This window comes from Lissotriton helveticus, chromosome 6, assembly GCF_964261635.1.
Source record: "Lissotriton helveticus chromosome 6, aLisHel1.1, whole genome shotgun sequence".
Classification (NCBI taxonomy): Eukaryota; Metazoa; Chordata; class Amphibia; order Caudata; family Salamandridae; genus Lissotriton; species Lissotriton helveticus.
Genome location: NC_136067.1, coordinates 1,558,837,765 through 1,558,981,943, shown reverse-complemented (window position 1 = coordinate 1,558,981,943; position 144,179 = coordinate 1,558,837,765). Strand labels below are relative to the sequence as shown.

The following is a 144,179-nucleotide window of genomic DNA, read 5'->3' as shown; positions in this document are numbered from 1 at the left end:
GAGACCCAAAAGAAGGTGAGTAATCAGGGGTTAAAAACAATGAAGTGGGCACAGGTATTTTTAAAAGGCAGGCAGGGATTCGAAAATGGCTGCGTTCCCGGAGAAGCCTCGGGAGAATCTGAGGAGGGACTGAGCTTGCAATTCAGCTCCTAAAGAAGGTAAAGTGGGCGTGGCCTCGGGCAGGTGGGCGTGGCCTGCGGGGAGGCTCGCTGATGGCGGCGAGTAGGGAGAGCCTGTCCCTGCAGCAGCGTTCACCTCGGCTGCGCGGGGAACATGGAGGCGAGCAGGAGACCCAAAAGAAGGTGAGTAATCAGGGGTTAAAAATAATGAAGTGGGCACAGGTATTTTTAAAAGGCAGGCAGGGATTCGAAAATGGCTGCGTTCCCGGAGAAGCCTCGGGAGAGTCTGAGGAGGGACTGAGCTTGCAATTCAGCTCCTAAAGAAGGTCAAGTGGGCGTGGCCTCGGGCAGGTGGGCGTGGCCTGCGGGGAGGCTCGCTGATGGCGGCGAGTAGGGAGAGCCTGTCCCTGCAGCAGCGTTCACCTCGGCTGCGCGGGGAACAGGGAGGCGAGCAGGAGACCCAAAAGAAGGTGAGTAATCAGGGGTTAAAAACAATGAAGTGGGCACAGGTATATTTAAAAGGCAGGCAGGGATTCGAAAATGGCTGCGTTCCCGGAGAAGCCTCGGGAGAGTCTGAGGAGAGACTGAGCTTGCAATTCAGCTCCTAAAGAAGGTAAAGTGGGCGTGGCCTCGGGCAGGTGGGCGTGGCCTGCGGGGAGGCTCGCTGATCGCGGCGAGTAGGGAGAGCCTGTCCCTGCAGCAGCGTTCACCTCGGCTGCGCGGGAAACAGGGAGGCGAGCAGGAGACCCAAAAGAAGGTGAGTAATCAGGGGTTAAAAACAATGAAGTGGGCACAGGTATTTTTAAAAGGCAGGCAGGGATTCGAAAATGGCTGCGTTCCCGGAGAAGCCTCGGGAGAATCTGAGGAGGGGGCTAAATAGGTCTCTCCATGCTTTATTAGATATATATTCCTATACCCTCTAGGTTGCATTGCTCTGTACTACTGGGGGAGGTCGTCTGCACCCATGCTGTCCCTTGTTGCCCTTCTCTAGAATTCTTCGCTCCTCCCACACTTCTTGCCCAGCACGGAGCAGGGCGTGGTGCCCAGTGTGTATATGCACCTGTGAGGATTCTGTCCTACAGGCTCCCAGTGTCCTCTTTCTTCACCGTGACAGGCCAGTAATTTCTGTTAAGATTCCCATCAAGGGGTTAGTGGGGCACTTTGAAAGAGAGTCAGGGTGTGCAGAAGAGTCACTTTAGCTTTTCATACCAGAGCGGCAGAAACATCGACAAGGTGTAGGGTTGAGGAACGAGGTTATTGGAGCCGTGTGCTTCACAACATTATTGACTCAGTTACAAGCCTGTGCTTCTGTGGAATGTATTGCTTCATTGTTTTATCCAAGTTTTCAATAGGATATGATGTAAGATCATTACATCATTTCCGAGAGGTGCTTGGGGCCATTATGGAGCAATCTACTTACAAAATTATCCAACTAATTAAAGAAGTTCCCAACAGCTTTACTATAAGCAGGCTGGAACTAAAATGGGAATGATAGGTGAGAAACTCTGTTATAATATGTTTTCTGGCAGCTCTCCATGCCTCTTTAAAATAATTATGTACTTAAGTATTTAAATGTATATGCCTTTTTACTTTTATGCATTAAGATGCCACGATGGATTTCCTGTGCTGTCTACAATTTGGAGATTAAATTAGGCAATCATTTGTTTTAGATACTTGCTCTCCTAGACAAAATATATTTGTTTTACAAGAAAGATGGCTCAATGTTAAACTGATATGTAAGAAAAACAATTAGGCGATGAAAATTAAGAACAGAGATATGAATAATGTGCTAAACAGATATATACAGGATTATAGTAGTAAAAAAAATGGTGACGATAATATTACACAAGTATTGCCATAATCTACACATTTGAATCTTGCATGTGTCGTGTCCGCGCTGCAGGCACCACGCAGTACAATCACACGCAGGACACAGGTGGGTGCAGTTACAGTTCTTTATTGTTATTCTCTATGCAGCTGGTTACACACGTCCGTCCCTGTGTTCGTCCTAGTCGAATCTGTCCTCTTCCTGTCCCCTGACCGGATGTGGTGTCCGGTGACCTGGTCACCTCCCTCATGACCCACAGGGTCCTAGTGTCCTCGGTCCCTACTTGTCAGGTCACTACATCTCCCCCTTTGTTGCAAACAAATGTTCATGATGCTATTCTCCTGATCATTGTCGTGGTGAGAAAGAAAAGAGATATGGAGAGAGAGAGAGAGAGAGAGAGAGAGAGAGAGAGAGAGAGAGAGAGAGAGAGAGAGAGAGAGAGTCTGTCAGTCTCGTCGACCCTTCTCCCCAGTCTCTGTCTCCTACGTTTTTCTACGTAGTCTCTTTGTCCCCTTGCATCCCCTCCTTGGTCGTCGTTTTCTGCCATCATCGTTGCTTCTGCCTTTCAGTTGTCCTCCGTCTGCTCTCCGTTTGCCAGCCTCTCTTCCTCTTTGTCGTTGCTCTTTCCTCTTAGCCTTGTTTCTGTTCTTCAGTTGTCCTCCGTCTGCTCCCCTTTTGTCAGCCTCTCTTCGTATTGATCGTTGTTCTCCGCCCTCCGTTTTGCTTCTTGCTCCTCTCTTTCTACGGCCGCCCTTTGTTGTGTTTGTTCCCTCAATCATTCTTTTTTGTTCTCTTCCTCTTTCTCTGGTCCCTACGTCTTCTCTTCGCTTGCTCTCAGCATGTCTTTTGTCTTTTTCATATGTCATCGTTATAAGGCCCATCGTTTGAGCGGTGTTGTTGCTCATTAGGCATGGTCCTGGGACATCGCCTTTTAGAACATGAATGTCCTCCTTGTTTATTTTGTCCTTGTATCTCAGTTCCTCTGTGAACTTTCCCCAGTTGGTTACCTGTTTCTTTGCCCTCCAGGTAAAAACCTTTACCTTGGACGCTCTCAGTGTCGGCTTTACTTCCATTCTCTCGTACTCTGATACACACATGACGTTGCATGTTGCACCACTGTCCAGTACGAAGTCTGCTTCATGCGCTCCTACTCTTATCTTTGCATAGTCCGTCTTTCCTCGGGTGCTTCTGTCTGCTGGCTGTATTGTTTCTCCTGCTTCGTCTTCCTTGCTCCGCTCTGTGTGCACCTCCGACATGTGGTATAGTCTTTCCACTTTCTCTTCTTCCTCTTCTTCGCCTGACCCTCGTGACAAACTTCTCCTTTCGTTGTCGACATACCTGACGTATCTTGTTGTCGACTCCTGTTGTCTTCCTGTTCTTTTCCTGTCGTCTCTGAATTGTGCACCTTGGCACATACTGGCGTAGTGATTTCTTCCACCACATCTTCTGCACGTCTGGCCAAACGCTGGGCATGTGCCTCTGTGAGGAAATCCCATTCCGCACTTGTAGCATGTTCCTTCAGGTTGTCTTCTTTCTTTTTGTTCCCTCCAGTCATTCTTCCATCGGCCTGTGTGATATCTGTTTGTCGTAAAGTGTGTGTTTTCGATTTCAACGCTCTTCCCTCTTTCCATTTCCTTGGCATGTTCCGTTGCTCTCGCCTCTGCTCTCGCTAGTGACAGGATGTTCTCCAATGAGGTTGGTTCCTTGAGTTTTCTCGCCCTGAATCCTGTATCGCGACAGCCTTCTATGATCCTTAGCCTTATTGCTTGCTCGTTATCGAATTTGTCGAACTCACAATGTGTCACCAATTTTCTCAGCCTTGTCGTGAAGTCATCTAGTGTTTCGCCGGCTCGTTGACACGCAACGGTAAATGTATATCGTTCGAAGTCAATGTTTCGTTGTGGGTCGAATTTGGCTGTTAGGCATTTCTTTAGTTGTTCATATGTTTTTGTTTCTTCGGTAGGCAGTGTCACCAGAAGTTCTTCAACGTCATCCCCTGCTAAGTTCAGCAGTAACCCTCGTTTCTTTCCTTCTGCTACATCTGTATCTTCTACATATCTTTCAAACCGTCTGATCCACTTCTCCCACCTTATTCCTGTTTGTGGCTCCGATAAGTTGAAAGGTAGTGGACTCCTATATTGTGCGCTGGGCTTTGGATCTGCCATTCTTGCCTTCTGCCCTTTATCTGCTCTTTCTTCTTTTGTTCACCTTTTTCTTTTTCTTCTTTTGTTCACCTTTTTCTTTTTCTTTTTCTTCTTTTGGTCACCTTTTTCTTTTTCTTCTTCTTTTGTTTTACTTTATTCTGACCTTTTCTACTTTCTTTTCTCTTGTGTCCCTTTTATTTCCTTTTTTCTTCTTCTTCCTCTATTATTCTGCTTTGTTTTAGCCTTTTCTAGGCTTTCCTTGTCCTTTTCTTGTGTTTTTCTGCTTCTTTCCTTCTTTGCCTGACTCTGAAATGGCCGCTCTGTTGATTCCTATGGCCCTTCTTTCTATTGTCCTTTTTTAAAAAATGGCCGCTCTCTTCTCGCGAGATTTCGCGATCGAAATCTCGCTCGCCTGACTCAGAAATGGCCGCTTCCCCGATCTCACCTCTTATTGGCCCAGCCACCTGATCCCAAAATGGCCGCCGAGACTCTCGCGAGAGCTCGTGCCTCAATTTCGAGATCGCGCCCGTTCCTTCGCGCTTACCGCAGTTTGCCGGTTATTCCTCAGAGGCGGTCGGGTGGGCTCCGATGTTGCTTCTTTTCTCTCTTCTTCCTGCACATCCAGGGTGGGCACCTGGTTCTTCCTGATAGCGTAGCCTTTTCTCGTCGAGATGCACGTCGGCTCGTCTCTCACCCTTCGTCGCCAGTTGTCATGTCCGCGCTGCAGGCACCACGCAGTACAATCACATGCAGGACACAGGTGGGTGCAGTTACAGTTCTTTATTGTTATTCTCTATGCAGCTGGTTACACACGTCCGTCCCTGTGTTCGTCCTAGTCGAATCTGTCCTCTTCCTGTCCCCTGACCGGATGTGGTGTCCGGTGACCTGGTCACCTCCCTCATGACCCACAGGGTCCTAGTGTCCTCGGTCCCTACTTGTCAGGTCACTACAGCATGGTGCATGTTTGCATGAGCATACAGCATCCATGCTCACATTGAATTACATTACACATACTTGGACATAAGTAGCCAGGAAAGCACATATATAGACCTTCCTGTACTGAGAAACACGCCACCAGACATCCATGCACTCATAAACCAGCACACTCACTGAAACCCAAGAAACCGAGGTCGTAAAACACACACAGTCTATGAGGCATGCAGGCATCCATTCACACCCAGTGGGATCTACTGGCAGTCGTGTACAGGGACCACCAAACGTAGTTACCCATGTCCACGGACGAAGGCTTCAATTATGGGTGCTTCCGTTTTTATCAATCCCCCCTCAAACTCCTATTTGCCCAGATATCTCAATAACAAGTTGTACACAGTTTACCACCCTCAGAACTTACTGAGCGTGATAAAGTGCACAAAAATGAATGAATGAGTCCTTGTGTAAAGTAACTGGTGCCCATGTAAAGCGCTCCAATACCTTCAGGACGAGTTTGCGCTATATAAAACTCCAAGAAAAACAAAAAACAATAAATTCAGAGAGGTCTAGAATAGCGAAAGGTAAGAAGTTGAAATAACCCAGTAAAGTAGTGGGACATGCAGATTTTCCTATGAAAAGCATCGAAAATCTCATCTTGTGCCCCATTTTGTAGCTAAAAACTTGTATTAGGTGCTATTTGTCGCACTCTTTTCAGAAGCACTCGTGATCACGGCCTAAGAAGCCATTGAGAGAGAGTCTCTCTCTCTCTCTCTCTCTCTCTCTCTAAAATATCACACACAACAGACAGGTAACAAACAAATAAGCTTACAGAAAGGAGGATAAAAAAATAACAAATTACAAAAGCAAGCCCTTTAACCCGTAATAAATGAAAAGGTGTGAGTAGAGCATAGCAAAAAAAAGACCCATTAGACTCCGAAAAGAAATATTGATATCTTTTTATTTGCTAAGCTTTGAGAGCTGGTTGGAGCGAAGCAGTTGCCCCATTTGTTTTAGATGGTAGACCAGATATTATAATGATGCTTGCCTTTACCTTGTTTAGTTTATCAGGGAAGGTGGGTAATATGGTAGTATGAGTTGTTGATTTTAGATCATCCTTTAATCTAGTAGGCTTTTACCATGGAATGTGATGGAGACAATGCATGTCTCTGGGCCTTTACTCCTGATAAACTTGTTGATGGTCACACAGGGGTTAGTGGCAGGACTGACATCAAGGTGCCATGAATATGCCACGCTACCTCGCATGCTTTTTTAATGCATGCAATTACAACACGGTCATTACAACGACCGCGTTGTAATATCGCATGCCATTACAACCCAAGTCGGAACAACGACTTGTTCTAGGGGGGCACTGGATGTTGGAATAGTATAATTTACTATTCCAACTCCAGACTGTGCAACAGTAGGGAAGGTGTTGGATTTTAAATTCAACACCATTTAACACTTAGAGCAAGTCGTTATTCCGACTTCCAGAGTAATGGCATGCGTTGTAACAAGGCAGTCGTTGTAGCAACCATAATGGCATGCGGTGTTCCATATTCGTGGTAAATTATGTTTACCAGGTGCCATAATTGTGGCATTTCTGTAGATAAAACATTAGCAACTTCACAGAATATATATATAACCTTATCATTAACTTGCATAACGAAATAGGCAACATACTGACCCTCTTCTATATCTTTACTTTCTTTAACATAATACTAACCCATACCCTGTTAGAGGGGTCAGTGTCTTTTCATACCTCAGAAATGCTCATGCTTCTTCCAGCCCAGCACACGTTGCAGGTAACTGCAGCATCAGCAATGGCCCATCCTCTTTGCCTCAGCATCATCTCTATCAAACTCCCCAGGGAAAGTATAGGTTGAATGTTGAGTATGCAAATGAGAAAGCTACCCTATCTTTTAACTTCCAGAATGGAGATCACATGCAAAGGCCCAACCACCTTCAAGCACTGATGTTCATCTACAAGGACGGAAAAAATGGTTAAAACATGAAGGTATGTCCTTTGGAAACTGCGACTCACACTTTGGTATGATCTGAACCAATATTTGAGGGTAGAACACAACCACCTCTGTTTCAGGGAACTCCTAAAAACCAAGCTGTTCAGACCAGCATTTGATTATAAAGCTGTCCCTTTTGGGGTTACATATGAAGAATACTATATAGGGTATCCATCCTCATATGTTTCTATTATGATTCTTCTACTGCAGTACCAGCACTCCTTAGTGGCTACAACGTTTCACTACAATGTTTTACAAAAATGCTTGATAAATAAGATCAATCATAATTTCTCCGTCTTCTTAATTCTCATGTATTTTAGGTTGATTTCCAACATCATTTGCATCTAACTATGACCTTGAGGAGTAACGTCTTTTGATGTGCCTGTGTTCTTGAGTTGTTTGAGTTCTCTCATTTCTGATGTACCCAACCTAGCCTTCATACCAGGCACCGCAAAATGAGAATCTTCAATTTTGCTAGCTCAGCATTTCACATCTCCACTGTTGTATCGTCACTCAAAGTCCATTTGAATTTTCCCCATAAGAAACCCAGACACTTGTACTACTGTTATCTAAAGTTTCAGTTTCCATCACAAGTGTGCTGCTCTACCTGTTTATGCAAAGAAAGTGTATAAAAGTTGGACACATTTGGGGAGGAGCTAGCATTAGATGCTTTATAGTTTGGAGAGGAAAGGCCCTGCCTCTCTAAGTATGATATCACCACCAGTGTTGCATCTTTTTGCATAATAAATATCTTTCAAACTTCAAGTGTGCTTGAAGCAATTTCATTTTCACACATTGCAATCCATCAATTTTTTTACCTAATCACTGCACCCATTTTTGCAACTCCCCATAGATTGTTCATCCATTTTTCAATGTGGGATCAACAGCCAAATTGCAAGATATGGTTATTGATTTGAACAGGGATGGGCCAATCAATTTAGTTAGTGTCTTCTCTCACCAGGATACAATCCCAGACATTGCTCCACGCTTAGAATCTTGTATCTCACTCCTACCTGCCTAAATCATTTGCTGTTGATGGAGTGGGCTTTTTATATCTTAATCTTCAGGTGTAATCATAAACAACCCATTGTTCGTATGGACCTTTGTTCATCAACAAGGAGAAGTTAAAAGGAGCAATCATCCACATCAAAACTATCCACTATACGGCAGCAGGGGGCTTTGTAGGTCAATGGACTTACAATTCCTCTTGATGAATGTGTGACTACATGTGAGGCTCCTCTCTATCCAGACCATGATATATTGAGCTCTTCCATATTGGGAAGCTAACATTGAACAAGAATAGACAGGTGTGAGAGCCTTATGCCTCACCTTCTTCTGCATGTGTCCTGCACATTAGTTAGGCAGGGAGTTTCATTGCCCTGAAGAAGACGGTAGGCCAGTTCCACCACATATTATCTTTTAATCATATCAAGGGTACCCATGAATAAAAGGCTGCTTTGGGGTGTACCCCTGGATATCTAGGAGTATACCCCTAGATATCTTTAAACCACACCGGGACCCCTGCATTTTCCTGTTTAAAATAATATCTATCCTTTATGGTTAAGTCCACTGAATTGGCACTGTCCTACTTTAGTGTGAGGTGACCCCTCAAATATCTTGTTTGATATAGGCCGCCCTCAGGTACTTTTATTGGAGCTTCAACAGTGATATGATGCAGGCCCAACATGTTGTGAAGTGTAGGTGTATATTGGAGGTTCTGCTTGGGGGATTTTTGCTTCTGTCTTTCCATTTGTGCTAAGAGCATTAAGGAGTGTTCCCATTCTAAATTAAATTCGTTTTGAATAGAATTAAGGTGTCGGTTCAGAAACCCAAAAAAAATTCTAACCTAGAAAAAATTATTAAGCATAAAGCCTTTGCAAATCAAAAAAAGAAAATATTAACCTTAAAATTATTGTCAGTCATAAATCAGTAGACATCTAATAAAACAGGGAATATACTTGAAAGCAATCTTCCATGAAGAGAGATATGGTTTCCAGAAACCTATAGATGGTTCCCCAGAAAATGTGAATGAGAGGAAACCCTCCCTACTCTAGGAACATGCACTATAATATTAACTGACAATATGGTAGATGGAAACATGTATCACTTTCTTCATTCACAAAATTCAATAGAATTTCAGTAAACCCTTGGGAATAGGTGAATTGCCCACTTTTTCACATCTTCACAATGGGCCAAAGACACAAGTCCTTGAAAAAATACTTTGTTTACATTTGTGGTTCAGACAGTTCTTCCCATGAATCAGCCTTCCTGTTGTCTCCTCTCCTCCCCATGAGAACCTCACTATCAGCTGTTTAATAGATAACAAATGCCTATTCACTAACTAACAGACAACTTCTGGAAAGTTACAGCATCTGCAATAAAAAGAAACAATCTCATGCAAAACAGCAGTTCAATGTGAAAAACAGGCCTTTCAATGCTAGTGTATTATTTGCAGTTTAACATGGCATTGCCAGTTAAGCTAACTTAAATCCGCACATTTTTATTTTTTAGGTATGCTTATATTCTCTAAGTATGCATACCTACTACGAATTGCATTCTAATATACGTGTTATTCTACATAGACTTTTGCACTTTCCAGTTAAATGTATTTTGTTTATAATATGCAGAAATGTGCTGTATCACTGCCAAAACCTCTATGTGACTACAAATTTCCACTCAAAGTGGCCCGCCACCTGAAAAAGAAGGCTCCATATTATGAAGTGCACCTGGGTCATATAATTCATGTGAAGAAAATTGTACTGAATGAATTTCAAACCAACATACTTGAGACCTTTTAAAAACTATTCAAACTCTATTCCACTGTAAGATTAATAACTCAATTTCCCAAGTTTTTCATCAGCTATCCCTCCACTTAGGCATATTATGTCTGCTGGCTATCATAGGTGCCTTCTTCTCTAGGTAAACAAATTGAATTTATATAAAACCTTTAAGTAAGCTTGCAAACAAAACTTAGTCTACTGTGCGAAAAATCAAATTACACTTTTGAAGAACAGAGTAAGTCAGAATTGCTGCCCACATAGATACAATGTTACACAATACAAATCTAAGCCTACATTACTAATATTTGCCTACTTGGAGGAAAAAGACTTGCATATCAATGGGTGCTGGGCAGTTGTGTGGTTGAGGTACTTGTAGCTCATTTTCTTTTAGCATTGCTCTCACCAATGATGTTGCCATGCAAATGTCACAAGGAGAGAATCTCATCTAGGAACAAAAAAGTTTAGAGAATTCAACAGCCTCTAGAGGCAAAATTCAAGACAGCCCTTAATTGAAATAAACGTCTATGACAGAAATGTGCTGCCGGTTGAGATGCCTATGGGAACAATGCTTTCTGTGGATATGCTGATTAACCACCTCTTGAGTTAATTAAATCTGTATTTCTTTGTAGTGGTTGGAATCTGGCCCCTGCTGTCGCCCCTGCATTGGGGACAGAAATGTTCTTTACATTGAGTAATCATAAAATATGGTAAGATCAGATATGAGTAGCAGGGCACATCACGTCTGCCTTTGACCACATCTATAGTAAAAAGCAGTTCCAAAGGTCTCTTTATGCTTGGTCATGCTTCTCATCTGAACCTGAATGTAAACATAATGATGATCAGTGCAACAGATCCATCACTAACCTAAACTTTACATAGGCAGTCATGTTCATGTGTGTGGGCACTTCTGATATTTATGTGAATTGCAAGTCAATTTTTCCAGTCCCTTTTGATGCATGTGTTTGTCTTGTTCTCGAAAATAATAAAGTTTCTTAAAAAGTTCTCCAGTCCCTGCCCGTGTTTTTGACTTCCCATTCTCATGGGCCCAAGGTGGCACAGAAAGTGGGTACATCACAGATTTAAACACATATCACATATTACAACTCAACCTCGAGATAATTATGATGTCACTTCTCACTTATTGCACAAAGAACAATTGTTTGCTTAGCCCGTCTCACTTATTGACAGATGTTGTGTTTCAGGGATTCTGCTCTTAGAACAGAACTATGCTTAGAAACATAGAACCTCATTATGTAGGGACTGAGTCACCATACCACTTCAGTACCTATGGGCCGAGTCTGACTAGCTATTGTGTCTCACTTGCCCTCCCTAACCTTACCAGAGAAACAAGTGAATTGGCACCACAGAACACAACACTCTTGACCCTCGCAGGGATCACGGTAACAGAACACACCCTTTTGCTTTCTTACTTGTACTCGTCCACAATAAGATTACCAGGAGACAAGAAGGAAGTTTAGAATATTTATTTAAACTATTGTGCTCTGAAATGCAGTATACGTGCCACAATTAGAAAACAAATACATACTAAAAATCCTGTTAGCATGATTATTAATCCATATATCATGAAAAGCCTTGTCATTTTGTAGAACAGAGCAACCTAAACCCCCCTCCCTTGCTAATAAAGCAAAACGATTTAATATCAAAGATCTGTGGGATTATTGGTGGACCCCGTACTTTAGCATATACAGATGAATGCTCTTCATTTCAGCCGACACTGTGCTCTTTACTCAGGACTCTCATTTCATGTGTCTGTTTTTTGCTCATGTGCTCATCTGAATGGTAGGACATGTACGCGCATAAACAACAGCTGCATTCTTGTGTTATGTCTCGGTGCTAGTACCTGGCCGGAAAGAATAACAAGGGACATTGTTGTTTGACCAGGTCTATGGTGTTAGGACTTAATCCCAAGAAAAGAACAGAAGGAGAAAAAGTATGCAAATTCTGTGTGAAACTACAATGTGGCACAAAAGCAGGATGCGTTTATGTAGTAACATGTGCAAAGGAAACTGAAGCCTACAATGTGTACAGTAAGGCCAACATAGGGAAAACTACAATTGGCCATGCAGGAAACACACAACACCATCCCTTTGGTCAGGATACTAGCACTTACAAAGATCCTGGATATGATGAATTGAATTTGAAGTTAAGCAAGCTCAAAGTTTTGTTTTAAAAATATGAATAGCTATAAACTAAAAAGAGAAAAAAATGTCAATTTGGAAAAAAATAATCAAATCAAGGTGATTTGAAGGAATCCATAATGTTACTCATCATTTCGTAGGCCAAAGACTCCATGAAGGAATCCGACTCTGCACATAACGATTGGCCCACAGCTCAAGAATAAACATTCTCTACAGTCTCAGCCAATGCTGAGACAGTTACAGGGCAACCTGCATCTGTGTTAATAGGACCTGCGTCTTGTGATCCTTGCTCCAACGCACACGGTTCCTCGTATGCCAAAGGCTCAAAACTCACATTGAGTAGAAGTTGCCTACCCACAGGACAGTCCTAAAAATGGGTCGCTAAGGGACTCATCAGATGGCCATAGTCCAAGGCAGTAGGTGTCTTCGAAGTCAGGCATATATCCAGTGCCCATTGGAATGGACACCAGATATAGTGGAACACGGGTTGCACGCAGGTAAACCAGGCAGGTCGAAATGTCATAGACCAGTCAAGAGCCAGTTTTTGTAGTAGAAACATTCCAAAGATTCGATTCATATGCTCACTGTATGGTTGTAGCGATGCCAGCTCCAGCACACCCGCAAGAGGAGCAATCATTGCAGAAAAGCAGGCACAGGATGAGAATGCCACAAAGGAGATATAACAGCAATGAGAATCCTACGAAATCACTAGAGAAAATGGAGTGGATAAAAGCCCTGATTACTCCAAAGATGGTCTGAAAAAAACTAATGAGGCTCGGGCCCACAACTTTATAAAAGTGTGCAAGGCCAGCCGCACTGAAAGCTTTAAAGATTTGATATACTAATTCTCCGAAATGCAGGGGAAGGTTAGTGTTTAACACTAGAAGTTCTAGCCACCTACAATTTGAATGTCTTGTGAGCCGAAGTAAGAGTTACTTCTTGTTGAAACAATAATGCTTGAGTCTTCTTAGTTTGTTGAAATCTGCCTTCAAAGCTGGAATGGAAGTCCATAGTGGGCTATCTACAATCCCATGCAGAGGGGGAAACAAGACATTGCTGCAACAAGTGACTAACTGGGAAACAGACAAAATATACATGTCTCCAGCCCGCATTCCACAACAGTCTTACTCACTAAGCATGAGATAACTACCATTAGAGAGTACCCTAATGAAAAGGGAGAATTGCGATAACCGGAATTCCTTTAAATAACAAGCTAAATTTGGTACTGAAATGTTGCATGCACCATGGATTTTTACGTGTTTACAAACAAGTGAATGTCCAACAGTGGATTCAAATTCTTCACCAGTGATAGAAATCTCTTTGTTACCACTTTCACAGTGATAAGTAAAGTGGAGTGACCATACTTGATGTATGGAGCTGCTACCTAGGGGTTTGTATCTACCTACAGGAAAATTATTCATGCAAGATGTGAATTGTAATGTTGAAATAAGCAGTGAAATAACTCTGTGTATTAACCACACCACAGAAGGTGTTTCAGCTATAGGGAATGGGAGTTGTTCTTATTTTTCTAAATGTCGCATTGTATATGTCATATCTTTCATGGCCATCAATTGTTGTTTACATGTTAAATTAAAAGGTGAAAACAAATCAGTACAATTCAAGTAATGCCATGGAACACTCCCATTTTTAAGTGTTTGAAGTGTTCAGCTAAACTGCACAACAGATCTAAGTTGACTTTGCCCATGATGCTGCATTGACATGTCACTTTGCACAATATGAATAACAGATGACAAAATATTGTTCAAGTTATAGATACGAGATGACAACGTATCAATACTGTTATCAACAACAGCAAGCATTTTATCCAAAATATCTTGGTCAATTTGTCTTAAGTGTGCAGCAGTTTCCATCTGGGATAATTTCCAAATTTCATTATAGGTGGAATATATAAATCTTTTAGAACAAGGGGATTTTGGACCTAGAAGAAAATCTGATAAATTCTTGTCGTCAGACAAGAGAGAAAGATGTTGTTGTACTGCAGACAGCATAGAATGTTCCGACCATTGTTGACATAACTTTCCCACCGAATAGGTGGCAACAGTACCAGAATGTGCTGACTGAGGGTATCAGGGATCAGGTCTACTTTATTTAAACCCAGATGTAGTATTGAGAAAACAAGCATGACAACCATTTACTACTGGCCACAATAACCACCCCGTCAGGACTTGAAAAAGAAGAATTGAATGTATTGTTCTGCACCATGTTATTTGATTGTTCTTCTGTGTAAATTGTAAGATTCTGCCAATTGTCAAAATGGGCAAAAGGGGAAATAGTCTAGGCATTAATTTCTTTAATCTTAGCCAAACTCAGACAAATAATTTGCTGGATGATTTCATTCAGGAAAATCATTTGTGTGGGAATCAAACAGGCTTGAAATAAGGCTTCTGTGCCTTGAACCTACCAGGACTTTGTACCCCAAATCGATTTTAAATCAATGGTGTCCTTCCGATAATCATTATCTTTAAGGGCCAATTGATTAACAAACAAATTAGTATATGTGAGCTTAGCTTGAGTAAGCAGATATTTCTTTGTTGGTGTTGGAGTTAATTCAAAATAATATGACGTGGAGTCTGAAGCATCATACCCCATGAAATAGGTATATTTATCTTTTTGTTCTTTGGAACTTTCTGGAGTGGGAGTTGGACAATGTTCCCATTGAGTATAGTTAAAATGGGGATGCTGTTGACTAATTCTATGTAAGAAATGGTGTCCATAATGATAATAGCAGAATGTATCAGCTAGTTAGCGGAATTAAGGTATACATTTTCTGTTTCAAAAACAGTCTAATATTCTAATTCAGAAGCATAGAATTTAGAGTCAACATCCCAACCATCTGAATATAACCCAGGTACTATAACATCACCCATAAGCCTTTGAACACATATGGTATCGGTAGGATCTCTGTTGGACCGAATGTGTTGAAACGAACTTAATCCCAAATAATTCCATCAGTCAAAGGGACTGTTAAAATGTTAACAAGGGACAAGTCTCTTTTCATTTCATGCGATGAAGAATGGGGGCAAATGGGGGCGAACAACATATCGACCAGTTTTGTAGCAGAATGTTCCAGGAGGTAATGGTCATTGATCAGTAGAAAAAAGTAGTCACAAATCCAATCCAGAAGAACAAAAAAAACAAGGAAAGTATGATCCAGAAATATATATCCAAAGAGGGACTAGACAAGAATATTTTAACCATGAAAAAAACACAAATCCATGCTGAAGGCATGTACAAAATGGAAGAGCTGTCAGAAGAAAAATGATCTTGATCCATAGAGTACCCGGAGGTACTTAGCTGAAAAACAGGAGGTTGTGAATCAGCACCAGGACTTTAAAATGCCAACTCGGATGGACTGGCCAATGATGGATCACTGTAAATTACATCTATTGTAGAAGACATGATATTACAAGCAGGTATCGTGTCAGGAATATTATCAGCGGAGGATCCAGCCTCCCCCACCCTCAGCCGGGAAGTATCAGCACTGGAGGTGCTCACAGGCTGCAAAGTAAAGTCTTGCGGGAAAGAACTGCTATTCCGTTGCATACTATGAAATATCCGCCACATGGTGTAGATTGACATGTTCAATGGAGACAAAACAATTGTCTTTTGTACCCAGGGAGACGAGGCAAAATCACAATTCTGGTACCTTGAAGACCAAGGACTGGAACAGGAGCATGGTAGAATGGGCTAAATTTCTTTTTGATGGCCTCTTTTTCTTAAAACAGAACTCCAATCTATGGAAGCCAGCTGACAACTTTAAGAGCAACTGAAGATGCAGAAGGATGAGATGCAGGCAAATGTTTGTGTGAGTTAGCGTTCTGTAAGGCAGCACAAAGGGTATCTATGTCGAAGGTTGTGGCAGCTGCCACGACATCTGGACCATCAAGGTCCGGAACATAAATCTTGATGCCAAAAAGTACTTTGTACAGGGTCCGCCCACCCAGAGATCTTTTAGGGAGAATATTTAATGTCCGTTGGACCCCATCTAGATGGTTCAACCAATCACGCCCTGTACCCAGGATTTCTTTAAGTCTAGGTCCATTCTCTCCAGGTACTATACAGAGAAGAATAATGCACTTGCACACTCATGGACTTCATCGAATCATGATACTCTTTAGAAGCTAAAGACGGACCTTGGTCCGTGTGGCATGTGCAACAGGCATATGTCCAGATAAAAACTTGCAAGTCTATAATAACAGTTTGAGCGTCAGCCGAGCACTGAGGCCAAACCAGAGGAATCTAGAGCAAATATCAACTGCAACCAAAATACATCAGAAATCAAAGGACAGCAGTGATTTAAGTAAAAGCAGCCAAAAGGCAGAGTGGAAATAAACAAATGTGTCTGTGATGGATGAGACACAGTGAAACTTTTGATAAGCTGACAAATGTCACATGTTACATGTTAAAACACATGAAACTTGTAACCAAGTTCAGCAAATTGCAAAAAATTTGGTCTACTCACAGCAAATGGGGGTTCAATTCATCATCAGTCAAGTATATGTCATAAACATAGGACAAAGCATCAGGGTCTATGTCATGAAACATTGACATAATGCAAGCTGCAAAGAATCCCGGACTGTTCTTGTATCCCATAGGGAGTCGGGAGTACCCCCTCTGAAAAACAAGGGTGCTAAATGTCCACTAGTCACGGCTCTCAGAGCCAAATAGTGACAGAAAGAAACATTAGAAATATCCAAGGTAGTTTTCTATTGTTAATGAACATTATTATTAATAGGCGCCGGACCATGTATATTTTGTACTGCAAAAGGGCATTTATCACTATTTAAATGTCTGTAATCTAAGACAATATAATAGGACTGATTAGGTTTCAAAACCAGAAAAAGTGCATTATTCATTTGAGAGACAGAGGGTTCAATTACTCCCTGGTACTCCAGTTGGGAAATAATTTCTTTAACGGGTGCTTTTGCATCTCATTTGATAAGATACTGTGGCTGTATCTGCGACATAGACCGTATAGTAATAACATGGTAAGGAGAATACTTCTCACAACTTGTATGGTTCACAATAAGGCGAGGGGCCAAAGCAATGGCCCATTTGGAAGCATAAGCTTGTTTGACTCCGTCAGGGACAAGGCTTGAAAAAGAGGGGAGAATGACATCCTATCCCTGGGGGCATGACAAACAACAGGTGGGGGCCAGTCGACCTCCGCAAAGAGAATACCATATTATGTAGTTAAGTTGCCCCAGAAGATTGCTTTAATGGTGCATTTAACATCACCTTCAATTTGAATATCTAAAAGATATATTCTGTCCGGGGGAGGGGTTATATGGGTATCTAGGATTTCATCCGTAATAAATGTTTCAGTTGCTTTTGCTACCAGAAATTGGTGGAGATTCTGGCGTACTATGGTGACTTCTGCCACGCTGTCGAGGAGAGTCACCGCCGAACTCCTGCTCAAGAGTAGGGTTCTCACCGTCTGTGGCTTATTTAGCTGTCAATGCTGCAACTTTCTTTTTCTGAAAGGGGTTTATATGGAGGAGGTCTATCCTCCTTTTTTATTTTCAAGTCAGACAAGCGTTATGTTTCCCTCTTCGGTTGCATGTACTCTTCTTATCTGTGATCAGAACACCCTCCTCTGTCGTAGTGTTGGTAAGACGAATCCTGAAAGGAACTTGGAGAACAGGGATCAGGAATCTGATACCTGTCAGTAGTTTAAATATTTCTATGATCCTGAAAATTGTATTGCTTCTCAGAAGAGTCTTGAGGCCGAGTGCCTCCGTGTTGTTTAAGTTTTGGTTGATGCTGTTTTGATTTGTTCCATGGATTCTTAGGAACCTTGCGGGCTGGACTGGCATCATTGTCAGAGTTGGGATTGGCAAGTGGTGGTACAGAAGGTAAGTGGGAGTAACGCACTAATAGGAAGAGTGAAGCAATACTGAGTAATGAAAAGAATCAAATGGTTTAGAACATTACAGAGGGCATAAGATGTTACATTTAGCGGAGTGTAACTTGTACCATAAGCACAGTGACATGAGATAGATTGTACATATATTGGAGATTTTTTAATGTACGTTTTATTGTCTTTTTCAGTTACCCCCTGACGAAGGGCCCTCAGAGGCCCGAAATGCATTGGTGTTAATAAACTGCTTTTGATGAATTTCGCCTTTGTACGTGTTTTTTGGAGAAGAGGTTCGGATGACCCAACTTAAACACGAGAAACTCAGAAAATTGCATTCCCTTGCATGCGGATTAGAAAGGTTTACAGCGAAAATGAAAAAGAAGAGGAAACATGGAATTTAAAGAAGTATAAACGTTGAAGAATTGAGAATACTTGCAAATGCAACATTGGCTGTGCCACTGGTTTTGGGGTTAAAAGATAGCCCCATGTTGATGATGTTTAGTTTACAAGTTGGTTTGGGCTAGGCACATCACCAGTGTTAAAGCACGCAGAAGATGGATTTGGACATTTAAGATATGAGGAATATTGGCTTAAAAAGGTGTGCATCCCATCTATATATGATGTTACAGAAGGTGTGGTTCCCAAACTATTACCTACCAAAGATTTATAGATATTAGCAATTATAACTCACAACTCGCGTTCGCGGTTCACCACTGCAGCAAGTTGCTGGTGCATGGCTAAAGACACTGATTCACCTTTAACATTAGAAAGAATTATTTCAGAGATGACAAGGAAATTTCCCATGAGTTTCATCCCCAAATCAAGGACAGGACCTGCCCCATGCTCATTCTGTTTCAGTTTCAGGACGTCCAGTAGAATAGCCATTGAGGGAGTGCCAGGACAAAGAGTATATACTGCAGGGAAAATAGTGTCCCAGGTGTTGCAGTCGGGCAGAGGAGGAACCAGGCCATTGGGTAAGCATATAGTTAGAATTCTGTGCTTGTCTTGTGGTCTCGTATGGGGAAACACAACTTCCAGTTGATCTTTTTTTGGGTATTTCTGCATGATTCGTGGATCATTTGCCAACTACTGGATTAACAATTACTGGACTAAAAATATGACCGGCATGCACCGGCAGTTGTTCCTGCAGGGCAACCCTAGCTGATTCAGCCAGCAGAGCTTGTGCCATGAATTAGTTCATGCATCGATATAAGACACCAAGACAGCCTCAACAGCCAGGAAAGTGAACCAAGAATAAAATACTTCAAAGTGGAATGCAGCATCCACTTCAATGACAAAAGCAAAAAGGACAGATGATGGACAGCCCATGAAAGACCTGGCTTGGCAGTTCGGGTTAGACTGTTCCCATGAGGAACAGGGTCAAGACTTATTTGCATATGGTTGGGTCTGACCTGGGGTGGCGAAGTGAGCTAAAGAACGATGATGGATTCAACTCAGATCTGTGACTAGGGGTGAGTGTCTGAAAAGTTTCAGCGCTCCGTCCATCTTCTCCTTGTGTTTGTTTTCTTCACCCAAAGTTGCTAGGGTATGTCCAGATGTGGGTCCCTTGCACACTTTAATACTGGATTCAAGCTAGCCTGGCTGACAAGGGGTGTTACCCGAAAACCGGACCTAGGATGCCTGTTTCCGGTCCAGGTAAGAGCTGGCTTGGCAGATGGGGCTGGACTGTTCCCATGAGGAAAAGGTTCAAAACTGATTTGCATATTGCTTGGTCTGAACTGGGGTGGCGAAGTGAGCCAAAGAACAATGATGGATTCAACCCAGATCTGTGACTGGGAGTGAGTGTCTGAAATGTTTCATCATCTCCTTGTGCTTGCTATGACAAAAATCACAACAGCCCCTGCATTAGGAACTCCGTGTTGCATTAAATGTTGAGTTATTGCTGGGTGGCAATTAACAGGAATAGCTACAGGATGAACCATAGCTAACCGAAAAGGATTCAAAGCGTAGCACAAACAGGGACTATAAACCTCTTAATACTTAAGCTTGAAAACCCAACAAAACTAGGTGCAGCCTAATAACTGTGGAGGAGAAATCCCCAGCAACACAGACATCTCCAGGAAAAGGTGCTAGGGTATTGTGGACAAGCACAAGCGCTACTCAGGGTTCTCGCAAGTAAGTACAAGACAAATCGTTGGTGGTGCCATGTTGCAGGGATTCTGCTCTTAGAACAGAACTATGCTTAGCATTAAGCATGTATTGAGTTTTAACGGGGTGCACCCTAAAACTCATGGACCTGGGTTAGTAAGTAAGTACAAGGAAAGTGGTCCGAGTTAGCGCAATTATTAAACAAATATTCTGTATTACTCCATACAGACGTTCACCACATACATGTATCATTATTCATTGATAAACAAAGTGAACAATAAAGCTTGTAGTATTCAAAGTCTAATTGCATTTATTTCTGCAATCGTGTAAGTTGTAATTACTACATCACTGAAATAGCTTTTGGTCTTCAAGGTTTATGAACGTAATTTTCAAATCATTACATTAATGGTGCTCTCAGTGAGGAAAGGAGGGGATGTGATTGGGTTTGTGAGGGACTGGGTAAAGGTGGTGTGGCATTGATAGCATCACATTAAAATCAGTAGGCCTTTGCATTCAAGCTAGTACACATGTTCCCTAGTCACATCACACATAGGCTAGACAAATCCATTTCGTTGGGTCCTATGGTGTGCTAGGTTGGTGTAGTCTACGTTTCGACCCCCGTATGTGTTTAAGGGTTATTCTTGCCTCATGTTGGGGTCTTTGTCAGGACAGAAAAGAGCACCTAAAATATAAAGTCTGGCATTAGATGCTTGTGGTGGACTGTATTCATTGTATGGGCTCTAAGTAGGGTATACCTACATTAATGCAACGGTCGGCGTCTGAACCGTCACTGCGTGGGCCAACGTGGGCTCCTCAAAGTTCTAAAGAAAAAATGAAGGAAAAGTCTCAATGGAAGGCAATGGCACAGGGGCCATGTATCAGTAAATGTAGGAAGAACCGGGAGACTTACTTGGGCAATGCTCCTGTGGTAGAGCATACAATTCCCTCATGTCACGATTTATGGAACCAGTGGGTAACAATTTCTGTATTCAGTGCGCACCTGGCACCATTCTAAAGAGTCAAAAATAAGCATAATGAGGGCTGGTGTGATACCAAACGGTCCGATATGTTGAAAACGGACTGTTTCTGTTGTTAGGGCTCATAGCACTATGGGGGCTGGATGGAGATACAATCATAACAGGTAAAACTCAGTTTCTATTCTTAATGCCCACATAGCTCCAGTGAGGGTGAGCATCCGCTATGTTAAAACGAACTGTTAAGGTCTTGTGACGTTACAAAACGGCTTAATATAAATGCAGCCATGTCCGCTATGTTAAGGCTGACTGTTAGAGTCTTGTAGCATTACAAGCGGTTAGATCCGCATGCATCCATGTCAGGCGAAGATTTAATCTCTCGTGACATGTCAAAAAAGGGAACTCTGTGCGGCAGTGAGGCTCGTAAACAATTATGCCGGTTGGGGGAAAATGGGTGGAGAAGCTCCCGAACAATCTCCTACCTGATTGTTGTCGGCGTTTACTCTGCCATCAGGGCGAGGCACTCCTGGGATGTGTCTTTAGTAACTCGCGGTGCCGCCGCTGAATGCTTGTTTGGGAGGCTCGGCACGTCGGGACCAATCACCTGCATAGCTCACAACAAGCCGAGTCAGGGGCTGACACACGGTCTAGGGGGCGTCTGAAAAGAGGCCTGTTAAGAGTAAGGGATGTCTTAGCTAGTATCCTGACCTATTTGGGTATTGTGTAGGAATCTTCCACCAATGTACTCCATCATTGTTAATACAATGTAATCCATCAATATTGCTACGCGGTTGTTATATATAATACATCAAACTGATACATTCTTTCGATGTTTCCATATCACCATTAGTTCCAAAGTTTTAACAGTACCATAGGCCAATGTATCGTGGCTCAATATGGGCAGAAGGCCCTTGCATGATTATTTTCATAACAGTACACACTCCAAGGATTACAACAATACAATCACATGTTATGGGTGCCCGGCCTTAGTGTTGGCAGATGGTCCTTGCGTAGTCTAGGTAATGCCGTGTATTAGGTTGTACACATGTACTTTCACAGTGATACCACGTTTAGGTGAAATGCGACATTAACGGTTAATTTCATGGAAGTGCAATCGGGCCAATACGATATCATACTTTGGATAGTCCCTTTCGGAATGCTAATAAGATTACTGTACATGTGATAAACAAACAGTTGGTTTAAATCATTACGCATTATGAGCACATAGGTTGGCATTAACAGGGTTTTGCTGATTTCTACGTGTCCCTATGGTGCTAGAGCATCTGTGAGGTGCGTCAAGTATGGTTTTACTGCGGTATGCTTATTCGGGATCTAGTCCTGCCATTTGTGCGAAGTTGGCATCAAGTTCATTCAGTCCTTTTGTTATGGTATTGAACGTATGCATCCATTTGCACTCCCTAGTATTTAGGATGGAATTTAGGTTACCTCCTCTGGGGCCCAATGTAATCTTTCCAAGTATCACCCATCTCATAGATTCTGGGGTGTGTTTCTTGTCCATGTAGTGTTCTACTAGTGGTGCCCCTGCCGTTTGACAACGGATCCTGCTGCAGTGTTGGAAAATCCGGTTCTTTATTTTTTGTCTGGTTTGTCCGATATACGTGAGCTCGCATGGACAGAGAATTGAGTAAATAACTCCACTGGTGTTAGATTTTGTGAAGGACCTGAGGTCGACGGCGAGGTTATTATGAGTCACTTTCTTTGTTTCCCAGCATGTGGGGCATGCTCTGTAGTGGTACATCTAAAGTGTCCTACCACACAAAAATATATTCCAAGATATGGGCTAAAAGGTTGGGCAGGGTCATTGGCGGTCTTGTATCCCCGTGGCAGCATGGGTTTGTCCCAGGTCGGGGTACAACAGACCATATATGCAGAGCAATAACACTGTTTGATGCGCAGGCTGCCACGGGGGGGGGAGATGGCCATGATCCTGCTCGACGCAGAGAAAGCATTCGACCGCGTTGCTTGGAGCTTTCTCTGGGGTATTCTGGCGGGGAGAGGTTTTGGTGAAAAGATTATCAGAGCTCTTAAAGCTATGTACTAAGATCCGGTAGCTAGAGTGACGGTAATGTGCGAGAAATCAGATAAAATCAACATTAAGAGAGGGACTCGTCAGGGCTGTCCTTGTTCCCCCATCCTCTTTTCCCTGTTTATTGACCCTTTTATCCAGGAAATTTTAGATTGCCCTGGGATAACACCTGTGATATTTAATGGCCATTCGAATAAAATCTTGGCGTATGCCGATGACTTGGCCGTGATTACTACTAACCCAGAGCAGGCGCTTCCTATCCTGGCAAAGGTCTTTGGCTCTGGTTCAGGGTATTTACTTAATGAATCTAAAACCCAGATAATATGCTCAAAAAGTATTGTCAAATCTGATCCCAGATTCGTTGATTCTGCCATTTATCTAGGGGTGAAAATTAATGCGTCAGTGGATAGGATTGTGGAGGAAAATTACCCCCCCTTATCAAATCAATAGAAGCTGAATTAAAAAGAATAGATGTGCTGCATCTCTCATTGGTAGGGAGAGTTAATGCATTAAAAATGGTAATGTTTCCTAGAATATTGTACCTATTTCGGCCCATTCCCCTATTCATTGATGAAAAAGTAATGACAAATTTGGAGTCCTCATTTATAACATTCATTTGGCAATATGGTAAGGTTAGGCGCTCCACCAATCTTATGTCGCTACCCAGGGAAAGGGGTGGGATGGCACTCCCGAATTTAAGATTGTATCACTGGTCTTGCCTTCTGATCCAAATGTCTATTTTCTGCCAAAAAGATCTGGGCACCGGGGTGGAAAGTCCATTTGCACAGTCCCCCCCCCCCCCGATTTTTAATTTGCTGTTGGGGGGAAAGGCAACCGGTTTATTACTATGTGAAGTGGAACGGAGGTTTTAAAAAAAGGCACGACTCAAGACCTTATCCGGGGCGTGGCTTCTCTGGAAATCTATTCTGAAATTTTTTAACGCCATCAAACTGAATTCTTATCTACATTTGAGCAACTCTAGTCTCTTTCCCCAGTTGAGAGCCAATAGGAATCTTTATATCTGGAAGGGATTGGGGGTTAAGACCCTTGGGGATAATATGGAGGGGGATAGGATACTTGGGTTTGATGTTCTGCAGGCCAGATTTGGTATTCCAGCCAATAATTGGCTACTCTATAGCCAAATTGCTCGAACCCTTAAGGTCTTAAGACCAAAGCTGTCCCCCACGGTGGATCTTCCTTTGGTCGAGGTACTAGCTAGAGGCTGCAAGAAGATTAAAGTAGTGTTTAATCTGCTGGTAGAGGGGATCGAGGACGACATCGAGAAGACGGAGTGTAAGTGGGCAGCCAAACTGGGGAATCCCGATGTCGACCTGGATCTCGCTCTCTGCATGAATAAAAAGATATTTCGGGCTTCTAACCTCCGGGCTCAGCACTACAAAACAATCTTTAATCTTTATCATACGCCGACCAAGCTATTTGCCTGGGGTCAAAGGGAAGATGACTGCTGCCCTAGATGTAACCTTGGGCAAGCTGATATATTACATATGTTTTTCTACTGTAATCAGCCGGCCCCAATAAAGGACGAGATAATGAAATTCTGGGAGGGGCTGCTAGGTCATAAGATCGACCTATCCCCTACCCTGATGCTATTGGGCACGGACTCTAAGCTGAATTTTGGGAAGGACGAGGAGGCCCTAGTTTTTATGTCAGTTGCAGTGCTTCGGATCTTAATTTCTGCGGGCTGGAAAGATGTTACCACTCCCTCCGTCCAGATGTGGCTCTCTAGATTATTGGGCATACACAATATTGAATCCAGCTTATATGAATTGAAGGGGGCAAAAAAACAGGAGATGGGAAGACGTATTTGGGCCCCGATAACAGAATGGAGAGAAGCAAGAATGTGATGTATATAGGAGGTAGTGTGATAATGTTATAGCTAACAAGTTTAACTGGGCTGGCCCATGGGAATTGGTTTTTTATCATTGTGCTTTTATTATTAACCCGTATTTATCTTGTTGATTATCAAGGCTGATTCTGTGTATTTTGATATCAATTTTATGCTGAACGTGAATCCTGGATTTGTTTGCTTGTTTGGGTGATGTCCCGGCTTGACTATGCCAGCTCTCTCCTGGTGGGGGCCAACCAGGCAGAAATCACCCGCCTGCAGCGCGTTCAAAATGCTGCAGCCAGAGCGATAGTTGGCCTGCCCAGGTTTTGTCCCGTCTCTAACACCTTACGATCCTTGCACTGGCTGCCGGTCAAGATGAGAATCCATTTCAAGGTCTTGTGTCTGGCCTTCAAAATCCTGAAAGGTTCTGCTCCCCAGATCCTCACCAACCTCCTATCTTTTTATGTTCCGACACGCTCTCTCAGATCCTTGGGCCAGGCTCTCGCTGTGGTCCCCCGGTTCAAGCTTTGCCGAGCTGGGGGCCGATCTTTTCGAGTGAGAGCTGCGACCATCTGGAACTCCCTTCCGGTGGAGATCCGTTTGTTGGAGGACCTCCTGTTGTTTCGTAAGGCCATTAAAACTTTTCTATTTTAATTTTTGCCCCGCAGCTGTTCCTCTTTTCCGTCTTTGCTCTTAGCGGTGTTGTGTTCTACCTTGTCTTGCGCCAGGACGCTCCTTTGCTGGAGCAGCTGCACGCATTATAAGTGCCCATAGCATAGCATTGTATCAAATTTATTACAATGTCCTTTTAATGCAGTTTTTATCCTAATAAAAATATTTAAATAAAAAAAAAAAGAAAAGGCAAAAAGTGGGAGGACCTAAGGATTGGCCGACCAGCCCTGGCACCGAACCACACTCGTTTTCAGGCAGATGTCAACATGTGATCAGGCTACATGCTGACACTTACTGAAAAGAAGAGCCAATGACTCCAATGGACTAATCCATTTCCCCATGCTGTAAAGTATTAAGGATAGAGGCAGAGTATGAATTACACTTGAATAGAGCAATGCCAGAAAACAACAGACCTAAAGTACTGCCATGTATGTTTATGTATATATGCAAGTATGCATTTTTATTCATTTTTCTAATTTCTTGAGCCTGGAACAACTACATTTGCCAAGACGTTCTAAAAGAGCCTGGCAAGGATTATCACAGGGCAGACCTTCACTCCTCAGAGTTTGTCAATGGGGATGATCAACACCAACCCAGTGCCTTCTAACTTAATCTGTGAGATTGATTCCGTGAAATGAAACTCCTGTCACTAGTTTTTAAAATAGTGAAATAACAATTCACCATTAAGCGCCTATTGGCCGTAGCATATGCATTTTCTCACAATAGACTGATCAGAACAGTGGCATCTGGCATAACTTTTCTCAATGCTCCAATCAGTCCTACAGCTTTTATCACTGGCTTCTCACCTTAACTAATCCAAGGCTAGTGTATTACACATAAGCTTTTACACAAAAGAACTGGCAGGAATACCGTCATAAAACTGTGAGTAAGTACACAATCACAATTGGCAAAGCAGTCCTCTAAAGAAGGCCAAACAAGGATTCTCAAAGTGTAAATGTGCTACCCCATTGGTTGCTACAGTAATAACCACTGCAATACGGTATGGCCTCTGACACTTTTCCCCATTGAACCTCTCAGGCATATAGCCTATACCATTTGGTTGTCCCCATAATTAACTTATTCCTTCTGTATTGACCACATGCTGTCCCACAAGGTATTTTTCAGGAATACAATCATAAAATAAAAACAATAGAAAAAACTCAATTTGCCAAACAATGTGCAACTCTGTCTAAGATGGCCAGACAAGGGTGCTTACAGTTTATAGCCTTTTTTATTGGCTTGCCACCAAGGCCAAGTGTATTGCACAAACACTTTCCCACAATGGAACGAACAAGCATAAAGTCAGAAAATCTCAAAAACATACAAACTTACAATTGGCAAAAGGATATATACCCTCTTAAAACAGCCTAATAAGCCTTCTCATAGTGCAAATCTTCTACCCCATCAGTTTGTCAGAAGGGGTAAGGGGCTCCTAAATCTTTGCCCTCTACTGTAACAAAAAAAAAAATGAAGTGTCCTACCACTTCCAGTAGGTTCCAGAGTCCTTGGATGGTCGATGCCTGTGGCGTGTCCAACAGTGAACGAACCACTTGATCCCTTATGTTTTTCGCTTTTTTGAAAGCATGCATCGATGGTTCAGGGGTGTCTATAACATCAACGACCAAGCCCCAATGTTTGTTAACAATTTTTTTGATTTCATTGCTTTTGGTGCAATGTGTCGTCACGCATATCATCCGTTCCTGAGTTGACGTGCGTTCTTTTGGCATCAGTAGGGTCGATCTGTCCTGGTACCAAGCTCTTTTTCTAGATCTTGTCACAAGTCTCTTGGGATACCCCCTATCCATCAGGCGAGAAATTAGATCTTCAGATTCTTTGAAAAAGTCCTCCTTCAAGGAGCAATTTCTCAGAATTCGGATAAATTGTCAGAAGGGCAGGTTGTCCCGGAGTCCTCTGGTGTGATGGCTCGTGTATCTCAAAAGGGTGTTCCTTTCGGCTGGTTTCCTGTATAGTGTAGTGTATAGTTTTCCATCCCTTTCCCTCATGCTAATATCCAAGAAGTCAATAGATTCCTTATCCATATGCATTGTAAACTTGATATCTTCAGACTGTGTGTTCAGCCACTCTGTGAAGGCACTCAGGTCAAGTTCCTCACCTGTCCATATCGTGAAAACGTCATCTATGTACCTATGCCATCTAGAGATCTGGTTATGGTATGGGTTGTGTCTTGATAAGATGCACTGCTGTTCAGACATGTATAAAATCGCCAAATCCGGGGCGAAGGCAGCGCCCATTGCCACTCCTTTACTTTGAATATAGAACTTGTTCTGAAATACAAAGAAATTCTTTGTCATGGCAATTTCCAAAAGATCAATGATGAATTCTGTGGGGACCCCTGCCGGTTGTTCCCTCCTTTGTAGTGCTCTTCTCATACATTCCAGAGCCGGTCTCTGCAGAATACTGGTGTATAAAGAGACGATATCCATCGTCACCAGGAGTTGACTGTTTTTGTTAAAGGGCATCTGGTCCACCAGATTGAACACTTGTATCGTGTCCTTGAGATACGTGGGTGTTGCTTCAGCGAGTGTTTTAAGGAATACATCCACATACTTGCATAATGGCTCTAGAAGAGATCCGCATCCTGATATGATAGGACGTCCAGGTGGTTTCAATGGATTTTTGTGTACCTTGGGTAGTACATAAATCATTGGTACCCTGGGTTGGTCTACGTTAAGATAGTCGAATTCCTTCTTTGTGAGGAAGCCCATTTCTCTTGCTTTCTTGGTAATGGCTAAGATCTCCAATCTGATCTCCTTCGTGGGGTCCGTTGCTACGGGTCTGTAGCTCACACCATCCCTCAGTTGGGAATAGATTTCGGCCTTGTAGTCTTCGACATTCAGCATCACTATGGCTCCGCCCTTGTCGGCTGGTTTAATCACCACTGATTTATTGATCTTTAGTAGGTTCAGTGCTGTTCGCTCTCCTACAGTGATGTTGTGTTTCACATAGGGTCTGGCTTCACAAGTTTTTAAAACGTCCCTGAGTACCACACTCTCATATGTCAAAATTCTATGAGAGACTGATGCCATACTAGGCATAAACATTGATGGAGGTCGTAGGTTTGTGAAAGCCGCCATAGCTGTCGAGGGTCGGTTTTGAAAGAAACTCTTCAGTCGTATCTTTCTGAAGAATCTAGTGAGTTCAGCTTTGATATTAAATCTGTTGGCATGGGATGTGGGTACAAATGATAGCCCTTTACTGAGTACACTTGTTTCTTCAGCAGTTAGTATGTGGCTTGATAGATTGATTATTGGGCTGGCTCTGATTGCCATTTGCATGGGCCAAAAATCCGTTCCGCTCGTGAAATTTTCGGATTTTCGGAAATTTCGCGATCTGCGAATCTCGTGAAATTGCCGAAAAATGCGCAAATTCGCTCAAGGGCGGATTTATTTTTTTGATGGCCAGCTCACTCAAGGGACCAAAGTTACAGGCACACACGGTCACTGGAGGCAAATCTTCTGGCCCTTTAATCAGCTGCAGTGTAGGAAAAGCCCTATACATTTACCCAACGAGGTAGCACTTACTGATTAGCCAGTAGAAAGTACTCCAGTTGAGTAGAGGTATTGCACAAAACGGTGGCATCTTCATGGATAACTATGCAGGGCAGGATTCATTCTGGCACGAGACTCCTGTCACAAAAATTAAACCTCAACAGGAAGCACTTACAGATATAGCAGGTGCCCGAGTTGAAGCTCAAATTCAGTAACGTTTTAATCAGCCCAAAACATTAGTGAGCACGGTCGAGGCTGGGCAAGTGTGCTTTAACCCCATATCTGCAGCCGAAAATTAGCTGTAATACTTGAGGGAGGTCTTTGAATCCATGAGTTTCTCGAGCGCAATCCCTGTGTAGTTCCTGTGACCAGGACGCTGCTTTCTCCTCACCTGCTGCCCTGCTCGCTCTCTGACCCTTTATACTCAAGAGGCATGTTGACACGAATAGAAGCCCTGCCCGTTTGGCCCCGCACCACACACTAACGGTATCAAACATCTTCCCGTCCTTTCCCAACTATGATGGACAGCTCGCTCAAGGGACCTCGGCGCCTTTTGGCGCTGTGGCTAAGTTACAGGCACACATGGTCAGTGGAGACAAATCATCTGGCCCTTTACGCAGCTGCAGTGTAGGAAAAGCACTATACATTTACCCAACGAGGTAGCAATTACTGGATTAGCCAGTAGAAAGTACTCCATTGCAAATCGCAAAAGAATCTGCGAGTTCGCGGGAAAATCCGCGAATATGCAGATTTTTTTGCGAATTCGCAGACCGCAGATCCGCAAAATTTGCCCATACTTACTTAGCATAGAACATCAGTATGTGGGGGTTGAGTCACCATACCACCTCAGTACCTATGGGACAGAGTCCAACTAGCTATAGTGCCTCACTTGCCCTCCTAGCCTCACTTGCCCTCCTAACCTTACCAGAGAAACAACTGAATTGGCACCCCAGAACACAACACTCTCGACCCTCTCAGGGATCGAGGTACGCACCCTTTCGCTCTGTCACACGTACTCATCCACAATGACATAACCAGCAGTAGCGGTCGGCAGTAGGTGTTTCTGTAGGGCGGTGATGTGGGCAGGGGGAGGGGCAGGGTGGGGGCTAGTAATGTATGGATTAAAGAGTTTTACAGGTAAGTAAACATTTAAATAAATAAAACATATTTCGTTGCGCGCACTGCATCACATTTTGTGATGCAGTGAGCGCAACAACATTTGTTTTATTTATTTAAATGTTTACTTACCTGTAAAACTCCGTAATCGATACATTACTACCCCCCACCCTGCCGCTCCCCCTGTCCACGTCACCGCCCTACAGAAACACCTACTGCCGACCGCTACTAATAACCAGGAGACACGAAGGAAGTTTAGAATATTTATTTAAACAATCATGCTCTGAAATGCAGTATACGTGCCACAATTAGAAAACAAATGCATACTAAAAATACTGTTAGCATGGTTAATAATCCATAGTTCATGAAAATCCCTGTCATTTTATAGGACAGAGTGACCTAACCCCCCTCCTTTGCTAATAAAGTTAAATGCTTATATATCAAAGATCTCTGGGATTACTGGTGGACCCTGTACCTTAGCATACTCAGATGAACACTCTACATTCTGCAGATGCAGTGTTCTTCTCTCCGGACTCTCATTCCATGTGTCTGTTTTTTTCTCATCTATATGATAGGACATGTATGTTCATAAGCAGCAGCTGCATTCTTGTGTTATGTCTAGGTGCTAGTGCCTGGCCGGAAAGAATAACAAGGGGCATGTTTGTTTAACATTGTCTATGGCAGTGATACTCAAAGTACGGCCTGGAGGCCGCTTGTGACCCTCTTGAATTTTACATGTGCCCCTCTGGTAGACAGCAGCACTGAACAATAATATACAGAAGAAAATGTTAAATAAACGGGCAAGCATTTATTAAGCAGCAAATAAATGCTTGCCCGTTTATTTAACATTTGTTTAAACCACCTTACACAATCCCTGACCCACACAGACCTCCTACTGCCACCCTACTGGCATTAGTGCAGCCCTCGGTCACACCACAGACCGTACTTTGGAGCCCCTGGGCAAATGTTTGCGAGTACCCATGGTCTATGGTGTTCAGACTTTATCCCAGGAAAAGAATAGAATGTGAAAACATATGCAGGCTCTGTGTGAAAATACAATGTGGCTCAAAAGCTGAAAGTGTTTATGTAGTTACGCGTGCAAAAGAAAATAAGGCCTACAACGTGTACAGTTAGGCCAACTTAGAGAAAACTACAATGGGCCATGCAGGAAATACACAACAGTTGAAGTTTGCATTTGGTCTGCAGTAGAGCAAAGATAATGGAAGCAGCTGGCCAAAATTTCACTGTAGGTCTTTAGGTGTAGACAAACACATGCTTCATGTAAAGGGGGAATCTCAGACCTCTGTATTCTGCAGATACATATATATTAATGTAGCACAGGATATATATGATAGCCACTCTTAGCATTCCTCCAAACCCCATTTTATTCCATCTTGGATAGTAACCATAACATCTATTCCTTTGTAGACCTTTCTGTTCCAAAAATATGTATCACAAGAATACTCCGCCCTTCTTTGTAGTCACTGGTTTTTCATGGCACTTTCAATGTACAAAGAAGCTGGACAACTCTCCTACAGTGGTACCTAGAGGGACCATGTAATAGTGTTGAATCCTAATTTTGAAAAAAGGGGACCCCTACTACTAATGCATTCACTACTTGTAGGGAATAATATGAACACTATTTTGTAAAACAACCAGTAGTGAACTAAGTTAATAAGCCAAAAAACCCAAGGACACCATACATTTACTTAATAAAATATTGTGACATGAAAAAAACTTCGCATATTATTTATGAAATTTATTTTTTGAATTTTGTTTCAGATATTTTCTTATTTTTTGATAGACATTTCTTATGCATAAATACAATTATTACATTAAAAATCAATCACATACCTATTATATTTCATAACCTATATGAAAACATACTACACCACAAAAAAGAAAACAAAGGGGGTTAAACAGCACAATTGACAATGGTCTTGAGTAGGGCTAGTGGAGTAAGCAAAGCGGTGGAAGGAGACTCTACGCGCGTTTCGGCATTTGCCTTCTTCAGGAGTCCGTCAATTGCAAAAGGACATTACATTCAACAATCAAGATGTGGTATTACTCAATTTTCATTCTTGGATACAGGGTGAGTTATTCACCTAGAATGTAGCGCTCCCATACCTTATATTCCATACTATTGTTGCACTTCTTGGAAGACTAGCCGGCGAATTGAGATAAATAGGTGAAAAAACGTATTTTTTATTTTTTAGTGGCCACAACTTAATTTAATACCATCTTCGTGGCCAATCGGAATGGGAGTTTATTAAAACAGGCGACAGCTGATGTACTGGATAGAGAACGTTCTTGACCACTGTTTTAATTGTGGATAGTTCTTATTGGGTAGACAAAGTACACATGGCGCTGACAAACCTTCAAGGATAAAATCACTATTCTGCATAGACGCCGTGATGTAAATAAGATGTTCGATATCGTTAGATCAAGGGCCGAGAGCGCTAACACTCCTCGTTATGAACTAACGCCATGATGTAAATGGGTTTGTCAGCGCCATGTGTACTTTGTCTACCCAATAAGAACTGTTTTAATAAACTCCCATTCCGATTGGCCACGAAGATGGTATTAAATTAAGTTGTGGCCACTAAAAAATAAAAAATAAGTTTTTTTCACCTATTTATCTCAATTCGCCGGCTAGTCTTCCAAGAAGTGCAACAATAGTATGGAATATAAGGTATGGGAGCGCTACATTCTAGGTGAATAACTCACCCTGTATCCAAGAATGAAAATTGAGTAATACCACATTTTGATTGTTGAATGTAATGTCCTTTTACAATTGACGGACTCCTGAAGAAGGCAAATGCCGAAACGCGCGTAGAGTCTCCATCCACCGCTTTGCTTACTCCACTAGCCCTACTCAAGACCATTGTCAATTGTGCTGTTTAACCCCCTTTGTTTTCTTTTTTGTGGTGTAGTATGTTTTCATATAGGTTATGAAATATAATATGTATGTGATTAATTTTTAATGTAATAATTGTATTTATACATAAGAAATGTCTATCAAAAAATAAGAAAATATCTGAAACAAAATTCAAAAAATAAATTTCATAAATAATATGCGAAGTTTTTTTCATGTCACAATATTTTATTAAGTAAATGTATGGTGTCCTTGGGTTTTTTGGCTTATTAACTTAGTTCACTACTGGTTGTTTTACAAAATAGTGTTGAATCCTGCCAGGCGTCCATAAAACCTTACTAACTTTGAAGAGCTAGAGAGACATGATCATAGTGGCAGCATGTAGCCTTAAAAATGCAACCAAGCCAGCCTGCTTTTAGATGACATGTTGAGTTTATACTTACACGCCCATTTCAGGGAACAAGGTAAAGAGTAGAGCATGTATCTGTGGCTGCATAACCTTTCTTTCCTTCCTTTTCAGCATTCATCAATACAGGCAGAGGCAAAAGAAAAACCTATTAGCACAGAAATCACCACAGACGGCAGCTTGCAATTCATATTCCTGGAATGGCTACAGCTATAGTGACAATATGTGGGACCCCAGAAGTAAATGGTAGTGCATCCACTTATTAACAGTCATCTGTTCTCTGAAAGACTTAACAGTCAGGAAGTAATGACTTTTGACATAAAGACATAAGGTCTGTGCCCTGGATGAACACTTTGGTTTGCTTCTAAGATAACCCTAGCTGTGGGTTTATTCCTTTCAAATATATCAGTCTCATTTTACAATTTGAATTGAGAAAGTTTAAATGCAGCTTATCAACCATTTGAATCCACCCTTTCATGTAGTCTATTTTACTACATTGGCCTACACAAAATAGAAAACACCTAGAACTTCTGGCCAAGCATTATTATTCCATAGGCTCTGCCATATCAGTGCACCTATGTTGCATATAGACTTTCTGTCTTAGGTTAGTCCTCAGAGCAACAGGCTGTCATGGCCTCTCCTCTGACTTACTTGGAGCAATTTCTCTGTTTCCTAATTGGCCAAACTGCCTACTAAACTATTCTACGGCAAATACCTTGCAGAATCCTATTATAGCATCCATTACGCCTTGTACTAGTTACATCGATGTCTCTTGAATGGGCCAAAACACTGGGTTTGTTTTTCATGTCAGAGCTCAGGAAAGTGCAGCCCATGGCTCTGTGGATCCATCTTGATAACTTCCCACATTATGATACACTGTGTCAGAGCATTCCATTGTAATTGGTGCTCACACCAGCTGTCTTAGAATTAGATACAGAAAGGTCATCACCACATGTGCAGGGAACATCTTAAGAAAGGGACAATAAAGGTGGATGGAAACAGGAAAGCAGTGTTTATCAACTGCCCTCACTTGGGATGCTTGTGTACTGCAACCAGGTTTTACTACAAAAGTTACCTTTATTTCCTTTAGTATACGTCTTAACATTCTGTTCCAGCCTGACATCATCTGGTTGATCTGTTCTACTTTACGAAAAAAGTGTTCTGTCCTCCTGGTTTCTCCTGAATCTCCTTCAAAATGGCTTCTTGTACTCTTTTAGGATTTCCTATGGATTTTCTGACGACTTCATGTTTGATGTTTATTAGATCCTGTTCCTTTTCAAGCTTGTGCGTCTACGCCTGATCAGAAGACAGCTGCTAATTTGAGATGACCACACTTATCAGCTTCCTGGTACCTCCAATTGCTAGTGGCAATTGTTTTATCCTGTTCCGGTGCCAGACTCTGCTATCTACTCTATCCCTGTGTTAGAATCTGTGCTGTCCATTCTAATCCTTTTGCAAGACTTCTTGTCTCAGTCCTCTAAATAGCTATGCCTCTCCTTAGAGTTTCTGGGTTCTCTACAACTTGTATCTTCAGCAACCCGTGGATAAAAAAGGTGGGTGTGACAAAAGGGTTATTGACCGCATCAAAGGGCCTTTTCTTTACTTTGAGACATGTTGCACAGTAGCCTGGGTTGCTGAACAACATGTCTAAAAAAAATTGACAAGGCCACCTAGCTCTCACGGAGGTGAGAGCTATTTGGTTTGGTAATTTTTTTGTGGTAGACAGGAGGGTTGGCAAGGGCAAAGGGACCGGGGGCAGCCACATGGAGGACAGAAGGGGCCAGCAACATGAGGTAGAGGCAGGGCAAAGGTTGAGGCAAGAACACAGATGTTGGGAGGAGGGAGGAAGCAGGAACACAGCAGGCAGTAGGAGGAGGGCACGGGGGTAAGCAATACGAGGGAGTAGTGGCGGAGGGAGGTTGGGGCATTAACATGGAATGTGAGAGGAGGGAGGGAGCAGCAACACAACAGACAGTGGCATGATGGTGGGGGGCAAGGCCAAGAGGGAATTGGTAGGAAAGAGAGGCTGGTGCAAGAGCACCAATGGTGGGAGGAGGGAAGGAGACAGGAAGGAGCTAGCAAAATCAAGGGTGGAGGGAAGGCAGGATGGACTGCACAGAGTGCATGAAGTAAAGTTTTAAAAAAGTACTTTCAGAAGTGTGTGGACAGTGGAAGGGCAGTGGCCACGGACAGAAAGCCGTACTTGGTCTATGCTCCATGTCCCATGGCAGAGACAAACACTTAAGGCCCCAGAAGGAAGTAGTAAGTCAGCAGCAGGCACTGACCGAAAAGAAGCAAGGAAATGAGAGTGACCGCCAAGCTAACTGATGGTAAGTAATGGGTCCGTTTTAAGCTTTTTTGAGTTTACAAAATATTTTACAGACTGTCTCAGATGAAACCTAAAAACATTGACAAATTCAATGGATCACACAAAGGCAAAAAAAAAGATTGGCTTTGCTAATGCTTGCTAAGGTGGGCAAATGGTAATACAAAGAGCAGACACAACCAGATCTGACTGCTTTATAAAAGGAAAAACAAACACATATTCTATAGTACCAATTATAAAAGGAAAAACAAACACATATTCTATAGTACCAACAAACACTCAAAGCTATTCTCTAGAGTCTCTAATATCGCAGGACGGATGCAAAAAGTGCACCAGTGTTTTATTATGTAGCACCAAATATCTCCGGTTAAACAAACGTGCCTCTGTGCCGGTTTATGGCACCTATATCTCACATAAGCCAACTCACATAAGCAACGTAACCAAGAGCCAGATAGATATCATCATTCCTCACCTTCGGAAGACTGAACGATGGGGTTCACACAGCAGGAACACATACCTGTAATTTGCAGTTTAAACAGAGAGCTTTGCAGTGGCTTCATCAACTCACTGAGCTGGCTGGTCAATTGCCTATCCTTAAAATACTTAAATGATACCATTCCCTTGTACAAGACAAAAAGGTTAGAAATTAAAATTACCTTGTGTATGCACACAACAGGAGTGCAACACTTCATTCAAAAAAGACAATAATTTTGGGGAAAAAAAGCACAGAACTGAACATTGTCTGGCAGAAATCGTTTTTCCAACTGCTTTGATATTGAATCGTTGGCCCTCTGAAGGATGAGCATATGAAGTCTTAATTGAATTGTGGTGCACATTGAGGACAAGGGAATGCTGTCATTGATAATCTGTAAATAGGTTCCTTTCATTACAACACTGCACTGTCTCTAAGAATCCAGCAGTTTGCAAAACGATCTTACTCGGAATGAGAATAGGCAGCTTTGTGTATTATAAACACAGATGCACTTTGCCCAACTACCACTGAAGTCTGGGAGGAGGGAATGGAAGGTGAGTGCATGGAAAGAAAGCAACGGCCCACGTGACCTTGTTTCTATAGAAACCACATTCCACTGGCACTGTTTTGAACACGGTTTAGTCTTTTGAGACAGTGTTTTCTTAAAGCCTCGTTTGCAGAACAAAAAACAATGTAAATTAAGTTCCAGATCTGTTTTCTTTGATAATCTGAATTTAAAAGAAAATGATATGTTACAGTTTATTTTATCAGACAAGCCTTATTTATTAGAGCAAAACTACTGAAAACAATTATCAGTGAATGGCTTCCAATTTACTTAAACATTTGAGTATGTTTTATTCTATATTTAATTTTGAAAATGCTAAATTACTGACAATCTCTCAAAAAAATAATCCTACTTTAACCAGAATTGCTTTGGTCAAAATGGGAGCTACACTGTTTTTCTGTATGCCTTTGTATAATTGTTAACAATAATACGGTTTGTTGACACCACAATATTAATGGAGGGACATGTTGGATAGGCAACTTTTTGGTAGCTGGTATTGTCATGGTAATATTTTGCCGCTGGGGAAGGTGATTCCTTTGACTGTTATATTTATTTTTTCCATGAAACTACAGTACAGAGTCCTTATACTATGTGTGCAGTACGCCCTACCACCGTGTAGCGCGGGCTGAAATCTCATTGCGCATTTCTTCAGATTTGCTTCCCTTTGTAGCGCTGAACTATCATCCTCAAAATGGAACATAAATGGCACCCCACTCACATGACTGTAACATTCACTCAAATAATGGTAACACCTAGTCAAGAATGTTTGCAATTCAAAATATTTGCATACAGTATACTTGTGAGCCCTGTGAAACTCCTGTGCAAATTTGTGTGGTGGACGAAATGGTGATACGATACACTTATAGTTTGCCCTGCAGTGGAGTTATTTGGCATCACAATGCAAGCTCTTTCCTTTCCTAAAGCAGCTGTCCAGACACCATTGGGGCTGACCACAAAGGTAACTCACACGTGTGAGTAATTTGCACATGTATTTAACTCTAACACTTTTGAGTAACTTTACTACTTTTGATTATTCACAAAATCTGAGTCTAAAGTTACTCAAAAGTGTAGACTTTCATGTCTCCACCCTCGGAAAACGGGAGTGGAACCAACATTATGAGTGCAAGATATTACTGCCAAAAAAGAAGCAGTGGTAAGTCCAGCATCACACGTGGCCAACCACTTGTACTGCAAAATTCCCCCACAGAAAATAATGGAGAATGAAGGTAGTGACTTAAAATAAAACCCAATATGAAATTAAGTTGAAATTAATTAAATTACTTAATGTATTATTTAAAATAGTTAAAAAGAGAAAATATATGATTTAATGCTACCAAATATTTACAAATAAGCTCGTTTTTTATTATAAATTATTTTTACATTTTTTTAATTTATAGATTAATTTAAAATTATATTTTATTAACATATAATTACATTACTTTTAATTAATTCTACACATACGTTTTAATAATCATTCATACTGAACAGATTTTTTACTATAGGTGGGAAATTATTATTTTTATTTTAACTTCAGGAAACTCATTTTTATTTAATTAATTTATTAAAAATATTTAATTCAGAATTAAGTTCATAGTTTTTCAGCATTTGTTTTTTTCATTTAAAATAAACAAAATTATTTCACATCAATATTTAATATAAAAGTATTTTCATTGAAAACACTGAAGGAAGAAAGTTTTGAGGAAAGAAAGAGAGCAAGTACATAGAGAAGAAATCAAATAAAACAAATAGGAAAGGAAGGCATTCTTTTCATTTGCTATTCCATCCATTACCTTTCTTTTCACGTTACCTTACTTGGGGTTTTGCGATACTAGCCTTCGTAAAAGAAAGAAAATATAATTATAAATAGATATTTTTATCAAAAACATATCTGTACCATTAGCCATTATTTCACACCCATGAAAGAAAACCTTCACACTCTCTGTTTGATTCAGGTCAATTTTTGGGTTAGTAAGTGTTGGTGCTGTGATGGCCTTTAGATATATGGATGGTGTTGTTTTCTGTCCATGATGAATTTGAAATACAACTCTGTAGTCGAGGTTGCTCTTGTGCATGATTATGTAATTGTACTCCTCCAAACGAAATCCTAATTTTTCAATTCAAAGTCGCATCTACCCTTCAGGATTTCCAAATATTTTAATAATATTTGCTGATCAATTACTATGCTAAATTATTTGCCCACAACAATTCCAGGCTTTAATTTAATAACTGTGAATATGGATGTTCAACATTTGTGATCCTTCTGCTGGATTATAATATGATATGGTGCTGGTCACCTCTCTTTTAGTGCTGGGCCATATTTTAAGTGCTGTCTTTCTTCTTCTTCTTCATTGAAATATTGGTTTACTTCCCGGTATTTAGTGGAACACTTGCTAATGTTTTGTTAGTTCACTTATTGGATTGCTAAGTGTGTCACCTTCTCTTATGTATCATGAGCAGTAAGTAGTTGGACATTCCCAGGAATGGAGGGATGTCACTTACATCAATGGGTGCCAGACTATCATATAGTGTGTTTATCTTTTCTAATCCCATATCTAATCCCTTCTCCAAGGATGAGTATGATACCTTCTGGGCAAGGATCATAGTCGTACAGGATTATTGTTTGTTAGAGTGCTCTGAAACTCCTTTCCCAATGGATGGGCACACTCAAGAAATGCACACTGTACTTTTTAACAAATGAATTGAAATAATTGTCCTAATCTACTGCAGATAGTGTGTAAACGAATAACTATGAAAGCAAACACAATAGTGGCAATGAACGCAGTTAAAAGCAATTATAAAAATAATTGCAACATTCGGTAGGGATGTTTGCAACTCTGCTTGCATGAAGCAATCTTTAGGAAGCAATGATGACAATAGTTTTCGCTGTCTAATACGTTTATATCAGGCTAAAATACACTTTCATATTATTTTGAAAAGGGCAGGCCTTGTGATCAGTGACGTAAAATTCAAGAATTAGCATAGTAATCTTGTTGCATCTTCACTAAGTTCTATCAATCATTTTAAAATCACATATGTGAATGATTAATGCACTATCAAACTATAATAAAGGAAATGTTATATGTTGGAAATGTGCAGTTAATACTAAAAACAGTATTCATGTATAAATTAAAAATGTCCACTGAAATACATGAATATACAGATATAGGAAATACAGTGGGGGTACATAAGCAGAAAACACAGGAATTACACCTCTATGGTGGCCCCAACCACCATGATGGTCAACCTATTCCTTAGGGGTCATTTTCATGGCTTCTTGGAGAATTTCTCATTATGATGATAGTGACAACCCAAAACGTAGGCTCTTGTAGTAGTCTAGATGTGTGGTAAATATTGTGATGTATTTCATACTGATTCTCTTTCCCACAATTTTAGCATTTCTGTCTAATTGCCGGGCTGGTTCCCTCATGTAGGTACATCTGCCCACACCAGTAACTTTCTCTTCTGTGACATTGGTGAATGTTTTTGTCTTTTCTGCTTTGTAAAGTTCTCCTGATCTTGACCTTCTGTTAGGTTGTTTCCTCTTCATTTGGTCTTGTAACCACAATGCATGTTCTTGCTTTTCCACCCTGCCTTACTCAGATATTTTTTATTTGATATCTGCTTGCTTGATCACCAGTGTGCAACAATTCCTCTATTTCCTCAAATGTACAGCCTTTCCAGAGTAACAGGTGGCTTAGGCATTCAGAATAGCTGAGAAATAAAAGGAGGACCCCACACAAGTTAATTGGGGACTGGGGGGATAGTAACTCTAAAAAAGACTTAGGTGTCCCCTCAAGAAAGAAACCACACAGGTTGAGTATTTTACCCACGAACTAGCATGCCGTTATTTCGGCGGGAAAGGTAAAGTTACAAGGTTCAAGATAATAATCTCTAAAAGCAACATACAACTGGGGAGGCAGAGTCTATGAGTCAACAATATAATATTTCGGCAGTGACCAAGTTTTCAGTGAATAGCGTATATGGGATAGTATTTCTTAAAAACATTTTTAAACATTTTTAGGCATTCAGAATAGCTCCCTTCCATGATTCTGAGAGAGATTTGTTCCTACTAAGAGAATTTTGTTATCCCATTCTGAGATAAGCAATAAACACTTCAATGCCTTCTCCTCTCTCCTGCACAGCCAAGTGGCATGTCTATTATTTATAAGTCATGCTCTATTTGGGTAGGAACTCGAAACTCATTGCTTCTTGCACTGGATTGATTGTAAATTTCTGAGAGGATACTTTCTCGATTATTCTAAGAGCGTTTGTGCTTGCCAAGATTTGTGTGGTCGATGCCATTTGGGTTTCATCTTTCTTCACTAATACTTTTATGAAATAGTCAAATCCTTCTAGCCAATCTCTGCACTTTGGGCCTAGACCATCCCTTCAGGTGATCAGAAATTGTTTTGAAGCTTACAAGTATGATGCAAAGCCATTTTCTCCACTTGCGATCTCTTAATATGTTGCCTTGAATTTGTCCAAGTTGTTCTGTTCCTCTTCTTTGAACAATTACGTTTCATATTTTAAGTGGTGTTGCTTGGCTTCTGTACTTAGCATTGTTTATTTGGTACTCATTGCTTCCTAGTGTTCATAAAGTGTACAGTATTTACATTTGCCTGAGCTCGAAAGATTCAACCCATTGCTTTTCTATGGGCCTTCCTGACCCTGGAATGTTCACCCTAAATCTACTTGTGAGGGTGCCTGGCTCTAAAATGGTCTTTTGGTTTCTTATGGAGCATGATATATTTGCAAATTAGCAATCTCCTCTCATGAGGACTTGTGTTCACAAGAACTCATGCTGATCTCTTCTACTGTTTCCTATGGCTTGATATGGCCACAGTAGGCAGGGAAAAGATGGGGGTGATGGGGGGGGGGGGGGGGGCTTTCCTAAGTTTCTTTTTCATCCACACCTGCATTCTGGATGACCAGGCTGATCCAGGACCGATGTGGAGCTTTTTCATCTATTTCTGTCTCTGCCTCATTGACAATGCAGCTGTCATCGAGTGCTTAATCTAGTACACTTCTTCTTCCCCCACAAACCATTCCTGGTGCTCTAGTGCGCTGGCACGCCTTTGTTCTTCCCTCACCTCTTCCTTCCATTAGAGTGTTGCATTCTCTTTGATCTCTTGATCCTTTGGGCTAGGTATGTATGGACTCTGCTCGTTTCTGTTAGCATTATCTGCCGAGGAAACAGCTGGGGTAATGTGTTGTACGTTTGCATTAATGAACGAGAAGTCACTATAATGTATGTTGACTAAGCTAGAGGCTAGTTTCTTGAGTACTCATAAATCAGCAGCAGCAAGATCAACAGAGGGGAAGTTTGACCTGTCTGCTGCACTACAAAACTCCCCATGCATACCTGTTTTATGAGCCTTCATTTCCTGCTGTTTTGTCTGGATCGCAAATGTTGAAGGGCCACACCACCATAAATACGCTGCTAGTCACTTTATTTCATTATTAAACTCCTTTCTGGTAAATTACAGCTGAAGTTTCCTTCTGTTGAAGGGGGTGGGGGGCTCCCAGATCAGCTTTCTACCCTCCGGGATGAAGCTGGCAGCCCTCTCTCCTCTCTTATCAGCCACGGATGATCGATCAGCAACAGGATACACAGAAAGATTCCTATTTTCTCGTTGGCTAATAATATAAACTGAGATTTTTGCACTTCCATTAACTAACCTTCTCTACTGCACTATCAGCAGAGAACTCTGCCCTTGATACGCAAATATGTACAACGTAGGCATGAAAACTTAGGAAAAGAAACCGGGACAACATGCCTGGAGTCATGAATGACACCCCAGTGGAGCCATGCATTACTTAGAGGTCTCACTTGTTGGAAGCGTCGTTCGAAGGAATTCAGGCGAATATGTATGGCCACACAACACATTTCTCCTAACACAACTAATGGAAGCGATGTTGCTTATGTAGATTGAAAATGTTTGGTATGTGATTTTTTTTGGGGGGGGGGTTCATGTTATTGAACGGTGGGGCAGGTACATATCATTTTCATGTTTGTTTGTTCATTGTGCTTGTGTGTGTGTATCTTTGTTTGGGATATTTACTATAATATTTTTTTCAGTGTATGTAAAGTTTTTATTGATATTGGATGACTCATCTGTAATTTTACAATTCATTGAAAATATGCATATGTAAATTTCCAAGTCCGCATGTTGTGGTGGGTATGTGCCCTGCATGGTGAACGGCTGAGTATCCTTGCCCTGAGTGCCCGACTACATGCAAAAAAGCAGCCTGTCTTTCTTTGGCCCTAACGTCATGCTGATCTAGCACATGAGCAGATCCCTAAGCCTCTCCCTTGGTAGGGCGAGGTCCTGAACCTCTTCTGTGACCTGGAGGAGTATACACAAAGCATGCCTTCAGGGTGGGTATAGGACCAGTGCTCCCTCTAACAGGTTTCTCTGTGTGCGGCAACTGAATTTATGTGTGAACACAATCCTAGGTTGTGTGCAGAATCAACACAAGTGGTAAACCACCACGTGAGAGCACTAAGCAAACCGCCACTTTATGTGGTTTACGCGAGAGAGCGGTTTAATTCCATGATTGTTTTAAAAAACTGTGACCAACTGGGAATATGTCTGTCCTCTGCAACTTCTAGCTCTAAAAGCAATCCAGTAGTACAATTTAGAACCTTAATTGAAGAGTAATGAATGACCACGAAATATTTATTATTTTATTTATTTATCATTTTATATAGCACAGGTTAGAGCCAGGAGGGTGGCAGAGCTCGTTATATTTTAATAGTTGCAATACATATGCACTATTCGTTCTTTTCTTTTCTTTTGTGTACAAACAAGCAAAAAAGGCAAATGAGGGCATTCAGACACAGAGCTTGTATTCATATGTTTCAGACTAGTAAGAAAACTCCATTTTGGTTACCGGCAGAGATTTTGTGAACCAGTTTTATATATAGCCTTAACCCAGTCAGACAAACGGAAGTCAGCTAGCTGCGACGACACAGGTGATAAGTCCTATTAGAGAGGATTGTGGCATGGGTTTGTGCAGACATATTGTGGAGTGGTCTGTAAATGAAGCCTGACAAATAATCCCAAGTGACTAATTTCGATTGCCTCCTTGTATTTGCACACCATACTGCGGCTTGCATCACTGAACTAAGGAGTGTATGTTTTTCAATATGACACATGAATAGGCAAGTCTGCGACCACTTTGTGTCTGGATGAATTTTCCTCTTACAGAATCACCTACACCACAGCTTTCCAAACTTTTCATGTTGGTGACACACTTCTGCATCATTTTGGGACAGAGTAAGGCAGTGTAGCAAGGGTTCGTAGCGAGCGAGCCTGAACCACCTAAGGGGATTCGGGGGGTTCTCACTCACTCTGTCTCCCTCTCTCCCTCTGTCTCCCTCTGTCTGTCTCTGTCTGTCTCCCTCTGTCTGTCTACCTCCCTCTGTCTCTCTCTGTCTGTCTACCTCCCTCTATCTCGCCCCCTGTCGCCCTCCTCCCTCTGTCTGTCTCCCTCTGTCTCCCGCTCTCTGTCTCCCTCTCTGTCTCCCTCTGTTTCCATCCCTCTGTCTCCCTCTCTCTGTCTCCGTTCCTCTGTCTCCTTCCCTCTCCCTCTCTCTCTCCCTCTCCCTTTCTCTCTCCCTCTCCCTCTGTCTCCCTCTCCCTCTATCTCCCTGTCTCCCTGCCCCTCTGTCTTCCTCTCCCTCTGTCTCCCTCTGTCTGTCTCCCTCTCTCTGCTTCTCTCTGTTTCCCTCTGTTTCCCTCCCTCTGTCTCCCTTTCTCTCTTTCCCTCTGTCTCCCCCTGACTGTCTCCCACTAACTCCCTTCTTCTGTCTTCCTCGTGTCTCCCTCCCTCTATCTCCCTCTGTCTGTCTACCTCTCTGTCTCTCTCTGTCTGTCTCGCTACCTCTGTCTCCCTCCCTCTGTCGCCCTCCTCCCTTTGTTGTCCTCCTCTCTATGTCTCCCTCCCTCTGTCTCCCTCCATCTATCTGTCGCCCTCTGTCTCCCGCTCTCTGTCTCCCTCTGTTTCAGTCCCTCTGTCTTCCTCCCTCTGTCTCCTTTCCTCTGTCTCCGTTCCTCTGTCTCCCTCCCTCTGTCTCCCATCCTCTCCCTCTCTCTCTCCCTCTCTCTCCCTCTGTCTCCCTCTCCTTCTGTCTCCCTCTCCCTCTGTCATCCTCTCCCTCATTCTCCCTCTCCCTCTGTCTGTCTCCCTCTGTCTGTCTCCCTCTGTCTCCGTCTCTCTATCTCCCTCTCTCTGTCTCCCACTCCCTCTGTCTCTCTCTCTCTCTCTCTCTCTCTCTCTCTCTCTCTCTCTCTGTCTCCGACTGTCTGTCTCCCTCTCCCTCCCTCTGTCTCCTCCTGACTGTCTCCCTCTCTCTCTGTCTACCTCTCTCTCTCTCCCTCTGTCTCCCTCTCCGTCTCCCTCGCTGTCTCAGTCTCTGCCTGTCCCTATCACTGCCTCTATCTGTCTGTCTGTCCCTGTCTCTGTCTGTCCCGGTCTCCCTCTCTGTCGGTTTGTCTCTGCCTCTATCTGCCTGTTCCTGTCTCTGTCTGTCCCTGTCTCTGTCTCTATCTCTGTCTTCCTCTCTCTCCCTCCCTCTCTCTATCTCTCTCTCTCACTCTCTCTCTCTCTCTCTCCATCTGCCTTCCTCTGTCTCACTCACTCTGTCTGTCTCCCTTTCTCTCTCTCGGTCTCCCTCTCTCTCCCTCCCCCTCTCTCTCTCTGTCTCCCTCTGTCTCCCTCCCTCTGTCTCCCTCCCTCTCTCTCCCTCCCTCTCTCTCCCTCCCTCTGTCTCCCTCTTGTCTGTCTCCGTCTGTCTCCCTCTTGTCTGTCTCCCTCCCTCTGTCTCCCTCCATCTGTCTCCCTCCATCTGTCTCTCTCTATCTGTCTCCATCCCTATGTTGCCCTTCTCCCTCTGTCACCCTTCTCCCTCTGTCTGTCTCCGTCCCTCTGTCTCCCTCTCACTCTCCCTCGCTCTCCCTCTGTCTGTCTCCATCTCTCTCTCTGTCCCTCTGTCTCCGTCTGCCTGTCTCCCTCTCTCTCTCTCCCTCCCTCCGTCTGTCTCCCTCCCTCTTTATCTCTCCCTCTACCTGTCTCCCTCTGTCTCCCTCTCTCTCTCTCTCTCTCTCTCTCTCTCTCTCCCTCTCTCTCTGTCTTCCTCCCTCGGTCTCCCTCTCTCTCTTTCTCCCTCTCTCTTTGTCTCCCTCTCCCTGTCTTCCTCCCTTTGTCTTCCTCTCTCTCTTTCTCTCTCTCTCTCCCTCTCTTTCTGTCGCCCTCTGTCTCCCTCTCTCTCTGTCTCCCTCTGCCTATCGCCCTCTGTCTCTCTCTGTCTCCCTCTGTCTCCCTTCCTCTGTCTCCCTCCCTCTCTCTCCCCTCTCTCTCTCTCTCCCTCTCTGTCTCCCTCTCTCTGTCTCCCTCCCTCTGTCTTCCTCCCTCTATCCCCCTCTGTCTGTCTCTGTCACCCTCTGTCCCCTCACCCCGCATGTGTTTCAGCCTGGGCAGAGACAGCTTCCTGGACACACACATAGCCGCACCCCAGTTCTTCCCAGGTCTTTAAAAGACAATTTACTGCTTTGTTGTGAATCTCCCGTCCCCCTTAGAGCAGAATGTCAGGGAGTCTGCGCTGATGTGGCGGTTTTTGCTGTCACTCTTTGAAAGGAATGCCTCTTAATTAGCAGCAGTGATGTGCTAAGTGCCCATCAATACCGGTGCAATTCCGCGACACACCCACCCTCTGCAGGCGACACAGTACTGTGTCGGGACACCCAGTTTGGAAAGCTCTGACCTACACCAAGAGCATAACTGGTTAGGGCCCATGAGGACTATACAGATGATCCTGGTAATTTATAAAAAAAAACAAATTAGCAGAGTTCATATATTCTATAGTTGTAAAGTTATGTTTATGGCAGATTTTCGTAAGTCTTCTCGTGACAATTTTGGCACATCTTTATAATTTACAACTTATTTTGAAATTCACAAAACAGTGTTACTTTCAAATAATTCCCAAAAAGTAAGTGCATAGGGGTGACAAGTATGTATCCATTTACCCTTGTCCTCTTGAAGCCAAGCACAAATGTATATACCCTAATTGCCTGTTTCACAATGATACTCAAAAATGCTGTAGGGTTCTGGATTCAACATTTTCCTAGCGAAGAAAACATCAACATCCCCAAGGAGTGCTTTTTGAATTTGGGCGAGAGGGCACTGTTTGTACAACCCTTAGGTCTGATGTGATTCATTAGTTTCGAGTGATAAAGAAGGGTTGTGTCCCTGGTTTATTCTCTTCATAGCTTCCTTATATACATTTAAGACAGTAACTCAAAGACACAAATAAAAAACAAATGTGCCCCAGACATCATGAACTTGTCTAAAGGTGCAATATTTAATAAAAATGCCAAGCCAAGAAAGCTGGTGGTTTGCCCCATGATACAGTTACCGAGAAAGTGTAATGGCAAATTTTCTGAACACCCTATAAACTTATAAAGGAAAACACCCAAGGAAGTTATGTGACAATAGTTATTTCTGGGTTTTGGGTCTAAACAACTGATGGTTTCATTTTAATTGCTCTCATACTTTTCCGCCTACTACCTACAGCAGGGAGTGCTCCTTAGTCTCCAATCAACTACACTCTCAAAGATTAGTGTTTTAGTCCTCTAGTTCTGATTTCTTCCCTCAGATTCCTCCCACCATCACCAAAACTACTTTTATACGATGGTGAACATATGTTCTCTGCCCAGACACAATATATTCAAAACATGTTATTTTAAATGAAACATGCATTCATTATACTGTCTGACCTGATGTAGGTTTCACAGCTCCAAAGAATTTCAATAATTTCACTGACAGGGTGTCTGTACAGTATTGTACAAGACTCCTTTTCAAAGACTTAGGGGCATATTTACGAGCCCCTTTGTGCCGCTCTTCCACCCCACAACGTGGTGCAAGAGCGACGCAAAATAAAAACTAGATTTATAAAGCCACGCAAGGCCACCTTGAGTGGCCCCAAGTGGCTTCATAAAACTCAAGTAAAGCAATGCCTCACAAATCGCTGCGTCGCATTACTCTGCACTAGAGAGGCATTTCCATGGCATTGTGCGGGTGTTTCCACACAACATCCATGCATTTTGATGCATTCCCAGATTGATCTGAAGTGGAAGACCTGAGAATGCGCAAAAAACCTATGCATCCACAAGTGAGGTGTAACGAGGAAAATATGTTTCTTTCTCCTTGATTTTTTCTCTTTTTATGTGTTTGGCATTTTGCAGCACACATATAGAAAGAGAAAAAAGCCTCAGGGGATTGTGTTTATGCCCCTCCTGCAAAAAAACAATCTTTCCTATGCAGATACTCTTGGACCATGGTGTAAGGGTGCCTGCGTTGGCGCTGGGCAGCTAAAAAGGCGCCAGCACAGGGGGAAATGCATGAATGTGCTGTATTGACTTAAATACAGCGCATTCCTGCCCTTACCCTGTCACACAGCGCAACAAGGAGACTTGCTGTGCAGCGCTGCACTGCGTGTTTTGGCCATAAATATGGCCCTTAGTAACTAAAAAGGAGACAGGAGGACGAATTGTCCAGTGTGTTACCTCTATACCAAATCATGCATAGACCTTGTACCAGAAACCTTTTCAAACACTTAGGGCCTCATTTATATGTTGGTGATATGTCGTAACAGTGACGGAGTCTACATACCACCAACGGGAAGATCTGCCCACCCGATTAAAATGCAGGCGTACCATTGGTTTCACTATAGCAGTGACTACTCCATCACCGTCATAGCCAAACATTTCTCCGTGAGATAAATGGCTACATGTCTGTCCACCCAATCAGGATGGGTGGACATGTAACCATTTGTTTTACTGTCCGTCACCGCCAGGCAAACCCTGGGGGTGAGGGACAGGAAAAAACAAATGATGCTACCTCTGCCATGGGAGATGACTCCCATGGTGAGGGGAAGCATTACTTTTTTAATTTTCAACAAGAAAATATGGTTTGGGGATTTTGAAAGTAAAAAATTAATACTGTTTGGTGCAGGTTTGCATCATGCTGACGCAGCCCTGCACCAAACACCGGATGGCATTTACAGGAACTGCAGTGAAGGTGGTTCCTGCCAATGCTTTATAAATGAGCACCTTCTTGGCGGTCATTTATAAATTTGGCGAGCAGTCTCTCTGTCATAGGGACAGAGGTATATACTCCATCGCTGTGGTGGAAAAATAGGCTGTACCCCAAGATATTAAATGAGGCCCTTAGTAACTAAAAAGGAGACAGGAGGAAAGAATGCCTGGTGTACTACCTCCCTAAGAACAAAAGAAGCAAAGGGTTCCTCAAGGCTATGAACTGATATTGGAGCGGGGCAGGGAAAACAACACGAAAAAGAGCAAAACAACTTACCTTTAAACAAATGCTCTATATGAAGTGTCAAACACAAATATTAATAGCGACACAACTTTTTATATGGAATAAATCAAATTCCTATATATTCCATAAATTCATAATCAATATTTTAGAACATAATAACTAAAGCATGATCATTTATTAAAAGAGAACGTTCTCAACCGCATAAACTAAAACTCACCACACTCACAAACTTGCAGCATACCACTCATACCTTACACATCATCCTACAACTCATTAAAACGGTCTTCTGGGATATCCCCCTCTAAGAAATGTTTCTTTCAGGGTAAACGCACTTCTGTCATATTCTTGTAAAGTGCTGCCATTCCTTTAAAACCGAAGGAATTGGCCAAAAGGAATGCCCTGACGTTGCCAATGGGGATGAAAACTTTCAATGCGCAACGTGCAATGTGCAATGTGCAATGTGCAACACGGTGTTATGTACAGTTAGCTTAGTATACAGGGGTACAAAAGGGGGTGGTGATGGATGGAGCATCTGAACCAATCAAACACTCACACCCTGTCAACAGATTTGGGTTTAATCCATCACCGTTCTTTAGCCCACTCTGCCACCCCAGTTCAGACATGACCATATGCAAATGAGTCTGACCCTGTGCCTCATGGGAACAGTCCAGCCCGAACTGCCAAGCCATGCCTTCCCTGGACCGGAAAAAAGCTTCCGAGGACCGTTTTCTGGCATTTCAGCTGTCTTCAGCCCGGCTTGGCAGTTCGGGCTGGACTGTTCCCATGAGGCACAGGGTCAGACTGATTTGCATATAGCCATGTCTGAACTGGGGTGGCTGAGTGAACTAAAGAATGGTGATGGATTAAACCCAGATCAGTTGACTGGGGTGAGTGTTTGATTTGTTCAAACGCTCCGTCCATCATCCCCTTTTGTATCGCTTTGTTCGCCCTAAGTGTGGCAGGGTATGCTCAGACGTGAGTCCCTTGTTCACTTGGCCACTGGATTCAAGATAGCCTGGCTGATGAGGATTATGAATCCGAAACTGGTCCCAGGATGCTTGTTTCCGGTCCAGGGAAGACATGGCTTGGCAGTTCGGGCTGGACTGTTCCCATGAGGCACAGGGTCAGACTGATTTGCATATAGCCATGTCTGAACTGGGGTGGCTGAGTGATCTAAAGAATGGTGATGGATTAAACCCAGATCAGTTGACTGGGGGTGAGTGTTTGATTTGTTCAAACGCTCCGTCCATTATCCCCTTTTGTATCGCTTTGTTCGCTCTAAGTGTGGCAGGGTATGCTCAGACGTGAGTCCCTTGTTCACTTGGCCACTGGATTCAAGATAGCCTGGCTGATGAGGATTATGAATCAGAAACCGGTCCCAGGATGCTTGTTTCCGGTCCAGGGAAGACATGGCTTGGCAGTTCGGGCTGGACTGTTCCCATGAGGCACAGGGTCAGACTGATTTGCATATAGCCATGTCTGAACTGGGGTGGCTGAGTGAACTAAAGAATGGTGATGTATTAAACCCAGATCAGTTGACTGGGGGTGGGTGTTTGATTTGTTCAAACGCTCCGTCCATCATCCCCTTTTGTATCGCTTTGTTCTCCCTAAGTGTGGCAGGGTATGCTCAGACGTGAGTCCCTTGTTCACTTGGCCACTGGATTCAAGATAGCCTGGCTGATGAGGATTATGAATCCGAAACCGGTCCCAGGATGCTTGTTTCCGGTCCAGGGAAGACATGGCTTGGCAGTTCGGGCTGGACTGTTCCCATGAGGCACAGGGTCAGACTGATTTGCATATAGCCATGTCTGAACTGGGGTGACTGAGTGAACTAAAGAATGGTGATGGATTAAACCCAGATCAGTTGTCCATCATCCCCTTTTGTATGGCTTAGTATACAGGGACATTTGGAGTTGTTCATTATCATCATAAATCCAAATATCCAAAAACTGAACTTGGGTTCTACTGATATTTGGGGTAAATCTGAGATTGTCATTGCACAGATTGATTCAACTAGTGAATTCCTTGAGGGTTTCAACATCGCCTTCCCAGAGCAAAAGGATATCATCAATGTATCTAGCCCAACACTTAATATTCTCAAAGAATGGGGCAATTTCATTGTAGATACATCTAAGTTCAAATAAGCCCATGTATATATTTGCCACACTGGGGGGGCACAAACGGCCCCCATGCTGACATCTTTGATCTGTTTATAGATATTACAGTTAAATTCAAAGTAATTCTCACGAAGGACAATGTCCAGGCATTGAAGAATTCATTTGTTTGGTCCCTCCGGAAAGTTGTTGTGTTATTAATATTTTTGTTTGACTCTTCAAATAGAGTATTTGTTTGGAGGTGGCTTGTTTTGCTCTTTTTTGTATTATCTCTGTAAGAATACCCCAGGACAAAAATTAAGAAATCCTAAAGAAGTGAATTTCTCAAACCATATTGCTGAATATGACTTTTGTCAATGTCTCTTTAAATTAGATCTCTTACTGGTGAAAAGGATACTTCTTGTAAGGACTCTGGCTCATCACCCAGCATTAGGTGCTTGCTTCATCATGGGACCTACTTCTCACTCTATCTGTAATTCAAGTACTTAGCCCAGGAGTAATCTCATCCGGTTTTCAAAGGTCGATTGGCCTGCAGGGACTCTTTAGCCCATTTTAAAGCCACATGGTAGCAGAAGAGGCCGTACAATAAAGAAGGTATAAAGAATACATCTGCACTTGTCAAAGATTGGAGCTAAAAATAGAGGAGAAAAAAGTATTTCTTTACCTTCATACCCGCCTCCCTGTGTAGGTTAACCTATGCATAGTCTTGACAGACTCCGTACCGGAGTGGCGTCGGGAGCCATTTAAAGGGAGAGTCAACCAATATGTGGCCTCCAGGTAATACAATCAGACGTCACCTGATGTGTTTTGTCACAAAGTCAGCATTTTCTATATTGTGTGCATTTGGGATAAGTTGCAGTGTGTCAACTTGGAAGTGCATACATGTGAGTCAACATCATTACTACATGATTTTTTACATTGCAGTTTTTACCACAACCGCCTTTACATCACAATTAGAGTGCTGCTATGTACATTGCATATACCTTTTTTTTAATTTACAAAAACCTTTATTGAGAACAAAAAAGGCATAGATCACAGCAATCTGCCTACATCCACAAACTGGCCGGCATTGTGATGACATGTGCGTATCGATGATATCTCGTCAGGGTGGGGGAGTACACAGCAAGCCTCCTACAACCCTTCCGGGCCGACCGCGTTGGAAGGAGTATGAGGTTGCAAAGACAGCAATTGTATTATGATCAAACTGTGTAGAATGCTAACAATTAAAAGAGAAGTGAGAAAGAAAAGAAAAAAGAAAACAATGGAGAGGAGTGCATGCACTAATATACAATGATCATGCGGTGCATAACAAAGGTTATGGTGTTGTTCAGGCAGTAAGAATGCGCAGAGTAGCGTCACATGGTGTCCCATTGTAGCCAATGTGGGAAAGTGTGCGGGCGAGGGCTATAGGGGCGTACATTGCATATACCTTGCATGTCTGTCTTTAAAGCAAACAATTGTTTCAATTTTCCTGTTTTCAAAAGTTTGATTTTGATGCACAGATGTAAACTTTCATAACCAAGATAGTAGTTATATCCCAAGGGTCTACTGCAATAAAATTTCAAAAACATCAGTGGTGTAAATTAAACAAATGGTCCAGGCATTTAAAAAAAAACTTCAAATATTAAATATTGTCAGTTAAACTACATTAACACATAAAAATCCTATAAAAAGCATTGTCCACCCTTTTATGGACTCAGCTGAGGGGATCTCTAACAAGACCAAAGGTGTCTTATCTAATTGAGGTAGACAACATAACCATCATACCTATATTTTTTTAAAGAGATAACCTCTCTACAAATTATCAATCAGCTTCCTCGTGATTCTTCTGGCAAGTAAGTAGGCAGTCAGTTTTTTATGTGTTTCTTTTCTCTTTTAAGGTAGTGCAGGATAATCTGGGTTCGTTGAATTTTTCTCTGCAATGAACAGCACCCATGTGGCTAAGCAGCATATTTCATTCTTTGACAAAACGTGTTCAGTAGGAGGAATGTTCTCCATTATTTACTGTTCTGTTGATAGAAAAAAAAATACGATGTAAAACTTAAACATGTTCACATTTGCATTTTTCAGTATTTTTACATTTACATTGGATTGTCTCTTGAGTACTCATTCCTTTTTCTCCTTTTTCACTTTTCTTCAACTGGAATTTTGTGTATGATTTCTATATTTTTCATATCATTGCTCTTGTTAGATGGTTCTTCTGGTAGAATAATTACATCAATCACTTAGGTTACTCCTTGCACATTCTTTTAGGAAGGATTTCGCTCATTTGCTCTCTGAAGAAAAAAAGATTGTTGTTGTTTAAAATACTTATTATCAAAACATGGACTATTATGTTGTGGATATATGTCAGTAGTTAGATTCTTGGTATTTAGATAGTTTTTATGAGACAGAAATTATGTCAGAAATTATGTCCTCACCTTCCCCACTTAATAGTACAGAATTACAATTAATATAGGAATCGAAGAAATGTATTACAAGCTTACATTTTCAAGTATTTATTCTTCAAAAAAGAGAGGAAGTTAATTTGACTAAATCGGTGGCACTTAGCCTGTCCTTGCTGCCAGCAGCTTTGGAAGATCTACAAGCCCGTTATTCGCTTCATTGGTCTGTCGAGTCGGTCCCCTACCTGGGCGTACAGTTTTCCTCTATCCTACAAAACATGCGACACATCAATTATTCTCTCCTGCAAACACACATCCGGGCTGCTCTCTCACAATAGAAACGATATCCGCTATAATGGCTAGGGTGTATAGCAGCAGTAAAAATGACCATCCTGCCCAAGATCCTATACCTTTTTCAGACCCTCCCTCTCTCTCCCCCAGTCGGATGGCTACAGATCCAGTCAGAACTGTCTGCCTTCATCTGGCAGGGACACAAGCCGAGACTGAAGCAACAGGTAAGTTTCCTCTCACCCCAAGGGGGTCCCGAACCTGACACTCTACTATGCCAAGTTAAGATGAGTACTAAACTCATCCAGTTGCGCACTGTGCACTTGGTGTTAATCCTACACCTTTGGTATTTGAATTTTTACACAATTTCAAACTTTGTTTAACAGTTATTTATTTTCATAATCTGTTGCTTTGATTAGTTCAACACAAATTTCATCTTACATTCAATCTACTTAGTCCAAAAAATCCTATAATCACAATACTTCATACAATAACATTTCATCAATGTTTTAACAAATCGTCATAAATGAACAATTTTCACTCCTGGCCCAATGCATTTCGGTACCCTTTTGGTACCTTCATCAGGGGCTGATCTAGAAAGTAAAAAGAATATAGTGTGAGCGTTCTATTGTTTTCAAGGATGTTTGGGGGGTGGTGTTGTAAATAATGATAACTCGTACCTGCTTGATGTATATATAGTGTCAGCTGCAAAGTAATCACGGTACAGCGTTGTAATGATGTTGATGCAAAGTGCCCAGTGACCCAACTGGTCAGGCACTAGGACCGGCCCGAGTGAGGGACGAGGGCAGGCGGAAAGGGAGGAGCTGGGGACCAAGTGGGCAGGACAGGGCAGTATGCTGCTGGGACATGAAGAAGGAGGATGACTAATAAAGAAGGTCCATGACCCTACCCCACTGTGTCCGCCTGAGTTATTGGGGCTGGACACGACAACTGGCGACGAGGGTGGGATGAAACCCCAAGCGTGTGGGCAGCCACAGCAGCAACCGGCGACCGACTGGCCCGGAGCTCGCCCCACGTCTGGAGGCTCGAGCACGCTGCGAAAAACGCCCACCGAGTGCCCACCTCGGCGGCGGAATAGCGGTCATTAAAGCGCCTACCGAGTGCCCACCTCGGCGGCGGAATAGCGTTAAATAAAGCGCCTACCGAGTGCCCACCTCGGCGGCGGAATAGCGTTAAATAAAGCGCCTACCGAGTGCCCACCTCGGCGGCGGAAGCGCGCTGACAAAAGCGCCCACCGAGTGCCCACCTCGGCGGCGGACGCGTGTGGCCAAAGAAAACGCCTACCGAGTGCCCACCTCGGCGGCAGAAGTGAAGGAAATAGAAGCGTGTGGTCAAAGGAAACGCCTACCGAGTGCCCACCTCGGCAGCAGAAGTGAAGGAAATTGCCCTACCTTGATTGGTGACTCAAGCTGTGGACCACGGCTCCGGTGAGTGAAATCGCCGCCTAACTGGCCCCCCCCGCCAAAGAAACGAGCAGAAACGACCGAAATCTCGCTGAAAACGAGATTCCCGGCGGCCATCTTGAAGTCAGGCAATATTGACCAATCCCCTGCGAGGGATCATCGGCGGCCATTTTGAAGTCAGGCAAAGTGCCTGAAACAGCAAATAAGCACTGACAAGCAACAAACAAGCATTGCAAGTAGCAAGCAAGCATTGGCAAATACAACAGCTGTAACAAACAAGCATTGGTAAATGCAACAGAAGAAACAAAACAAGCATTGGCAAATGCAACAGAAATAACAAACAAACCTTGGCAAATGCAACAGAAGTAACAAATAAGGACTGACAAGCAACAAACAAGCATTGGCAAGTAACAAATAAGCATTGGCAAATACAACAGCTGTAACAAACAAGCATTAGTAAATGCAACAGGAGTAACAAACAAGCACTGGTAAATGCAACAGAAGAAACAAACAAGCATTGGCAAATGCAACAGAAATAACAAACAAACCTTGGCAAATGCAACAGAAGTAACAAACAAGCACTGGCAAGTGCAAAACAAATGGTGTAAACAAACATAACAAGCACCAGATAGTGCAAATCTCGAATGCGACAAACACAAGCAAATGTAACGCTACGCAAAGAGAAGAATTAAAATAAAGGAGGTGAGAAACTAAATGGTCCAGAATCATACCGAGATAGCTGCAGATCTTACCAACCTAAAAGGAAACAGTCCTGTGACCGTAGCAGATCAAGATCTTCCTCCATCATGGCGGTGGGGAAAGCAACCCAACGATCCAATCCCTACATTGAAGTGCCACCCCCAGTGACACAGACTGACATTCAGAGTTTGGGCCCCAAATGGAACCGGTGGCTGGAATCACTGGACGACTTTCTTGACGCCACGGTGAGCGAAGAGATGGAAAATGTCTGACGTTACTGCTCCAGTTGGTGGGCCATGAGGGCCGACGTTTAATTAGAACATTTTCTGAAAAGGACACAGAGACTTATGAAAGATTACAAGAGACATTACGTGCCCATTTCGACGCAAAGGATGACGTGGATCATGAACGCATCGTTTTCAACACAGCACGGCAGGAACCAGGAGAATCATTGCCAAACTTCATCACCCATTTGCAGAGTCTGGTACAACGCTGCCACTTCAACACATTTACAAATGAGGACGCAGTTCGACTTCGGGTAATCGAAGGCTGTTCAAGGTCTAGTACAAAGCACAAGATTCTTCGAGGGCATTTATCGCTAAAGGAAATAATCAAGAAGGCCGAAGTTGGAGAGCGAGTAAAAGCAAGAGAACTATCAAAAGAACCGCACCTATGTGCAAGACACCAAGATACCAGAAAAGAGACATCTCTAAGGTCGGTGAATAAAGCACAAGAAATAAACAAAACCAGAAACGGGGAGGATGAAGACGAATCAGAGACAAGACAACGAGAGAAACAAAGTAACATGAAGTACTCTGAGTCAATAACACAAAAGACCGAGATGATCCAGGAGTACGACAGCGTCACTTATTCAACCTCAAACTCAACATGTAGTGCAAGTGATTATGAAGCAGATGAAACTTCAAGTGAGACAGATCGCACCAATGGACCAGATGACAGCCTGCCCAACAAATGTGCAAGAAAGGCAAATTATAGAAGTCTGGACCAGTTACGCCAGCACTGGAATTCGGTACATGATCACACCCGGGAAGAGGAAGACAAACACATCCACGACATCCGAGACAATGAAGAAACAGAGAGGAGGCCATCATCATCACACGAGAGAGGTAGAAATGAAATGCCAAGAGATCAACCACAAGAGATAGATATACCAAGAGATCAACCACAAGAGATAGATATGTGGTCATCAAACAACCCATCCAGTAAGACGACATCGAAGTCATTTCGAGAAAGGTACCCGGAAAAATATGCCAAAGAGAACTCCGACTCTAGGAGCAGCTCGTCACGGCCTACCTATTTAAAAAATCATCTATTCAAGACACACTCAAGAGAACGGTATCAAAGGACATCGTCAGAAGACTCCTCTGATTCAGAAAGCACGTCTGGTCGATCCCTCGAGTCGACCGAGTCATGGTCCCAACGACGGCCATGGCGTCAACCACCTGAACACACCTCAGAACCAAAGGACATCAGTCACGTCAAGAGTAAAGTATCTCACATCAATGTCCCTGAGTACTCAGTCACTTCACAAGACAACCTGTCATGTCAACCGCATATACATCAAGATACAAACCATATACCTTCACCACGGATAGGGTCAGCGAGGCTGACCCACAGGGCCTACGGAAAGAAAATAAAGATAGTGGACACTACCAACCGGATAAGAAAGGAATATCCAGTCACCCCGCAAGGAAGACAAGACGTGTTAACAGAGACAGACCATCATCCGATGAGAGAGAAACATGCACAGGCCCAGACGGTCAAAGAGCTCACCAGTCATAAACATGAGTGGGAGTGGTTGAGGCAAACAGAGGCAGCGAATGAGTCCCCGAACCAAACCAAGATGGTCTTTTCAGATAGCGCCTCACCGTCTGGTATACATGACTCTGAACAGGAAGGCAGTGTTGTCCAGGACCAGACAAGACAAAAGGAAGTACAGCTGATTGGAAACCACCACGAACCTGAGCACAAGAAGACCACGCGAGAGAAGCTGATTGGAAACCACCACGAACTTGAGCACAAGAAGACCACACGAGACGTCTCGCAATTACAAAGATACACTACTGTAACAAAAGATGTTCTCGTCAAAGCAACAGAAAGCCATACAAAAGAAATGGAGATGCATCTTCGTAGCCCAAATAGGCGGCCTGCAGACCCGTGTGGCTGACTGAGGAACCATTAAACATGTTAGACGCTAAACTTATTTTGTCAACAAGGGGGAGATGCAATTGTGTGATGCAGTCCAGCGTTTCAACAAAACGGAACTATAAGAACTACAGAGGCTGACGGAAGACGACTCACCCGCATCGTGAAACCGTAACGAAACTGGAACAGAGAGATCCTGAGACACTGCCAACTGACAGTCAGGCACTGATGGAGACTGCCGCTGAGAATGAGCCCGACAGGCCATACCGTATCACTTCATCGAAGAATTCAAAAGAAAGACAATTTCCTGTTTGCCGTGGTGTATATTATTTTGTTTTCTTTATTCACAGAGGGGGGAGATGTAATGATGTTGATGCAAAGTGCCCAGTGACCCAACTGGTCAGGCACTAGGACCGGCCCGAGTGAGGGACGAGGGCAGGCGGAAAGGGAGGAGCTGGGGACCAAGTGGGCAGGAAAGGGCAGTATGCTGCTGGGACATGAAGAAGGAGGATGACTAATAAAGAAGGTCCATGACCCTACCCCACTGTGTCCGCCTGAGTTATTGGGGCTGGACACGACAAGCGTGTTAAAAAAAAATTTATTATGCAAAACGAACGGTCTTAATACTGTAAAATGCTAATATCTTACCTATTGTTAAGTATTGCCTGAATCTCATAAGGCTGTTGAAAAAATAAAAAAATGCCTTAAATGAAACCAACTTTCAATTTAATTTGAGCTTGAAAGCGATAACACTCTGTACGAGTATTCAGAATTCCTACCTGATCTTCTCTGTGTAGACCTGTAGAAGCATAAGGAACGCTTAGAATGGTTGGATCACATTTTACACGTGTCCATAGCGTAGTGTTTTAAAAAAACGGGCATACCTGTTGTATTTCGATCTGTCAACCTAAAAAAAGACGCAAGCCGAGACTGAAGCAACAGGTAAGTTTCCTCTCACCCCAAGGGGGTCCCGAACCTGACACTCTACTATGCCGCCACACAACTTTGGTACTTAGTTGAGTGGAGCAGGGCGAAATCAGAGAAACACTGGCTCTTCCAAGACCAGGCTGTCACCGGTACGTCCCTCATGAAGATTCTCTTCCTCCAGAAACGCTATCGCCCACCCAACCTGTACGCCTCTTGTTGGATTTGGGGGTCTCTAGTTGGCACAGGTAGGTACTTGTGACAAATAGGGACCCTTGCCTCTAGTCAGGGTAAGGGGGTACACTCCTAAAATAACCCCTGCTCACCACTTTGGTAGCTTGGCACGAGCAGACAGGCTTATCTCAGAGGCAGTGTGTAAACCATTTGTGACCACATACTGTAACCCAGTGACAACACTACATATGGACACCACACAGTTGTATATTAAAAAGAAGTATTCTTTACATAGAGTTAAGACCATAAACGACAATAATACTCAATACTATACTAAAGATGGTAATTTTAGCTTAGTTCAGTTCAGTTCTTAAGATGCAACACTTTGCGTCAATGTACCTTACGATGCGTTGCACTTCCACAACAAGTAATGTTGCAGTGATGAAAATGCGGCAAAGTTTCGGTGCAAAGAAATAAAGATGTGAAGATCTTCCAGATGCGGCACACTTCTACGATGATGCGAGAAGTCTCGATTCGATGCGTTAGCTGCAGCTGCGACACCCTTGTTCAGCGATGCGACGGCAAAAGCTTCTGCTGCGACACTCTTCTCCGACGTTTGCGAGAAACCTCCGCACGATGCGACAACTTCAGCGGCGACATCCTTTTTCAGAAATGCGACGGCAGCAGCTCCGACGGTGGTGCGCTTCTCCGGGGATGCGAGGCGCTTTCCTCGATGCGGTACAATACGACAGCTACAGCGGCGACACCCTTGTTCAGAAGTGCGATGGCAGCGGCAGCAGCAGCGACGTGCTTCTTCCTCGTTGCGAGACACTTCTCTTGATGCAGTGCAATACGACAGCACCAGCGGCGACACCCTTGTGCAGAAGTGCGATGGCAGAAAGGAACAACACTAAAGTCCTTATTAAGATGTCGGACCGACCAACCTCCGGTTGGCGGTCCCGACCGCAGCATTACAATGCGACCACACATGGTGCGGTCACATACTCCCATTTCTTTATGGGAGCTGGTGCTGAGGCCATAAACAAGCCATAACACAAGCTCCCTTGGAGAAATGGGCGAATCTGTTCACCCTTGTACTGCATGGCAGCAGCTCCAGGTGCTGCCACACGGTGCAGGGATTAACAAGATCCCCAACCGGAGGCTGCAGGGTTAAGGGGGACGTCTTAGGGGCCACCAAAGTCGCTTTCCAACAGGCTTTCCATGTCAGATAGGCTGACATGGAAAGCCTGTCGGAAACCAACATGATAATCCCTATGGCGGAAACACCGTCCAAAGTGATTACGGGCAGGCCTCTGACAGTCCGACAGACTCCCTGAGTCCGTCAGAATCCAGTCAGATTGATCAGCTGGTTTCACTTTGGACAGCCTGCATTGTAATACAGCGGTCAAAAGTGAAACCCTTTGATGAGACCCGTAAAGCCTGCGGTTGGAGGCTTTTCAGGTCTCATCGTAATGAGGCCCTAGGTGTTCAAACTCAGTACACGTGTTGATTGCCTTAATGATGAGTTACTGTGGCTTTCAGCCTAATTCGTCCCTTCGTACACTGGCCTTGATCATTATTCTACATAATGTCTCCTCTCCATTACTATGTTAGTATCCTGGAGTCAGTCTTAGTCTAGTGAATACTTTACCTTATTTGGTTCATTGGTGTATTATTCTATGCAATTCTTTAGAAATGACTTATCACTAATTGAACTAAATCTATATATTATGCATAATGAATATGTGCCTCCCCCTTAAATCACAATTTGACTTTTGGTTTACTCCTGCCACACTTTTCTACTAGGATGCTAAAATTCCTAGTTCACTTTCACTTTTATTATATTTTTAGGCTATATACACACTTTGAAGCAGAGTCCTGGATACTGACCATTTTCAGTTGACACTGCGACCTAACTTAAGTTTTTGCTTGCAATTACATGCCTCAGAGGAAAAGACACTGTGTGGCATATGTCAGATGATGGCTTCACCATTTTTAGGGACCCAAACATGTTGAACTTCTGTCAGGGTTGGATTGACACAAAACCTTATCATTAGCACCTTTAAACCTTCCAAAAGGCATTCCTAATAAAAGGAAAGATTGACCATTAGGGTGTACATCTCGAAAATGATGGCTTTGGCCATAACATATTTATCACAAGGTACTGCTTTTTATGATATATACATACAGCAGCAGGACAATGAAGGGGTTAACATAATCCTGTAAGACCACCATGCGAAGATGTCGGGCCATTTTGCTATCATTTTTAGAGATAACAGCACTATCGCTAGGCCTGAGCTGGATGTGTTCTGCATGACTGAGCTGCTGTTGTGTCATCTATATGCTCTCTCATCAGTTATACTCATCACATCACACTAATTTCAAGCTATTCTTTATAGAGATTACGTCTTGAGTGCATTCAAACCTTTGGTATTATGTATTTTCGTTTTCAGTCTTTGTGCCAATTCACCTAATCAGTCCGGTATTCTTAACAAGATTGACCTTTTATTTGGTAGCCCTATCTCAAAGCTTAAAGATGACTATGTAAAAAGGATGGCACATGGTTAGTTTGACTTTCTCTTCAGTGATGACTCCATGTACTCAAGCTAATCCAGAGCTATCACTTCTAATATTTCCTTACAGCTCTCACTCAACTACTAAAAGGTTGACACATGCTAATGGGGCCATTGTAGTGGTCAGTGCCTGTTCATACATCACAGAGAAGAAATTGTTATCCTCCCTAGCCTGCAATGGCCTCAATGTTGCTCGGGATATTTCTGCCTATGCAGCTCAAATTATTTCCTGGGTAAACGAGGCATTTTTTCACATTGAACCATTGTAAGATTGTCACCAGTGCTGCTCACACTAGTCGACCAAATGCTATTTCACTGAGTTAACTTCTGCTCAGTGCACCTGAAAAAAGCAATTACTTTTATGGTATCTTGACTATAATAGCACCACTCTGAACACCATGACACTACTACTGTGGAGGAGGCCTCAAGCAGGAGATAGTGTCACTGTTTAATACTATAAAATCAATCAAATGAAAGTAATGCCTCAGTTTGGCAGAGCGTTCAAAGAGGCGACTAGCAGCCATGGACTTCCATTGGAGTACACATGGGCCAAATAATCAACCATACTGACATTCAGCAACAATCCTATTTTTCCCCAGTTTCAGACCCATATCCTTGTTAAATGTGGATTTGAAGATCTTGGCAAAGTCTCTTGCAAACATGCTGAAAACAGTCATATCATATGTTATACACCCTTTGCAGGAGTGGTTTGCCTGAATCGCTTCTCTGCCACTAAATTGAGGACATTATTGCATGTCATATGGCAGGTACAGGATGACTGTGATGTGAACGATGCATTGAATGGTAGGTACCTGTCCAACTTTATTGAGAAACTAGGTCTGGGGTTGAAGCTCATGTGGAAAGTGAAGTAGAAATACAGGGATCCCTCAGCAGTGCGGAAATGTGGTGGCTTAAAATCTCCAGCTGTTAAAGATATGTGAGTAACTATGCAGATCTATCCATTTTCTCCATTGTTGTTGCTGTTAGAACTTGAACCCTTGCGTACCTCAATCTGGCAAAAGGAGAGATATGTGAGATTGAAAATGTGGCAAGTGAACATACAATCATGCTAAATACAGATGACATCATGATAAGCCTGTCAAAACCGGGTATGTCAATCGTGGTACCGATTTCAGAGACTTCATCCTTCTCCTTCTTCTCTTGTTACACATTAAATTGGTAGAAGTGAATCAAATGTTGATGCCTCCACTGATATTGGGCACTTTTATGACTTTAAGACATATCTGCTTCCTACGCGCCACTTTGTCCCAAAGTGGGTACATACAGAGTAAGATATTCTGCAGTCTAAGTGAGGGCTGAATCATTTACATTATACTTATGAGGACTCAGGAATGCTAAATCTCTTTCAGGGCCGTTTCTACCATTAGGCAAGACTAGGCGGCCGCCTAGGGCGGCAAAAAGGCTAGGGCGGCAAAAGGGGGAATTCTTTTTTTATTTGAACCTACGAAAGTAAAGCTAGGCGGCCGCCTAGTCTTGCCTAATGGTAGAGACTGCCCTGTCCCCGGCTGATACAAGAAGGTGGCAGGGGATGGGGGGTACTGCAATGCTGAAGCCAGTTTGCAGGGCCGCCTGCGGCCATATCGGGCTTACCAGCTGAACCTGATGCAGCCGGCTCTCGTCTGTTTGTGTATGGGAGCCATCCACACCCCCTTCCAGGCGTGAGGCAGTTCTAAATGGGGCAGAGGCACCGTATAAAGAACTGAGCTCCGCAGTTACCTGTCGGCGCTCTGCCCGCTGAGAACTCACATGGGCAGCCTCCCTGTTTCTCCACTGCAGCACAGCCCCTCCCTCAGCCTCACCCACCTATCCTTCGTTTTCCAGCAACTAGGGCATCAGCCCACCAATAGCCCAGATCAGATGCCACCTCTCGAACTCAGTGCAAGCATCTCGCTGGCGGGCACTCCAGCCTTACCCCGAGTAACGCCGACCCGATAGCACAGTGCAGCACCAGACTGTCCCTGCGGCCCAGTGTCAGGACCGTCCGCCGGCCCGCTGCAGAGGGCAGAGGCTCGTCCCTAAATGCCGGCGGGGTGCAGGGGTGTAATGCCACACTCTACAGGGACTTTGCTCAACCAGGGCCGCCGGATTGATCAGATAAACACGCTTTAATGTGGCACGTCTATGCTGCCATATTCATTGACCACGCCACCTTCACATGATTGTTGAAATTTAAAACATAACAGGAGTCTAGATAAATCCTTGTTATGCATCAGGCTGTAGCTTCTTGTAGGCAAATTTTTCAGAGGAAGCACAAACTCTTCAGCTAATTCAAGGACTGCATATGTTTGAAATGGGTAATTATTTTGTGTCGATATTCATATGGTGAAAGTACATGCAAAGGAGGGCTGGATGTGCAGTTGATTAATTACAAAACTGCTGGATTTATTGTGTGTGTTATAAGGGCAGGGCTCAAGTCGAGACCAGATCGTCTAGTCCAGGTTTTCAACAGGACTACAAATCCCTGAGTGTAAAGCGAAAACTTGGACTGGACGATCTACTCTCGCACGGAAAGCTCAGAACCCCGAATAATTCCACTAGAAATAAACACACTTTGTTAATTTCAGCCAGCGCCTCTTTCAATATTACTAAAAAAATTAGAATTGATAATAAAATAGAAGAGAAATACATTAGTCCAGTCCATTATAAAACAAAAAAAATCTATATATACACTAAAATGTAAACGCTCTATTGTGTATAGGCCTTGCACGCTCCTGACTGCCACTACCTAATGCGTCAGAAGGGGAAGTGTGCTTTAGCACGCTTAATTGATGAACTCGAAAAAAGTACTGGTGATACAAGACATCTCACAAACACGCATATACTGTCACTGAGAGAGAGGTGCTGAGGGGGTGCTACCCACGGAGAGGCATTGCGGACTGGCACTGTTTAAATGATAGTGAAGGGCACTGAGGACTGGCACCGAGGATTGGTACTCACAGATTGTCATGAGGATTGGTACTCACAGAGGGGCACTGTGGACAGGTACTGAGCAAGGTGTACCGAAGACTGGCACTGAGGACTGCTACTAACAGAGGGGCACTAAGGACTGTAACTGGAGAGGTATTATGCAGACTGGCACTGAGCGAATGGCACTGAGGATTGGTACTCACCGAGGGTCTCTCAGGACCAATTGAGCATTGAAGACTGTGTTGAGTGAGGGGTACTGAGGGCAGGTACTGACCAAGTGACCCTGAAGACTGTGTTCACTAAGGGGTACTGAGGGCACGTACTGACCAAGTGACCCTGAAGACTGTGTTCACTGAGGGGTACTGAGAGCAGGTACTGATGAAGTGAGCCCTGAAGACTGAGTTCAATGAGGGGTACTGAGGGCAGGTACTGACGGAGTGAGCATTGAAGACTGTGTTCACTGAGGGGTACTCAGGGAAGGTACTGACGGAGTGAGCACTGAAGACTGTGTTCACTGAGGGCTACTGAGGGCAGGTACTGACGGAGTGAGCATTGAAAACTGTGTTCACTGAGGGGTACTGAGGGCAGGTACTGATAGAGTGAGCCCTGAAAACTGTGTTCACTAAGGGGTACTGAGGGCAGGTACTGACGTAGTGAGCATTGAAGACTGTGTTCACTGAGGGGTAGTGAGGGCAGGTACTGACGGCCTGAGCCCTGACGGCTGTGTTCACTGAGGGCAGGTACTGACGGAGTGAGCCCTGATGACTGTGTTCACTGAGGGGTACTGAGGGCAGGTACTGACGGAGTGAGCATTAAAGACTGTGTTCACTGAGGGCAGGTACTGACTGTGACTTTGAAAACTGTGTTCATCGAGGGGTACTGAGGACAGGTACTGGGTGAGTGAGAAATGCAAGTTACTATTTTTTTTGTTTCTGGTTTTGAAAACGAGGTGCACTTGACGCCTCTGTGGTATTTAAACACAAGGCTCTAAAGGGCATCCGTGTACATGGTTCTGTGAGTGTATGGATGCCGTAACGGTCTGGCTTGGGCCTTTCGTTGAGGTCGTTTGCAGGACTGACTGTTGTGATCGTGTTTCCTGTTAGTAAATGAGAGTAACATAGAAGTGTTCGGCAGTAGAGGGTGTGCCTCTCTAGCCTGGATGACAGGGGGAGAGAGTGATGGTAGTAAAAGGGAGGGGGCGGTATTTTTTAATACTCGCCTAGGGTGGCAAAACACCTAGAAACGGCCCTGATCTCTTTCATCCGCTTGTTGCAGCATGCTTGAAACAGCAGTTGCCAAACAATTGGACAAACACAGCAGACTGCATGTGAATGTCCTCAAATGGCGAAATTAGAGGATCCTCACTGACGGTTGACATTGTACTGGATAATAAGGTAAAAACATTTGCAAATCCACAGTTCAATGAATACTTTAACTCATTTTCAGATTTGCATTTTCAATATGATATACCACCCTGTCAAATCCGGAGATATTTTCAACTGTCTCATTGCTTGTGACTGCTGCAAGGCACCCTGGCTGTGGTTCTGCCCCAATCTGCCATTCTCAAATAGCTACATATCTCCAAAGGAGCCATATATCTAGACTGCATGTGGTATGCTGCAGGTGTGTATATAGATGAGGTCCTAATTGGGACCTCATCTATATACTATGGGAGTGCCAAATACTTACACAATATTTTATGTTTATCTGGGTTGGGATGGAATTAAGTATGGGGGTAGATTTACCTCTGTCATCTCGATCTAAACTCCTTCATGACACATTAGACATCCCTGAAATCAGACGTCAGTGCGCAAAGTGGTTCTGGACATCCATGGTAGTGTCCGAAATCGATATACTGAGCCTTTGAAAAAAGATGAGGATCCTGACTAATGCCTCAACAGGGAAAAGTAATATTTAGGGGTCCATTAGGATGGCGGGCGGATTACCACCACCAGGCTGGCGGTAGCCACCACCAGCCTGGCGGGGGCAATCCGCCCGCCATCCTTCCCTGTATTGCCCCCCGCCATATTAGAATGGCGGGTGGGACCACGGCGGAGCAAAACACCGCCCGCCACTTTTCCGCCCCGGTCGCTGCACGCTCCCCAAGGCCGCGCCCGCGTCTCTGCCTGCGTTGCGGGGACGAGACAAGCGGTGAGTGCAGCGCAACCCCGCATAGCCCAGTGCTTACATTGACGAAGCGCACACGCCTCCAGGCCCCTGAGGGATAAACTACGTGCCGCCGCTTGGCTGCAGGGGACAATGGTGAACAGAGATCCCAGAGGCCTCTGCAAAATGGCGGCGGCCATGTTGCACCGTGAATAATAATAAGCAGCTGAACGCCTGTAGCCTCAGCGGGAATAACTGAATTGGCAGACTCCTCTGTGATACCTCCTGCGCTCTGCACTGAATTGGGGTGATAACACGATTTGGAGGAATACTATTGACTGTGGCTATGAATATCGCCTGGGCTAACTGTGATATTGCTGAGAGAAAAGCGTGTGTGTGCCACTCGGAAACGGCTGTGTTGGCTCTGTTCTTCACGCTTCTTGATTGATGCTGATTGCGAACACACAGGTCCGCCAGTGACATATTGGGGAGACGAGGCTGGAGTGGAAGCTGCGAGAGGCACCGTACTGTGCTGTTTTACAGTGCTGCTGTGATACCTACAAGGCACTCCCGAGAAGTGACGTAGTAAGGCTACCGCTGTTGACTTGCTGTTGGTGGTTAGTACAATATAGGCCATACCTGGGCGAGACGCGTCACATCATGGGCAAGCCTGATGTCCGCCAGCTGAGGCTTACGTTTGAGTCCAGGAAGGGCCCCAAGCCAGGACCTGTGGTACAAGATACCGGCGACCAAGAGGAGATGAGTGGCAGCTCACGGCAGCCAGCTGCGGATATGCAGACAATACTCGCTGAAATGCGACAAGGCTTTGCCACAATCGTGGATAAAGTAGACACACTGACTAGCCGCATCGACACCATTGCCGGCAGACTCGATACACACGATACCAGGCTGAAAGAGGCTGAGCAGCGTATCTCTGATACGGAGGATGTAACGGTCCAATTGCGCAATGCTGTCACCCAAATGGAAAACTTGATGCGCTTTATTGACACTAAGAATGAGGACATTGAAGCCCGCAGCCGGCGCCATAACGTACGCATACTGGGAATACCAGAGAGTAAAAATTCTGGCAGGATGGAGCAGTATGTCGAACGTCTTCTCAAGGCAGTCACCGAAGAAGGAGTGCTTTCCCCTCAATTTATAGTAGAGAGGGCACATCGTTCTCTAGGCCCTAGGCCCCGGCCTGGTACCATCCCTAGGCCCATTATTGCTCGTCTCCTTAATTATCGTGATAGAGATGCTATCCTGAAACTGGCCAGAGAGAAGAAGCAGCTTTCTTTCGAAGGGGTGTTGTTCACAGTCTTCCCAGATTTCACCATGAAAGTGCAAGAGGAGAGGAAAAAATTCAATGGGGTCAAACAGAAACTCAGGCAAGTGGACTGTGCGCTTCTATATCCGGCGAGACTTCGCATAACCCATCAAGGGAGGCAGACCATTCATACAAGTCCGCAATCAGTGGAGAAGTTCCTGAAAACCTTGCGCCAGCGCAACCAGCGGGGAGAACATCCAGAGGTAGAAGAAGCGACGTCACTCTGAGACGTTAAATGACTTTCTGGAGCACGACTGGTTTGAAAGAGGAGTTCTATCTGGAGGGAGGTAGCTTATCCCTATTCGACTTTTCCGGGTGTGTTGGTGGGCTAGGTGATCCTACACAGGTATCCTGGGGCCAAGCACTGGTTTACTGTCATTTCCCATATTTACCCGCTTTGACACATTAGAGTTACGCGGACAGTGGTTAAGACCTTCTTTCCGGACACTCCTGTCTTTTTCATCTGGAGGCTGGTGTTTCACTGGCCCCTGGGCTGAAGGCAGGGACATAGTGTGCCACCTAGGATACAGTGCCCGCATGGGAGAACCCCTTTTGCAAATTGTATTGTTGTTTTGTGGGCAGGGAGGGGGGTGGGATGTGGAACTGCTGGCATGTTGGGGATGTTTCAGTGGGTGGGGTGGGAGGAGTTGGGACTAGTTCTGTGCCATACTATTGAAAATGTTTGTTATGTGAGACTGAAGTGTGCATATCTACTGGTAACAGCAATTGTTGATCAAGGCAAGAACATATCATGGTTGTTGCTCCTATTATCCCACTTACTTGTTCTCTGTAGGAAGATATGGCAAGTCCAGGACTAGATTGTATCCTGTCATGGAATGTCAGGGGGCTCGGAGATGCTAGGAAGAATAGGCACATACTGGCATATGTGGATAGGCATCAGATACAGGTCTTGTTATTGCAAGAGACGCACCTACATCCTCACACTCGCACCACGTTTGCAAGTAGATGGGCCACGGTCCAACTCTTCTCTTCCTACTCCTCATATGCAAGGGGAACGGCAATACTGATTAAAAGAGATGTCCCATTTGCACCCCTTGGGCAATGCCTTGACATTTCTGGGAGATACATCATACTATGGGGCAGATTGGGGCATGAAACCGTCACCATAGTCAATTGTTATGGCCCAAATGTGGACACACCAGAATTCTACACTACACTATGGGGTAAGAATCAGATACTGGATGCAGGTTCCTCAAACGTTGTCTGGGGGGAACTTTAATGTGACTTTTGACCCTACACTGGATAGGGCTGACGGGAAAGCTCAATACAATGTGAAGGCAAGGGAAGCTCTACAGGGCATCATAGATGAAGGTGGGTTGGTGGATGGCTGGAGATACCTACATCCTGGACATATTGAAGGCACGCACCTACTCCGATCACTGCCCGGTATTGGTAACACTGCAAATGCCGGGATATGATAAACCACTACGGACGTGGCGACTCCAGCCCCCAGCTCTGTTAGATACCGTCTTCAGAGAAGAACTTAGGCAGGAAATTGAGGATTTCTTCCCACGTAATAAAGGCTCAGTAGACAGCGTAGAGGTCATATGGGAGGCTTTCAAGGTCACGATTAGAGGTAGCTGCATAGCCAAGGGTAGTGGGGTCCTGAAAGATATTCATAGAACACTGAGCAGACTGGAGGATGAACTGAGGCACCTGGAGCGTACCATGCAGCAACAGGGCGGAGGGCAAGCACAGAGTGACTTCAGAGTGAAATTGTGAGAATATGAGCAAGAAGCTGAGCGCGAGGTCAAGTTTCAAAGTCGCTGCTGGGTAACGCGCAAATACAGGGAGGGAGAAAGACCTGGTAAAGACCTTTCTACTATTGCACGTCATCAGCGAGGCTCCACGAATATCTTAGAAGTCGTAGACCCACAGGGTGAGAAATGTAGAAATAGTGTTGAGATCCTTAACTCGTTTACTCAGCATTATAGGCAACTATGCACCACCCGCAGCCCGGGCGTTGTAGATCTAGATGACTTTGTGGGAGAGTTAGCTTTATGCTGGCTGAGTGATGTTCACAGGCATGTGGAAAATGACAATGTATATGTACATAAGCGGCGTTCATTTGTGTTCACCCTCGCCACTGTTGAAGGTAAAGCGAAAGTCACGAAACAGTGGCCCCGCCATCTTGTCCCCTTTTAGGCCCGTCACGAACATAGATAGTAGCCATTTTTGTGTCATGACCTCTCTGCCCACTGCCAATAGCCTGCGTCTCTCTCTCTCCCCCCACTCCCCAGCCTCGCGAGTATTCCCCCACGCCCTGACAGCCCCCGGTCTCTCCTACGCAGGCCATAAACGCACCTCTAAACACGACCCTGCCTCCGTGCTGAACCCCTGCCCCCTCGCTCTTTCATCCCACCCATAGAACAGACCCTTTCGGTAACCTCTTCCTCCCTGCCCGATTGCCCGGCCTGATCCCAGGCCATCACCTAGCCCAACAGATGCAGTTTATTGCTTCCTACAGTAGGACCTCGCCTCACATCAGAGGAGCGGTGATTAATAAAGGCCTTCACACCCCTAGATCTGACCGACACCCCTGCATTCCTCTCAGGAACACCCTTCCTCTCTTCTGATGACCCCCCCAGCTACACCTGGCCTCTCGACCCAGTCCCAAGTCATAAAACTAGGTCTCGTGGATGTACCCCCCCGGCCCCGCACAACAAAACGTGATCTTATCGCCTGCCCAACCTTAGATCAGACCACCCCCTCCTGCCCTAGTGTCCTGTTGGAATGTCCGGCTGCAGATTGCAATCACATGTTACATTTGGGAGGGGAAAACAACATCAGAGCGACCGGTATGGGAATAGGCCTGGAGCTGGGATCCCAAACATGCCCTTTTTGTACTTCAAAGTGTCTTTATTGCAATAAGGAATGTTGTGCATCATAAACGTGTGTATAAAAGACGGAGCCGTAGAGAAACTTGTTAGAGCACCTCGTGAAGATACCCTGTTGTCTGATTTGACGTGTTCTGCTCCGTCGGAATAAACTCCTGTTTCCTGCCTTCCAGTCTCCAGCGCCTGCCTCTTTATTTGATAAATTGTGAGTTGGGTGAGAAGCGGCTAACGCCGGGCAAATATGGAAAAAGGGGTAATCGACCTGACCTGCCTGAACCCTTTGTTTAACAATTGGCGTCCCAAACGTGGGGCCCATCAGCGACACGTGGATCCAGTGAGAGAGGTCCCAACGACAGAGTGAACGACTGCAACGATCGGGAAGAGCTCCTGCCCGATAGACCCTTGTCTGGCAGCCGATCATCCGAACTTCACTGGTTCCGAGCAGACCTCTCTCGAGTGATCTACGGTCCTGACTGGGAACCATCAGGAGTGCCACAGCAATTACGGAGAATAGAGGACGATCGGGCGCTGGAAACGGAAGACGAGAAACTGTCCATGCGGTCCGGGTAAGGTCGTGTAACACGACGAATTGCGAATTGATTGTTTGATTGTCATTGGAAAATACTAGTATTACGCATTTGATTGTTGTGTTCTGAGAGATTCTCTGTCTGCAAACGGGGAAGGATAGTAGTATTCTCCCTTTGCAGATAGTGAAGGGTGGGTAGCGCAGGCTTTTGCCCCCGTTGTAACCCATCGCGCCTACTTCCCTCTCCATTCGATTGATTGTTACCCAAGCATTTATTGTTTTGGAATTGGTTCTCTTTGGATCATTCTCTATTTGCAAACAAGCACGGAGTCGCCATACTCTGTTTAGTCTTTGCAGATAGTGAAGGGTAGGTAACGCAGGCTTTTGCCCCCGTTGTAATCCGTCGTGCCTATTTTTATCCCCCACTGATTGATTGTTTGACCGGACATTAATCGTTCGGAATTGGTTCTCTGAAAGGATCTTCTCTGCCTACAAACAGGGAGGAACAGGAAGATCTCTCTCTTTGCAGATAGTGAAGGGTAGGTAGCGCAGGCTTTTGCCCCCGTTGTAACCCGTCGCGCCTATTTTTATTCCTCATTTGATTGATTGATTGTTTGTCCGAACACTGATTGTTTGGAATTGGTTCTCTCTTTGGGTATTCCCTATTTGCGAATACTGTAGAATAGAAATATTCTATCTAGTCTCCGCAAAGTAGTGAAGGATAGGTAGTGCAGACTTTTGTCCCCGTTGTAACCTGTTATGCCTATCTTCTCCCCATTATTCAGTAGTTGGTTCAGCCCGGACCATTTATTAGAGGTAGACCATCTGGCTCCACCGGAGGACACCCCTAATAAAAAGGACATATATAAAGAAAAATGCGGATTAGCCGCTGTATCGTGCTAGCAAATTAAAGAACATAAAAATCGTTAGGAAAAGCAAAAGGAATCGAGCAAAATCAGTAGGCCACTGATGAGATCTCTTTTCGACCTCGCTGAAATGGAAACATTAGGAACAACCCCTCAGGAAATATGAAACTAGTGAGAAGAGCCGAACTCGATGCTATGACTGCAAGACAGCTCGGCTCCACCGCCCACCCCGCCCAAATGACGACAAAACCCTAGGCAAATATTAGAAATATACAACACTCCAGCAAGGGAACATGTTAAAACGTTTTATTTTACAACTATATATTAAACAACTATTTACATGGCAAACGGCTGCAACACCAAACCCACAATGCAATTCGCCGCCTGCTTGACGCCGTTCCTGTCCCTCCTTCCGAAAAGTAGCAATATTGGGCTACTTTGGGCTATTTTTTAGTAGGTCTTTGGGCGTTAGAAAGTCTACAAAAGCCATCAGCTGGCGAGGTAGCGTCGGTGGCGGCAAGGGGTGGAGGGCCATTGCGCGAACAGCCCAGAGGCGACACCACGCGCCGAGGCCTGCCCCCAGGATGTATCAGCGTTCCGCTCGACGAGCCCCGCGGTTGGCTGACCGGGGGACCCGCTCCTGTGGCCGTGGCAAAGAGCGGCTGGCCGCCATCGACCGGAGAAGTCGTGGGGTGAATGGCCCGGAATGTACTGGTCCTCCCATTCCCTTCTTCTCCCGGCGTCTTGCAGGCCACGGGCGGGGGGGGATGTCTTGCATATGCCTCCGACCCCCCCCTCTTTCATCGCCTGGTCCAGCCATAACAAATGTCAGCGAGACGGCGTGGGGTGCACTGGGAGGGAGAGGCGGCGCAGACGAGCCTCTCCCACCTCCCCAGGTGGAGGCTCCACAGCTGCACCCCCAACGCTCCACGCATCCGGCAAAGGGTTCGTCCACTCTTGCGGTGCAGCGACGCTCCACTCACCCAGCAGGGTCTCGTCCACTGCGGCGGTGCAACGACGCCTCGCCCGGCAGGCTGGAATTCGTCTGCTTTTTCGACCCAGTGACTGCCGGTAGCTGCAGAACTCCTAAAAATGGCGGTCGACTCTGCAGGAATGAACCTGGCGTGCAAGGATGGCCTGGTCGCTGGCCAGCTAGAAAACGAGTCCCCCGTCCAGAAGCGTTCTCCTCAGCTTTGAAGATTCTACGAGAACTGCAGGGGCCCCAGGCCTCCGATGGGGAACGACTGCCATGATTGCCCGCAGAACGACCAAGACGTAGCCACGAGACGTTGGCGCCCTCATGCAGGTGCGAGCCTCAGTTTTGAATGATCAAAAATACTGCAGACTACCGATTTGATCAGTTCCGGTGGAACATCAGTATGACCCTGTAGGAAAGATTGTTGCCCCCTCCCTTTTCTTTGATTGATGGTTCATGTCACTGGTCCCTTCTGTTGCCCCTTAACGAAACTTCTGGACTGCCGAAAGAGGTTCTGGTCCGACCACGAGTTGGTGGAGACATTTTGACTATACTTGGACCCACCTGACCCCACCCAAAATGGCGCCGGTACAAACGAAACCCGCAACTCCCTGTTGTGTTCCGGATGCTCAGATTTTGATATCATGAGATATGTATGCAGTTTTTTTTTAAGCACATGGCGGGAGGGGATGAGTATTGATTGAACATTCGGACAATGATTTGATATTAAGTTCTGACGCGTCATTGATTACAGTATTATTGAAAGTTCGAATTTTCAACACTTATGGTACTTGCTCACAATGAATTTTCGATATGATTTTATTGCACTTATCGTACCTTGATGAAATAAAATGACCACCGACTCAGTTACGTTTTCCTCAAATAAATATGCCCTCAGGTACAGTTCCAGTCTGCTTCGTGGCCGGCCCACGTGGTTGTAGGCCTGCATTTGTACGTCAGCATTTCTTAAATAAAAGTTTTGTGAAAAGCAAATATAGTCGTAGCTCTTGGATTGGTAAGTTCGAATACATGACCATTGTTTCCGATATACGTAAAATACAGGCAAAATAAAGCAATTCGATCACTTAAAGGTTAAAAAGCAAAGTACCCAGAAATATTGCAAATATGAATGGTCCAAGTTCGTTGCGTGTGTTGTGTTTTTTTTATTTTATTTTACTTTTGTGCAACATAAAGCAATCGACAAAGGTCCCGATGTTCTGTTTTTCTTTATATGCCACATATCTCAGAGAAATTGTTTCAGATGCCCATAAGCCAGACCCGGTTCCACTGTAGACCACCCCTCCTCCTCGAAGGAAGAACACAAGTTCACCCCCACTTTGCACTGACTGCCTTTTGTTTCGACCCCCCCCACACAAGATCCGCAATACCACACGTGAGCGATCTATGCAATATACAGTCCATCAATGATTATGCCTCCCGCACCCCCAGTCCCTCTGGGCTTAAAGCGCCGAGATGGAAGGGACTGCACCCCGCGGAGATAGATTGAATACGTGGTAAGTAAAAGCCTTTTGGGTTTATGCGCGCGGATGTGTTTTAAACGCTGCCCCCACCCCTTCTTCTTCCCCTCCTTTCTGCAGGTCGCATCGGAACATCGACTAAAGTGTGGAGAAGACCTAAGCAACGCGAATTTGGGTGATATGAATGCACGCGTGTATGACTGGATGTGTGTAACTCGACTGGATATACGTTACACACGTTGACCTGATAAGAGAGATGTTTTTGTACGACTTGAGTGATGATTGAACGGCTGATGGAATGGGGAAAAAGGGGGTCTGAACATAGTACCTATACACGACGAACACACGTAGATATAACACTCCCTTACTTAGAAACGACCATCTCTCTCTTTCCCTCTGAACCCAGCGACTGGAGGGGTGGCCTGAAACAGAAACTTGGCGGGTTATTGCAGTATGACAAAAATAAGACTCCAACCGGCCCCCGAATAATGCAACCAAGAATGATGTGCACCTACGAGTAGATTCTTACGACATGAAACTCGAAGCTGCCCATTGTTCCCCCAATTGACACCCTCCGTTGCCTCAGCCTGGATACCCATTCGCTAAACACGATTCAAAGATCCCACCGTAAGTACTAGCCCGACCAGGTTAGTTCCCGAACAATTGACGAAAGTGTAAGTATTTGCAACAGAGACCAACAGCAAAAAACAGCCAGGCGAATTAAATAGGAAACTAAGGATGCGCAGCATGCAGGAGGAAATATCTTTGGCCAAGTACTGTTCTATGTTTTGTCTTGAGTTCTGTATGTAATACATGTACCCCCCCGCCTGAATTCATGTGTACGTAGTATATGGATTTACGTTGTCCCTCAGTCTGTGTTTCTATATAACATGACCCCTACTGTTTTGTGTTGTGTGCGCACTAAAGTGGCCTATTATGGTACACGTTTCTCTCTCTCTTTCTTTCTCCCCATGTCGTACGTGTACCGAATAGTTCATTTGAAATGCGGACGACTCTCTCTCCGAGGGTCCCCCTGTTCCCTCTTCCTTTGTATGGTAACGTTGTGCCCCCGCCGGCACGAGCCTAATTGATTTTTCGAACACAAAGGTGTTCGACAAATTGCCAGAAACTAAAACAATTGTGATTTGCCATATTACTACCTCTCCTTTCTGTAAAAATGATAGAACTTGAATTGGCTATGAAGGAAAGGACAGGTAAGACGACTGATGTCCCCTAATCTGGCCCTTTTTATAGGAGGATTATACGTCAGTGGCCTTCTGTTCTCAGCTCGTTAGAAACACAATCTCCTATGCCCAGATAGCCCCACCCCTCTGCACCCAAGTACGGATGTCCAAAACGTCCCCGTTCCTCCCGCTTGACCCCAGCTCCGTAAACTCGAAGTATAACTGATGACCCTGATTAACTGTTGCTCCCCGAGAAAAGAGTGTTTAGCCTCTACCTCTCTCTCATGATGATAGAAGACTGCCAGGGCTTGGGGTAGAAAAACGAGTCTCTACCGAAGGTTTCGATTTCGAGTTTGATGAAGTACACAGTCAATAAGAGTCGGATCTCTCCCTGTACGTCATGAATGAACGCCAAATAGGCTTAGCACATACCCCAGTAGACATGCCTGTATACATGCTCCACAGTGATAACTTCTGACCGTGACCGATGAACGAACCCCCAACTACTTAGATTTGGGACGGAATTGAAATGTATAAATATCTTCTCTTGTCAGTTCTCTAAAACCTGTTTTGTACCCATTCAAGGATACACAGTCCCCGGAAGAGAGGGGCCGGACGTGACGCACAGCCTGGCCACAGATCATGAGGCACGTGTGACCTCGACCTAAGATGGAGCCGCAGAGCAACGGGACGCGGGACGATGCACCACACTCAAACGCAGAAAATGAAGGAATGGAGGGCCGCCTTGAAGCCCTCTACTTGTTGACCAACGCGTGCCAGAAGTCCCCGCCCCTTTGAGTCCGATTGATGGACCTGCCTGCGCATCACCCTTTGCTCCCTTGGTTTGTCTCAAAGATCTGGTCCCACTCCGCCCTCTCTTCCCTCGATTATCCTACAAAACCCCCCTCTTTCCCTTTCACGTGGATTTTGACTCAGAGAAAAAGAACAGCATTTAGGTAGAATAGGGTTTGCCACGGAAGGAGAAAGAAATGCGGGTGCCCAGCATGAGGCGCCCTTAAAAAGATTAGTTAGGAAACAGGACTGTGGTCTAACAGCAGAAGACAGATCGCACCCTGCGACGTGTAAAGAAGGATCCAAGCTGGACCTATAGCTCCACCGCCGGTGCTCAACAGCGCCAACGGAAGAAAACGAACTACCAGAGCTTACCAGTGATGGCTGGCTACTAAAAAGACACTGTGGCGAAGACCCCCCCCCCTTTTTTTCGGAACTTTCTACACCCCTTGACTAATTGCTTGTATTGGACTAAATTCCTCCCTCAACCACTTTTTGCCTGTAAAATGCTTCATCGGTCACTTTCTAAATACGACAAATGTAAATTTATGTGTATTCCACCTCGTATGTCGCACCAACTGCACACGGTTATATGCAAGTCCACCAGTATTGACAAACGCTATTTCATTGACAACACATGACTATATGTACACCCCGTCAGTTATGATAAACACGGAAATGACCTAACTTATGTTAAAAAGCAGCGACTGTGGAAAATGACAATGTATATGTACATAAGCGGCGTTCATTTGTGTTCACCCTCGCCACTGTTGAAGGTAAAGCGAAAGTCACGAAACAGTGGCCCCGCCATCTTGTCCCCTTTTAGGCCCCGTCACGAACATAGATAGTAGCCATTTTTGTGTCATGACCTATCTGCCCACTGCCAATAGCCTCCTGCGTCTCTCTCTCTCCACCCACTCCCCAGCCTTGCGAGTATTCCCCCGCGCCCTGACAGCCCCCGGTCTCTCCTACGCAGGCCATAAACGCACCTCTAAACACGACACTGCCTCCGTGCTGAACCCCTGCCCCCTCGCTCTTTCATCCCACCCATAGAACAGACCCTTTCGGTAACCTCTTCCTCCCTGCCCGATTGCCCGGCCTGATCCCAGGCCATCACCTAGCCCAACAGATGCAGTTTATTGCTTCCTACAGTAGGACCTCGCCTCACATCAGAGGAGCGGTGATTAATAAAGGCCTTCACACCCCTAGATCTGACCGACACCCCTGCATTCCTCTCAGGAACACCCTTCCTCTCTTCTGATGACCCCCCCCCCGGCTACACCTGGCCTCTCGACCCAGTCCCAAGTCATAAAACTAGGTCTCGTGGATGTACCCCCCCGGCCCCGCACAGCAAAACGTGATCTTATCGCCTGCCCAACCTTAGATCAGACCACCCCCTCCTGCCCTCGTGTCCTGTTGGAATGTCCGGCTGCAGATTGCAATCACATGTTACATTTGGGAGGGGAAAACAACATCAGAGCGACCGGTATGGGAATAGGCATGGAGCTGGGATCCCAAACATGCCCTTTTTGTACTTCAAAGTGTCTTTATTGCAATAAGGAATGTTTGTGCATCATAAACATGTGTATAAAAGACGGAGCCGTAGAGAAACTTGTTAGAGCACCTCGTGAAGATACCCTGTTGTCTGATTTGACGTGTTCTGCTCCGTCGGAATAAACTCCTGTTTCCTGCCTTCCAGTCTCCAGCGCCTGCCTCTTTATTTGATAAATTGTGAGTTGGGTGAGAAGCGGCTAACGCCGGGCAAATATGGAAAAAGGGGTAATCGACCTGACCTGCCTGAACCCTTTGTTTAACAGGCAGTTCTTAGATGCCCCTCTCGAGCTGGATGAAATACGAGAGGCCACAATGTCTCTACATAATGGTAAGGCACCGGGATTGGATGGGCTACCGGACGAATTTTATAAATGCTATATAGACATAATGGCCCCGGTGCTGCGGGAAGTGTTCGAAGAGTCGCTGGAGGTAGGGATACTTCCCCCATCCATGAGAGAGGTGGTGGGTGATCACTTCCTTATTAAAACCCGGCAAAGACTCTGGGGCCTGTGATTCCTATCGCCCTCTATCATTGAATTGCGATGCTAAAATATTGGCCAAGGTGCTGGCGACCAGATTGTCACTATTGATGACCATGATCATCCTCCCTGATCAGTCAGGTTTCGTTCCAGGAAGGGCCACCACCCACAACCTACGCACTCTTTTCTCCTTAATCCAGACGATTGCCCCGGAGCTGCCAGTTGCAGCGGTGTTCCTTGATGCCTCTAAGACTTTTGATTTGGTAGAGTGGAGCTACCTATTCGCAGTGCTGCAAAAAATGGGTTTCCCACCTGTTTATTAAGGTTGGTTACGATTGCTATACAACCAGCCCACTGCTAAAGTCCTTATCAATGGTCACCTTTCTCCGTCCTTATCCCTCACTAGGGGCACTCGTCAGGGGTGTCTGTTATCACCACTATTATTTGCAATTGTGGAGGAACCTCTGGCCTGCAGGATCCGCCAGGTACACCGTGAGAGTGCCTTTCGGTGCTTTCAGCGTCAGATATTAATTTCGCTATACGCGGATGATATTACTCTTTTTGTTAAAGACCCACAGCAGAACCTGAACGCTCGGCTGCGTGAGTTCTTGGAATTTGGGAGGCTGTCTGGGATTACCATTAACTGGGGCAGGTCCCTCTTCTTCCCGCTTACGATGGCTGTAGCGGAATTCCCATTGGACTTCCCTTTGAAGTGGTGCCACACGGACCTTAGATACCTGGGGATCCAGATCTCCAGAGATAAAGAGGAAACCTTGAGACTAAACTATGGTACGACAGTAACGAAGCTTGAGGCCGATGTCACCCGCTGGATATCGCTACCCCTCTCGATGGCGGGCAGACCTTCGCTAGTCAAAATGGTCATACTGCCTCGTTTTTTGTACCTCTTTCTTAACATCCCGAACTACCTGGGCGTTTTTTTCTTTAAGTCACTGAGATCGGAGCTGATTCGGCTGGTCTGGGGTGGGAAACACCTGCGTCTGAAATGGGAGGTCATGGCACAGCCTTATGATAGGGGCGGCTTTGACATACCGGATTTTGAGATATACTATCTGAGTGCTCAGGCGCACTACGCCTACCACTGGATGGTTCCCACGCCGTTCATGCCCCAGATAGCTGCAGAGGACTGGATTGCCCGACCCTACCCCCTAAATGGAATCTTACACTGTACTGCTAAACTATTGGAGACGCCTCCCACCACGGTTTCATGTACGATAGATGTCTGGAAGCGCATCACTCATATCCTGCGTGCCCCAATGACGTACGCCTCCCATATGCCTCTCACGTATCATTCAAGACTGGACCTATTGAGACAAACTGGGTTCCAGAACATGTGCAAGTGCCTGCAAATTCACACATGGGGGGACCTGTTCATAGGCGGGGTGTTTCAGTATAAGGAAGTCTTCTTTAAAGGTACCGAATCTACACCACTTGACATGTTCTTTTATGTACGGCTGCGACAGGGTATGCGGGACATTCTACCGAATTTTCCCCAGGAGCCAGAGACCCTAGCTCCGCTAAACGTCGTGCTACACTCTACTGACGGCACTCACCTGGTGTCATTACTATACAATAGCATTAGGACGCAGCGCCCAGCTGTAAGATGCTCAGCCAGACAGAGATGGGACAATGACATGGGTGAGACTATCACAGATGAACAATGGCGCTATTGCTGTGAACTACCACGCGAAGTTTCCTCTAGTTGTAGATTCAAGATTACCCACTATAAATTCTTGCAGAGAGTTTATTACACGTCAGAAAGGAAATTTAAGTTCCAACTAGCAGAGGATGACAGGTGCGAGAGATGCCGGTCCCCTGGTGCGGGCTTCTATCATCTGGCTTGGGAATGTCCAGCGGTGGCCCAATACTGGACTCAGATCCACACAGCGTTGGTGGCAATGATAGGCGTCGCATTTGAAAAAGAGCCATTGGTCATGTTGCTGGGGTACACGCTACAGACTCCTAAGAGCACTAGGAAGTTCCTTAACATAGCTCTGCTGTTAGCAAAAAGAAGGTTAGCCAGTAGAGGTGTTAAAATTTTGCCAAGAACTGATCCACCAATCTCTTGAAACCATGTTTTGATAGCCTGAAATCTTTTTGAAAGACGTTCTGAAAAATCATTCTCTTCTAATGGGGCTATTTCCGAATGCATCTCTGTGATGTTCTTAATGTACATTTCAATGTTTTTGCTTTCGTCTGGGATATATGTACAGCAGTGCTGGACATGTAAAATGCCACAGACTCCTCCCTCTTTTGCTAGGAGTATATCCAAGGCAAGGAGATCTTGCATTACCATTGATCTGATTGCAATGACCTCAGTATCTACTAATTGGAAGCTACCAGCTGTATCAGTTGATAACCTGTCAACTATTGTGGATACTTTTCTGATTCTACCTGCATTCAAGGTAATACCTACTAAAGGTATCACTGCTTCAAAAATGTCTCCTAAAATCTCTGAGAAACTTTCTCTTTTGTACCTGTTCACATGATTATTAATTTCAAATGAACCTTCTGCATTTCTGTCAACTTGAAAAATCTTTGGGAACACAAGACCAACAAAACACGTCCCATACCAATGATCCGGGAGATTATAATAGGCTTTGTCTCCGCAAACAAAATAAATTCCAGGAAAAATTGGGTCTTTGCCACCTTTGAATCCCCAACCCCCCATGATCTGATAAGTGTCTTCACAATTGCTAGCTCCTACAAAATAATTATCAAAAAGTGTGTTATCTCTTCTAATGCAAAGCTTGCCACTAATTGGTTTGTCTATGTGAATTGCAACATTATCAAAAAATTTGCCATTAATCTTTTCATCCTACTTCTGCCAGAATTTGGATTTAGTCTGTTTGACCATCTCATTTCTTTTATAGATTGCCCTTCTCTCCTCAACCAAATTCAGGAAAGTCTTTTCTTTAGCTCTCAATTTGCAGGTTAAATTATTTCTGTAAGCATATTCATAAGTAAGTTCGTTAGTAACTAAAAAGAATTCCCTCATCTGTTTAGCTTGTTTGTGTTTATTTAAAGTCTTCTCAACTTTCAGGTTAGCAAAAATCTCATCGTAGTTGGAATAGTAATACTCCAAACGACCAGTTTGATAAAATAAGCTAGCTATTACACTGCAGGTCATGCCATAAGTAAGAGGAAGCATATTGTATGTCACTCCCTCAGAAACAGAAGCAGGTAACTTTACACAAATGTAGCAATCTTTGACACCCATAACCTTAACATACTCTCCTAAAAGCCTCGAAAACGTATTGCTAGAAAAATCACCAACAGACATATCTTGATGAGCCTCTGGTCTGTGATCAATAACTTTGTTAGCTTTGTTTGTTGCACTATGTTTATCTTGACTAACTGAAGCTTTGCTTGTCATATTGACTTTGTACATCTCCTTATCGATCCCGAAAGGAAAGATGACAGCTAAAACTAACCAGAGCAGAATTAATATGAGCATACATATCAGAGTCATCTTACAGCATTTTTCAAGGATGGAACACTTTGAAGTACTACGCTTTAAAACAAAAGGCATCTTTACTAGCCTTATCACAGAAAAAGAAAACAAGAATTTAAAACAAAAATTTAAAATATATCTAACATAAACCTAAATTTAATCACCCCCCTTTTTTAATTTATTTCTTTTTTTTAATCCTTCTAACAGCTTTTCTTCGACCTTGCGTCACAAGTTATTCTTCAGCTAAACACAAATTCTTCAACCTTGTGTCACCTAACACAATTTCTTCAGCCTTATGCCAAAAACAGAAACCTAAATTCTAACAAATTATTACTTCAATCATTGTCACTATTCTCTTCAACTTCTTCCTGACTGCTACTATTTATCTCAATTACAGGCGGGATGATAATGTAAGCCCACTCAGGAGACTTATATTTTTGATTTGGCCTTAAAACTCCCTTTGTTTTTCTAGAGATACCTTCTATTTTCTTTCCTTTCTCTGCTTTCTCTTCAGGATCCTCCTGACTAGTTATCTCATTCACCTGCTCTTTTGATCTATTTATTAACCTGACTCTCAGTCCACCGTTTTCATTTGGCCAAGTTTCACCTTTTCTTAGTAATTTCCTTTTTGGTTCAGTCACATTAGATTCTGTTCTCCAAGATCTTTTTCAGAACTTTCTTTTTTGAGATTCTTCATCACTTTCATCAAATTCACTATCAGAAATTTCAATTCTTGACTCAGGATCTTCTCTAATCGGCAGCCTCACTCCGTTAGGAACATAACTTTTTCTACCATCACTGGTACTTGGTAATTCGTCTTCCTCCACTTCTTCAATTACCTTCAACTTCCCAGTTCCGGGCTTCTTGTCCCTGCATTCAGAGCTTCTCTTCTGCCTTTCGATACTTTCCTGGTCTTGTTTCTGAACTTGATCAGACTCTTCTGTGTTTTCAACTTCTTTTTCTTTATCTTGATCAGATTCTCTTGTCTCTCCCACTTCTTTGTCAGATTCTTCTGCTGATTCTTTTTCTAACAGATCTTCATCATTTTCAGAATCTATTACAATAATTTTTAAATCTTTTCCAATCAAATCTCCATTTACAGATACATTTTCCAGATGTCAACTTCCCTGTCGATCTTCAAGATCTGGATTTTCATCAACTTCCTCTTCAGAATCTGAATCAGTTGTTGTATCACTCTCTTCATCAGAGTTCTCAGGTGAAGGTATGGAAATAATGTGACTGGGATGAATCCACCTTTTTATTCCTCTACACTTTACTGCATTCGTTGTCACTAGTATCACCTGTCTCGGTTTCTGCCACCTCGGCACCAGACAATTTCTTCTTCGGTCTCAGATCATGCGTTTGCACTTTGTCTTTTGACTGTACTTCAGTTCCCACCTGATGAGACACAGAAGTCACGACGTCAGAAAGCTTCTTACAGTATTCCAAAATTGCACTGTCATTAATGCTTAACAGTTTTCCAACTGGTACAAATGCTTGTCTCATTACTCTACCCATAAGAATTTCATGAGAACTTAAACCTGTCTTTTTATCAGGTGTACTTCTTAGGGTCATCAAAACAAGTGGAAGAGCATCTGTCCACTTTATACCAGTAGCTAGACACATTTTTCCTATTCTGTTTTTAATTGTTCCATTTATTTGTTCCACCACTCCAGATGCCTCTGGTCTGTATGCACAATGCAACTTCTGCTCAATGTGTAAGGCTTCACAAATTAATTTAATCAGTCTGTTATCAAAATGTCCTCCTCTATCACTCTCAATAGTCACAGGAAATCCGTATCTTGGTATTATTTCTCTTAAAAGTATCTTTGCTACAGTAATTGAATCACTGTGACGTGTGGGAAATGCCTCTACCCATCTTGAAAATAAACAGACAATCACCAAAACATATTGTAGCCTGTTGTGTCTGGGCATCTCAATGAAATCCATCTGTAACCTGGTAAAAGGACCACCCTCCCGACCTATGGTCCCCGTCCCCACAACTGATTTCCTGTTTGGGTTCATTTGTTGGCAAACAAAACACCTTTGACAGAGTGATTCTGCAATTGTTCTGAACTTGGTATTAAACCAAGTTTCCTTGAAAAGCCTAATCATTTAATCTCTTCCAATATGACCTGGGCCATGATACATTCTGGCCATATCAGCAATCATGCAATTTGGTAAAACTACTCTGCCATCTTTGTAAGTCCAAACTCCATCCTCATCTCGCTGTCTACATTCTGCTCTCAACCATGAATTTTTTTCCTCATCATCAGCTTCATCTTGTAAATCTTTGATTTCCTGCCATGTCTCAACTACTGATGTTAGCATTAGTGAATTTAAAACATATTCATTACTTTTCTCCCGATTAAGTGCAAAATTGTTTCTTGCACAATATTTTGCAATTTCATCCACATAAGCATTTCCTTTAGTGACAAAATCCTCACCTTTCTTGTGAGCTGCACACTTTACCACAGCAATTTCTTTTGGCATCTGTATGCCATCAATCAATCTTTTGATAAATTTTGCATTTTTGATTGGCGAACCTGCTGATGTCATGTAGCCTCTCTGAGACCAGAGCTGTCCATAATCATGCACAACTCCATACCCATATTGGCTATCAGTAATTATGGTGACTCTCAAATCTTTTGCTATTTCGCAAGCACGAATTAAAGCAATCAATTCAGCCACTTGTGCTGAACGAATTCCCTCAAGACATGATGCTTCTTCAACATCTGCAACTGTACAGACTGAATAGGCTGCTCTCAAAATGCCTCCTTCTGATCTCCGACAGGAACCATCCACAAAGTAAACACGATCTGACTCAGGCAATGGTACATCTTTAATGTCCTGCCTTGGCTTGGTAAATATTCCATGACATCCAAGCACTCATGCTCCACATCATTTTCATCACAATTTTCAGTATCAGGTAGCAACGTGGAAGGATTTAAATTCACACATCTTGCTATAGACACATTATCTGATCCCAGAATTATTTTCTCATACTTCGTTAATCTATTGTTTGTCAGGTGCTGTGTTTTACTCCTTGTAAGGAGAATCTCAACTGAATGGGGAACATAAACTTTTACAGGACATCCCATTATGATTCCTTCACTTTGCTCAAGGCTAATACTAGTTGCAGAAACTGCTTTTAAGCACCCTGGTAAGGCTTTTGCAACTGGATCAAGGACTGCTGAGAAGTAGGCAATAGGTTTTCTCATGTTTCCATGTCTCTGTATTAACACAGACAAAGCACATCCTTCTCTTTCGCTGCAATACAGCTCAAAATCTTTCTCGTAATCTGGCATGCCCAGAGCTGGAGCTTCACACAGACTTTTCTTTAGTTTTTCAAAAGCTTCCAACTCAGTTTCAGTAAGGACAATTGGATCTTTTATGTCTGATTTTGTCAGTCTCTGTAGTTACTGAAAATCCACTGATCCATTGACGACAGTAACCAACCATTCCTAGAAACATTATGACCTGTCTTTGTGTTTTTGGAGGATGCATTCCCTGAATCATTTTAATTCTTTCAATTGTCACTTGTCTCATTCCCTTTGCAATTCTATGACCAAGATATTTTACCTCCTGTTTACAAAACTGTAATTTTGCAGGAGACACTTTATGGCCAAGTGATTCAAGAGAGTAATTGTATCTGACACACAGTTGTCTCTTGTTTTTGCTGCTATCAACAGATCGTCAATGTATTGAACTAATGTCGATCTGCCAGGTAAATTTAGATCTTCCAATGTTGTCTTTACCAGCTCATTAAAGATAGAAGGACTCTCTGTATACCCTGAGGAATTCTACACCATGCGAGGGTCCTACTTTGGAATCTGAAAGCAAAGATTTCCTGACTCTCTGGATGCAATGGAACAGTAAAGAACGCATTGCAAAGATCAATGACAGTATACCATTCTGCATCATGCGGTATTTGATAAAGAATGACTGCTGGGTTTGGAACAACTGGACAACAAGGAACAACAATTTGGTTAACCTTTCTCAAATCCTGAACGATTCTGTACGTTCCATTTGGCTTTTTGATCCCCATAATCGGAGAGTTACAAGGACTACTCACAATTTCTTTTAAAACACCTTGCTTAATGAATTTCTCAATCACAGGAATAACACCTTCAATCGTTTCAGTTTTCATTTTGTACTGAGGAATGTTTGGAAATTCTATTCCCTGCTTCACTGTAATTTTGACTAGATCCACATGTTTCATCAAACCCATTTCATTTCCTGTTAAATCCCAAATTTCAGCTTTGACTGTTTCTTTTAATTCATCTGGTAAATTCTCTTTATCAAATACAGCAAATGATTGAGTTCCTTCTGCTTCAACCATCAACATTGTTAATCTGTACAACCCATCTTCCTCCATCATTTGTAATTCAATTCCTTCCGGTGAGCAATATATTCTGCAATTCATCTTGCACAATATATCTCTCCCCAGCAAGTTCACAGGACTGCTGTTGCAAACCACAAACCTGTGTTTGTCTTTAAAATTTCCAATCTCTACTTTCACAGGCTCAGTCAAATCTGTTTTAATTTGTTGATTACTTACACCGACTACTTGGATGGTATCCCCAGAGAGAGGTAGGTTTTCAATTTCCACTGATCTAACAGTGAACGGGTAGCACCAGTGTCCACAAGAAAAGTGATTTCTACATCATTCACTTTCCCATTTACATATGGACCAGACTGGTCAACCTCAAGAGTGGCTCCAATTACACACTCTTCCCTCTCTCTCGGGCACCGTCAAAAGCAGTCATCAGAATTGCTTCCTTGATTTCCTGTCAACAAAAATTGTCCTGATCCATTTTGCACATTTGATCTTTGAACTCTTATTACCTGATCACTTCCACTGAATCCCGTACATGAATTATATTTTTGACCACCCCCACAATTTGGAAGTGGAGGCTGTGGAATCTGATTCTGCTGTTGTGCTAACTGTCGCTGCAGCTGTTGCTGAAGACTCAGATCATTTAATTGTCGCTGTAGCTGGAGCTGTTGCTGCAGATCAACATCGTTCTGCATCTGTGAATTTAATGATGCATTTTTTTAATTTCTGGGTGGGTTTTTACACTCGCGCTTCCAGTGTCCAATTTCCCCGCAATTAAAACAAGGTAATTTCTGTTTTAGCTCTTCAATATTAACATTAAACTTAGGCTTGTTAAAATTATTTTTAAACTTTCCTTGACCCCGACTCTGGTTCTGATTCTGAACAAAGTTTATATTTTTATTTTCAAGATTTGCAATCTGTTGCTCAGCCACTTTTACCTGTGCCCACATTGCTTTCTCTTTTAATTTCTTTTGTCTTACTTCCAAATCATCACTGCAGTATCTTGCTTTTCTCAAGATATCATCAACTGAATTTGATTGCCATCCGACAATATTATTTCTAATCATTTCTCCAATTTCTGGTCTAAGACCATAAACAAATCTGTAAATAAAATGGCTCATATCTTTTTCATATAATTTTTCATAGCCACTGTACTGTTTAAAAACCAATAATAACCTTTCATAAAATGAATGAACTGACTCCTTTGGTTCCTCATTTGTTCTGTCTATCTTTACCCAATCAACTTCTTTTGGGGCAATTTTCTTTTTCAACCAGTAAATCACTTTGTCATACAAATCCATGACCTCTGGTGCTGGAGCACCTGTCTCCTTAATACGATCTGGCTCTGCTTTGGGCCAACTTACAGCAATTTTACATTCTGTCCAAAGATCTGATGGGACAACTATGTCAAAGAATCCATCCAGATCAATCCACAGAACTTTTGAGACTTTGATAAACCTGTCCACCTGTCGATACCATTCCACAGGCTTTTCTCTCAGCCGAGGAAAATCATTTGAGAAAAGCAAAATATCCTGTCTTGACCATGGGACATGAACATATCCTCCACCTGCAATTTCTCTCATTGGAAACTGTTTAGACAGTCTATCCAACCTTTCGTCTTCTCTCTTTTTAGTCCATTTCACTCTCCATTTACTTAAGTCACCCAACTTTTTAATATATACAATTAATTCCTTTATATGCGTAATTCTTCCCATTGTATTGAAGTTCCCAATGTCTTTTTCTGTAAAGTCTTGTAATGTTTTCCCAAATTTTTCTGTCTACTTAAGTCAATTTCTAATTCAGCAGCCAGTTCTTCCAAATGCTCATATTTATTTTTTGTTTTCCATTGAATGCTTTTGCTGATGAACAGAAGTTCATCATCTCGATAATACTTCAAACTGTCAGGACCAATTGTGCCAATTATTAATTCTTCCAAGTCTGCTTTTAATTTTGCTACATCAAGTTTTGAATTAGACTCTGTTTTCTTATGAGTCTCAGCATCTGACTCTGCACCCATTGGTGTCTGGTTAAAAGAACCTGGTTAAAAGTTAAATCAGGCAATTTTGTTTTCTCACAATGTATTTCGGATAAATCTGAATAAAATTTTTCAGCTACTTTCTGAATTTCTGCATTTAATGGAATTGTCAAACCTGGCTGTTTAATTTCCTTTTGATCGAAAACAGGCTGAACAGGACCAATAGTTACTGGAACTGTCACTGCTTCCATGCCTTTAGTTAACTGCCTAATTAATTCCTCTTTTGATCGTAAGTATTCTGAAGTATTTACAACTTCCTCATTTCTGGTAGCTCTCGTTAAATTTCTAGGGGCTTCCCTTTCCATTGAAATTTCAGGAACATTTTTGCTTCCATTATAAACACTAGAATTTGTTCTCATCTCGTATTTTTCTGGAGTTTCAAAGGATTCAGAATTATCTGGGTACAATTTGGGTGATTCATTTAATGGAGGTGCACTTGGTGTGGTTCCTGTAGAAACCATCGGAGTGGACCATGAACAAGGCGGTCTCAGTGGAGTTTGCTTTTTATTCGTGGTGTAAATTTCTTCTAAGACTGCATCTTCTGATTCACTTTCTACAACAATATTTTTTTCTTTTCTGTATTATTTTCACCTGGAGTCCCCAAAACCATTTCTTTTATTAAATAGAGACCTTCACACATGTCTGCCTGTCTCCACATACGCATTCTATCTTCATGCGTTTCCCTTTTGTAAATCGATGTTTTAGGAGGTCTTTTTAACCCATTTGTTTCTTTCTGAAGTTGTAACATCTCATCCTCCCATTCAACTAAAGCTTCGAATTGTGTTGGTCTAGGCCTGACATCTTTTCTCTCAAATTTCTTAAAATTCTCATTTTAAATGAACCATCATCCGGCCAAGCCAAAACACCGTCATTTTTAGTATAATGCTTCCAAACATCAAACCATAAACAAGTATGATAACCATATTCACCTTCCATATACGCTGCAGGTGTCTTGTATTTATGAAGTAATTTACCACCTCGCGTTTCAATTTTCTTATCAGGTGAAATAAAAAATAAAAAATTTTGAAGCATTGTAAGCTTTTTCTCAACGTTTTTGTAAAAATAACTCATTTTAAAATCAAATCCACTTAGTCAGAAATGAACGTAAATATTTCTTGGTTGTTCCGCAATACCAACCAATCCGTGCGCGAATCACACCAACAAGCCAATCAGGTTCGAGCTACGTCACCACCTTGCTCGACCAGTAAGAACAGAGCTTTCCACAAAAGCCAATCAGTGCTTAGCTCGACAATGTCACGTGAGCCAATCAGAGTATAGTTTGTGACGTATGGTACCCAATCACTGCGCGGACCGTGTGACGTACACAGCCGCTGCGGTTTCTCGCGTCTCACTCTCAGCGCTTACCCCTCCTTCACAAAAACTTTTCACCGCGCCATTTTAAGAACGTTTTTCACAATGAATTTCTATTAACAACAACAAAAGGACAAACCATTTGTCTGTTTCTCTAAAATAAAATGATAGTTTTTACAGACATGCAAGAAATTCTTTGCGTGGAATAGACAACGCTACTCTCACAGAATATACATCCGCCGATAAAGTAAATTTTTACTTTACCCTTCAAACAGGTAATAACAAACTCATTTCCCTCTGAATGCACATATAGGGGCCGATTCCGATCCGGTAAAATGCGCTCCGAATCGTCGTACGGAGAGTTTTTTCCCCATACGAATCGTACCCGTAGACGTCCCGTACGTACGACAAAGTACGATCCGTACCAGGTGCCAAACTCCGTACGAGTCGTACAGGACTCCGTACGACTCAAATCTCCGTACGAGTCTCACTCGGAACCGGCTGTACGCGACATCACTGCGGTTCGCGGCTGGTTTTTACGACCCAGCAAGTACGATTCGTGTCGGGTACGCGCCGTACGACCCTTTTCCTACGGGAGCCGAAAACAGTCGTAAACGCAGAGTTCGCGCCAAAAAAGGTACGGAACGCCCCCCCCTGGGTACGGCACGTACCTCCCATGATCGCAGGGGTACGCGCCGTACCCCTGTGCTCATGCGGGGTACGTGCCGTACACCCAGCGTACATGGGGTACGAACCGTACCCCATGTACGGTGGGTGTACGGCACGTACCCCATGTACGCTGGGTGTACGGCACGTACCCCGCATGATCACAGGGGTACGGAGCATACCCCTGCGATCATGGGGGGTACGCGCCGTACGGTGTGTAGGTGATCGTGCGCTTTTCCGTACGAATCGACGTGTACCGTACGAATCGCGTCCGGGTCGGCCGATCGGAATCGTCCGGTCGTACGGCGTCCGTACGAGTCGTACGGAAACGGCTCCGGATACGATTCGTACGGACGGGGATTTTACCGGATCGGAATCGACCCCATAGTAGCAATTCAAAGTTTAACTCGAACGGAATTACAAAATCATTTACGTACTTTTAAACAGTAAGTATCCCTAACCATACATACACGAAATCTTGGCAGGACTCTAACCAACCACAGATAACCTGAATCATCAGCAAGATAAACAATATTACCTTACCCTATACTCAAGCTCGAATATATTCTACTACTCTCATCGCAATGAATTTTAGAACGGGCTCTTTGTCCCTATATTCAAAGTTACGATTTCATAGACAATCCTCACTATCATATATTCGTTTTATCTAGCACACCTATATCCCTAACACGTATTGTACGGCCACAATACTTGTGATATACATTAATATCACTATTCTGAAACAGATCAAATGCACTGTGTAACTTCACTTTTGTTACACCACTCTGTACCGGTACAACTAGAATTTTTCACACTGCAGGAAAAACCCTTTCGACTACACTTAACAAAAGTGAATGAACTCAACATATGTAAGACATCAAACCTATGTAACTACCATGTAGCATGTTGGTTACCATAGCAACCATCCTCTGCTACCAGGAAATTGATCCAGCGGCCTATAGGAAATATGTCATAAGCTACGCTACCTAACTCCACAATATTCACTATTAATTATAAATCAATCACAAGGCCCATAATCTAACATGACATATTTTGACCAACTGAATCATGTGACTTAATTAACCTATTCACAAATTATATACATTTATATACAACCGCGGTAAATGAAATTCATCACGCTATATAAACTCTACAAATAATTAAGCCACTGTGGCAATAGGATCTTGCTATTGGTAACCTAAACTCATGAAATAACAAGGCCAGCTTGTTTTCCAAAGTAAATATTTATTAATTGTTTGTTTTAGAAATTGCATTAGAAATTTTTTATTAGAGCATTTTTATTAATGTATTGGTAAATAATAACGATGATTAAGTAAAATTCAGTAACATAAATCAATTAGAAAATAACAGTTTGGCATTATCAAAATCCTAAGTCCCTAACTATACTTGCTATAATAAAGAATAAAAAGTCTTTTTGGGTTTCTTACGTGCTCCAAAAGAGAATCATCAGCACGACATGCCCATTCAAAGGTCAGCGAGAAGCAGCGCTCTCTTCCTAGGGGAAGAGTTTTTATACCCTTTCTACGCTAAACTAATCTAAGTAAAAGTATAATTTTCTGCTCAAAACGAGTTCTCATTGGCTGTCAAATGACAGGCCATCATGTCTTCCCAAATTTTGAACATCAGTTCCAGCACTTTCTTAGAGTCCATTGTTTTCAGCTTTTGAATTGCAAAGCTTCCTCCAGTTTGCAACATTTACTGAAAGAAAATCATAACTTCCTCGGTCTGTCAAACTCCTCTGCCGGTTCCTGGCCTTGGCCTTGCTTGACTATAGAACAGTTAGCTCATCACGTTTTTATTTTACATCACAACAAAATGTTTCAGCAGAAGGAATTTTTCCATGATGGACTCTTGCTTTTCTCCGAGCAGAATTTTTGCCAAACACGAATGCACTAGGCCCAGAACCACTTTTACGAAAACTATTATTTAAACAAACACAAAGAGTAATTAATGCAAGAAATACAGTTTGTTCTGTTACCCACCCTCCATTACTAATGATTAACCCATTAGTTTAATTTACCTAGCAAAAAAAAGCAAACAATTAAAGCAGCATTTATATCTACCATTCTTCATTTAATCCAGCAGTATTCTCTATTGCATCTGTAAAGAGTAAAATGACACCACGTAGACAAAAGCATACATAAAATAGCCACATGCCACTAATTAAACAGCCGCAATTAATCAAGACATGACAATAGACAAAATTAATTTATTATTTCCACAAACATGAAGATGCAAAATATTGCACGTTTATGAGCACATATGTTAGTTTCTCGCGTGTTCTGTGTAAATGCAACTTTAAACTAGGTTGAATTAATACACACATAGCACAGATCATTAGTATTATTAATTCAGTTATGAAAGTATGACTTCACGAGTTGAAATGAATATATTTCTGAAACTCGCTTCATCAGCTGGGGTACACGCTACAGACTCCTAAGAGCACTAGGAAGTTCCTTAACATAGCTCTGCTGTTAGCAAAAAGAAGGTTAGCCAGTAGATGGAGCCGTGGGAGGGCCCCTAAGTTTAAGGAATGGCTCCGAGATGTCACTTATTGTCAGGAACAACATGCTATCTATGCAGACCTGCAACCTGTCAAATCCAGGCCTACAGACATTTGGGGCCCACTACAGACCTACCTTTTAGGTACTACAGTGAGTGACTCGGACACGCCTGAAGGGGGAAATCCTGTTGCATGAGGGGAGTGAGGTTACCACATGCTTTACTACTAATGACAATTGGTGCGAGAACTGTGTATATCCCAACACTATGAAACGAGACAAATGTTGATGTTATAATGTATATGATAATGAATGCTGGTTCCCCCTGTTCTCACTCGGACCCTCAGAAGTAATGGATATTTGCATTATACTGTCTTGCCTATTATACATCAAACCATACCTTTGCATATGTCACACTAGAATGTTTGTAATGAATGTCAGTCTGTAAGTTGAATTAAACCAAAAATAAAGTTTTTAAAAAAAACTCCACAGAATTCCACAGCGTGAAAATCTGTGAGTTCCGACCCCTGCTAATCACTGGCTGGGATCTGGCAGAGGATTATGCTAGTTAGCCTTCTGGCAGTTCAGACAGCTAATGGGTATGTTTTCGTTAATATTTGATAGAAATACAACTTCATCATTTAATTGGATTTTTAGTAACTATTAGATACAGATTGTAATTATGTTTCTAACAAGTCCCATTCCCGAGATACTATATTAGTCTTTCATAGTGCTTCGCAGTGATCCTCTATGGGGCAGCCAGCCTTCCTACAATGAAAATAGCTTTGAGGTGCTAGCCACTGTAAGGGCATATTAACCTTAAATGTTTACATTTCCTACAATTAAATACCATCCACCCCGCCTTGTGGGCTACAAACCCTACATGTAAGTGACTTATTAATATTTGAAAGGAAGGTTTCTTACTGTCAAAAGTTTTTATTTTGACAGGTCTCAGTGCACGATTTGCACTGTTAGAGTCGGACTACAATAGTAGGTCTGAAGACATGTTTGCATTACCCCATAGCACAATAGGTGATGCAGCCCACTAATGGTATTTAATTTCCAGGTTCTGGATACGTTTTGTACCATACATTAGGGACTTATAGGCAAGTTAAATATACCAACTAGGGGTATGCAAATCCAATCATGTTTAACGGGGAGCAAAGGCACTTTACTAGTGGTTAGCATGGGTAAAGTGCACAAAGTTCTAAAGCCAGCAAACAATATAGGGTCCAACAGAAGACAAACAATTTGAGGTGGCCATGCATGTTAGAAATAAATAAAAAAAGAGAATAACTAAAAAAGGGGAAATGTAACGAAAAGATTCAAAAACTGGAAGATGCTGCTTATACCCCTTGTTCAGGGACAAGATCTCAACAAAGTTGGCAAGAGAGCAGAAGTCAGGGTCCATTCTACCCAAATTGTACTGTTAAATCCAGAAATGTTTTGCTTGTTGTACACGGAGGAGGCACAAGAAGTTGAATCAACCTCAGTGTCCAGATCCAGGACCCTTACCCAGGTACATTGAATAATCTGCTGGTACTTGATACATTTTGTTAGTGTATTTTTCCTGATCAAGTGAATTATATTTTATTAAATAAACAACTGCTGCACCTACTGCAGTTAATTCAAAATCTCACTGTTCTTATCTTGGGAGTCACTGAACTCATAACAATGATAAAAATGAAAGATGGCCAAAGGGACAAATCTACATTGATCTTACAATTTGTTCTGACAATGTTAACAAATTGCATCAAGCAGATTGCAAGCTGAACTAAGTCCAGACTGTACTATTTAACAAACAATCCAAATTGGATGGTAAAGGAAAAACCTACAAACTGACCACCAACATATGTAGTCTGCATAAGCACATGTTGACAAAAATACAGATATCATCTTACAAGAATCATAATGACACACATTTAGAAGCAACTGAGATGTACTTATTGAAGGGAGAAAATAAAATCTCAAATATGTTTCTCCAGGTACCCTTACTGTTGTAAATAGGGTGGGGCATCCACACCCTAGTTCCCCTGTTCTTCCAACTGCTTTTAACTAAGCATGTGCAAACTGTAGAAAAATATGTAATCTGCCTAAACAGCGCAGAAATCAGACATATCCAAAATTGCGACTACAGTTTATCTAAATCATTAAATCAATTTCTAAAGAAGAAAGATCTAAAACAACTACATGCAAGTTGGGCACACTTTCCAATTAAATCAAAAAAGAATTATATGAAGGATTTACCTAGTATTTGTGTATTACAATTATTAAGAGAGTTCACAATCCTATATGAGAGTCGAGTGTTTACCGGAGAATAATGTTTTCAAACAGGATAATGCCATAAATAGTGTTACCAGGTTAACTAGAATAAAAAGACAGTTGGACATTGACAAGCTGCCTGTTTTCACTACTACAAGTAATTAAAAAATCTTCATTGGTCCTAATGAGTTCACATAATAACAAGGTAGGTAAATGATCAATGATGCAATTAGTCAAACGAGCTATCTGGATCTAATGAGCAGATAGTTAGGTTTATACCAATCTTCAATGTAACGAAAACAAATATCTTTTTCAGTATCCCCTGAGACAGTGCATGCACTGTTCCTTTAAAAACATTTTGTTTACTAAAAGGGGCTTGGAGCCTGCCCATTGCTTACTATTTGTTGGGTTCATTGTGGCTCTTATCTACTGTATCCCAATTGGCCAGCTTGTGCTGGTTTCACATTTTTCTCTTTCATTTAAAGCATGGACCAAGTGCTTGTAGCTTAATTTTGACCGCTGTGCCTCCACTGTGCTTGAGGAATTCTTTTTTCTTTCTTCTTCCCCTGTCATCATTGCTTCTTAGTTGCCCATGTTGCTTCTTTCATCCCACCCTACCGTTGCCCATGTTGCTTTTTCCCTCCCATTTTCAGTGTTGTTTTTTCCTTCTCACCGCCCAACCTCACATTATCTGTTTAGCTTCTTCCATCCCATCTCCTGTTGCCCTTGTTGCTTTCTCCCTCCCACTTGTTGTCTGTCCCTTCCAACTGGAAAAAAAGTCACAATGAAGCAAGCACTGGTTGCGTCATAGCACTTTTTTTTACCCTCCTCTTATCTATGTTCCATGTTCCCTCTCATTCTCATGTTGACTGTGTTGCTTATTACCTCCTATCCTCTCCCCTGTTGTTTGTGTTAACCCTCCCCAACCCACTACAACAAGAAAATTGCTATGACTCACTGAGCTTGTGCTGCTTTATAGCACTTTTTAATAACTTTTAGCCATGCTGTACAGCCATGTTTGACTTTTTTAAAGCCATTGATGCAAGTAACTACTGCCTGTCTTTAACTAGATTAAAAATCTAAGTTGTCATGCTAGGACAAAAATCATACAAGAATCACATGCATTATTAGGACTCAGCTCAATCATAGATAAGTAAAAATGATCATACTAAAGGATCAGTCGAAAGTTGTAAGAGTTCCCACCATACCAGCAATCTTTTTTAAAAAAACAACACATGTTATGTGTCCATTTCAGAACAACAAAACAATACAAACACAGACGACGAAATATACAAAAAAGGAATGGTGTGATGAACTTTGAACATCTTCAAACAAGGGCCATAAGCACACCTAATGTAACCTGTGAAGCAAAAGCTGCGCCAAAAGATATGATAACATGACCCTAACTAAATATAATATAGCAAATGTGAAGGAAAACCTGAATAAACCAAAACTCTATACACCTACTGCGACAGCCATTTTGGAACAAGATAATGTTCAGCTCACACAAAGTATGTAACATAGTGCCATTAGCATAGAAAATATATAAAAAATAGGCAGGTAACAATATCTGAAAATATGTCCCAAAAACCAGTGAGCAACTCAGTGAAAATAGTTGTGTCACAATTAATATTATGAAAAGGTTTTTTTTTTTTAAGAGGGCATAAAACCAATTGGTTGTTCGGAAACTGTCACTCAGGCTCTGGACAACATGAAAATCCTGACTTACTGGATCTGCCTCATAGGATAGGATAAAAGTTTGTAAAGCGCTCGATTGCTGTGGCGTCTAGGCGCTGATGTGTGTGAATAGCTCCAGAAACTGCCGCTTCAACAGCTTAGATGACAGGGAAAAGAAACGTATGTATTAAATAATAGGAAAAACTCCTCCTCACGCCAGCTGTTATATAATAAGAGTCATACAAAATTCCTGATCTGAAACATATTGATTTGCTTCAAAAGTAGAAAGAAATTATTTATGTGGCATTAACTGGCATCACATCATTTGTCACCAGAGCACATTGATGACAGTAGAATTTCTCATGAACAATATGTTTGTTTTTAGCAGGACTGACAAGACAAAGAGGCCATTCTCATGGCACACTAGTAATTTTATAGAACAAAAGAGTGCAATGGAGATTTATGGACTTTAAGTTAGTTTGTCCCAGTGTTCAGGAACTAACGTTACAGAAGGTTGTGGTGCGAGGGAGAGGTGTACTCGATGTAATTATTTACAATGTTTATATTTACCAATAGGTTACTGTTCTATTGCAACCTTAAATGAGGTAATACAGATGAAGATGAGTGTTTAAATTATACCAAATAATGCCAGTATTACTAATTGCCTCATGTTAATAAAGAGTGATGTAAGAAAGAAAACATGTTGGCCCATCTATGATTCTAGCACTGAAAACAAGTCTGCAAAATTTGAGAAGGGGAATGCCTGTGGAATGGCTGATCAAACTGGGTTGTTGTTTCCTGGGTAGAAGTACCAATGGAAATAATCTGGGGACATCAACAAACATCACTTAATCTGTCAGATCTAACAATTTCTAAGTCTTAGATCATTGATGATAAAGTGTGGTGTAAACATTAACTCATGAAGAGGCCTGGAAATTACAACCCCCCCAGTGATCACTATAAAATAAAATGTATTAAAAAAATTAGTTTAACAAAAGGTCTGAGAATTGCAAACCAATGATTTAAGAATAGAGAAAGAGACATAAGTTGAAATTTTCTGAAAGTGATTCCATTATTGTTTTGTATTCTCTTGGGGTCATTTAATAACATATACTAATAAAAGAGAAGTTGAATAAGGAAAACGCCTCTTGGGCACTAGAAGAGGGGAATTGGAAAGTAAAAACTAATTAATTGACCATATGTAATATACAAAGGGGAAAAACATTAACTGTTCAATCATACATATAAAATGCAAAGAAAAGGAAATTCTGCAAAGTCAGTGAAAATCTCCTATATGACATCCATCTGTGCTTTATCTGAAATAAAATGTTAAAACACAATAAAACAAGGGAATTTTGGAGAAAGATGGGGTTTGTTTGAGAGATAAATAGTGTCAAGATAAAAAAAGTATTTCTTAGGAATTACTTTATTCATCCTTTATGCAATAAGGGCACAGAAATAGAGCCTTTGGTTATGGAAATCACTGGGCAGAATGATGTGACTTTATCCTAATGCACAAGACTGTAGGTATTAAGATAAAAGGTATTGAAATCATCTAATGCTCAAAGCTCTAACCCCATCCCTTGGTCTAAAAGCATTGTAATCCTGATCAACAAAAAGTGGAGACGAGTGTACACTAATTGCCCTCCTTAATGTAGTGAAGAACAAAACTTTGCAAAACAATTGCTACGTCTCTTGATAATTTGGCCAGAGGATAATACGATAGTTCCTTTTGTCCAAACAGGTTTCTGAAAGAATTACTCAGTTCTTTCTCTTTCTATGATACTGCAGAAAAATGGATAGAGATAGGGGGCTACAATATATGCTGACTTTATCGATTATAGAGTGTGGATACAAAACCCTAACGAGGCAGCTGAGCAAACTTACAATTCCATAGGGTCTCTGGAGACTGGTGACAGACGTCTACTCCAACAAATGAGTAAGGCTGTTAATGCTTGCTGACAGTGAGCTGTCAAAAAATATAAGAACAGACAATGACCTTCAACATAGCTGCATCCTCGCTGTCTTCCTTTTCCCAGTTTACATAGCAGACCGCCCAGGCATTATAAAAACCACCCGATAACTTCATCTTGGCGGGGACAGCTTCAAGCCCAGCAATATTCAGATGATCTGGTGATCTTGGACTTAACCCTAATTGCCCTCCATAGAAGCCTACATAAATTAGAAGAATATTGAAGAGAAAATCTAACTATTTTTAATTTTGATGGGAATGTGTTGTGTTTTAAATGCATATCAAATAAAATTAATTTTGCCTAGACGTTTGGCAATATTACATGGCAAAGAATGATATTTTCCCAAAATCTAAAATGGAAGAGGTACTTGGAACAGCAGATGATAAGGGCAGCTGGTCACATTGCCAACTTACATCGATTTTTACCAGCGTGAGATCCAAACATCTTCCGCCCTAAAGAAAGTACATAAAGCTAGAGCATTCCCGAACCTTCTTGTTTGGTATATTGGGTATCCCCTCTGCTAACCAGTGGTGGCCGGCATGGCTTCCAGGTGGTGAAGCGGGCGCGGGGGGGATGTCACACAGGGTGTGAAATGTAAAAAAATAAATAAACACTTACCTTGCCGCGAGGTCTTGCGTCTCTGCTCCTGTTCTCCTTGAGGAACAGGAAGCACAGCCAGGCTCCCCTGACTAATCAGAATGCTGCAATGCAGTGTTGTGATTGGTCTCAGCGTCCTGGTTCGAAGCTCAGCCAGGCAAAGGGGGCCTGGGAATGTTCTCCACGCAGGCTGTAATGCAGCCTGCATGGAGTACAGGGAAAGTGTGCATGACTGTTTTGGGGGGCCTGAGAGGGCCGGCCAAACAGTCATGTGCACTTAAGAGTGGGCAAACCACTCCTCCCCTGACCTGCTCAGAGAGCATAGCAGCCCGCCCACCCGCTGGCCAAAAAAGCAGCACGTAAACAAATACTGACGGAAACACAAAATGATAACTCAAAGTTATTATCATTTTATTGCTTCCTTTACTTTGCACTGCTTAAAAGCAGTAGGGCGACGCTCCTCCGCCATAGCTGAGGAGCCGCCACTGCTGCTGACCTAAAAATAACTGAAAAAGACAGTAGTTAAAGTTGGTGAAAAAGATTTGGTACGTGAAATGCCATATTGATTGAAGACATCCACTCACATGTATCTGCATGGAAAAAGAGTAAATTCAAAAGAACATAGCTAAAGAGTTGGACTGAATTTTGCTTCCATCAAGTGAGAGCATGTGACAGTTGTCATGTTCCGCCGCCGGTAGTCACTGACTGCCGTGTTTTGGAACCTATTGAGAGACAGCAGCATGCCTGAACTACAATTCCCTGCATGCCTTGCAAATCACGCGAGACGTGATTCGCGTGACGTCATACGCGGAAGAAAAGACCGCGTTGAGACTGATCCATGCCGATAATTCAAAAGGATTCGCCAGTCGCGGACCGTGTTTGAGTTCCTCGGTGAAGGGCAGTAAGAGTGCAGTTTCGCACCAAAGTTGTCATTGCTACTATTGTGGAGGCTAGTAGCGCTCCTGGCTTTTCGCTCTAGCTTCATTGTCGGCAGAATACTGTTATTCCGATCTTATCGTAGAGGATCCTGTGTGTTCCAGTATACTTGTTTGTTCTGACCCCTCTGTTGGCGGAAACCTGCATCGCGGTTTCGTGCAGAGGAGTCCTGGTTCCTTATTTCTGAAATCCCCGGTGGGCGGTACATACTGCTCGGTATCCTGGCAAAGGAGTACTTTGTATCTTGAAGCTTTGGGTTCCTATACCTCCATTTAGGAGCGGGTTAGTAATACCGCTGGACTTCAGGCTTTGTGAAGAGAAGTGTTTATGGATACCAAACCAGTATCATTGTAATGAAAGTCGTTTACAACAGAGTCATTGAAGGAACTTTGATTACTTACCCGTTAGTGACATTGTGATTTAACAACCACTAGCAGACACTCCATTTAGGTTCTTTAGCAAGAAATATTGCTGGAAAAGTCTAGAAGTAAATCATTGAATTGTTCTCCTATTCTTTACCTGTTATAGGAGAGAGTCTTCTGAGAGGGCTGGTGCCAATTGTAGGCACGGCGATTAGGTCTCACCTTGAGCACAAGTTGGTAGGTAGAAATAAGGTGTGTTTAACTTATATGTATAGTTTCTGGTATGAGTTGACACCTGAAGTATGTCTATCCAATTTGTGTGTTCCTTTGTTTCCTATTCAAGATATGATATGTGCTTGAAGTGAACTTGCCACAGCCCTCTACTCTCCTCTACTTGATAGGTTCCATCGTATTTCCTTTACAGGTGAGGGGTGGGAGAATAGTATTAGGGGTCGATTACAATTGATTGTCTCTAAAAGGTTTTGAGGTAGACTCTGTGCTTATTGTGCCTTTTGTGTCTTCCACAGATCTCCCTCCCTGCAGTTCCTACCCTTTCCTTCCCCTGCTCGATCACCCCAATAGTCTGTGTTTTACATGTGCCAGACTTGGGGCTAACCAGAGGTGGGCCCCTTTAGAGCATCGATACAACCCTGAGGATTTGGAATGGAGGAGCCTGACAAGAGTAGAGCTGAAACAAAGTAATTTGCGCAGAATTTGCAAAGTGTTTAAAGACAGTACTGTGGCACTTTTCGAAACCTGGAAATGGTTTAAATAAAAGGAGTTCAAAATATTGTTTTAAGAAAAAGTCTTCATAACTGGTATTAATCAATAGGTATTTGAAAGATATAAACACTGCTATAAAAAATGGAGAGAAGTTCATATTGGTGAAATTGCTCACCTAAATAGCATGCAATAGTTTCTGAAGATGCTGGCAGGTTCTGTAATTAAGACAGCATATCTTAATTTGTGATCGGGTGGATTAACATTAGAACTAAATATAGCTTGTTCGCAAGGTATCTCAACAGAAAAATTGGTATGGGCCTTATTTAAAAAATGTGCACTGTTAAAAATAGCAATATGTATGTACATAAGCGGCGTTCATTTATGTTCACAGTACCCCTTGGTGTAAACAGAATAGGTACCGCTAAAACTCTGACTGTGTTGTCCCACTAGCATAGACCCATGCACACACGTACACGACAGCCATTTTAGGTATCATGGTCTCTCAGTTTGCGGTCGATCGCCAGCGCCCCTTCCCTGACCCTGCAAGCTTCCCCATGCCCCTGACTGCCCCCTCTCCCACATGCGCGAGTCATGAGCTCTCCCCTCCCGCATGACTCTGTCCCTAAAGAATCGCACCCCGCGCCTGACCAACACCTCCTGTCCCTCCATGAATACCCCTCCTTCGATGACCTCTTCCTCTGAGCCTGAATGTCTGCACGGACCGCTGGTCATCCCTTAGCCTGAGGATACAGTTCATTGTCCACTACTGTATGCACTCGTCTCTCTCTCTTGAAAGGAGCCACTATTGATCATGACCACCCCCACCCCTGAGATTCGATCAGGAGCACACATTCCAATGGAATCAGCAGAACACTCAGCCGCATGACAGCCCCCTCCTATTGCATGGAGAATAAGGGCCTACTGTAGCCATGTGTTGGAATACCCCCATACTTTACAATGCCTTGATTATAATGACGGATGTGTGTGTGTCATAAACCTGTGTATAAAAGACGAAGCCTCAGAGAAACTTGTTAGAGCACCTCCCGAAGACACCATGCGAGTGTCCCAAAGGACATGCTCTCCTCATGAGTAATAAACCTTTTTCCTTGTCTTCCTACTTCCAGTGCCCGTCTCTTTATTTGGTAACTACTCAAGAAGGAAACAAAGAGTCGCCCTGCACCAGCAGCCTGGGCATCGGGTGCGATCGGTGCTGCCTATCTTTTTACATGCACACTACGAACGACAAACTACTTTCCTGTCCCTTATAATTCAAGGAAGATTTTGAATGTATTGTATTTTAATGGCACATAAAGCGTACATACCAATGAGGCACTAAAGTACTTTTCGGATGAGCAGCAAGCAGTGTCGCTTGCTAGTCCTATGTAGAGATAGGGTATCCATGTTATTCCAGTGTGGAAGCATGCCATGTAATATGTTTCTCCCACAAGTTTGTGCAATTAGTGTTAATCATATCCAAAGGATGCCTATGTGGCGAGACCAGTTAGACCCAAGTGTCATATGCGGTGCCCTGGAAACCCTTCCCCGAGAAGTATCATGCTACCCATGAGTGCCCAATGTTAGTAATTAACATATAAAGAGAGAGGGATCATTGTATTATTCCAATTTAGAGACATACCTTTGAACAAGTTTCTCATTGAGTTTGAACAGTTATTGTTATTCATATATGGAGAGTGGTTATGTGTGCGGATAGGTTAACTTGCAGTTGGGAAAACTGGCATGGGTGTTACAAGCCAAACCTGTTCTTAATGAAGTTGTTATGGAAGCCCATCCAAATTCTTACCACAATATTTGTTAAGATTGCTGTGTGATAACTACAGTGGTGGGCGTTCATTAAGAGATATTCTGTGACATCTTGATTACAATGTAAGGTATAGTGTAATCGCAGGTTATCAGTTGTATCAAGCATACAACAGCCATGTCGGTGTGTATTATGTGATAATGATGCAATGATTTGTGTTTAGTTATAGATTATTATTAGTGATTTAAACAGGAGCATCATTTAGTTCTTCACGTAGGCCCTTGATGGCTCGTCATGTTATTTGTTTGTAATACATTCAGAGAGAAAAAAGTCATAATTTCACCATCCTTCTGAATTCTAAATGATTCTCAAAGGCTTGTTTCTGGGCCAGAAGTAAGCACCATAATTGGCAGCTTGGACCGAGAAGGATAAACTTCCGATAATATGGTCTTATACTGTGGTGTGATACATTGTGGTGCTAATCTGGAGCGATATCTCCTTTTTTGGAGAATATCTAGTTTCATTTGCAGGAAAACGTGTCCCTTAAAATGTATTGCTTTGTGTGTAATGCTGATAATTTTGAAAACAGATCCTCTGGCCACCTTGAGCCAGTACAGAGCTTTCAGCACAGGAAGGATATATGTGGTTTTGAGGTTATACGCGCAGGAGTTAGCTAGCTTGCTGCTACATTCTGTATTCTTTGGTGGCATCTCATAAATGAAATTGATACCACGTGGTATAAGCTACTGACTCAATCTGGTATTGGCAGGACGTGGGAAATATTTACCAGCACTTTCTGGGAAACTCACAGTTGTGGGGAAATACTTTGTAGAATCCACATCGTACGTAGTGGCAAAATGAAACTTGAGGTGGACCCCCAGCAAAGAACATGGAGGGTGCTTCCCATGCTCTGGACCCATCAGCTTTCAGGCCAGGGGCCTGCCGCCCGTGCATAGTGCTGGAGCTCGGGGGAGCCCCACACCACAGGGCTGCGGGGCTATTGTTACGCCATTGACGTATCTACATACCTCAATACTGAATATAAAGAAAACATGCTCCTTCTAAAAAGCCAAGACATTCAGCTCGTCATCTCCAAAGTAAACTTAAGTAAACTTCACTACTCTAAAACTCACTAGTGGGTATTGCAGTGAGTCTACCCCAATACACTGTCACCTAACTAGAAAACAAGATCACTCTTGAATCTCCCAGGACACCCACCTACCTCCCAGTACCTCTACTGGCTGGTTGTCACCTACAAACAGGGTCTCATGGTCTTCACATCCATACATGGCTCCTCCCCAAAATACCTCTCTGTAATCCTGAGTGGGTAGATGCCTACTCACAACCTACACTCAAACAGAATCTTCCGAGCTACAACCAAACCTGCTAGTGAAGCATCCTGGTCCCCTTACTTTCAGTTACTGGGGCCACTAAACAGGAACTCTATTCCAGCCTAACCTTGCTCAATCACCTCACCTTAAAGAATTCTCTTATATATCACATCTGTACTCCAGCCTTTCATAGAAATTGTGTATGTAGAGAGCAGCAGCGGGTCATTTTTAATAAATATTTGCTCTGTGCTCCTTTGCTTTTCATGTACAACACAACATAGCAATGCAGCATCGCGCTTAAAAAGTATAAATCTGCCCCAAAGCCATTTTCGTGCTGGAAATACTTTTGCGGCTGCAAATTGTGCAATCACAGACAAACAATAGTATAACGTTCGCCAGTTAGTGGGTGTACAAACTCTGCCCAGTTACACAGGAATAGAGAATAACACAAAACAAATTATTATTCCTCATTCCTCCATATTCAGGCAACACACTCTCAAAATTTGCTCCTGCTATTTACATCAGGTTTTTTCTGTCACAGATTGTGGGTTCAAGCTCCTACAAACTGAGGACAGACTTTAAACCTGTTTTATGAACAAACGTGTTTGCACATAAAATAAAATTTTGTGGCTCGTAGTAATTGTGCATAACCATAAAATGCTGTAAAAATGATGCCAAAGGAACGTGCTGGCATATATAGGGACTTTTCAAACACAGCACATTGGCCAGAGTTCCCAACACAACAATCGCAACAACCTCTAGATGAAAACAGTTTTGGAGTTTGAAGCTAATGGTACATAATACACCATCCTAGCTCATATCACTCAAGCAATTTACACATTTCATTTTTCAAAAATGTGAAACAATTGGAAAGAAAGCTACAGTAATACATCTTATAACTTCTATGCAAAGCTGCTTCATCATATGGTGCATCAGAGAGGTAATTTTGAACAGTCTTAGGGCCTGAGGCACAAAACTGGCTTCTTGCAGCATATTCATTCCACTGAACAGCGACAAACCTCTCCTTTTGCAGAGGGAGACCCCTGCACCACAGAGATGCATTTTTCCCAAAAAGGGCGTGTCTCCCACCTCACTAGTAATGGGGCGGGAATCAGATTGTGACTCCATGTGAAAACTAGCAAATTCTGGGATGAAGCCCCAGAGGAGACAGCAGACCTCTGTCCCGGCATTCGAGTTCACAGAGTGTCTGATGCGACCTGGAAACCCTAAGGAGACAGGATTCACCATGCAAGGATGTGACTCTCTGTGACTGTGACCTCGGAGACAGCATGCAGTGGGTCTGTTGGACCACTGTCTGCCACCATCTCACAAAGTCTTAAGACAGCGCAAACAAATTTGACAGCTTACACTTTTTCAACTTTGCCTGCACATGCTAATTATAACATACTTTGGCATAGAAACTGACCACAAATGATGTGTGCATTACATTAAGAATCACAAGGAGAGATGTGGAGCTAAGTGCTGTCCCAGATGCAGCCCCTCACTGAACTCCATTATGTCATTAGCGCCCCCCCTCTCCTGCCCTGCCAGCCTGGACAGCAATCTGAGGTGCGCCCAACGCCGCTGACTGCTCCCACAATCACAAGGCTTGAGTGCTTTATATGAGCACCACTGGTTGCGTCACATAAGGACACATTCATTTTTGTTAGGCCCGGGGAGATTAAGGGCCAGATGTAGGTAAAATTATTTTACCACCTCTTAAATACCGAATCATACCGATTCGGTATTTAAGAAGTGGTAAAATATAAGTACCGAGATGTAGGTAAATACAGATGTGCATTTACCGAATCGGTAAAATTCGGTATTTACCGATTCAGTAAATACCGACCGGTAAATGCCCATTCATTCCTATGGGCTTTGAAGCCCATAGGAATGATTGGGCATTTACCGGTCGGTATTTACCGAATCGGTAAATACCGAATTTCACAAGGGTGCAGGGGGTGTCACTTTGACACCCTCTAGCACCCCCAAAACGGGTTCAGGTGCCATGTGGCAGGCATACCTGCCCTAAGGGCTGGTCTGCCTGTCATATGGCATAGGTGTGCATGCACACATGTGCATGCACACCTGAATCGGTATTTTACCATCAACTTGTATTTGATGGTAAAATACCGATTTTGTAGGGCTTGTGGGACTCAGAAGAGTCCCACCTACATCTCGATTTTACCGATTCTGTAAATATACCGGTCGGTAAATTTACCGACCGGTATATTTACAGATTCTGTAAAATTACCGAAATGGCCTGTTTTCAGGCACCTACATCTCAAAAGCCAAATACCGGTCGGTAACGGCCGAATTCGGCCGTTACCGACCGGTATTTGGCGACCTACATCTGGCCCTAAGTGATTTGACCAGAATCAGAGGATGTTGAGTGTTGTTGCCGAGACTCAAAACTGGTTCCCCAGATTTGAGGCCGACCACACTAGCAGTTAGGGCACATCCTCTCCCCCTTTTACTTTTCTGTGTGTTTTCTTCTGCTTGGGAAAGCAGAGTGGCTTCCCCGAGTATCTAAATATTGCTTATTCCATGACATTGCACACATTCTGCCAGGCATGCAATGGCATGGCTAAAGAGCTGAGGGAGCCCCCTCCAAAACAAGGAACCATGCCCCCCCCACACCGCAGGAATTGCAGAGGCCTCCGTTCTATCCCAGAATATCATCTTTGTTACTTCATTTACCTATGATATTACAATTAAGGCTGATTCTACTGTAATTCCCAGGATTTTTCACTCCTTTTTAGTTTGTTGGTGAAATCCTAATTCCTTGATGGGTCATAAAATTTCCGGTGTCCACATTCAGACTCTGCTATTAAAGCATTGAGTTTGAAGAGGTTTGTTAACATCCAATGGTCAGCAGCGTCGAGGCAGTCCCCTTTTTATGAGGTTCTAAGCTTCTTCAGGTTCTCTAATTTAGGGATTATCTGAATGTAATACATATAGTTATAACATGTGAGTTAGCAAGAGTTTTATCACTGTATCCAATCAAGAATCCTGAAAGGTTTCATTGTTTGGAGATATTCTGTAGCTGAGGAGGAAAGTGCATGCAAAGGCTGGAGTCGATTTAGCATCTTGCTGACCTGGATTTCCAATCATTCATGGTGAAATCTTCAATGCAAATTATTTTAAAGATTTTTTAAAGAGGACAGCTAAGTCTCCTCATGTCTTACTGGTGCGATTACTGTTGCGAATGCTGTATTCACGTGGAATGTCTTCATGACATGGGAGGGTTGCTTAACTAAGCTTCTGTGATCAAGGTAAAGACTCATACTGCTTCCAAGAGTAGATCGTAGATGTTTATGTGATTCTTGTTCTTTGATCGTTCATAAAAAAGTAATTTCAGCATCAGTGCTATGTGTATAAACTGTTTGTGCAAACATGATAGGGACATTACACTGAAGTACACAATGGGTTGGAATTCTACCCCCAATTATTGCCTGCGGTTAGAGTTATTGCAAACATCCTTCCATCAACTTTTGTGGGTTTCATGTACCGCCTTAATTGACCAAGGGTATGCCTAGATGTGCATCCCTTCCTCACTGTGGCCCTGGAACCAAGCTACAACTGATTGAAGAGACTCAATCTGGGTGAAACCAGTCTTGGGTTGCCTGTGTCCCGGTTCAGAGAGGACCTGACTTGGCAGTTTGGGCAGGACTGCTCTTATTGGAGCAAGGTCAAGATTGATCAGCATATGGAAGGGTCCAATCTAACTGGCATGGTGGGCAAAAGAACAATCGGTTAGAATGCTACCTAAAGTAATTGCCAGTGTTCATACTTATTATAAGCATCCTCCTATCACTTTTTGTTTTTGATATTCAGCCCTAAGGGTCCTGTGGTATGCCTAGACATTGGTCCCTTGCTCACTGTGCCACTGGAGCCAAGCTATATCTGACTGAAGAGCCCCAATCAGGGCGAAACCAGTCTTAGGTTGCTTGTGTTCCGGTTCAGAGAGGACCTTGCTTGGCAGTTCCGGCTGGACTCCTCCTATTCGAGCAAGATCAAGACTGATTATGTTATACTTGTTATGTTATGTTATACTGGGGATTTTATATAGCGCACGGCTACTCAAAGAGTGTCCCGGCGCTTTGTTTTGTAAGCTATCTACAACACAACAAATAAAAACAGAAAGGAAACCGTCAGAGCTCAGAGAGAAAAACTAAGAGGTGAATATGACTGGGTCTAATATGAGGTGGCATGGTGGGCAAAAGAACGATGGGTTAGATTAATACCCGAGTGATTGCCAGTGGTTAGCCACATTGTAAGCATCCACCCATCAATCATCAATCAATTATTCAGGGGTTTATAAAGTGTGCTACTCACCCACGAGGGTCTCAAGGTGCTAGGGGGGAGGGTCTGCAGTTCAGGTTCAGTTGCAAAGCCAAGTCTTGATTTTCTTCCTGAAGGAGTAGAGGGTGGGGAAGCGTCTGATGTCGACAGGGAGCTCATTCCAGGCTTTGGTTGCTACATAGGAGAAAGCTCTTCTGCCTGCTCTGGTTCCGTGGATGCGGGGGTCTCAGCAAGGGCAAGGTCAGCGGAGTGGAGTGGAGGTTCCTCTTGGGTACCTGGAAGGAGATTCTCTCATTGAGGTATTTGGGTCCGATGTTGTGGAGGGATTTGTAGGTGTGGGTGAGCAGTTTGAAGGTTACTCTCTTCTCAACGGGGAGCCAGTGGAGGTCTCGCAGGTGTTGGGTCATGTGTTTGTGCCGTGGGGTACCGAGGACAAGTCTGGCTGTGGCGTTCTGGATAGTTTGGAGTTAGTGGAGGAGAGTTCTATTGATCCCGGCATAAAGGGCATTGCCGTAGTCCAGTTGGGTGGTTACGAGAGCATGCGTGACGGTTCTTCTGGAATCAGGGGATCCATTTGAAGATCTTGCAGTGGATCCGGAGGCAGTTGAAACTGGTGGAGGTGACGGAGTTAATCTGGCGGGTCATGGTGAGGGAGGAGTCGAGGATGATGCTGAGGTTCTGTGCATGGTCAGTCGGGGTGGGCGGGTTCCCGAGGGCGGAGGGCCACCAAGTGTTGTCCCAGGCAGAGGAGGAGAGTCCTAGGATGAGGACCTCAGTCTTTTTGAGTTGAGCTTCAAGCAGCTGATCTTCATCCAGGCCCCAATATCCCTCATTCCTTGCTGGAAGCCGAGTCTGGTGTCTTTGGGGTTCTTCGTGAGAGAGAGGATGAGCTGGGTATCGTCGGCCTATGATACTATGCTAAATCTGTGCTGTCTGACGATGGTGGCGAGGGGGGCCATGTAGATGTTGAAAAGTGTGGGGCTGAGTGAAGATCCTTGGGGTACTCCGCAGTTGATCTCTGTGGGTTCGGAGAGGAACGGGGGGAGTCTGATCCTCTGGTTTCTGCCGGGGAGAAAGGAACAGATCCAGCAGAGAGCGGTTCCTTATATTCCAGCATCGTGCAGTCTGGCAGTGAGGGTGTGATGAGATACGGTGTCAAAAGCTGCAGAGAGGTCTAGTAGGATGAGGGCTGCAGTGTGCCCCTGGTCAAGTAGCATGTGGATGTCATCGGTGGCAGCAAAAATGGTGGTCTCGGTGCTGTGGTTGCTGCGGAAGCCGGACTGGAATGCATCTAGAATTGAGTTCTCTTCGATAAAGGATGTCAGCTGGGCATTTACGAGTCGTTCGGTTACTTTGATGGTGAAGGAGAGGAGAGAGATGGGCCGGTAGTTTTTCAGGTCTGTCGGATCGGCCGTGGGCTTCTTAAGGATGGGTTTGACCTCTGCTCACTTCCAGGCATCTGGGAAGATGCCGGACTCAAAGGAGCCATTGATGGTCCGTCCTAGTTCAGTTGCAATGGCAGCGGCAGCCCTATGGTAGATGTGCAGTGGGCAGGGGTCCATGGGGGCTCCTGAGTGGGTGTTCCTCATGGTCATGGTGGTGTGTGAGGTAACGGGTTTTTAGGAACCCGTTGGTGCCAGGGGATAACACCCGAAGACCTCTGAGTTCTCCCTTGTTCCGGACCACAGAAACACTGAGTCTTCTAGTCGCAGTCAGAGATCGAATTTTATTGGCAGCTACCAAGTAACAGGGGTCCTAGAAGCATGACAAACACGGGTCATGTGTTCTCAGGAGACTGTTCATTTTTACAGAACCAGCCGTCTCCTTATATACAAAAATAATAGCTGCAAGCAAGAATTCTTGAGTTTATGATATGGCTATACACATATTTCTACAATAATACAAAAGAGCGAAGTCATGTAGGCAAGCCCGTATTTTAGACGTCCAATTCGTGATGGATTACCCAGCCAGGCCCGGAACTCCCATCAGATATCGATGAAACCCCAATAAAGGAAGGCACCTCCTAGTCATAAAACTGGCCATAAACAGGGAGCGTGGACAGGTGTGTATGTGTGTAGAAAACATGATCTGGATGTAGTGAATGGTTTGTGGCCTGTTATGCATTGATGCTATCGTATTAGGCCACTGGGCGAGGAGCTGCCCAAACAGGTTCGGCTGGAGGCAATGGAGTCAGTTGGGACAGGTCAGGGGGAAGTCAGGGAAGGTGGACGTGTCCTTTTAGATCAAGCTCGACCTTTAATTGACTTATCATGAGGGCAAGAAACAAGATGGATACCGTTTACAAAATGGAGTCTGAGGGGTCGGGACGGAAACTACGATTCAGGGGTGTTAGCATACCTCGATCATGACGCAAATGCATAGGAATGATGTCCTAATCATTATCGGTTCGTCGACACCAAATTCGTCATGGTACGTTGATGTTTCGGGACACGGGTATTGGACCTCGATACCGGGACAACAGTAGGGTCCAGAATTTCAGAACCACAGACCCTCCTTTTGCCCTCATATAAGGCAATAATTCATGTTAATCCGAGTCTAAATCTGTATGAAGGAATTCGTGGAGATGCTGCTGTAGCATCATTCTGTTGCTCAGTTCGTCCCTTGACACAGGCTTCCGTACACATGAGGTAGCACAGAGGCCACATAGTGCAGGAGCGCACTGTACACACAGGCAGAACATAAACAGAAGTGCTAAGATCATCCCAATGAAGATCAGTGTTTTCCATCCCCAGGTAGCGATCAGTTCCCAGAACCACCCTAGTAAGGACCAGTCCCCTTTTTCTACGTGAAGGGAACCAGATATCTCGTGTAGCTTAGAGATGGCCTGGTACACTGTCGGTGCGTTATCAGGGATGAAAATGCAACAACTGGATTGGATCACTCTACACACACCACCACGATCGGCGAGTATGATATCTAGGGCAACTCGGTTCTAAAGGGTCATAAGTCGATCCGACTGAAGTTCGGTCGTCAAATTGCCAAGGGCTCCGGCCGTTGTAATCATGGCGGATTCAACTATCCTCGATAACTGGCGAATATTCCTGCTGTTCACCATAGGCCCCCAAAATGGCAGAAAACCCTTTGCGAAGTCAGCGGATTCCTGACCCGCGGTGTCGTCGTTACTCACGACACCCCTAGCTGTCCTTGTCCGATGGTAATCTGCTCTGGCCGTGTAGGTGGGAGGCAGCAGAAATGAGATTAAACATGTACCTGAGAAGTCAGGGGGCAACCAGGTGTAGGCTTGGTCATGGCAGACGAAATACGTGCCTTTGGCTGCTAATAGTATAGGGGAAGTTCGGGAAGCGAACACATATGTTTCCGTGCATATACTCTTTCCTAATTGTGCTTTGGGATCCCTGCCGATACCTTGTAAACATAAGTGACCTCGGTTGGGTACTATCCAAACTGGGCGGGATTTCTTTGCTGTCTGGCTCTTACTCAGGTAAACCCCATATTTAGTTACGTTCCAACGAGTGTACGGAGTGAGTTCATCTTTGGGAATCGTTAGTTATGTGTCGAACTCTCTACTCATATTTCTTATCCCTGCTACTAGTGCCTTGTTACTGGAATCACTCTCAGTAGAACGGGTCGGGTATGGTTCTAGGGCGAATAGGAACATGGTCTGGAAAGCCCACAGAGAACCATAATAACTGAAAGGCAGGATGAAGTATGGGATACCCTTATCAGTCGTGTGCGGCATGAGTCCGCATACCCAACAGTTCGATGTGTTCATTATGGACTGGTGTTGGTGTAGAAGTTGAATGAATGAGTTATTTACAAATTCGAGTCTTCTGGCAGACTCGTGTTCAGGTAGAGGGTGAAAGGAGTGTGTGGAGAGAGTGAGAGGAGGAGTTGGCCGAGTGTCATTTGAGAACAAGGAAACTTGAAAGACGAATAGAGTATAACCAGTCAAGAACATTGCTATGCTACACAACATAAAAATACATATTATCAAAAACCTTCTTTTGGCCAGTATCGTGCATAATTGTCTTTCAAAGTCCGTGAGTCTGGCAGGTCTCTTTACCCTAGGAAACTCCATCCTCTACTTGCTGCCCGCGGTGGTAGGTTGATTCTGCCAGGGAGTGCGCTCTGTTCAGCCCGGGGTAACTCCCTTGGACCAACCAGAACCGTTGACCTAAACGTCCCCAGTTGCACTCCCCAGACTTCAACCGCGACCCTAGCAGCAGAACCGGATGGCATTTCGAAAATCAAAAATGAGCAAGTTCCCTGGGCGAGAGAGCTGAAAAATCAAAAATAGTTCTTAGGGGAAAAGAAAATCACATTAGTTTGCTTTTATTAGTCTCTTTGTTTAGACCTTAAATTGTACCGTCGTTTTCCTGGTACGGTGTGGTCTTCAAACAATGTCTCAGGTTCGGTAGTGTCCAACTGCATAGACGGTGGCACAAGTCCTTGTAAAATATGATCACTCTCCTTTTCGGTACCAGTTTCTTTCAAACGTTCATTGCTGAAAGGGAGGAAACGAGGTATGGATTCTGTCTCACAGTCGGCAAGTCCTTCCTTGACCCACCGGTCGTATGGGAGGGGTAGAGGGACCCGTTTACAATGGGTCCCGTGCACCCAGTTCTTTTTGCCTTCCACCCGAACAGCTGATCTCGTGGAAAGAAGTACCAGGTACGGTCCGGTCCACCTCGGCTGTCCGTTGTTTGTGCGCTGGAAATTCCGCACCAAGACCCACGTGTCGGGTTCGATGGAGTGACCTGGATCGTCAGAGGCTGGCGGAGAGGAACTGTGTACCTGTTGGTGTAAAACAAGCAATTTAGTTGTTAATTCGCACAAATAGTCAAGCAGTACGGGGTGCTCTATTTCGCTGAGTTTCTTTGGCCTTGGCACGCCCCAGACGTTGGCTGGGCGGCCAAACACTATCTCATGAGGACTAAGTCCTAACCTGGAATGGACGGTCATTCTGGTTGACAAGAGTGCTAGGGGCAAGGCGTCAGGCCATTTAAGACCTGTACAGGCTTGAATCTTGGCTAATTTGAGCTTTAAAGTGCCATTGTAGCACTCTACTAATCCAGCTGATTGGGGGTGATTCGCAGAGTGAAACTTTTGTTGTATGCCTAAACACTCACACACTCTCTTCATCACGCGTCCTACGAATTCACTTCCATTATCACTCCAGACGATTCTAGGCATACCGAATCTAGGGAAGAACTCTTTGACAAGGGCTTTGGCAGTTGACAAGGCAGTATTGTCCTTAAGGGGGTACGCTTCCACCCACCTGGAGAAAGCGCAAACAACAACGAGCACATACTTCAGATTGTTGCACCTCTCCATGTGAATGAAATCTAGCTGCAAAACCTCGAACGGATACGTTGGAGGCGCAAAATGACCAGCTGGAGTTGGGGTTCCCCTACCCGGATTGTACTTCAAACACACTGTACAGTTTCTGACCACATTCTCTGCATATTTCAGGATATTACCATTTTGCCATACTGGGGCCAATAGTTTACAGATTCCTCTCGAACTGATGTGCGCAACTCCATGAGCCATTGTTACTACTGCAAGTACATATGCGTTAGGTAATAGCCATCGCTGGTGTTCTGACAGTTCGACCCAACAACCATTCGCGTCTAATCTACCTTTACTTTCTCTCCATTCATTCACCTCTTTCTCAGTTGCCTCGGCTTGTATAGATTTCACGCTTTCAATGGTGTCCTCACACATTCCCACATCCGTAATCCATCTAGCGGGACCTACAACATACATCCGACTCATCGTGTTCCTTGCAGTCTCTTTCGCAACCTCGTCTGCAAATGCATTCCCGCGGCCAACATCATCCTGAATCTTTTTGTGGGCACTGCATTTCCCAATTGCAACTTGTAGTGGCAGGGTCAATGACTCGAGGAGTTCATTAACTAACTGACCATGTTGTATCTTTGCACCATGTGACGTAAGAAACCCACGTTCACGCCACAATCTCCCAAAACTGTGAGCCACGCCAAAGGCGTATTGGCTGTCAGTGTACACATTCACTCGCTTTCCTTTCGCTAACACACATGTTCTGGTAAGGGCAATCAGTTCTGCAGCTTGTGCAGAATTGTGGGAAATACGCGCGGTCTCTATAATGGTGTGTAATGTCGTTACGGCATATGCTGCAGTCGTATCACCATTCGGCAGCTTGAAACATGAACCATCAACCCATAAAGTATCGTTGCATTCAGGAAGGGGAGTGTCCTGTAAGTCTACTCTCCCTTTTGTCTCTTCTTCTGTCCTAAAACAGCAGTCATGGTTATCAATCTTGTCTGTTTCTGTCGGAATGGGTAATAACGTTGCGGGGTTCAGTGTATCACACCTCTTTATGTGGATGTGACTTGCTAGCAGTGTAAGTTCGTAACTGGATAGTCGAGCGCTAGTAAGATGTTGTGTCTTCGTCCTGTTTAGTAAAATGTCTACTGCATGCGGGACCAGAACGGTCAGAGTATTATTCATGACTAATCCAGCGGATTGTCGAATGCAGACAGCTGCTGCGGCGGTGGCTCTCAGACAACTTGGTAGTGCCTTAGCCACAGGGTCTAGAGTTGCCGAAAAATACGCGCATGGGCGCTGTCTGTCCCCAAAATGTTGTGTTAAAACTGATAATGCACAACCTTCCTTCTCATGGACATATAATGTAAAAGGCTTACTGTAGTTGGGGTTTCCCAACACAGGAGCCGAACATAATGCATCACGCAACTTGTGGAAACTCGTTTGGCAATCTTCAGACCAGGGCATAGGATTTGGCGTGTCTTTGCAGAGTAGTGCCAGCAAGGGTTTAGCTAGTAGTGAGAAATTCGGTATCCATTGTCTACAGTACGATGTAATGCCCAAGAAGGCCCGAACATCTCTCTGTGTCCTTGGGGCACTCAGTTCTGCAATTGCCTGTATTCTTTCTGGTGTCAGTCTCCTTCCCTCCTTCGACAAGATGTGACCTAGGTAGGTTACTTCTTGTCGGCAAAATTGGAGTTTGGAAAGAGAGACTTTGTGCTTCATGTCACATAAGTCACGTAATAATGATAACGTAGCTTTCTTGCAAATCTCTTCAGTGTCTGCAGCGATCAGCAGATCGTCTACGTACTGAATCAGAGTTGAGCCATTCGGTAGAATAATCGTGTCTAGTTGTGTTTTCAGGGCCTGACTGAATATTGATGGGCTTTCGCAGTAGCCTTGAGGAGCACACTTGAAGCGGAAGCTTCGTCCTCCTAAATTGAAGCCAAAAATGTCTCTACTTTCCTCGGCAATCGGGATGCTGAAGAAAGCGTTCTTCAGGTCAATCACCGAGAACCAAGCTGCTGAAGCTGGAACCATTGTCAATAAAGCAGTAATGTCGGGGACAACTGGAAACTGTGGGATAACTATCTTATTTACTTCTCTGAAGTCAATCACGAACCTGTACACAGGCGGTTGTAAAGGATCAGTACGCTTTAAGACGGGCAGAACTGGACTGTTGCAAACATTACCTGTTGTTTCTTCGATGACATTTTTATCGATCAGATCATAAACTATCGTCAACAATGCATTTTCGCATTCGCTAGATATTTTGTATTGGGGAATACGTGGCAACCTAACGTTGGCTTTCAAAGTTATGACATACGGTGCTATCTCCAAACGACCTACATCATTAGAGCCATTAGCCCAAAGTATATCAGGAAGTGATGACAATTCAGTTGGAATATTGTCCTTTGACAAATACATTGGAGAAATGACTTTCTTACCTAAAGTAAGTTGTACTCCCAAGGGGGAACAGTACAAAGTCGCATATAACCTTTTTAGCAAATCCAAACCTAACAAATTTTCACCGCAACCGGTTGTAAGAATGAGGGGTGCTTCTAATTCGCACGGGCCAATAGAAAGCGATATGGGACTAGAGATCGGGTTTCTAACAGGGGCGCCAGAGAAACCTACTGAAACATTCATTTCGCCAGACAAAGGTGCGCCAGGAAGTTTCGAGTGCATGATAGAACTTTTTGTAGCACCAGTATCCAGCAGAAATGGCTCTGACACTCCTGAGGTAATTACCTCGACATAAGGTCCATTCTGATCTACTGGAACTGAAACAACTCCCTCTCTTTGTCCATGGCTGTCCTAGCAATCGTTACCCTCATTTTCGTGTTCGGTGTAATAGTCGTCAGCATAGTACTGAGCTGACCTAGACGATGCATTATTCTGTTGGTCAAAGCTGTTCATCGAATTCTGAGGCGGAAAAGAAGTTGCATTCTGGGTGAAATTTCCACGGCCCCTACCTCTAGGGGCATGTTGAACACCTCTTCCCCTTACACCTGAAGCACTGCTCAAACGTCGCGCAAGAGCCGGACAATTACCTTTAAAGTGACCCTCTTCCTTGCAATACGCACATTGATTCGGGCCATAAGCAATACGCTGATGGGAAAACTCGTTTCCTTGCGCGTTTCTCGAATACTGCTGTTGTTGTTGATAATTGGGCTGACTAGCCGTACGAGGCGGATAGGCTTGCTGGAGAAGAACTTTAGTTTTTAAATCTTTTGTCTTTTTGTCTACTTTATCTAGCTCGTCTTTGCGCCTATTTTCATAGTACTGGGCTGTAGCTAAAATTTGCGCTGACGTAGAGACAGCCCAAGCACTCTCTGAATCTTTCAGTTTATTACACAGTTCAGGGATTAAATTATGTACGAATTTGTCTACGAACAATCTTTGACCACCCTCGGTAGCCATATCCTGACCACTATGATCGGTGAAAGTCTCCTCAAATCTTGTGAAAAAGTCAGACACATTCTCATCTTTCTTCTGCTTGCACGCAGATAGCTTGTCCCAGTTTACGCGTACTTCAGGCATTATTGTTTTCATGTACGCGATAATCCTACCGGGAAGTTCAGCTATTAACGGCTCAGGTTTAAAACCACCTATTTGTCTAGCATCCATAGCGGAAAATTTCACCCATGAGTCACCTAGTTCTTGGTCATGGTTCGTATGACGGATTTTGCTCCATAAAGGATGTGGAACAACGTACCCAAACAACATGTCTACATCCGCTAAATTCATTATACATGAGCTTGCAGTTTGCGATAACTCCTTATAATACCCAGTCGGGTTTTTACGAGGATCAGGCAGTGTCTGCTTGAGTGCTAAGACTTCGGATCGTTTCCAGGGGACATGTACCCATACACGCTGGAAATGAGGCAGAATTGGTGGATTCGCATTCGCATCACCTTCCCTCCAAACCGGAGGAACCTCTCTCATGGGGTACTGTCTCGCTCTTTTCCCACCTGGTGCATCGTCTTCGTGACATGATCTAGAGACGTTTCCCTTACTCCTATAAGAGAGCAATAACTCTATCGCTTTCTCAACATCTGCACCTATAATCATACCTTCATAGAACTTAAAGCGTGTACGCCATAGTTCGTTCATTGTGCATTTGGAATCATTTGTCTTCACATCTTCGCACAGATATACACACATTTCTTCGAATACGTATCTCTGGGTGGGTGCATTCCATTGACGGAAAACGTCCATAACAGACTGAACATCATATCTAACAGTATCCGTAATCCATTTACGGGCTAGTTCATTTAGCACTCTTCTTTCCTCGTAATCAGGCAGTTGACTACGGGACTGTCTATGTTCTGTTTTAGGCGTTGTTTTAGGTGACCCAAAGAAAGGTGAAAACAGACTAGTGACGGTACCTGTCACTCTTTGTCTAATAGAAGGAGAACCTTGCGGAGGGGTAAGTGCATCGGAAAAAACAGGCTGAGGCAAAGAAGAAGTAGAGGCAATAGCAGAGGAAGTTGAAGTAGTAGCAGACGTAGTATCATAGACAATAGCTGGAGCTGTAGGCAAAGTCGTAGAAGTAGATGGAGTAGGTAACAGAGACGGCGGCCTTTGAGAAGGCTGCGCCGGAGAAGTAGGAACCAGCTGAACAGTAGCTGGAGTTTGTGCAATAGCTGTGTTCCGTGCGCCGGGGCGCGGTATAGTAAAATGCTTTGGCGGTGTAGTAGCGTCTAACGCATACGGTGGAGGTGAGCTTAATAAGTGGGACATTAATGGATCTTTCTCGGATCTCTCCTCTTGACCTTGTCCCTTATTTGGTAACATCGGGTAGCATTTATCTACTGCTAGTTTCTTGCTCCTAAGCATTTGTTCTTTTTCCTGCTCTTCCTCGTTATCCCTGTATGTTATGGCAGCTTGCACCATCGACATTCCTCTTTTATTCTTTTTTGTTAATTTTATTTCTGTTTGGCTTCTTTGCGCCATAAGCGGAAAGAGTCAAACATCGCCGGCCGGGCTTTTCTCTTGAATAATTTGACCTCTAGGTTATCTAATATTTCTGAGTCGAAACTACCATATTGGGGCCATTTTAAAACACCATCCTTGCGGGTGTATTTTATCCACACTTCATTATATGTGATGGGACCTACGCCATGCTTCACATAGAGCTCATATGTTGGAGTTCCAATCGGAGGAACCGGACAGGAATCCTCTAATCGGGAGTCCTTACTATAACCAAGACAAAACAAGTTTCCAAGTCTGCTAAAACCAGGCATCTTTGCTCACTAGTCTAGCTTCAAACTTCAAAGGATTATCTGTTACGATATTTCTCGTGAATACACAAGTCCTTCGGCTTTGGGGCTTGCATGTACCAAATCAAAGCATATCTCAAGGATACCAAAAACTAAGGACAAACTAAGGACTGGGAGACGCTCCACTTATACTTAACTGAAGTATTTGAAGATCGGTGACGTCGCTAGAAGACTCGTCTATCGTTTCGCTCTACCAAGGATCACTGGGTCCAAAACAAGGCGATAGTCAGGGCAGCAGTCCTTCGTAGCCGTCGGGACGCGGGGAACCTCGCAGCAAAGACCTTCGGAACCACGTCGACATACAGGGGTCGCTGAAGTGGCTGGCCGTCCTCTAGAATTTTCACACGAAGCTCCTCACGAACATCTGGCTTGGACCGTTGCCGCTTGATATCGCCCCGCGTTGGGCGCCAACTGAGGTAACGGGTTTTTAGGAACCCGTTGGTGCCAGGGGATAACACCCGAAGACCTCTGAGTTCTCCCTTGTTCCGGACCACAGAAACACTGAGTCTTCTAGTCGCAGTCAGAGATCGAATTTTATTGGCAGCTACCAAGTAACAGGGGTCCTAGAAGCACTACAAACACGGGTCATGTGTTCTCAGGAGACTGTTCGTTTTTACAGAACCAGCCGTCTCCTTATATACAAAAATAATAGCTGCAAGCAAGAATTCTTGAGTTTATGATATGGCTATACACATATTTCTACAATAATACAAAAGAGCGAAGTCATGTAGGCAAGCCCGTATTTTAGACGTCCAATTCGTGATGGATTACCCAGCCAGGCCCGGAACTCCCATCAGATATCGATGAAACCCCAATAAAGGAAGGCACCTCCTAGTCATGAAACTGGCCATAAACAGGGAGCGTGGACAGGTGTGTATGTGTGTAGAAAACATGATCTGGATGTTGTGAATGGTTTGTGGCATGTTATGCATTGATGCTATCGTATTAGGCCACTGGGCGAGGAGCTGCCCAAACAGGTTCGGCTGGAGGCAATGGAGTCAGTTGGGACAGGTCAGGGGGACGTCAGGGAAGGTGGACGTGTCCTTTTAGATCAAGCTCGACCTTTAATTGACTTATCATGAGGGCAAGACACAAGATGGATACCGTTTACAAAATGGAGTCTGAGGGGTCGGAACGGAAACTACGATTCAGGGGTGTTAGCATACCTCGATCATGACGCAAATGCATAGGAATGATGTCCTAATCATTATTGGTTCGTCGACACCAAATTCGTCATGGTACGTTGATGTTTCGGGACACGGGTATTGGACCTCGATACCGGGACAACAGTAGGGTCAAGAATTTCAGAACCACATGTGTTCGATTTCCAAGGATTCCAAGTTGTGCTGGTCGGTGCTTCGTCGGTGGTGGTGGCGAGGGGGGTCGCGTCAGCATTTGTTTTCTTAGAGTGTCTTGATTTTCAAATGGAAATAGGAGCTGAGCTTGTCTCTTAGTTCCTTCGATGGTGTGACATCCATGGCTTCCCTGGGGGGGTTTGGTGAGTTACTGTAAGACGTTGAAGAGTTGTTTAGCGTTGGTTGCGCTGGTGTCGATTATGTTCTTGAAGAAAGTCCGCTTGATGTCTCTTATGCGCTGGTGGTATCCCTTCAGTGAGCTACGATAGTGGAGTAGGTCTTCCGTGGTTTTTCGGTTTTGCCATATTTTCTCAAGGCGTCTGCAGTAGCGCCTGCCTTCTTGCAGTTCAGTGGTGAACCAGGCTGCATTCAGGGGGTGCGGTTTTGTGGGGTGGCATAGGGGTGCAAGCTTGTCGCCGCAGCTGGAGATCCAGCGGTGAAATTCCTTGGCTGTGGAGTTGGCGTCGGTCGTGGCGCATGGTGGGTCTCAGAGGAGGGTGGTGTTAAGGGGCTCCTCTGTGATATTACTCCAGTTCCTTCGAGGCAGGCGACGGGGGGGTTTGGGTGCGGTGGGAGCGTTGATGGTGAAATGAACAGAGTGGTGATCTGTCCAGAGGGGCTGTGAAGTGTGGCTGAAATGAATGTTCGTCCCTCCTGTGAAAATTGGGTCAAGGGTGTGTCCTGCCCTGTTCGTGGGGGTGGTGACGAGCTGCTTTAGTCTGAGGTTGGAGAGGTTGTCTAAGAGGGTGATGGAGCCGGAGTCGCTGTGGTTGTCCAGGTGGAAGTTCAGATCTCAGAGTTGGATGTAGTCCATCGTGGCGATGGTGTGGGGTGCAACGAGGTCGGCGATGGTGGTTGCGGCCTGGGAGCACGGTCCGGGGAATCTGTAGGTGAGGGTTTCACGTAGCATGGTTCTGGGGTTGGTCTGGATCTGGAAGTGGAGGTGTTCTGTGTTGGAGTGGGGGTCGTTCGGGTTGGAGTGGAGAGTCGAAGGGTGGTTTTTTGTGCGATGGTGAGTCCTCCTCCACACTATTTGTGTGTTTGATGTGTGGACAAGGGTAATCCCAGATGTGAATTCCTAGTTCACTGTGCCTATGGAATAAAGCTACACCTGACTGAAAAGCCCTAATTAGGACAAAACTTGTCTTGGGTTATGCTTCAGAGTGTCATACAGTTCCTACAAATCAAGTAGGACTGTTAATCCGGATAAAATAAATGTCAGAACATGGGGACTGAGTCCACTCACATCATTAGAGTATGTTGACTCAATTCCTAGCTAGCTCACTGTGCACCATTTAGACCCCTAACCTTCCAGGGTACCTGAGGGTGTCTGCAACCTCAGAACATGACCACTCTAATTCCACAAGGAAATTGTGGAACCAGATCTACCCTTTCATTACTACTTAGGCAGACCCTCCAGGATTTCGCAATTTCTCGATTTCGCGGTTTGCCGCAAAATCGGCACTTTCGTAAAAATGCCACGATTTTTACAAAAGTGCCCGAAAATCAGCACTTTTGTAAAAATCCCACGAATTTTACAAAAGTGCCCGCGAAAAAGAAATTATGAAATATCTCTAATCTGGGCGGCCATAGTTCTTGTCCTGATGCATATCATTATCATTGGTACATACCAGGCCTCGTTTGGGGCATTGCAGCACCAGCTCTATCCTGTGATGCAGGTACCTGCCCAGTAATAGTTACATGAAGAAAGAGCTGCTCCAATACAGAGCTCCAGGTTCGTGCATCAAGTTTAACAAGGTCTAGTGGAATACCGATTGGGCCTGCAGTTTTAGCAGTATTGGAGTTTTTGATTAATTGTACTGTCTTCCCCTTAGTAATGGTTGGATATGATGTAAGTCTGGTAGAGATTTAATTGAGGCAATGACAGATGATTTGTAAAGGGACTTTATATGGACTTCCCATTATTTTCTTGATATGTACAGGTCATTGGGCTGTAGATAAGATCTAGAACCCTCTCCAACCAGGTTCCAGAATGCCCTTTCATTGTGTGTTGAGATTGCGTGCGTTAGTTTGGCACATTCATTTACATGTTTATCCTGTTTTATTCCTGTAAATCTCCTCTAGAGCATGATCTTGGAGTTTTGAATTGCTTCATCACATTTCATTGAAGGGATGTTTTAAGATGGGACGTAGAGTCATTTGGTGAATCCACTTTGCATTACCTATTTCCTGATTGTTGGACTTATGAAAAGTGATTTTCTGTGCGTTCAATAATTTTGTGATCCAGATAGTCAGAATGCTCGTTAGGATGTTTTGCTAAATTTGGATCCAGTTGTTGCTAAACATGAAATAGCACTGTGCACGTTCATGGTGGGACTTAGTGGACAGAGCTCATTGCTTACATCTGAGGCTTTGTTCTTGAGTGTGGAGTTCCGTTTGAGCTTTTTAAAAATTTCAACTGTCATACAATTATTATTTGAGGTTTTCCTTCATTCAAGTTGGTCTAGTTTTATATTTGAAGACAGTACATGCCTGCATGTTTTTACTCTTTACTGTCACAGCATGCCTGTTTCTGGCTCTGTAGGGTCCCCACGTGTTTCACTCTAGTTTGAGCTCTACAGAGGTAAAGCTTTGTCCAGACACAAGAGAGCATCCAGTATAAGTCAAGATAATACCCTCAGAACCTATACTAAAGCAAATGGAGGATTGCATTTTCAAGGGATAACAGCCTTCACCTATGGGCTGCTTCCTCTTTTCTATATCCCAGGTTGCCTATTTCAAAGCGTAATACTCTGCTAAAACAGTTTCCATTGATGTAAGGCTGAGAATGAATGATTGAGTAAAATAAAGTGCTGCAAAAATGCCGCTAAATTTCCATTTTGTGCCGCTAAATTTCCATATTTGTGCCGCTAAATTTGCTAATCCATGCCGCTATATCCTGGGGGGTCTGGATTGCTCAAAGGGAGACACATGAAATATATGAAATGGAATTTTAAACATTTATTGAAGCAATTGGATCCCGGTGTAAAAAACACAAGCTGGAATTATTAGCATAAGGAAACAAAGCATTGTAACCAGCGTTACAAGAATGATGAAAAAGATAAACAATACAAACTTTATGATGTAACGGTGATTAGATGAATATATGCGAATATATCATATTTATACTCCTATCTAATACTACCTAGACTAGCAAGAGTATAGTGGGAGTACCCTCTGTCACACCCGTTGGGACAACCCAACTCTCCATACCTGTGTAAAATGTATCAGGAAGCCAATTTGGTGAAGAACAGGCTGCCATCCTTTGCAGGATAGGGATGAGAGGCAACAGGGCTGCATCTCAGTCACAGGCAAGTGTTCTAATATAATCCGTAGAAGTGCTCCTCTGATGAATGTAACTAAGAGGTGGTTTATATGAGCAAAGCCCTGTTCCAATCGCACTGTTTCTGAGGTGCAACGCTGATGTGATTGTTTGTCTTTCTGATTCAGACTTGTCACTAACCAGACAACCAAAGCAAAGGGCAACATGCTCAGTGTCCCTTAGCCTTGGACAGAGTGTACAAATGTCATGATAAAAATGCTTATGGAGAAATGTGCTGCAAGCAGAATACTTTTTAAGTATGCTATCATGTACATGCAAAGCATGTAAAAAGTCACCATCTAAAAAGGTGTCAAGTTTAAATGTGTATTTTAAATGGAGGTGTTTATGCATGGGCCCTGTTGAACCTTAAAACAAGAGAGGACTTGGCTTAGCAGATCTCGCTCGACTGTTCCTAATGGAGCAAGGTCAAGGGTAATTGTCATATGGCTCGGTGTATTCGAAAGTGGCTTGGTGGACAAAAGAACGATGGGTTGGAATGCTACCCTAAGCAATTACCAGTGGTTACAATTTGTGCAAGCATCCTTCCATCACCTTTTATGTGGTTCATGTACTGCCTGCCGTAAGTGGCCAGTGGTATGCCCACTCATTGGTCCCTTGTTAACTGTGCCACTGGAACCAAGCTACACCGGACTGAGGAGCCCCAATTAGGGCGACCCTGCCTTGGGTTGCTTGAGTTCCATTCAGAGAGGCCCTGACTTAGCATTCCGGGCTGAACTGTTCCTATTAGAGCAGGACCAAGACTGATTTGCATAGGGCGGGGTCTATTCTAAAGTTGCATGGTAGTCAAAAGAACAATGGGTTGAAATGCTACCCCAAGAAAATTCCAGTGACTAGATTTATTGCAAGCATTCCTCCCATCACCTGTTGTGCGTTTGAAAATTATAGAGGCAGCAAGTTATGTATTTGTCCCATATTTGACAATGGACTGCTATATTTGTTTTTAATCATTTGTAGCTATCAAGTAAGGTGCAAACATTTTGCCTTTCCTATGTGTTGTAATTATTATTCAGTATGATGAAAATATTTAATGTACTTCTTTGACATCTGTATTAAAACAAATCAAAATGTAATTGTATAGTGTTTTGAAGCCTGCTGGTGACAATGTAGGACTTATAGCATAATAACCATGACCTCTGCCACAGATGTAGGCTGATTGGTGTCTGAAACATTTGAAGAACTGGAGCAGAGGTATTTTACCACCTTAGACAGTAGTAAACAGTTGCTTGACATTCAGACTTTAGGAACGTGCAGCCTCATCCGGAAATGTAGTAGCAGTTCTTGCCATTTCTGAAGTAATTTCAGAGCACAACAAAATACAACACAATAACATGACACAAAGCTAAATGACAACACAACAAAAGAAACAGGGCACAGAACAAACAAAATGCAACACAACAACTATATATGTGTGCGTGCGTGTGTGCACACACACAGATAACGTGCCATTTTGTTCCTAAATCAGCCATGCCTCGAAGCAAGAAAAAAAAATCGTTCTTAAAACATTTCTACCGGTAGTTCAGAATGAATTCGAGCGTGATGCAATTTTTAGTACAAAGTACTATCTTTCTTTTTTCAGAAAAGCTTCTCATAACCTTGGGTTTCTTCAAACACACTTTCTAAAAGGCCGTAATACATTTAGCCCCTAGAGTCTGACTTGAAGAAGAAATGTAACGTTCGAGCTGTTTGATCATGCAGGCCTGTGGAACAACACAGAACAAGAGTAAAAGAATAACCCGCTGACATTTTTGCCAAATCGTCTCCTAGGCTTGAACAAACAAAACCAAAAGCCTTTACCTTTACTTAGGATTTAGCCTAACAAAAGAAGGATGACAGACCACAAGCTAAATATACTGAAGGCAATGATATTAACTCCACTTTCTGCAATAATCCCTCGAGTATGATTATTTCACTTCATTCAGAAGGCTCTGTAACCTGCTTCTTCCGAATTAATTATGCATACAAATTTATATCGTGACTGGAATTCTCACTGGTGTTTTTCTTCCATTTGCATGTCTAAAAATGCTAAGCGTGCATCGATCGGCCAGTTGTTAGCTCTTCTTTCCTGAGAGTACATCGGCGCGTACATTTTCCAATGGTGGGTGATGTTTGAACGCTTTCCGCTGTGTGACGGGGCTAGGGGATGACGTTTGAAGCGTCTAAAAGCTGCACGGTGCAACACATTGGCCGATTCACACCGCACTGTGTGCACACAAGCTGAAGAGAGGGCTAAGGCACGAGGCCTTCTCTCGTGATTGGTCCGGTGAGGTTATCCCAAATTGCGATCAACAGTGCCGTGATGAGTGCGAAATCATGTTTGGGCACCTGATAGGGAGCGGCTGGATTGGACGAATTCTCATAGTTGCATGAAAGCCACCCTGTCGATCACTTTCCCTAAAAAGTGTTCAGGTTGTAGTGTGCTGGGTCTAGACATGTTTTCTTCAGCAGTGGGTTGGGGTAGGTTGAGCTCATTACGGACATTGCCAATGTCCAGGGAAGAGTTTAAGGTGGTTCTGCAAGATGATGTTGCAGAGGGAGACCATAGCATGTTTTTTAGGATATTGGGTGGACAGGAGTCCTCAGAAGAGCTGAACATCCACATGATTTTGAGAGATCTGAAACATTATGAGTAAGTGAAGAGAAAGAGCCGAGGGAGAGAACACCACAGCAGGGTTGGTCGTTACTTCTATGAAGAGGTCCCAGTAGTGCTTTCTGTAGGTGGTGAGAGAAAGATCTGATGCTTTGGTGACAGAATGGAATACCTGGGTATCACACAACAGTTCTGAGTGAATGATGGCCATGGTGATGGTCTCCAAGTCTTTGTGAATACAAAATCCTAATCCTAATTTACAAAATAAGGACTTGTGGAATTTATATGCGTAAAAAGTGGGGTTTTGTCCTTACAAATGCAGGGATCATTTTTGCTCACCGTCTATACTTGTCAGTTACAACTGTGGAACTGTAAACCACTCTGTGCTAGGCTACAAAGACATTAAGAACCAGTAACCAGATGTGTGTTTATATTTGTAAATGGACACAGATCAAACCTGGCCTGAATGCCCTTTACTGGCTACCGGCCAAAGAAAGGATCTACTTTAAGTTTTCTGGCCAGTCTACAAAGCTTTCTGGGAAAAATGTCCTGATTACTTGCTAAACCTAGCTTCACTCTATAACCCAACAAGGACCCACCACTCTTCAGTTGCAACCACATGTGCAGGGTCAGCTTTAGATGTTGTGGCACCCTGTGCGACAATCTTTGATGGCACCAAACAAACATTATTTTTTGTGTTGAGCTGTATAGTTTCTCAACTAAATATTACATTTATACAGGATACATTTTAGAGTATATAAAATGTATACTCAAATATCATGTAAATGAAATAAGGATTAGATGGGGAACTGACACCATCAGTCAAATATAACTTTTATTTCATAGCCTAAAACATTATACATATCTTATTTATGTAATTATTAACATTTTCTAACTTCGCCATTCCCTTGTAAATATGCCCCTAAAGTTTGGTGTGTGTGCAAATCCTGCTTTGCCGATCCCTGGTCAGTTTCACTACTCCTGCTGAAACAAGGCCAATGGTGGTACCAATGGGTGAGGCAGACTGGCCTCAAGCGTCCTGTGACCTCAGTGACACAGTCACTGTTGCTCTAGGGTGTGCTGCTTCGTAGGCCTGCCCACAAGACTGGGGGTGAACTTCAGTATGGAGTGTGGTGCAGTGGCGGTGCGTCCATTGGGGGCGCTGGGGCGTTGCCCCACTAGCCACATCCCCTAAAGTCCTGCAAGCAAATGAAGCAATTGAATTCTCAACTCCTCCACTTTCGCACAGACGCGCGGCAATCGGCAGCTGAAGGGGGTAGGGGCGGGGCTGGTGCAGCACTGAACGCCGGGGTTTGAGTGACAGTGTCAGACTGTGACTGAGAGCGGAGCTTAGTGCGCATGTTTGGGCTTGGGCTGGTCATTTTTATGTCCAGCCCGTACATACGCACTGTCAGCCACTACTATGCATTCAGTAGGAGAGCGAGGGAGGAGAGAATCCGAGAGGCCGTTGCAGACCCTTGGTCTCCTAGTGGGCGGGCTATATTGGTGCCCTAGCCAATTCTGGCGCTGCTAATGCAGCGTCTGGATTGGCTGACAGCCTGCGCAGTTTGAAGTTGTGAATCTCTGAATCCTGCTCCGGATGGACGGGCCCAGACCTGTTACTGCTCAAGAGTCCTGACCGGCCCAGGAACTGGACCAGGTAAGTTTTTTTATGTTACCCACCCAGAATTGCGAGCCACGACTGGGTGTGACTCATCTTCCACTAGTGGGCCCTCATTAAATATTCATGCCTGGTACCTGCTGGCGGTAATCCGTCCAATGTGCTGTATTCGGAGCACGTTTGTTCTCCCGCAGGCTCATCTGCCCGGAGTGGTTTGCCAAGATTATTAGCAGCATACTAACCGACCCCGAAGGAGAGGCCTGATTCCCGAAGAGCCCCGACGCATTAGCCCCTTCTCCCGCCCAGCTTTTCATAAAACATGCCGCCAAACCTGGAGCTCCGAATAAACTTCCAGACTGAGCGATCAGCTAGATACCTGTAGGCTGTTGTATGCCAAACCTCCCTCAGAGAGATATGATCAAACAGGAAGCTAGCGATATCTCTTGACTTCATTCAGGGAAAATAGGAAACTTGTAGGTTAGAAGGCAAGTGTATAAAAGTAGAGATTTGTTTATACAACGGCCTATTCTGGTACTTAACCTGTTTGTTTACTATTATTTTTGCTGTTTTTACACTTTTGCAAACTCGCTGTACTGAGCTGTGGCTGCGGAATTCTACCCTTAAAATGCCATTGTGCTGATTGGATAGATGCGATTTTCTTTTTTCCACCGCACTAGCAACTTCAGAAATTGCTTGGAATAGGGGCGTGGCTTGGATGGCAAGGAGGCAGCAGACCTAAGTCCGGAGCTCCCGACCCCCAAGTCAAAAGAACGGCGAGCAGGAGAAGTGAAACGCTAGGAAACGTGACAACGGACACAAGGAGAGGTGCATGAACACAAGGGGCACCGCCAGAAGTGTTTCAAGTCGGCCGCGTCCATCGAAGAAGCGAGGATAAGAGAAAAGAAAGCGGGCTGGAAAAGAAGAAAGGGGAGCGCAAGATGGCGGAGAGATCGTAGAGAGGAAAGACCGAGACGCAAGACTACCAAGCCACCAAGTAAGAGCGCCCGAAGACCGGAAGCACAGAAGCCCAAGCCCCCGTTTAAGGGGAAAAAAAAAGACCCTACTCCCTGGCGTTTGGCCCCGCATGCAAGGTATCGAGCGACTATAACCTCCAAGACGAGGAAGACAACACACGGCGGCCATCTTGGGAGAGGAGTGAAGCTAGGGGGCAGCCATCTTAGTTAAACTACAAAGGCGAGCTCGTACACCCGAGCGAAATACAGACTCACTCAGGTACTGCTACTGAGGGCGTTAGTGAAAGGAAATTGCAGGTCGAGGAACGAGGCTGGCAAGGAGGCAGCAAACCTGAAACTGGGGAGCGCAAGAGGTCCTAGAGAAGCGGAAACTGAATAGCACAAAGCAGCAATACCTCCCAAGTAAGAGCGCCCTAAGCAAGAAGCGCCGCCAGCGATAGGCAAGCCGCCGATGCACAGTAGGAACAACGCTAACCTAACTAGAGACTAGAGACGAACAAACAAGTACACGGTACCCACCTGGAGGAGGCACAGAAGCAGGGGGGCGGCCATCTTAGGGAAGGCACAGAAGCAGGCACGCGGCCATCTTGGAGAAGCAACGGCACGGCGCGGAAGAGACGTGCCTCCGTGAGTAGAGACAGCAGCAAAGCGCAATCCAGCCCAGTGCAAGCTGCCGACCAGAACTAGCTCACACCACGTATCCTCCGTACCCACCCCTGAAGCGAGTAAGCGGACCACGAGAGAGGGTGGCCATCTTAAAAAAACAGTGGACAGAAGCGGGCAGGCAGCAGTTTGGAACAACAGCGGGCACGAAGCAAGGTGCAAAAAGGTGCAAAAAGGAACGGCCAAATAGACGTACGCCAAGATAAGTAAACCGACCGGTGCACGCCTCAAGCGCAAAAAGCAGCAGACCGAACCGAGGCAGGGGAGGAAGAACTGCGGTAGCCCGCAAGCCGCACAACAACAAGCCAGAGGTAGGCACCCCCCAGCAAGCAGCTAACCAATCGACAGCCCCCAGTAGAAGCAGCAGGGCGGCAAGAAACAGAGACCGAGAGAGCGCAAAGAAGGCAAGACGCAGGGGGAGGCTGGCGGAGTCTAGGACCAAAACTAGAGTGGTCAAGTGGCCACCCAGATTCAGGGACAGCTCCCTAACAACAACAACAATCCTGAGCAACAAAGAAGAAAAGGGACCAAAAAGGGCCGCCTCAAAACAACAACTAACAGAAGGGAGACCCCAGACACTCCAGGTCAGAAGAGGTTTCGACGCCATGGCGGGGAGAGAGGGCAAACAAGTCACAAACGACCTGAAAAAAAGCAAGAACGAAACCCCTGCCTCACCGGCCAAGGAGCGTGGCAGTCAAGGCGACGGAACTATCACACTTGACACACTTCTGAGGAAGATAACGGAAGGAAACGAGCTAGCAAAAGCCACAAAAAAGACAGTGGACAGTATCCAGATGGAACTGATAGCAATCAGAGCAGAGCAAAGCAAAGCCAACGGCAGAATCGATGAGGCGGAGAAAAGGATAAGCCAGCTGGAGGACCGCGTTAATGTGACCCACAAAGACCTGGGCTTGGTGATAAAGAGAACCACAGCACTACAAAAAGCCATGGCGGAGCAAGAGGAAAGAAGCCGCAAAGGAAATATAAGACTCTTGGGAGTGCCCGAGGAGGAAGAAGACACACCAGGGGCATGCGCCCTAATGCTGGAAACCTTACTCCCCAAACTTACTGGACTCAGCTTTGACAGACCGCTCGAAATGGTCAAAGCCTACCGCATACCAGCCAGGAAACAAGCGAACAGTAACTCTCCCAGACCAATAATATGCAAGCCGTTAAGAGACAATCACGCAGACGCGATCTTCACAGTGGCCAGGAAAGGCCGCCCAATGTTGATAAACGGGAAGAAGGTAACAATCACCCAAGATTTTTCCAGGCTAACAGTTGAAGTGAGGAAAGGCTTCCTAGCCCAGAGAGAGCACCTGCGCAAAAAGAACATTACTTTCACCTTTGCAGGCCCTTCCAAAATGCGAATAACAGACAGGCACGGGAGCAGAATCTTTGATGACCCCAACGACCTACACAGATACCTGCAAGGCCCAGCCCCAGAAGAAATGGAGCTACCAAGCCCAGGAGCAATGCGAAGAGCATCCTCAGACGAAACGAATGGAGAGGAGGAATGATGAAGGCGCAAAACGTACACGTATGGAACTCGAACATAAACTAACTTGACTACCTCAGACAAACGCATACAATCAACCGCATCTACCTCAGCATCGCCGCCACAACTACGGGAAGGAAGGAGAGGAAGAACAACAACAGCCATATCCTTTTTATTTTTGTATAAAGTCCTTGATCTCTCCCTCCTCTATAGACGGACTTTTTCTGGCGTATGCACAACTCAGCAATAGAGACTATGAAAGGACTTGGGGGGGGGGGGGGGAGTGCGAGGACCCTTGCTGTCGCACACCCGATTTTCTACCGGCGGAGGGAGGGTGGGAGGGGGGCGGACAGGGGGGTAGGGTGGGACAGGTGGACAGGACGGCAGATGATACAGCAGGCAATTGTGTAACCAAAAATTCCCTTTTTCTTTCTCATTTTTCTTTTTCCATTCCCCACTATATCCTTTCCTCACCTTTCATCCCATACCGTACATCCCAACCCCCAGGGGGGGGTCACAAGGCACACCACGAAACATGGACATACAGGCCAGCACCAAAACGTAAGAAAAAAAGAAATACCAGCGATAGCACGGCACCACCGTGACAGACCCAACAAAAGCTAGCCTGACCACGAACCTGCAGGTGGTATCCATGAACGTTAAAGGCCTGAACCACCCGGTCAAACGCAGGAAAATACTAGAACACCTGGCCAAACTAAAGGGGGACATCTACACACTGCAAGAGACCAAACTCTCAGAGGAAGAAGCAAAGCTACTCAAAGCAAGATGGATAGGGGAAGTACTCTGCTCGCCGGCAAAAGGGAAGAAACGAGGAGTAATAACCATCCTGAGCAAGAGGGCCAACCTAACGATACAAAAAACAAACGCAGACGAAGACGGACGCATGCTAATAACAAGCGTCCAGAAAGGCAGCGACCGAATACACGTAGCCAACATCTACGGACCAAACTCTGAAGATAAACAATTCTGGCAAGAAGTAGACAGCAAACTATCCGACTTACCGCACGAAGACCTCCTGCTCGTAGCAGGAGACATGAACAAGACGATGGATCAGGCAACGGACAGGCACCCAAACAGACCAAGCCATGACTCACACAACAACAATACCCTGAAAGATCTGTGCATCAAACAACACCTAGCAGACCCATGGAGGCTACAACACCCAACGGCGCGCGAGTACACGTTCTACTCACACCCACACAACTCCTACAGTAGGATTGACTATATACTTATGTCCAACACACACACGCACCTAATAGAAGAAATGGAGATAGCTCCAATAACCATCTCAGACCATGCTCACATATCACTCACTCTGAGCGGCAAACACAACGAAAACCCAACGAGAAGATGGAGACTAAACGACGACATCCTGCAGAACAGAGAAAACGTGAAAGAAATTGATGAAGCAATCAAAGACTACCTCAAACACAATGATAATGGCGAAGTAGGGAAGGGCACCATATGGGACGCCCTCAAAGCGACACAAAGGGGTAAATTGATCAACATCAAATCAAGGATGAACAGAAGCAGAAACAAAAAAATCTCCGAAATAGAGGAGGAGATAAAAGCACTAGAGAGAGGTCATTGCGCAAACATAACAGACAAGAACACACTCACCTTGCTCACAAAGAAGAAATACGAACTGAACAAGATTTTAAGCGAGAGAGCAGGCTCCTGGCTAACAAAATTCAAATCCGTGAACTTGTGCGCAGCCAACAAAGCAGGGAAACAACTGGCATCCTACCTAAAGGCAAAACAAAGGCAGCACACAATTGCAGCGATAACAGACAAAACGAACAAGTCCCAAACAACAAACAAAGGAATACTAGAAGTCTTCAGACAGTTCTACCAAGAACTATATTCCGAGGATAAGAACCTGAGCAAAGACGCAGGACTCACTCTTCTCAATGACACCAATCTGCCAGAACTCAGAGAGGAAGAGAGAGTGTCGCTCGGAGCCGATATAACAGAAAAAGAAATTGAAGCAGCAATCAGCCAGCTAAAACAGAACAAAGCGCCAGGACCAGATGGATACTCCACCATGTTCTACAAAACCTTCGGCCACCACATAAAAACGCTACTGGCAGAAACATACTCGGCCTGCATACAGAACGGCAAGATGACGGAGTCCATGAGCGAAGCAAACATCACAATAATCCCCAAGGAGGGGAAAGATCCACAGTACCCTCAGAACTACAGACCCATCTCGCTAATAAACGTCGACTGCAAAGTCTACGCAAAGATACTAGCCAATAGACAAAACAAATTTCTACCAGACATCATTCACAGCTCACAAGTGGGATACATCAAAAGCAGGCTATCGCAAGACAATACAAGGCTACTATGCCATCTGATCAATCACACAACACAAAGCTGCTAACAGGCTGTCATGATAGCGCTAGACGCAGAGAAAGCCTTCGACAGAGTCTCCTGGCCGTTCCTAAGGAACTGCATGGGAAGATTCGGCCTGGGGGAGAAATACATAGCAATGGTGATGGCCCTCTACAACAAACCAAAAGCAAAAATAGTGGTGAACGGAAGTACATCCGAAACGCTCACACTAGGAAGAGGCACCAGACAAGGATGCCCCCTCTCTCCCGGCCTCTTCCTGCTGGCACTAGAACCCCTACTAGCTAGAATTGGAGACAATACGGAAATTACGGGCGTCAAGGTCAAAGAGAAGACAGTTAAACTAGCGGCGTACGCGGATGACATCCTAATCACAACCACAAACCCATCCCCGTCAATAAAAGCGCTCATGGACACTATAGGAGAGTACGCGGAAGCCTCAGGGTACAAACTCAACAAAGACAAATCGGAGTGCAAACCAATGAACGTCCACACCACAAGAGAGGTCCTCGGGGAATCCGGCCTGGCATGGCAGACAAAACCACTCAAATACCTAGGACTGCACTTTGGGAGAGACCTATCATCCACGCTTCAGCACAATGAGGACCTAACGCTGAAAAAAATTAAAGAAAGACTAGAACTATGGTCGCCAAAATACATAAGCTGGTGGGAAAGGATAGAAACTATCAAAATGATGATAACGCCGGCAATAAACTACACGTTAACCATGCTACCACTCCTGATGACAGAAGCCTTCCACAAGAAACTAGACAAACTTATTAACATCTTCCTATGGAGAAACAAAAAACCCAGAATCAGCCTACACAAACTGAGACTAACCAAGGACCTTGGGGGCCTCAACCTGGCAAATTTCAAAACATACCAAACAGCCTGCCTGGCAAGGCAAGGTACAGCCTGGGTAGACGACACCCAAACATACAAACCAGTCTGGCTAGAGGTAGAGAAAGACATCCTGGGAGGCCTCAACCCAATAGCTCTTCTAACAGCAAACAGACACCCCCAAAGATCTAACCCAATACTGAAACACACGAGGGAAGCGCTGATGAAAATAGACAGACGCATGATGCAGAGTTTGAAAGGCACAGCATGGGAATCTATCTGGTTCAATACAAAAGTAACTTACCAAGGGGCAACAATGCACAACGACATATGGATCGAGAAAGGAATTAGTCTCCCCAAACAGATGGAAACCAAGCAGGAACCGTTGACATTCCAAAACATACAGCAAATACACGGTCTCCCAAACCAAGAGCTCTACAACTTCCTCAAGATCAAGACAGCCATAACGAGAGCAAACCTACACAGAGAGGAACCAAGCATCATCAAATATATGCAGACCCTCAACTCAGCAGGCCACCAAACTGCAAAGATCTACAAGCTCCTGAGCCCCTCTACACTGTCGCAAAACAAGAAAATAACAAACACATGGGAAACACTCCTAGGCAGGCAACTAAATGAAAAAGAACGGGCAAAAATGTGGGGGTCAGCGACAACAAACAAAGTCACCCCACAACTAGCGCAGACCAAATTCTGGCTCCTCCATAGAGCCTACTGGACACCGTCCAAGCTCCACAAGGTCGGCATTGCAGAATCGGGTAACTGCTGGAACTGCCAAAAAGAGGAAGGAACACTCGAGCACCTCATTTTCAAATGCGTGAAAGTCAAGAAGTTCTGGACACAGATCAACACCTTCATAAACGACATGCTCAAAGCAGACCTAACAATCAGCTTTGTAAGCCTAGCAACAGAACACCTGACCGCAAACCTAAACAGCAGAGAAGAGAGAGACCTACTAGACCTGCTCCTCACAGCGGCCCTAAAAATAATCCTGACAAACTGGAAGAACACGGCCAAAGCGAACTTTAAAACGTGGATTAATTGGGTCACCTTCCTGAGAGGAGCAGACAACATAACAGGCAATTTCTCTAAGGAGCACAACGCCAAAATACACATGTGGGGCCCACTCGACGAGCATCTGAGGAAAACCCAGCAACTATAACCACGAGTGAGGCACCCTACAACCCACCCCCCCCTCCTCTTCTCTCTCTCTCTCCTTCTTCTTCTTTCACTCTCCCCCCCCCCTCTCACCTGGGGGAAACCAAAGGGAAAAGCGCGCATTCACAAATGGACTGTATATATAAAAAAACTGCCAATGTATATTCCACTTATATTTTTTTTATCAATAAAAAAATTTACTAAATAAAAAAAAAAAAGAAATTGCTTGGAATATATTTTACGCTATTAGCGTATCTTTCCCTGCTGTTTTTCCACCGGCGAGTCGGAAAGATCTGACATTTAGAGAAGAGGGAGTACGGGGCGAGAAAAATGGAGAGGGGGACTGGGCACGGGTAAAATAAAGGAGATAATGGGAGGAAGAGATGAGGTGGGATTATTTTGGAAAAATTAGAAATGTTCAGATATCGGGAAGCTAAATAAGAAGCCATAATATGTTGCTTTTATAGCGTCACTCTGCCATTGTTTGGTCCTCGAGGCAATGACTGCTATCATAAGGGTGCATTTCTGCTAAAGACAGGCAATATTGCTTGCACTCACAAGGGGAAGAAAGGATGAAGAGCTCTTTGGGAGAAGGAGGGGAGTAGGAAGGTAATACTTATGAAGAAGAAGGAGGGAACGATAGGGGGAAGACATGGCAGGAGGCACAGAGAGAGACAGAGCTGGGAAAAAGATAAGGCGGCGGAGGAGCATGGGGCACAGGGGAAGTGCAGGAGAATTAAGTGTAGATACAAGGGGGGTCGGGGGCAGATAAAGGGCACTGGAATAAGGGAAGTGACTCAGAAACCTCGAGAATTAGAAAAGGGAGGAAAATGGGGCAGGGGAAGGGCATCAAGAAAGGAGCTGACGAGGTGGCACCTAGTTGTGCAAAAATGAATGAAACGGACAGAGATGGGCGAGACAAAGGGAGACATGCAAGGAAATGGTGGGGAATAAAGGAAAGCAATTGGAAGGAGAAAAGCTAAAGGAGGAGCGAGCTGGGAAGAGATGAGTAGAGGGAGGCAAGGGCCATGGGGCGGATACAGGAGGGCAGTGACGAGAAAGACATTAATCTAAAGGGACAGAAAATTCACCAGAGTTCATTACACTTGGATGTAGCACCATTACTAAAGATGATTCATACTTGTATGTGGTAAAACACTGATTTTGTGTTGAAAAACGTTAACATTCTTATGTAATAATAACAACCCATTTTTTTTCGAAGGCTGGACCTGGAAAAATTGCAACTTTTTATGGTGTTACACACAGAGCATGCCTTTACCACATAGAATTAAAAAACTGGTTAAATATGCCCTCGATCATCCATTTGCCTCCTACCCACTATCATCAACTTTCCCATGCCACAGAGAGAGCTTACTGTACACTTGGCTTTTTCCTCATGGCATTTTTCCATTACACACATTTTTCCCGAAGGGATTGAGCTTTCGGAATTGGGAACACGACAACAAAAAATCCTGTCCATTTTAATATCTTTCACGATTTTACACCTCTTTTGTGAGAGACATATCCACAACAGTATGTGCTCAGCACTACTTTTTTTTTAATCTAGTGGACTTTTGTTTATTTATGTAGGTCTCAACACCACTGTTTTTCATTTCCTAAAATGGTATCCCTTTTTCTATTTGTATGCCCACTTTTTGTAGACTTTAATAATAAGAAATGAAATCCCTGCCCTGTACAGAAAACCCTGCAGTTGTATTCACTGAGCCGGGAACATTTCCTGCAAAGTTGAGAGACCAACTGGGCTGAAAACCTCAGGCTGGTAACACGTCTCTTCAAACAAAAACAGACTAGTTTGGATTTGGGCGGGAAGGCGGGAAAGGCAAAAATGGAGCCTGTCTGAATACAGACAGCAGCTAGCAGGTCTGTGCCTGCCCCAACGCACATAACAGTACACTTACTAATTAACAAAGGAAGTGTCTTCTCAGGCATCAAACTCCTCTGTCTGCTGATGGCCCAACAGGGTGAATTGCCTTTCTCTGTTAATGTCACTCAGTCTGTGGCCTAACATCCATGCGTTCTTCGGTTAGAAGAGTTGCAACTGCTATAAAAGTAGCTGGTGTCATTTTTTAGGTAAACAATGTATATGCCATGCACAGGCTGTAGCTATGCAGAAGCAGAATATGCTTTTTTGTCCTTTACTTTCTATTTATGTTTACATTTTATGTGTATAGGTCTGGTGCCAGCAGCCGTGGTAATTCCAGCTCCAATAGCGTATATTAATGTTATTCATGTTAATGTGCTCTTTATTCTATCTAGTGCTTTTGAAAAAAAAGCAGAATAAATACTTTTGTAAAATAAGTAAACTTTTACAGCTTTGTGGCTCTTAATGCAGACGAACAGTTCAATTGCTTTATTAATCTTGCTTTGTCAAATTTGCTTGAAAATTCACCATTTGCCTGCTCTTTTAAAAAAATATTCTCAGGGGGGACATCCCCTCCGAACACCCATAAGGTTGTTCGGACATTCTCGCCGCTGTGCACTCCACCACAAATTTTACGCCTCACCACTTCTAGATGTCACCAGCCGCCACTGGTGTGGTGGACAGGCCTTCAAGGTGCTGAGACACCAGGGCTTCTGAGGTCTAGCTGGGCTTTCTAATGTCTAGCATGGGAGTGTACTCCCTTGGGACCGTGGTCTGGTGAACTGTTCATGAAGGCTGACCCTAGCTCCTCAGTTCCAAATTCTGTAGCACTAGCCATAGTGTCACATCCTCTCCCCCACTGAACACCATACTGTCTCACTGAGAGAAACCTTCACTACCTTCAACTACAACCCAATTGTGCCCAGCTATAAACACCTGGATGCGACTAAATTCAAATTATGCATTAGATAAGAGTAATTTGCTGTCTAAAATATAAAAAAATTAAAAAAGGAAATACCCTGGAAAAATCAATCCCTCATAAGGAATGCAAGATTAAGTAAAGCATGTGAAACGTAAGCAGAACAATATGGTTACCTTCAATGAGTGTTTTTACCAGAAAAGTTAAGGCCATGACTACAGGGCCCGGAAGGACAAGAAAACGAAAGTTGTGCTTCACTGGGGCAAACTTTGTAAGGTGGGGCTACTGTGTTTGGGGGTGAATAAAACCAATCTGGCCACTTTGCAGGGTGGCTGGGCTTCTCCGGTCATCAGCGGCGGGGCTCTCTCCCTCGGGAGAGCCTCGCTGGGGGGCGGAACTACTCCTCTCCACAGGGCAGGATCGCGGGGTGGCCTCCCGTCCGCTTCCTGCCTGGCCCACAGTACTTCCGGGTCGCGGCTGCGGCAGCCAATGGCAGCGCGTCCCTGGGTGTGGAGGCGGACACAGCGCCTCACAGAGGATCCCCGGGCCGGCAGTGGTGATTTTAGCACAAAATGAGGGGTGAGCACCCTCGAAACCCACAATAAAAGTAGAAACGGGGTGGGCACCCTTTAAGGCACCAAAAGTCGGCAAATGAGCGGGGTAGGCATCCGCGCCGCAACAACCACCCTCACGGGGGAATCCCTGGCCAGGGGTTTCCCTCTCCAAGGATGCACACAGAGGGCAGGTACAGCGCTCCCTGGGCGCTGGAAGGGGCAACCAGACCCTGGAAGGTTTAAAGGCCCAGCACAAGGTTTCCAGGGCCACGAAAAGCCTTTAGAAAGTCAGCGGGGCAAAGGCAGGGCCCGGGGCCAGCTACCAGAGCCCTCGAGGCTGGGAGGCAGTCCCCAGTGGCGGTCCTCCTGGTGCCCAGCAGCAGCAGGCCCCCCTCAGATTAGGATCAGGAGAAGAATATTTACATGGGGTCACAGCCCTTTCTTATACCCAGAAATCCTTTGTCTGTGTCTGCAGGGTGGGGGGAAACCAGTTGCAGCTGGTTTTGGAGCACTCTGATGTGCTCAGCCCCTCTTCTCATTCACTGGCTAGGCTAGGGTCATCAGTCGCACCACAGGGGGCGGAGCCAGCATTGTGTGGGGAAAGCCCAGCCCTATACAGGTCCCAGGTGCACTCCTCCCTCACATCACTCATGCAGATCTCTCCACTCACCACCGGGGCAGGCCCATCCTGACTCCTGGAGCCAGGCTCACCAGCCAGCTGCAGCCAATCACAAGCCAGACAGCCAATTCACATAATTTATACAGACAGGCCAACTTCTAGAAGTGGCACTTCCACACTAGACACAATCATGCTGCACACATCATCTAGCAGCATTTAATCACACGAGTCCGCACATACCAACCTCGAGCTTGCACTCCCCATGCATCAGGAACTACCAGGGACACATACATTCCCCCATGCATTCCTATGGGAGGGCAGGCCAACCTCACTACACGCACGCCCTTTACCCTGGGACACAGTGGTAAAGTGCGCAGAAGCCAAAAATCACTAACACCAAGTCACATATCAAAAGCAAAAAGTTTAGGGGTGAACCTACCAGAAGGGCCAAGTCCAACAGGATCACATTAAATATTTATCACTCCGTCATCAACTAGGTATTGCAGTACCTACAGGAATGGTACACTTCCCCACCCAGGGAAAACAATACTGTTCAAAGAAAGACAAGTAAACGAAAGTAGTGCTTCACTGGGGCAAACTTTGTAAAGTGGGGCTACTGTGTTTGGGGGTGAATAAAAACAATCTGGCCACTTTGTGACTGCTCTGTCATGCTTTATTTAGTTATTTATTTCTCTTCCTCCCAAGGCTGCACTTTGGAACAGAAAAATGTCTGAAAAAGACATTTCCAGCAAAAGTGTTTCTTTCTTTTTTGGATCTATTGTACAGGGGAACAACTGAAAGAAAGTAGAGGAAACACAGGGTAAGAGACGTTTATTGAAGTCAGGGTTTTCAGCAAGTGAGGAGCAGTTAGAGAGCCAGATAGAGAGGGATAAAGATTACCAGGAAGAAAGAGGGGGGCCGGTGACAGTGGCAGATCAAGAGAAGTGGAATGGTTAGTAGTCTTCCGAATCGCTCAGTCATGCCAGCAGGTTTTTTAAGGTAAGATTAGTGATCAAAGTGTCCACTAACCATTCCACAGACTTAGTAGTGTTTAATTCAGTCTCATATTTTCAGAAATGAAGCATTTTCAATTCTGATTATTCACAATGAAATCGTTATTTATCTGATACTACTAACAAGCATTAGCAAACTCATTAACTCTGCCTTGTTTTAGCTATATGTTCATTGTCGCATGATATGCTCGGATGCTGTAGCAGAAAACTCAAGAAAAAGGCACTCAAATACCAAATGTTCAAATGGTACACCATGCGGAAAAAAGGATTTAAGTTAATGTTTTAACCCACGCCCTTAACTGCATAGATCGCACCTCTCGGACACGAAGCAGGTGAGGAATGGCAGATTAATCAAAGCTGTGCCTGTTGAGTAATAGGAAACACAGAATAAGTGTACCTGGATACAACTGGGGAGCCTCATAGTTAGCAAAGTTAAGAAAACATGCATTCTCCAATGCCTGGGCCAGGACCCGCCAATGCAGTGATATCGCTGAGAGCGGGTCAGGCAAAGTCATTGCAAACCTTTAATGCTCATTTGAAAGGTGCTTAGAACACAGAACCTGTGATATTACGGTGGCTAAGCACACAAGGGTGTTTCATCCGGCATCTCAAGAGTAAACAGTCTGCGAAACATCCACTTCACAGGGGAAAAAAGGAAGGAAAGTAGAGAGAACAGAGGTTAAGAGACGTTTATTGAAGTCACGGTTTTGAGCAAGTGAGGAGCAGCGAGAGAGAGACAGGAAGAGAGGGACAAAGAAAAGATCTGACATTAGCAGAGAAGGAGAAGTGGACTCTTCGACCACTAATCTTACCTTAATAAACCTGCTGGGCACCTAGGGATCTCACGCGCAACAGAAGCAGGCTGCACGATAGGCCAAGCAGCCCTTGCCTAGACACTGACTCCTCCTCCGCTCTCGAATTCCACAGCTCTCTGACTCAGCACGACTTTCACTGCCGTGGCGCAGGTTCGGGACGGTAATGTTTGCAGGACAGTCATTGGTAGCGCTTTCTCACGCAACCAGATTGACGGCCCTGGGACCCAAACAAGCTAGTTTGCATCCTCAGGTGGTGCTAGTATTGCATCCTCAATTGGTGCATGCAGTGCGGTTGCACTTACACACACTGCTCAATCAGGGCCAGTCATGCTGCACGCTTCGTTGTCCATTCACTCAGTGCTGGCTGCCAATGATGATAGTGTTGTGGTGATGCCAACACTGCTGAGGCGTCGCCCCAGCTTAACAAATGCACTCAATGGGCTAATAAATGCCCAAAAAGTAGCTGCCCGCAATCTGGATTTTTTTCTTGCACAAATGGAAAAAATGTCACTCATTTGTGTGGGAAATAGCCCATTCTAGCAACACTGCACATGTGCAGGCATAAGTGCAACTCATGATCTGTTTAACACTGTTATCTCTCTTTTATTTGTACGAAGATTAGCATTGTGGAAAAGAAAGAGGGACAACAGTGTTCAACAGGGCAGGCTTTGCGGAAATGCGACCGGCGACAATTTTGAAGCACAAATGGTGCCCCCTGACCTTGGCACACTGTGCAGTGACACCGCTTGCACCGCCTCTTCAACATTGAAGGAGAGCGGAATACCCTAATCCAGCAAAATTACAAAAGTGGTAATTTGACCATAGGGGCATGGTGCATGAGGTAAGATAGGTATTACATTAAGACTATCAATGACCACTCATGAACAGCAGGTCTTCTATTGTGCTGAAATGCAATACCAAATGGTGTGATATAGGTAAGCATGTATATGAATGTGGTATTGATATAATGCAAACCTAACCAAAAGGAGCGGAGTGATGTACACTGTCAAAAGCAAAGACACAGTTGACATGGGTGGGTCCAGAGGTAAAAGAGGTGGATGAATGGACCAAGTTGGAGCTACAAGTACCAATAAGTTTTGAAAAATTAGATCTGTGTCAGTGATAGATGAAGCATGCTAATATGGATTATTTCTCTTAACCTGCCTCTACCTTAGCTGAGTAAGCAGTCTCTCGCTCTGCAGATGAATGAAATATAATCCTGTTGTTGGCTCTGACATAAGTGTTGGATGTAGTCAGGGAATTCAGTGTGCGCTCAGTTGGCAAATACCAGCTGGAGAACTGTGCTGCTGAAATGCCACAACAACAGTGGGCAAGATATGATTATGCCAGAAAAGGTGTGAATTGTGGTATTGTGCCATTTGTTCATATTGAATTAGTTTGAGGAATACCAGTACATATTGAATTATGTTTATGGGAATTTGTGCAGTGTTTGAACTGCCAGGGGGTGATATAGTATGCAGTATGCTGAGAATGAAAACAAGAAGGAGAGGAGAAGGGCGAGAATATTCAATAGTAGACCAAGTAAGATAATATTTTCATGCCAGAAAGAAAGAATGAGTTTTGAGGAACAAATGGCATTTCCAATTATATTCCTGTTTCTACTTCGCAAACAGAGAGCATTGTATTGCATTGATACATGTGGCTAGTACTTATTTCATCTAAAGAACTATTGTTCAGGTTTATCCAAGTTAAACTGCAAAAAGAATTCATCAAAGCCTACTCAAGATTTTTAGAAATGTACTCAATAGATAGCCATGCCCTTTCATTTTGAAGGCCTGTGCAGCAAGAGCATGTCCTTAGACTATGCTCTCTTGTGAATGAGCATCCAGTGGAGCTTCCTCAGACATCAGGGTGGGTTCTTTAGTTTGTGCCCATGATTGATGCATACATTTTTTTGCAAAGTAATTGGATCTTTCTTGTGTGATTTGCGAAGCCTTATCTAGAATCTTAATGAATCCTGTCTCAACAAGGATAATGCACAAAACAAACTCAGTGACTGCAATGAAGTTGGACATACGAACTTATTACAAGTATTTGTTTGGTTCCTACATCAAACAACCATTGTGCAACTTAAACCAGGGGACAATTCAGAAACATTTCTTAATCCGAGTTTTAGACATTTTGAGCATGATATACAAAGCAAT

At 44.0% G+C, this 144,179-nt stretch overlaps 1 long non-coding RNA gene across 1 annotated transcript; it reads right to left on the bottom strand.

The window, feature by feature from the left end:
* Positions 1–52,177: 52,177 nt before the first annotated feature.
* On the bottom strand, positions 52,178–142,111 carry LOC144761824 (uncharacterized). Its single transcript, XR_013595907.1, has 3 exons — positions 142,012–142,111; positions 87,262–87,447; positions 52,178–53,511 (listed from the first exon to the last, which is right to left on the bottom strand). It is a non-coding gene; the product is annotated as an uncharacterized LOC144761824 (long non-coding RNA).
* Between the last annotated feature and the right edge of the window lie 2,068 nt (positions 142,112–144,179).